At 35.8% G+C, this 105,250-nt stretch overlaps 1 protein-coding gene across 3 annotated transcripts; it reads right to left on the reverse strand.

Annotated features, from left to right (window-relative positions):
• Window positions 1–7,661: 7,661 nt before the first annotated feature.
• SCFD1 (sec1 family domain containing 1) lies at window positions 7,662–104,791 on the reverse strand. Of its 3 annotated transcripts, none has more exons than XM_073211415.1 (25): window positions 104,679–104,791; window positions 102,973–103,043; window positions 100,565–100,636; window positions 95,607–95,697; window positions 91,334–91,456; window positions 89,418–89,505; window positions 85,867–85,956; window positions 83,635–83,690; window positions 82,584–82,669; window positions 81,085–81,184; window positions 72,654–72,793; window positions 69,839–69,929; window positions 69,153–69,226; window positions 68,383–68,464; window positions 53,275–53,371; window positions 48,661–48,731; window positions 46,596–46,675; window positions 43,329–43,391; window positions 37,708–37,783; window positions 29,246–29,299; window positions 26,055–26,107; window positions 24,068–24,101; window positions 23,223–23,288; window positions 19,004–19,072; window positions 7,662–7,993 (listed from the first exon to the last, which is right to left on the reverse strand). In XM_073211415.1, exons 2-25 carry the CDS (start codon window positions 103,005–103,007, stop codon window positions 7,970–7,972), a joined length of 1,815 nt encoding a protein of 604 aa, XP_073067516.1. In that variant the 5' UTR covers window positions 103,008–103,043; window positions 104,679–104,791; the 3' UTR covers window positions 7,662–7,969. The 3 variants fall into 3 exon arrangements, 2 of the variants coding, with proteins under 2 accessions (XP_073067516.1, XP_073067515.1); XM_073211414.1 differs by having other exon boundaries at window positions 100,565–100,653; window positions 104,679–104,785; XR_012120575.1 differs by lacking the exon at window positions 7,662–7,993 and adding an exon at window positions 36,259–36,302 and having other exon boundaries at window positions 100,565–100,653; window positions 104,679–104,785.
• Window positions 104,792–105,250: the final 459 nt, after the last annotated feature.

Genomic DNA, 105,250 nt, shown 5'->3' on the forward strand with positions numbered 1-105,250 from the left:
GTATTTCCTCTTCTGCAGTGCATGAATTTTACCTATCTTCTCAGGGTTTAAATGAACAAAAAGAGCAAACACTTCAGGCACCTACCTAAGTCCTTGTCAGGTAACAGTGGTTTCCTCTGCTCTTCTCTCATAAAGTGTCTCATGCAACTGATCATTGCTGACTGTTGGTATAGAACTTGTAAAGAAATCAGAATAGTGGTTTATAAATCAGTTTTCTGTGAGCTTCATTATAATTTTAATCTATTAATGATGGTGAGGAACTTGAAGATTGTATAATCCTGTTTTTTTTTGGTATCATTAATCTACAATTACATGAAGAACATTATGTTAACTAGGCTCCCCCCTTCACCAAGTCCCCCCCACATACCCCTTCACAGTCACTGTCCATCAGCATAGTAAGATGCTGTAAAATCACTACTTGTCTTCTCTGTGTTGTGCAGCCCTCCCCGTGCCCCCCACACACTATACATGCTAATTGTAATGCCCCCTTTCTTTTTCCCTGCCCTTATCCCTCCCTCCCTTCCCACCCATCCTCCCCAGTCCCTTTCCCTTTGGTAACTGTTAGTCCATTCTTGGATTCTGTGATTCTGCTGCTGTTTTGTTACTTCAGTTTTCCTTTGTTCTTATACTCCACATATGAGTGAAATCATTTGGTACTTTCTCTGTCTGGCTTATTTCACTGAGCATAATACCCTCTAGCTCCATCCATGTTGTTGGGAATGGTAGGATCTGTTTTTTTCTTATGACTGAGTAATATTCCATTGTGTATATGTACCACATCTTCTTTATCCATTCATCTACTGATGGACACTTAGGTTGCTTTCATATCTTGGCTATTGTAAATACTGCAGCGATAAACATAGGGGTGCATCTGTCTTTTTCACTGTGCTCCTGCATTCTTAGGGTAAATTCCTAGAAGTGGAATTCCTGGGTCAAATGGTATTTCTATTTTGAGCATTTTGAGGAACCTCCATACTACTTTTCACAAAGGTTGAACTAATTTACATTCCCACCAGTAGTGTAGGAGGGTTCCCCTTTTTCCACAACCTCACCAACATTTGTTGTTTGTCTTTTGGATGGTGGTGATCCTTATTGGTGTGAGGTGATATCTCATTGTGGTTTTAATTTGTATTTCTCTGATGACAAGTGATGTGGAGCATCTTTTCATGTGTCTGTTGGCCATCTGAATTTTAATCCTATTTTTTTTTAGTAGTAGATATATGATCAGAAATTCATTGTGTGAACTGTTTATTTTAAAAATTACAGTTAAAAATTTAAAACATTTTATCAGAAAAAGTAATTCAAAAAACAGTTTGATCAATTTTGTTCTCACAAAGATTCACAGTTGGAGGCCTAAAGTATGTAACTGATCAAATATAATAAAAATCAGAATCGTGGTATTTAATAGACCAGTGAGTTCTTGAATCATGGCTATATCCTTTGGACACATCTCAGTTTTCAACCTATGTCCATGTCAGCATCAGTTTTAGTGTCTGTGAAAGAAAATGCCTTGTTTCAGAACCAATTAAGACTGACATATTGTCCAGAATTGGCAACTATTTCATGACTTCTTTTTCCAAATGGCATTAAGTCCTTTCAAAACTGTCTTGAGTCAAAATGTGAAATTATTGACTCATGTAATTGGAAAAAAAAGAGCTTCGGGTGTGTTTTAATCTTGTCAGTGGTAGTTGTTGGTCATAAAAACATTTAGGATCTTTTTCTGTTTAAAAAGTTGACTTTTGGTTTGTTAAACTTACATTAAAAAACTCAGGTGTTTTTGTGGTCTAAGTTCAACTTATAAATGTTATCCTACAAATGTATGTAGCAAATTTTACATCTCAGACATTGGATTTTTTCATCTCTAGATGTTTAATTTGGGCCTTTAAAAAGTCTATCCTTAAAAATGCCCTCCTACCTTCTTGAATATATAGTTACAATAATCATTTTAATGTCTGTGTTTATTCTATTATCTGTGGCATTTCTGGGTCTGTTTCTATTGGGACTATTTCTCTTCATTGTGAGCTTTATTTGTCCTATGTCTTATCTGGTAAGTTTGATTGGATTGCAAACACTGTAACTTCTATCTTGTTGGGTGCTTAGATATTATTGTATTCTTCTATTCTTGAGCTTTCTTACATATAGCTGTTTGGAAACAGTTTGATGTTTTTGGGTCTTGCTTTTAAGGTTTGCTATGTGGAACCAGAAGAGCACATAGTCTAAGGCTAATCTTCCCTATTACCAAGGAAAAGTCTTTTTTGAGTACTCTGCCAATCCTCCATGAATTATGAGGCAATTAGTTGATGGGTTAAGACACTATTTCTGGCCCCACATGAACAAAAGATTGTTCCTGCCCCCAATAATCTTTTGGGCAATTCTCTCTCAAGCCTTGGGTGGTTTCCTCACGCACATGCATTGAGCAGGGTTCATCTGACCCCCTGCAGAGCTCTGGAACTTTTTTCTGTATAGCTCTCTTCTCACCATTATTCTGCCCTGTTAACTCAAGCTGCCTTAACCTTCCCAGATGCCCAACTCTGTCTCTGCACTCACGGAGGCCTCTTGGCTGGCCCTGCCTGTGCTGCAGCCTGAAAACAATCTCTCCAGAAAGTAAGCTGAGGCAATTGTAGGGCTCACCTTTTTGTTTTCCTTCTCCTAAGGATCCCTGTCCTGTGCTTCCTGATGTCCAATGGCTGAAAATTGTTTCTTACACTTAGTCTGGTCTCATTTCTTTGGCTCTCTTAGGATGTTTAAATCATCCATTGGGTTTTCGCATCTCTTTCAAAGCTGTGTCTGTTTTTGCCTGTGACACTCAGGTTATACTAATGATAGATGCAGGGGTTCAGATGATGTCCTTAGCTTGGCTGCACTGGCTTCATTCTCTGACCATTGTGGCAATATCGACAGCTTCATGTTTAAGGCACTCTGGTTTAAGTCCAGCACAAAAGACTGGCCTTCTGTGCCTCTCAAGCAATGACCTCAGGAGGAGTCTGATTGCTTCTCATTGGCTGGGGCTGGTTACTTGTCTATCCTAAATCAATTACTGTTGTCAGAAATGGTATAGGTACCATTTGAGATGTATAAATGAAAGAAAAGGAAGAAAATATTGGAGTGACAAAAATCAGGGAAAACAATGCTGGCATGCAAATCCATATTACAGCCACGCAGCCATAATCCTTCAGGAGAATCTTAGAGTTCATATGGTGATCTCTGGATTCTTAGGATACTGTGTCATCTTGGTACACAGAGCTGGCTTTTAGCACAATCAGCTGTTTGTCCTGAAGCTGGGCCAGGTCAATGGGGCTAATACTTGGTTATTTAGGTTCATCCTGAGGTTTCCATTAAAAGCAGCGAAGTCTGGTACACACTCATCAACACCCAGGAATCTCTTTGGATATCCAGTTTTGAAATTCCATTATTCTATTGACCCCCAGGGCAATTTAGCAGAGTTAAATAGTTCCTAGTTCCTAGTTCTTAGTCATTTTTATTCACATGTCACATCAAAGTATAGTCTCTTCAGTCCTTGGAGTCAGCTGGGTTTGTGCCTTCAATTTTTAAAAACTATGAAAATATTCTGCAAATATCCAATCTGATGATCTGGGAATACTTAAGTGAATTAAAATCTTCATACCCAGCTTCAACTGCTTTGAATATTCCCTAGAAATTGTAAATTTTTAGGGCATAAGTTGAAAAATTCACCATTTTGATCACACTAGGATGACTGTCTTGTAGTTTTAAACAGTACAAAATTACCTGATATTGATGACATGAAAGCTCCTGTTTGAAGACAAACTTCTGTTTCAACTTGAATTTCTTCTCAGTCCTCTTTGCCTTTTCCTTTCACTGTAGAGCCCCATCTATGCCAAGTGAACCGACCTTTCCCATGTTTATGCCATGTTCAGAATCTCTCACACAGGTGGCTAGCCTGGCAGTTCACGTGTGAGCTTACCAGTAAGGTGTTTTGTTGGACATCCTGTGCTGGCTTTGCCTTGAAGGCCCTGTGTTAGATGCCATTATTCCGTACAACTCATTACACACAGGAGAAGAAAGGTGACGTGAGTGTCTCTGGCTGACCAGTAAGGAGTGACTTGGCAAGACTCCCAGGCCTCCTGCTTCCTCAGCAAGGCAGTTTCAAGCAGTGGAAAGAGGATGGATTGGAGAGGACAGATGTGCATTGTCTTTGGCTCTATATGTACCAGCTACTACTTTGAGCAGGTTATTGATGCCGGGGTTCTTGTTCATGAAGCCGAAGAATGAGCTTCACAAACACTCCAGGTAGGAGAGCAATGTACAGGCTTTTATTTAGAAATAAAGTGAGAGGAAAGAGTGCCTGGTTCACGCCAGGAGGGGACAAGAGAGCCCATAGTGGTGCATTGTCTACGGGGTTTTATAGGCAGTTGAGGATTTTTCGAGAACATGAAAAAAACTTGGGGTGTGGACTTGCATCACCTGCCCTGTCCTCAAGGTAGGCTGGGTCATAGTCTGATTGTTAGGCCTGACAGCAGACTCACGGGTTATGCTGATACCCTTGCAGAACACTCAGACATTCCAGGCCAAGTTGCTTCTGGCCTTTTGACCTTTAACTGATCTCACTGAAGATGTCTATATCTTTACCCTAGAGAATTAGTGTGACCTTCACTTTGCATAATGCTTAACAGAGTTTCAATGGGGATTTCTTTCCCCATTGTTACATTGCTCTCACTGTAAATATTCCGCCCTGCTTTTCCCGGAGGCCCTCATCCTACTCTGACTACACCCACTGTCCCTGTCTCAGTATTAACCCTCTGAGCTCTGTTTCCTCCTATCAAACTGGAGCTGTAACACCTACTTGTCAGTGCTGTAGCGAGGATTAAGCGATGTAACTTTCTGTAAATCACCTGGCAGAGCAGTTCCCTTCCCTATTGACCTCTACCCCAAATCCGAGATTTTCAGGGCAGGAATCAATTCCTCTGAGAATCATCCTTGGGGAGACAGATGAAACTGGTTTCTGAATTGGTCAAGCTGTGGGCTTGCTGCTACTGCCTGGTTAAGGTGGAAGCAACTGTGTCCCTGGCTGTGTTGTAGACGGCCCGCTGAGCAAATCGCCCAGGACAGATGCGGCTAAGCTGTGGGCGGTTTGAGAAAAGCTAAGGTTTCCCAGAGTTTGTTTTTAAAAGGCCCCAAACCTTTATAGGTCCCAGAGTCTATCTCAGAACCTTAGCACTGACCTTCTTAAGTCAAGCTTGAAAAATTAACATATATTCATTAATGAGGATTTTTTAAAAATTAAAAAATATTTATATTGAGGTGCAATAAGGTGCACAAATCTTAGTGTGCAACTTGATGAATTTTGATGCATGTGAATATCACCCAGATTAAGATATTAAACATTCTAATTTTTTCCCCCTTCACTTATTTCAACAGTCCCCCCACTCTCTCTCCCCTATGGCAACCACCAGTCTGCTTTCTATATTTATGAGTCTATTTCAGTTTTGTTTTTTAGACTCCACATATAAGTGGAATCATATGGTATTCATCTTATTTCACTTAGCATAATACCCTGTAGGTCCATCCATGTTGTTGCAAATGACAGTATTTCATTCCTATGGCTAACATCCCATTGTATATTTGTACCACATCTTTAATTAACTCATCTATCAGTGGATATTTAGGTTGCTTCCATATTTTGGCTACTGTAAATAATGCTGTGATAAACTATTTATATAAATAAAACTTTCTGAATTAGTGATTTTGTCATTTTTTGGTAAATTCCCAGAAGCTGAGTTGCTGGGTTATATGGCATTTCTATTTTAGTTTTTTGAGAAACCTCCATATACTGCTTTCCATAGTGGCTGCACCAATTTACAATTCCATCAGCAGTGTTTGAGGGTTCCTTTTTCTCCATATCCTTGTCAACATGTTGTTTTTGTCTTCTTGATACTAGCCAGGTGTGAGGTGATACCTCATTGTGGTTCTGATTTGCATTTCCTTGATGGTTAGTGATGTGGAGCATCTTTTTGTGTGCCTGTTAGACATCTGTATGTCTTCTTTGGAAGAGTGGCTATTCAGGTCCTCTGCCCATTTTCTAAGGATTATTTGTTTTTGGTATTGAGTTGTGTAAGTTCTTTATATGTTTTAGATAATATTAGCCTCATCAGATATGCTATTTTCAAATATATTTTTCCATACAGTAGGTTGCCTTTTCATTTTGTTGGTTTCCTTTGCTGTGCAAAAGCTTTTTAGTTCTACTTATTTTTGCTTTAGTTTCCCTTGCCTGGGAAGAAATATCCAGAAAAAAATGACTAATGCTAATGTTGAAGAGTTTATTGCCTGTGTTTCCTTCAAGGAGTTTAATGACTTCAGGACTTACATTTAGGTCTTTAATCTACTTTGGGTTTATTTTTGTGGATGGTTTAATACAGATTCATTTTAATGTTTTTTGTAGTGTTCCAGTTTCCCTAATACCATTTATTGAAGAGACTGTCTTTTCGCCATTGCCTTCTTTGCTATGTATTAATTGACCATGTAAGCATGGGTTTATTTCTGGGCTCTCTTTTCTGTTCCATGGGTCTACTTCTCTGTTTTTGTGCCAGTACCATACTGTTTCAAATTTTCTTTTCATGTTATCTCTGCAGTTAAAAATAACTGCCTCCTTTAGCTTTCACGTATTTTTAACCTAATAATTTTCTGGACAAACAAATAATTAAAGTCTGACTTCTCAGTTACTGAGAAAACTGGGACATTGTCTTGTTTGTAGCTTATTGCTTTGAGTAGCCTTGTTGTCTCTATATAAAGTAACATTCTTTCAAGCTCTGAGCATGAACCACTTTTCATCATCTTGACAGAGGTTGTGCTATGTATGGACTGAATGCTTGTGCCCTCCATGAATTCTTACGCTGAAGCCCTAATGCCTGGTGTAACTGGGTTTGGATGAAGTCATGGGGCCATGGGATTGGTACCCTTATAAGGGGCTAAAGGGACCAGGGCTTGCTCTCTACTCTCTGCCATGTGAAATACAAGAAGATGCAATCTACAAACCAGGAAGAGGGTCCTCACTGGATCTGCCAGCACCTTGATCTTGGACTTGCCAGCCTCCAGGATGGTCAGAAATGTTTGTTGTTTGAGCCACTGGTCTATAGGTAATTTGTTATAGCAGCCCAAACATACCTTAAATTATATCCCAGGACTAAAGTTAGTGGGCTACTACCCAATTATAATCATTTTCCTTGATGTGTGTTTTGGTATGATGGCACTGACTCATGGAGGTTGGAGGCGCAGAAAGAAACAGGCCTGTGAATCTTGTGTCTACTATCAGAATGTTGGCCTTTATAACAGGAACAGTGTTTTCTCTTGCTTTCACCTTACAGCTACTTTGAGTTGTATGACTGATCAACATTACTTGTTGGTCCACGTACCACAAAGGCTGCAACCAAATCCAACACTTGTGTATTTTGTAGGACTTCATGGGAAGAAATGTTTTGTATCTGTCCATTCTAGGATGTTTAGTGTTTGCTGCCACTATGTAATGGAGGAATTTTATATGATAAAATGTACATAGTTGCACAGAGGTAGAAGAGACATTACAGTGCTTTAAAATCTCCACTTTAAATCTAGAGGCAACAGAGGAAACCAAGGTAAGGTGATTTTACAATTAAAATGCATACAAGTAAAGAGATTCATGAACCAAATAAAATTTGTATATTATATTCTTAAATTTTCACTGGCTTCAATAATAAACATATTAACATATTATATTCAGGCATCTTTTCCTTCCAAAGTACTTTCTCAAACGTAACAGGAGTGTGAATATACAATATCAAAAATTTATTTCTGAAATGCTTTATTCTTTTAATCCATACATATTATAGTAAGTATAGAATTTCCTTAAGAATTAACTTCATTGTTAGGACATTGATATGGAGAAGGAAACATCTGGCTCTTCTGACTTCTTACATTTATCCAAGTTCCAAGCAGATTTTTGTATTAAGGTTCTTCATTATTTTTGTCCAAGTTGTGACAGCTAAAACACAACATAAAATCATAAATTTTTTATTTAAACTCCTAAAAAAAATGCACACTTTCACCATGGTGAAGTTTAAGCTTCCTATCTAGAACAATAATTTTACTCAATGTTCACCACTGACTCAAATGTTTAAGATTTAAACTGAAGAGTAATAAACACCATCATGGCAAAAAATAATGTATAACTATAGAAAACAAAAACCCTGAGAATAAAGAAATTAACTCAGTATGAAAATGTAAAGAAAAATGTCATGTGCAGCTTCCCTGTTGGCATAAGGAGAAGTGATCTATTTTAATTAACTTTACATTTCTACAAGATCATTAGAAGGAAAAGAAAAGGCTATCAACATTGGAATGCTGGGTAAACTCCTACTGAGCCAATTCTCCCAGAGATAGCAATTATAAACTTTAAACAGAATACAAAACCAACTATCTGAAGGCAGGAAAGCAACTAAAAGCAGGTTTGGGCACAGAGCTAACAGCTGTAGGAGGGACTAGCACTGGCTGAGTTCCCTGGTTCTGTGTCCTGTACCCTGAAAGCAGGCTGTAGCTGGCGCTCTTCAGGTAGCCAGAACTGATAAAAAACCTGGAGTCTTTCTGACTGAAAAACGAGAGAAGAGAGTTTAGGAAGCTACTGAAAGACAAGGCAGAAATTCTGGAAGGGAGAGAGCCAGTGAGGAAGCCCTAAATTCTGTGCATAGACTTTTCTTAACTCTACAGTGAAACTCTTAACCACTCATGAATGAGACTAAGAAATGAGATTTGAGCTGCTTTCCAAGAGACAGAGTTTGAAGTTTGGGTCTAACCAAGTTAATTGCTTTCTAAAACCCCAAATCAACACCGTGCAAAGAAATAGAATCTGGTCTCTAAAAAATGTAACATTAACAATGTTAAGGATACGACCTAGGCAATATGCATGAAGAAACAGGAAAATATGAGCCATTCTCTAAGGGGACTGACAATGGAGATGAACAGATTGATCCATGTGTTGTTTTAAAAGAAGCCATGGCACATACTTTCCTCTGTGAAATAATAAAACATGCTCACAATGAAAAAGTAAGTCTCAGCAGAGATATACAAACTATACATATGAATGAGAATTCTAGAACTGGTAAATGCAGTATTCTCAAACAGACAACAGGAAAGGCACAGTGAATCTTAAGATAGAGCAATTTAAATTGTATATGCTAAATCCCCATGGATTTGAGGGACAACATAAACAATTGAACATATATATAAATTGGAGTCCCAAAAGGAAAGGAGTGAAAATTGGGCATAAAAATATTTGAAGAAATAAGAGCTAAAAATTCCCTAAATTTGTGAAAATATAAACTTACAGATTCAGGAAGCTCAGTGACCCCCAAATAAAGTAAATCACACATAGATACTATGGAAAACCAAAGATAATGAGTGAAGGGTCCCCACCAGTAAGATGGCAAACTTCCGGCTTCTCTTTGGGGTCCTCAGTTCCCGCCGGCGCCACATGAAGCCCAATCACCTCTCGCCCCCCTCCCAATCCCAGCACCTAGCCAACAGCCAGCAGCCCCGTAGAAGTGACACCTCAATCAATTCATGCCCCTTCCTATATAACCCAGCACCTTTCCCTAATAAAGCAGAACTCTCCGGAGAATTGCTGCTATGTGTCGCTCCTTTCCTTTCATTGGTGCCGAAACCCGGGAGACGGGACACCCCAACTGGGCCCCGTCTTCCCCCGACACCAGCAGCAGCTTGCCCTCGTCCTCTTTTTCCGACGCTGGCTCATCACACTCACCACTCCTCTCTGGCCTTTAGGTAAGTTTTCCCCCCGGAGTGGGCCACTCTTCCCCGAGCTATCGCAGTGCCATTGACCGTGATCGTCCGGCAAGGCCCTGACGCTCGGGGATGAGGAGGGAACGCTCCCCGCCTCAGGCCTTCACGGCTGCGGCGGACCCTCAGGCCCCTCCTCCAAAAGCCATAAATCCCCGCCTCAAGCCTTTACGGCTGCGGCGGACGCTCAGGCCCCTCCTCCGACAGTCAAACGCATTCACCATCCCTTCCATCAGTGCTGAAAGTTTTTAAGCAAAATTTCCCCGGGGTGGGCCACTCTTCCCTGAGCTATCGCAGTGCCATTGACCGTGATCGTCCGGCAAGGCCCTGACGCTCGGGGATGAGGAGGGAACTCTCCCCGCCTCAGGCCTTCACGGCTGCGGCGGACCCTCAGGCCCCTCCCCCAAAAGCCATAAATCCCCGCCTCAAGCCTTTACGGCTGCGGCGGATGCTCAGGCCCCTCCTCCGACAGTCATAAATCCCTGTCTCAGGCCTTCACGGCTGCGGCCGACTCTCAGGCACCCCCCTCCAACAGCCATAAACGAGGTGACTCCTTTGTGGATGAGAACGCTCCCTTTTCCCCCCCTCCTCCTTCTGCTCCGTCCGCCGAAAACGCCTAGCGCTAGGTACCTCGAGACTCCGGCACTCTGCCTTCTTAGGGAAGTCTGGGTGATGACCCACACTTCCCAAGAAATTCCGACTCGTATACGAGTTTCCGCAGACCACCAAGGATCATCGGGGAAGCCCTTTGTCTCCTTGCGGTCTGCTTCCAGTCCGAGGATCTCCGTTCGTCTTCCCGTTTGTCTCCTTCTCTGTCCTTTAGCCATGGGAGCCTCCTTATCCCTCCCTGAAAGTTCACCTCTTGAATGCCTGCTTAAGCATCTGGCTACCCTCTCCCTGATGCCTGATATAAAACCAAAACTTCTCCGTAAATATTGCTCCCAAGATTGGCCGACATACCCCCTAGACAATAAAAACCAATGGCCTGCAGGGGGAACTCTTGATCCTAACATCACTCGCGATCTTTTTAACTACTGCCAGTGCCTGAAAAAATGGAAGGAGATTCCCTATATCGAAGCTTTCCGCCTCCTCCCCCCCCCGCCCCCTCCCAAGTTCTCCTAGCCTGCAAGCCACCGCCCCTGCAGAAGCCTCCCGTTCACTCCCTTCCCCTTCTTCTCCTACAACAGCCCTTCTCCCTTCCTCCCCAACCATCTCCTCCCCCATCTCACCTCCTCCACCTTCATTCCCTGCAGATTAAGCCTGAGCCTTTCAGCCCCCCTTTAACTAGGTCCCAAGAGCCTCCTCTGTCTTTGCCCTCATCACCTGTTTCTCCCCTGTTAGGGACCGCCTTTGTCTTCTCACATGTTTGTAGAGAGAATGGGAAAGCACCTCCCCCCATGTCTGAACGCAGCATGGGAAAGCACAAGCTAGAGAACAACCAGTGCAGTCCTTAGAAGTTATCTGTCCACAAAAACATATCTTGCCAAGACTCCTCACTCTGAAAATAGGGAGACCTTGAAGATGTGTAGAAACACCGCCCCTGCTTCTAGCTATGCCCTTCCCCCACTTGCCGATGTGGCAGGAATAGAAAACAACGCATTCCATAAGCTATTAACTGGAGCCCTGCTGTAGCTCAGTAGAGCATGGGACTCTTAACCTCAGAGTCATGAGTTCAAGCCCAACTAAAGCAGCAGAGGCAAGCAGCTGGGCTGCTAGCTGGCGACATGTGGGTCCGATTCTATCTTTCTTTATTTTCTTTGCCCCCCTTCTGCACTTCAGGACCTGCTCGACTAGGCATGGCTAGACCGCGTCACTCCCCCACAGACTGAGCCAGAACCCTTCAGTCCCCCTCAGACTCAGTCCCGAGGGCCTCCCAAAATTATCGCCCCCCTCTGGGAGGTAGCAGGATCCGAAGGCATCGTGCGCGTTCACGTCCCTTTCTCCTTAAGAGATTTAGCCTAACTAGAGAAATGCCTAAGTTCCTTTTCCACTGATCCCATGACATACATCAGGGAATTTCAATAGACCCTCCAGTCTTACAGCCTCACACATCATGACATTTTCATGCTCCTGGCCAATACTCTCGTCCCTGAAGAGCGTAGATGAGTTTAGGACTTCGCCCAAATGCAGGCTACTGAAACCGACAGGACTGACCCCACCTATCCCCCTGGCCCCACTGCTGTCCCCGAACAAGACCCACACTGAAATTATAACACCGCCATGAGTCTCCACTCTCGAGATATTTTTGCCTCCTGCTTAATAGCAGGTCTGAAAAAGGGCAGCTTGTAAAGTAGTCAATTTTCAAAAGCTCCAAGACATAATTCAAAAGAGAGATGAAATCCCCTCCGAGTTCTTAGACAGACTCACTCAAGCCCTATTACAGTATACCAGCCTGGACCCAGAAACACCTGAAGAAAGACATGTCCTTGTGACATAATTCCTAGCTCAAGGCTACCCCGACATTAAAGCTAAACTCAAAAAGTTAGAACAGGGCCCCGCTACCCCACAGACTGAGATCCTAACAGTGGCCTTTAAAGTCTTCCATAAGCGGGAGGAGGAGAAAGAATGCCGTAAACAAAAGGCTGATCAGGCCAATTTCCAGATGTTGGCCCAGCTGATAAAACCACAACCTGGGCACCCCTCTACAAACAAGCCCCGCCAAGAGCTTGTTTCAAGTGCAGAAAAGAGGGACATTGGTCAAGGGCGTGCCCCTCCCCCAGATCTCCTACCACCCCATGCCCCAGATGCCACAAAAAGGGCCACTGGGGGTCTGATTGCCCAACCACCCGAAGGGGAGGCTGGACGAACAACCCCCATCCTAAGCCCGCCGTAGTGGGGCTGGCAGAAGAAGATTGATGGGGCCCGGGGGCTTCTCGCCCGACCATTTCCATCACCAAACAGGAGCCCACGGTTACTTTAACAGTAGACGGTCACCCCATCTCCTTCCTCCTAGATACAGGAGCCACCTTCTCAGTCTTGTGAGAATACCGGGGCCCTACCACGCCAGCCATTACTCCTACAGTCAGAGTAGGAGGTAAACAGATTTTCCCATTAAACCCCCAACCCACCCTTTTATGCACAATCCAAGACAATCCCATACCTTTCTCCCACTCCTTCCTGGTTATGCCCCAGTGTCCCATCCCTTTACTAGGACGAGACATCCTTTCCCTCCTCCACGTTTCCATAACTATATCCACTCCCACAGCCCCCAGTACTCCCTTTCTGATGGCCCTCATAGCCGACGACCCCCCTCTACCCAATGAAAGCTCCGATTCTGCCCTCATACACCCTGTAAATCCCAAAGTTTGGGACATTACAAGCCCCTCCGTGGCCCTATGTCCCCCTGCCTCTATCAAATTATGTGACCCCTCTCAGTATATCTGTCAGGCCCAATACCCCCTAACCACTTCAGCCCTCATAGGCCTCCAACCCATCATTCAAGCAGACCCACTCACTCCCAATTTAATACCCCCATATTAGCTGTTAAAAAAACCAACGGATCTTTCTGCCTTGTCCAAGACCTTCGCCTCATCAACATAGCCATTGTCCCTATCCATCCCTTAGTTCCAAATCCATACAACCTCAGCATCCCACTTCTCAGTCCTAGATCTCAAAGACATACCCCCTTATTAGCTGTTAAAAAAACCAATGGATCTTGCCGCCTTGTCCAAGACCTTCGCCTCATCAACATAGCCATTGTCCCTATGCATCCCTTAGTTCCAAATCCATACAGCCTCAGCATCCCACTTCTCAGTCCTAGATCTCAAAGACCCATTTTTCTATCCCTCTAGACCCCTGCTCCCAAGATTTTTTCATCTTCACCTGGACGGACCCATACACAAGACATTCTAAATAACTCACTTGGTCAGTTTTGCCACAAAGCTTCCGAGATAGTCCCCATATTTTTAGACAGGTCCTAGCTCAGGACCTCAAACAGTTTCATCATGATCACTCCAAGTCCACCTTATAATACATAGACAATCTTCTACTCTGCAGTCTCTCGTGGGAACAGTCTCAACTTGACACTGCCTCCCTACTTAACCTTCTAGCTTCCAGAAGTTACCGAGTATCCCCCGTCAAAGCTCAAATCTCTTCCCCTCCTATCACTTACCTCAGATTCCTTCTATCTCAACAAAGAAAGTCCATTACCTTAGACAGAAAATAGCTCCTCTCTGACCTGCCCATTCCCAAAACCAAGACAAAAATCCTTTCCTTTCTAGGCCCTTTCTAAGCCTAGCTAGATATTTTAGAACATAGATCCCTAACTTCTCCCTGCACCCTGTTGGCAAGACCCCTATACAACCTCAGCAAAAGCCCCCCTAAAAAACCATTATCCTCCTCACCCTGACACTCCTTCATTAAGCTCCGTCAAGCCCTTGTAGAAGCCCCAGCTCTCCATCTTCCTGATTTGTCGAAGCCCTTCTCATTATACATTCATGAGAGGTCCAGTCAAGCTCTAGGAGTCCTAGGCCAATATGCTTTGCCCCAGTAGCTTATCTCTCCAAGCAATTAGACCCCACAGTTCGGGGATGAGCCCCCTGCCTACGAGCATTAGCCGCTAGACAGCTCTTGCAGGAAGAAGCTCATAAACTGACATTCAGGGCGCCCCTTACCATTCTGTCCCCACATCACCTAAAAGATCTCTTAACCTACAAAAGTTTACAGACTCTCCCTCCCTCCAGACTCCTGACCTTACTGTCCTCTTTCCTCCAAAATCCCATTCACCCCCTTTGCCATCCATACCCGAATCATGACTTTTTCCTCCTTTACTGGTCTCTTGCCTTTTTTTCCTCATTCCTATTGTCTTCCCCACCACCCCAGCCTCCTTTGTATGGCGATTCAAAGTCAGACAGACTTACACACAGCATCAAACAAAAGTTACTGCCCTCATTGCCACAGCAGACTGCCCTCTGAAAAGCTGCTCTGACCCTTTATACCTCCACTTTCCTCCCTCCACTGAAGTGTTCACTAGCAGCTACCCTTATTTTCCCTACCTCTGCTTCCTCTATGACCAAAAACAAGCCTATTGCAGGCGATGGCAAGACACCTACGGGGGATGCCCCTACTGGTCTTGCACCATTCACTACATGGGTGACTTCCAGTACCCACAGTATTACTCCTCCAACCGTTTCATGAAATATCCCAACGGCTCATTCTCCTTATCAATCCCAGATCCCTGGGACTCTCGATGGGCTGCCAGAGTCACAGCCTCAGTTTACTACGGGGGGTCCTCGACCCCCCACAGTACCCTTCATATCTCTCGAAAGTATGTTCCCTCTCATTCCCAGATCTCTCAAGTTGCATCAGATAGCAGACATTCCAAAAAAGTCATTATCCAAACTCTTGACAGCGCCTCTTCATCTTCTTATCCCCACCCCTCTTCCCATTTCTCCTACTCTTCATTACAGCTCATTCAGGACACCACCATCTTTCTCAACCACACCCTTAACACAGCCAATTGTTTCTTGTGCACATCACTACAGCGCCCACTGCTGGCCGCCGTGCCCCTTAATATTTCCAACTACTCCTTCCATGCAGAAAGACAACCCTTCTGCCCCCTGGCAGACATACACCTATGGGAACCAGAATACGCAGATAATCTCTCCATCCACCACTGTGTAAGCCCAACTCCACCCCCCTCCAGCGCACTTCACTGCCTCTCTATCTACACCCCTACCTCCGGCGCTAAGACTTTTACGCAACCGGGACACTTCTTTTAGTGTAATAGCAGTCTTTTCAACTCACTGCCTCTCAACTCCGATACACCCTGCATTCTCGTCACCCTAATCCCACAGTTAACACTTTACAGCATGGCAGAATTCCTTGAGCTCCAACCTCCCTTGCCCTCGCGCACAAAAGAGCTGCTTTCCTTCCCATCATGGTCAGTAGCTCTTTGATCACCTCAGCCATTGGGGCAGGGTTTTCGGGAGAAGCCTTGGGTCACTCTCTATAGGCAGTTAGAGATCTCAACGCCAAACTTGAGGGAGCCCTGACATCCACTGCCGATTCTCTAGCCTCTCTCCAAAGACAGGTCACTTCGCTAGCTAAAGTCACCCTTCAAAACCGGCACGCCCTAGATCTGCTTACAGCCGAGAAGGGCGGCACCTGCGTCTTCCTCTGGGAAGAGTGCTGCTATTACATCAACGAATCTGGCATTGTAGAAACTGACATTACCAAATTCACCGACCTTGCCTCCAGTCTCCACTCTGCTTCCAATTCCAACCCATTCTCGTCAATACTAACAAACCCCCTCCTCACCTAGCTCTGGCCCATTGCAGGCCCCATAATAATCATTCTTCTCGCCTGTCTCTTCACCCTGTATAATAAAGTTCATCAAATCCTAAGTCGGAAAAATCTCTAATCAAGCTTTCAACCAGCTTTTACTCAGGAACTACCAGCTTCTAGCCACAGAAGATCCCTCACCCTCACGTGACCTCCTCACCACACGCTGAGATGGACCCCTCTCTCCACTGGAAACTGTTCCTGGAAACAATAGCCGCAGACGCCTGGCTCCTGACACCCATATCCTCTTGGCCAACCTATGGTTACAGGGAACCTTCATTGATTTCTAAACCTGAAGAAGTCCACATCTACTTGTCCTTACTGCGGGGAGTCCTATCAACCCTTTCCTCCCAATCCTCAAGCCTTCACTCCCTTCTCCGCCCCTGTTCAGCAGGAAGCAGCCAGAGAGAAAGCAACGTCCACAAACTCATAGAGGAGAAAGGGGGGAATGAAGGGTCCCCACCAGTAAGATGGCAAACTTCCGGCTTCTCTTTGGGGTCCTCAGTTCCCGCCGGCGCCACCTGAAGCCCAATCACCTCTCGCCCCCCTCCCAATCCCAGCACCTAGCCAACAGCCAGCAGCCCCGTAGAAGTGACACCTCAATCAATTCATGCCCCTTCCTATATAACCCAGCACCTTTCCCTAATAAAGTGGAACTCTCCGGTGAATTGCTGCTATGTGTCGCTCCTTTCCTTTCAATGAGAAAACCTTGAAAGTAGCCAGACAGAAATTAAAGTGATGTCAACTTCCTATCAGCAGCAATGACAGCAGAAGATTGTAGAATAACATCTTTAAAGTGTTGAAAATCTGTCAATTTGGAATTCTATATTCAGCAAAAATATCATTTAAGAATGAAATAGACATTTTCACATAAAAGAAAATGCTGGAAGTTTTTCAGTCAACAGATGGATATCAGAATCTACTAGAACATTGGAAACCACATCTGTGTAAATGCAAAAGATGTATTTCTTTATGATAACATGACTATTTGATGCACAAATGATAACACTGTCCACTGTCTTGAAAGGTTGATGTATGCATATATAAAATATAAAAAAATCACAGCATAAATGCTGAGGGAATGGGTCTGGTGTGTAAGGTTTCTACATTAAATGCAAGTGGCAGAATATTAACTTCAGTCTATGAACAGTTAAAGATGTATGTATTTGGATCTCTATAGCAACCACTAAATACTGCAGAGATAAAGCTAAAGAAAAATCTTTGGATTAAGTAAAATGGAACTCTAAGATGTGTTCAAATAATACAAAGGAAGGCAAGAAAGGAGGAAGATAGCAACACCAAATAGGAGACAAACAGAAAACAAACAGTAAAATGGTAGACCTAAATCTAGTCATTTCAGTAATTACATTAAATGGTAACAGATCAGCAGACTCAAAAGGCAGAGATTGCTGGATGGTTTTAAAAAAAGATAGACACTTTAAATATGAATTCATAGATAAGTTGAAACAGATGGAGAAGTTGTTGTAACCTGCAAACCATAAGCATAAGAAGGCTAGAATGGTATATTAATATCAAAGTAAACTTCAAGACGGAGCACTACCAGGTATGTAGAGGAATACTGCGTAATGAATAAAAGGGACCCTTTATCAGGAAAGTACAACGATCATGAATCTCTATGTACCTAATAACAGAGCTTAAAAATATAAAAAGTAGAACTTGACAAAACTAAAGGGAAAGAAAGAGAATTCTACAATCAGTTGGAGATTTTCAGTATCTGATAGAATGAGATGGCACATCTTCCCCTCCCCCCAGTCAATGAAGACAAGAGGATCTAAGTAATGTTATCAACTACCTTGACCAAACTTATTTATAGAACCCTTCCCTCAACTTCTGCATAATACATGTTCTTTTTTTAAGTGCACATGAAGTGTTTAGCAAGATAAATCATATTTTTGGCCATACAAGGAATTTAAATAAATTTTGAAACAGTGAACTTGGAGAATGTTCTATGACAAGGGAAATCAGAATAATACATCCAGAAAACCGACAAATATTTCACTATTATTGCAGATTTTACCTTCAAAGGGTAAAACAAAACAAATAAGTCTAGTTAACGATACTGGCACTTAAATTCGTAGATATCGGTATAATTTACCCTTATTTTGAAATTAATATAGTAAGTGGGAACAATGAACAGAACAAAGAATTTAAGAATGGGTTGGTATCTGATGAAACAAGTAGAGAAAAATGTTAATGGGGAATATACATGTGTTCACTACAAATTCTTTTCAGATCTTCTGTATTCTCATAGTATCACTGAACTACTACATTAAGGTTAAAATATAAGAACCATATAATGGGGTTAAGAAACTTGTGCTGGGAAACGGTGCTAGGAACAATTGCTAAAAATTAGTTACAATTTTTATGGCAACCAAGACAAAAGTAAGTGGACACTTGGTTGGCCTACTTAGCATCACAGGTAGTTCAAGCTTAAAAAACCAAAGTTAATGCAGTTCCTGAGAACATTAGCAGGAACAACCCAAAAGAATGCACAGACTGCTGCTGTTAACTTTCACCATGAATGCCATTCCACTTACCCACTGAGTAGGTGCCATCCCCCAAGAAAGTTAGTATCTCAGCCCAAGTTGTGATATGCTTGGCAAAGTCAGAAACATGGACAGTATATAAGGAAATGCTAAAATGAATTTTGCCCAATTGAGCACTATCAATTTAAGATTTTCTGAATTTATCTTTATTCATAGATTTGGGATAATGAAAATATTACTTATCAGAGTTTTCTTTATAGTTATTCACGACAAAGCCTTACATTCTTATAAGCTCTGCGGCTTCTGATTTCAGCCAGTTCAGATGAATATAATGATTCTCTTGCTCTCTTTGCAAAATATCAACAGAAACTTAGGGTATGTTAACAGAAATAAATGAAAAAGGTACAATTTACCTGTTTTATGAACTGTGTAGCATTAAAAAGCTCACTGCAGCCATATAAAATGTGTTTGCCTTGTTTCCCCTGTAAAAATCAGACAGAACTCAGATTACAACAAAGCAAACAAGTAATATTTTCAATATTCCCAAGAAGAGGGATTAAACCTAATAAGGCCTTCTATGATTAGTTTTTTTAGGGGGGGCTGCTGAATTTTAGTATATACATCTATAATAAAATTGCATGGAATAAAGTGGTAAAATGGGTGCACTATTTTCATTTTTTAATGTACTATGGTGCTATTTATCCTGAAAACAGAAGGAATCTGATAAGTTTCACAGAAGCAACAATTATCTATAAATTCTTTGGCCAACATTCTTGTAGGATCTTGTAGGATTCTGTAGGATCTGTACTACTTGAAGAAAACATTCTCTTAAGAGTTTTATTATACAGGATATGTTGCAAGTAGTATAGATTGTCATTTGTCTCATTTGTGTAATACATTTACATGTTAATATACTCCATTCCATTTTCTAACTCTTTATGAATTTCATTCCTTTTTGGCAAATGTTGGAACCCAATTACCGCAATCAAGACTTTTCTACAGGAGACTTACTGCTAAGTCTTTAAACATGTAATTATGAACTTGAAGGTAAATTTGTAAGATTTCTTTTGTAATATAAAAAGTTTATTCCATGACAAAACAAATATGATTTATCAAAAGAATTATGGCTTTGTAATATTAGAGAAGGACATTTTGCTGAATACACATTGCTGGCTAAATATATGTTCTAGCTGGCCATCTCGGAGAACAAAGAAAACAATATTCACACCTTATCCTTTTTTTTTATTAAGGTACCATTGATTTACAATCTTACGAAGGTTTCACATGAGCAACACTGTGATTACAACATTCACCTATATTATCAAGACCCGCCCCCCCACCTCACTGCAGTCACTGTCCATCAGCATAGTAAGATGTTATGGAGTCACTACTTGTCTTCTCTGTGCTATACTGCCTTCCCCGTTATACCCCTACATTATGTGTGCTAATAATGCCCCTTAATCCCCTTCTCTTTGGTAACTGCTAGCCCTTCTTGGAGTCTGACCTCACCTTCTTTCAAAATGAGATGTGCAGCAATTAAGAAGGTTACATAATTGGGATTCTTGAAGCTACATACAATATACTTATATAAGGCATTAATAAAGATAGAGGTCACAGCACAGAAGGTTAAAGCATAGGGAAACATTAGAGGGGTGCAAAGCTAGGCACAGCTCCCAGGATCCCATCTCAGTAGCACAGGACACATGTCATTTTCAGTTGTTAACTCCCAAAACGATACCTTGGTCTCAGCGAAGCCCCAGTACTGTCCAAGGAGGGGTCTTTTATAGCTTCCAGATCACATAGCTAAAATCAGGCTGCATGACCAAGGCTTAACAGCAGAAACAGGAAAACATGACAGAGACCAGGTGCAAACCTTCAATATTTAGATTTTCTATTAGGCAAAGCTGACAAGCTAGGGCAAGTTGCCTCCTGGTCTGTCTTGGACTATGTTAATCACTATGGCGCCCAGTGTTCCCAGAGATAAGCATAGGGTTGAAATAAACTAGTTGAGATTAGTCTTGTACTTATGCAGTCCATACCCCCCATCCCTTCCCCACCCTTCATCAAGTTTTCCTAGTTCTAATCACTCATTACCCTTTTTGTATCTTTTACATCATCCAGTGAGGTATAGGTTTGTTAACATTGTAGTATACTAATATTCCAGTGCAAATTCATTCTTACTTATGTATTAACTTGATACTTTCACCATTAAAAACTGAACTTTATGAAATGTACCAATACCATGATTCAACGTAACTACTAATTATTAACTAAATCTAGTTCATTCTCTAGCCAATCACTTCCAAATGTAACTCTGAGAATGATGGAACTGGCTGTTCCTTTTCACCTGTCTAAACTCAGATTGACTGTTTCTGAATCTTTCCTAACCAGTGGACAAGACAGTACCATAAGCTTGCCCTTACTTACTAGCTCTACCTCAGATGGTTGGGATGGACAAAGGGCAAAGCACCGGCCAGTCTCATATTGCTGCCAGTGCTAGGGATCAGTTGTCTGGCTGCATCTGACAGCTTCCTAATCGGGGGTCAAGCTCTGGGTAAAAATTAAGACTACTTCTTTGTACTTGTCATTAACTCTCAAAAAGAAAGCCAATACAAATGAATAATTAAAAAAAAAGAAAGCTAACATTATACCAGTACCTTGTAAGAGGCTGACAGCAAGAGAATGATACTCTTAGCTATATTTACAGATGCCCATAGGTCTGTAGAAATCACCTCCTTTATTTGAAGGTGAAGATCTAAGATGGGCCCCCAAGAGGCTTAAGGAGGATTTAATCTGCAGTTATTCATGTGTTATGTCTTGATAATGCTAATAACATGTAGGGGATAAGCACTTAGAATAATTCTAATGCTTTTCTTTTCAATGTTCTCATTTTACAGGTCTGCTGAAATGCATACAGAAGAATTTGCTCAAGAACAGAGCCAAAGACCACTATGTAGCTATTAACCTGAAAGTGATGATCTGTTAAGAAAGGTACCTGGATACAGGGACATAAAATATCTGTTGCATGTCTTGACTAGTCATAGTATCATGTGCCCTACTACCTATACACCATCTTTTTGTGGGTGGAAAACATTAAGATAAAAAAAATACTTTATAAACTCAAACCAGATAAAAAGATAGCTTGGCAGGCTTACATACCTACCACTGATAAGTCCTGATGTTCTTCTGATGGAAGTGACTGATCAGAGAAAGGACTAGATTTAGGTAATAATGAATTATCTGCCACACTTCCATTAATGAATTTCACAAAATTAAGATTTCTTTGGTAGAGTTAAGAGTTGTGAAGCTTACGCATAATTATAAACAAGTGTGAACTGGAATATTTGGTAAACTGCAATGTTCCTTTAAAATTATACCTGCACTTTGGTCCTATACTACACAAATGATTAGTATTTTGGTGTTTATCCTTGTTTTTTGTTTTATAAAACAAAACAAGAATGCTGTCAAGTATAATTAAGAAAGCTTAACCAAGGATGGGGTTCTGTGGAATGTACAGGATTAATTTCAGAAGGTCTTCTGCAACCGGTGTCCCTGGGAACACCTGGAACTGTAGTGTTGACCCTTGGTCAGACCTGAATGAAACATACCAACGAGTGATTAATATAGTCAGTCCTGTGCAAGGGGCACACACAGACCAGGGGACAACTTGTACCAGCTCGTCAAGTTATAGAAATTGTACAAACTGACAGTTTGCACCTGGTTTCTGCTAAAGTCAAATTTAGATAGCTGCAAAGTACATTACATCAATAAGATCCATTATTTCCCAGAAATGAATGTACTAGGAATAGGAAAGCAATGAACATGGTCATGTAGCCTGATTCTGGCTGTATGACTACAAACGGGTATAAAAGACCCTTTCTTATACAAGACTGATACTTCCTTGACACAGATCTTAGTGGTTCATGGTCCGTAGATAAAGCATATCCTATGCAACAGAGCCAGGATTCTGGGAGTCATGCCTGGTAGTTTTGAAGTGATGTGAAATCTGTCTGTGTTGTTTTTTCTTTTGCTGTACCCAAATCTCTACCTTTATTAAATAAAGCCTTTTATAAAATGTCATCCTAACAATTGCTAGTTCTGTTACCTCTACATTTAAATGGCATTTTTGCTCTTCAATTTATACCCTTTCCTTCATAGCTGTTTGCTTAGTTGTCTGTCACTCCCTGCTGCTCTGAAGAGCACTCCACTTCTACTTTGCTACCTCTAATGGTCCTGGTTTGCTGAAAAGACATTCCAAATTTGTTAGAAGTGTGTTGCTAACTTAAGTCAAAACCATGGGAGGAAATTGCTTTTTATTCAGGTAAATGGGTTTGGTAAATCATTTCACCAAGAGGGAATTTTTTGGAAGAGGAACTTAACTGAGGTCTGAAAACATTCAAAGTCAAATTTAGATAGCTGCAAAGTACATTACATCAATAAGATCCATTATTTCCCAGAAATGAATGTACTAGGAATAGGAAAGCAATGAACGTAAGAGCATTTTTCCTTTTATGTGGGATTATAAATTCTTGATTCCTTATATACCTCTAGAAGTAGAGGCAACAGAAAATGCTAGTATTCTAAAGACAGAACAACCATAAAACATCAAATGATAAAAAGGCCAACATGTACCTTTATGTAGTCAGTGAGATTTTGATACTCAATGTAGTTACCTCCTCCTACCACAAAAACAATTGCCTAAAAATGAAAACAGAAAAAAAAAAATAGGAAAGTTGAAAGAAATAGTTTAAATAATATTTCTAATTTTAAGCAATGTGATTTTTAGTTTGGAGCATATTCCCCAACTTAGGTAAAAAAAATATTAGCATGAGATCACATCCTAAGTGTACAATCTACTTCAATTATAAAGAAGTTCATTTCTAAAATGCCTATAAATTTCTAAATTTCTGAGTGTTAAAATATCTGTCAGAAACAATTCAGAGGAAAATATTCCTCACTCTTCAATTAATAGCAAATTAATCTAAAGGGCTCTCCAAAAGACATTTTTGAATTCAAGGTTATTTATATAGGCTGGAAAAACAGAAAACTTAGCACTTATATAATTTCCAGTATATGTCCTTTACTGGATATATTTTTATTGAGAAGCTTCTTTGTGTTTCAAATGCAAATACAGTTACAATACCTTTATAAAAGTTTGAGATACAAACTTTTTGGAAAAAAGTTCCATGTGTATAAAATTTTCACCACAATGTTAAAGACTTCTTTTTCTGTGAATTTATCTAGTATCAATTATTTTCATAAATTTCCTAAGTGTAAGCAGCTTTATAAATCAGGAAAACATAGTTGCTAAGATTTTTTTAAGGAATCTTGGGTGCACAGAACTGGATTCATCAAGATTGCTGCCATGCAGTAAATCATAATAATGCCATGTTTAGGACAAAGATATGCTTCATGACTGCTTGGTCACTTTTTCATCCTTCCTTAGTAGGGGCAGAGAATTTTTATATGAAACTTACCTCTTGGAATGGATTTTTGTTCCTTGGAACTGAGCTGTAACAAAAAAAAATGATACTGAAAATTTCAAGGCTTATGGATAAAATATGCACAGGGAATATAAACACACACTATTAGACATATATCTACAATTCTTCCTCCTTCACCTTCTTCGAGGGTGGGTCCTTTAGTTTTGTGTTGCTAGGTAAGGAACAGGAATGCAGAGGAAAAAGCTAGAAGAGGTACATGTGTCAGAGACTAAAAGGGAATGGGGAAACCTGTTGACTTCAAAACAAAATTCTAGGAAAAGACTGAAAGGGAGAAGAAAAGCTTGAGCAGTAGCTCCTATTAGGGGAAGAAATCTGGGTATATATTTTAGTGGTAAATTGTGCATCATATTACTATATCAACATGTATGGGAAGGATAACAATTTAGGAAGGAAAGGAGGGATCTGCATTTTACTGTAGCTTATTTCTTTACATTTTATATATTTACGTTAAAAATACTTCATTGCTAAGAGATCTTTTAATAAAGACTTTTCAAGTTTTTGAGTCAGATATGTATTTGTTTTGAGTGCTAAAACAGGCGATATACAATGACAGTCGAGGTTTTCCTCACAAGTAATTTTTGAAAATCTTAACCAAGAGGAAATCTCCTTAATTATTCAGCGACTGCATCCTTAGATCTATCACCTTTTACTCATTTCTATGGCCTGTCTGAATATTCCATAGAAGAGGCTAGAAGCCCACCTGGCTGACATACCCCATCTGTGTTTGACTTCCTTCTACTGTGCTTTAACTTCCTCTAAGAGAAGTTCCTCTTCTCAATGCTAATATTCCTCATTATCATACAAAAACTACAGGTAGGATTAAAAGAGTTTCTCAGCAAGTTTCTAAGAAGCAAAATATATCTGTTAGCCATATACAAATGCAAGGAAGGAAGAAATATAACCTGGAGAATATCAGGATAAGAAAAGAGTTGTAAATCTACCATTTACAAGTGTGTAATCAGTGGTTTTTAATGTATTTACAGAGTTGTACAATCATCTCCCCTAATTTCACAACACTTTTATCATCCCCAGAAGAAGCTGTTATTCCTCATTCTCTCCCCTCTATAATTTATTCTTTGTCAAATTCTCTCTTGCCAGCTGTAGCTGCTATTACCAGCCTGTTTTGCAAATTCAGCAGTATTTCTGGCAAATTTAGAAAAGGGGAGTAACTTTAAAGTAACCAAAACAATCTAATAATCTGGTCTCACTATCCACAAAGATTGAAAGCTTGGGATAAAGCAAAGACGATGAAAAGATTACAAGCATAAGGGATAGGCAAGAAACCTGCTTTACCCATTTGCGGGTACTAGAGAATACCATTCCAAGACAGGTTTTTTCCTAATTCTGCCTATTATTCCTCTGCATCTTGTAGGCTCTTTTCATACCACCATTAATTAAATCTTGAAAAATATTATCCATAATAAAGTAAACAAATACTTTACCATTCCACATTTGTCATAAAAATAGAAATACGTAGAATGTTTCATTGCCAGTAAAGTATTCACAGCAATCCACAGGGGCTTGGATTTTATGGACCAGTTAAATAAAAAACAAAAACAACTAAACAACTTTTCATTTGGTCCAATACGAATATTCCCATCTTTTCATTTGGTCCAATACAAATATTCACTTAAAAATACACACATTATCCAAATCTCCTTCCCCCACATAGTTTATAATACTGTCATTATTTCATTAAAAACAAAACAACAAACATCTAAAACCAGATTTTTTTTTTGCATGTATATATTTGGAAGGGAAAGAACCAAAATGTTAAGTACAATTGCCTGTCGTTATCTCTGGGTAGAGAGATTACACATACTGTTTTACTGATCAGTTTTCTATATAGTTTGAATTCTTAACACACAGTAATTTATAGCAACAAAATCAATTATGTTATTTACATTCTTGGTGGGGTGGGGGAACCTACAGCAAATTAGACAAGTTGAGAGCTGCTTACCTGTCATTGCCCCGCAGCATTTTGGGATCAAAATATCTGTAGTCATCAGTTTCCTATTTAAAAAATAGAACTTTACCATGACTATGGAATTTCTCTTTAGAAAATTACAGTTTGGCTTAGAGTATTTTAATGAATCTATTAATTTTGTAGACTGTGTAACCACCCCCGCCATTTACCAGGCACTTGCTATGTCTTAAACTTAATTTTATGTGCTTTTGATGAAATTACTCAATTAATCTCCATAACATCTATGAAATAGTTATACTGTTATCCCTATTTTTCAGATGGGCAAGCGGGAGTACGGAGAGGTTATAGAACTTTCCTATTAGTAAAGTAAATATGGGAACTCCAGGATTTGAACCCAGGTTAATCTAGTTTCAATGCCCAAGCTCTGAACCACCATGCTATACTGCTTCTTGAAAATATGCTTTACAAGCTCATGTACTTAAGTATTTTTGTTTTTAGAACTGTATTACCTTTGTATGACCATGATCTTACTGAATATACAGATTATTACAGGTTCACAATCTCTCATGTATTTTGGAATTTTCAATTAAAAAGTTTAAATAGATACTATTGCACATAAACTATATCCCGTGGGTGGTACCTCATCATCTAACACAGTATTGTTTCTGCAGGTAAATATATGAACATCAGCATAAAGCAGGACAACCATAAACTATAAAGAACCTCAGCATGAGTGAAGGTCAGGTTTGCCATCAAATGAGTTATACAGAATCTTCTAGTTTCCAGGACTTTTTGTATTTCAGAAGTGTGGAAAATGGACTGCTATACTAAACTGGAAACTAGCTTCTTGATATTAAAAGAGTTGTAAATTGTTGCTTTACTGCTTACCATGGAATCACTTCTTAACTCTGCCTTCCTGTCCTATGGCAGCACAGTCAGCTGAAGGAACTTGTTCTTTTCTGGAGTGTGGGTGGCCCTACCCACACCTGATCAATGATAAACTTACACGTGTTGGTGCGTCCCATACTCAGTGGTGGACGGTGCTAACCAGTCACAGAATTCTCAGTGGACCCTCACCACTTGGCTCCAGGAAACCACTACCTGACAGATTTACAAGATGTAGCCTACATGACACAGCCTTAACTTTCTTTCAATTTATTTCAATCAAGACAAAACAAAGGAGAACACTTAATATATTTTAAGTGATAAGAACTTAATGAGTTTATATGAGGTTATAGCATTTTAAAGCATTTGATATCCAGGTCTAACTTACTACACTTTGCTAATATCGTCAGTATTTTGCTGATCACTTCAATGCCTCCAAATTAACTTTTCTATCTGGGAACAGGAGAAGGATGAGAGTGCAGGCAGCTGCCTTATCTAGCAGATGGATGGAAACGTATTTTCAGAGCAGAAAAAATTTACTTGTTCTAATTAATTAAAAATATCCATCTGCAGTAATGTGCTTCAGTTGTAAAGTAAAAGTCAATAGAATTGATAAATGAATTTAGATAAGAACCATCTGAATAAGACTGATAACATAGCCACCAATGTGTCTATGACAGAAAAATGTGGCAGGCGTGTGTGCTGGGTTGAGTGCTAGGCAGGAATACAGGAGTAGGCAAAGGTTCCAGTTCTGCTACTAAAAAATTCTGGGACTTGGAAAAAGACATCTCTTGGTTTCTCTCCTAAATTGTTAAAATTATTTCTAATCTTCCCTTAACCTCTAAACTTCTGTGATTCCATGAAGTGTATGGTTCTTGCCCTAATGAATACAGCAGAGTGGTGAAAAATGTGGCCTGCTCAGCTCTACCATTTATTAACTGAGTGCCCTTGGGTGATTGAACTTATAGCACCATAATTTCCTTATCTATAAAATGAAAATAAAAATAAAATAATATTTTTCTTAGAAGGTTCTAAAGAATTCAATGAAATATGTGAAGATTGTTTTGAATGGTTCTGGTACATAAGTATGCAGTGCTATTATCACTGTTACTGTCATTATTCATCATCTCAACTTCAAGATTAGGGACAATAACAAAATATCCTACAACTTCTTTAAACCCTTGCAGACTTGACATCTGTCTAAACTTTTGCATTTATTTGTTATTTTTAATCTTTTTGTTTGGAGTAACACCTTCCTGAAACTTCTGCCTATTATTAAGTAGTATTCCAAAGATAATTAGTCATAAATGTATACTTTCCTCAGGCTTTTCAGGAAGAGCTCCTTCTTCCTATTCTAGGATGTAGTTACAAAATGCAGTGTCACGACATTGCATACTTCTTTCTCTACATTGATTCCCAGAAGGAAGAATTGTTTTTAGCTTACCATTCTAAACAATTCTCTCATTCCTTTCCTTATTGTAATTGCCCTTTTGGGGGATGTTTTGTTATACTACATCTTTGTTTCCACATGGGAGGATTTTAAAATTTGCTTCTTTATTAATAATGTTGTTATAACTGTTTTAAACAATTACAAAAAAATGACACACTAATCTGAGGATTCTGTTCTGACTCTCTTTCTTAGCCTGGGATCCTAAGTCTGATTGCCAAGTCTGTAGTGGTCCAGAATCAGCCCAAACTAGGGTTTTACTGTAGGTGGGATCATGGTGACTTTCTTGACTCCAGATTCTTGTGATGATTATCACCCTCCAGTTGCCACAGTAACAGGATGGGCTGTTTTATGAAACATATATGATGAGTTTTTACACTCCTTTCTTGAATTTAAACAGCTTAGAAAACCCATTCTGTAAGTAAATGCTAATAATATTTAGTCATTTGTCTATTCATCCAACAGTTTACTTTTAGCCCAAAAGAACTGTGCCATCAGAACATGTGCACTTAAAAATTTCACTATGCATTGCTCTCATTTAATTTTTGTAACATTAAATTAGTTTAGTGAGACTCTTTATACTATACCAGTTGATGCTTACTAGTTCTTTTTCATTTATAGAAACTTGCTCCTTAGAATATGTTTTACATTTAATTATTCATACAGAATATAATCTACACTTAATTTGGATGAAAGCTGGCCAGAGTGGTTATAGCAGCTGAGAAAACCAATTCCCATTATCTGTGGTAATGGCTAAAAAAGGCTGTTTGAGAACATGGACTCTTTCTTTTCCCTCATGTTAAGCTCACAACAATCTCAGATCTTACTGCCTTTTTATAGAGTCAATTTGATACTTCAAGAATTTACAAATGGAATGTTATATGTCACTCACAGGGTTTGACTTCATCTCCATCAGATTGTCTAAAATCCGAGTAACAGGGAGATTCTGTGGAAGAGATGAGTATTTTGTTAAGTATTAGAACAAACACAGTTCTCTATTAGCAAAACAATCTAATTATTCTGTAGTCAAGTATGCTTACTTCTCAGTTAAACACATTCTAACATTTATTCTGTGAATGGTGTCACAGATGTAAATGCCTTTGGCACTACTCAATGTTCCCCAGAAAAATATAATTCTTAATCAAAAGGTTCTTTTAATGTGAATGTGTATCCATGTTCCAGTGTAAATACATGTTTGGGCTTTTTATTTTATTAAATGTTTGATTTTTAATATTAACAATTGCAAGCATTTGTTTTGATCAAATAAGAATACCTTTTTTTTTTTTTCCTTTCTGGGAGATTATGAGAGTTTCTTTAAAACAGTAACTCAAAGTTTGTGAAAATGTATGAGATTAAATAACCTAACAGAGTTCTTTGATTTCTAACGTATATTCTTCTAAGCCAAAAAGCTACCTGTGCTCTTTGATAAATGGGGAAATGGATACATACAAACTTTACTGACCATTTTATTTTGCCTGGGATAAAATCCAAATTTTCAATGACATAGTGCATTGTTTTCTTACAGGACAAATTCTTCTTTGAATGTAAATGTAAAACCATAGTATTGGCAGCAGATCTTGACATGTTTGTATACTATTGTTACATTTCAATCTGACAATTTTTATTATTATTTTGAGCATACCACACGGTGTAGAGAAAATTTACCAAGTGACTAAATTTATTAAGTGCATTCCTACTGGGATGGTGTTCTGCCCACTTTGAACTGATAATTCCTTTGTAAACTGTACAGGATGTTGTGGAAAGAATAGTTTTGTTTCTTAGAGACTTCATACAACAAAGGCAACATTAAATCTGATTATTACATAACTGTAGATAAAACATTACTATTTCACAAGAGTTTTACTTTCCTTATGTCATAAAAACATTTTATTGTTACTAACATGGACTATCACTAAAGGAACTATCTTGTTTTGCCCAGACAGAAAAACTGCATTTCTTTTTTCTTCTTCTTTCTGTAGACTACACCTTTTAAGATGATCGTAGGCAAGTAAAATTAAAGCTACTTCATTATTCCCTGATATTAGTGTTGGCCAGGAGCTTTTTAAAATAAACACAAACACCAAATGTTCAAGCTAACTGAATATACTTCCTGAATTACACTATTGAGAAGAAAAATTTCTAAAAGTAGCTCAAAATTTTACTTAACAATTTTGTTTCAAATAAAATTGTTTATTTAAGAATAAATCTAAAATGTGACTTTCTCCCAAGAATAATGGGGTGCAGATTTAAATCTATAAACATGCTTTATCTGAAAGAAACTAGTTATATATTTGTTCTAAGTAATATGAAGTATTTTGTAACATAACAGGAAGAATTTTTTAAAAATCAGCAGGATACATTATAAACTGTATGGTTTTACTAAAATTATTTTTATATTCATTTCTCTGTTTACTTATAACTCTGCGTTTAGCTTCCTGAATTGTAATGTATTAGATCTCTGCAATGGAGAAAAACTGTGTTTATGTAATGATAAAGCCCTAAGAGTCTCATTTTTTTTTATTGTATTTGTGAAAAGAATTGGAAATTTGAAAATACCAACATCTCATTATAAATCTTAAGTATAAAAATGAATTTTTCTATAAAAGGTACAATTAAATTTTGCTGTTTATTTTATAGCTGTGCTGTATCTGAAGACAAGCCTGCCAGTAAAATGGTCATTAACAAAACCTAAAAAAAATTTCTTTCTAGCAGAATAGTTCAAAAGAAGAACTGAGGCCAATCTTTGTTTTTGACTCATCTTTGCGACCAGATAACACCACCAAAAGAATGATTTATCACTAATGCACCACAGAATGTTCACAGATAAGGAAACCTTCAAGTGTACAGAATGATCAAGGATGTACATAATATCTTTAAAAGGTGTAAGAAAGGATACTTTAGAAGAACAGCTTCTGAGATCTGTCACCAACTGATGCTCAACCTAGCTCTCACTCTTTACCTAAATGAAGGCTTGAAATGAGTTAATCATTTTAATAATTTTATATTGGTGATTTATCTATAAGATCAACTACCAATTGAAAAAACTGAAATATGGCAGCTAACAAACTAATTGAGAGAAAACAGCAGAACAAAACCATACAATTTTCTTTAATCGACAAATAGACTGTTATCTTACTCATCTTTAGAAACACAAAAAATTTGTGTACCTCAATATTAACCAAATGAAAAGCCATTGTTAAAAAAATTCTTAGGTATATTTTTCATTGCTTTTGGAAACTGTTTTAGAAATAAAATGAAAAACAGTGTCATATAGGTTAATAACTAAGTTTCTGTTAGTAGAAAGCCTCTATAGATAAAGATTTAGGGGACAAAGTCCCATATACATGAATATCCTAATAAAAGGATCAGTATTTTCAAAATCCTCAAATTTCAAATACATGAGGATAAATTTTATCTGGGGAAAATATATAGTGAGAAATCAATTTCTAAAACCCTTACTGGTTTTATGACCATTGTCATGTTTTATATTTCATTCACTAGAAAAGCTTAAATAAAAACATTTTTACCTCTGATGGTGTAACTGATTAAAAACAAATTGAAATAAAACACACACAGAAATCCAATAACCTAAGAAACGTAATACAACTCTATACCCTAAATAGCTGAAAACATTTTCCCCCTCTAGTTCTTCCAGAATTAGCCACTTGTTGCCCTATATTCCCACTTGCTCTGTGGTGACTGTTTCTACCTCTCCCTTTGCAGTCAGCCTTGGGCTTGGGGTGGTACTCTGATGCTAAAGTCAGTAGTGAGGATGTGACAAGAGTTGCTGCTGTCCTGGTTATCAAAGCGTTGGAGAATTTTGAAAAGCAGTATGTGGAGCTCCTTGAAAAGAATGCTAATTTTGAAGACTTTATTAGCCAAGTAAAGAATAAGATGAAGGGTGCAGTACTGGAAACACACTGGGAACGACAGATAAAAGGGATGGAAAGTTGTCAATAAAGACAGGAAGAGGAGGTATAAGATGACACATCTATTTCCAGTATTATAAAATTTTAAGTCAGAAAAGGATCTACAGGTGAATCCAATATCCACATCAACTTCTTACAGATGAAGAAATGATAAAATTTACAAAGTTATATTTCTTCCAAAATCATAAATATTAATGGCACTAAAATCAAGAAACAAGATTACATGGACTCAATAAAATGCATCAAATCCTCCTCCATCACCCAGTTTCAACAACTGTCAACTCATGGCAAATCTTATTTCTTCTATACTTTCACCTTCTCCCCACCTTCCTAGGTTGTTTTAAAACATGTCCCAACATCAAATCATTTTAGTCACAAATATTTTAGTCATACAGGAACTCATTAATTGACAATTTATTAATATAATATAGCTCAATATCCAGGTTGTGTTAAAATTTCCCTGTTGCATAATTTTTTAGTTTTCTTCAAATCATAATTTATTATACGGCAATACACTGCAATTAGATAACATCATATCTTTTAAGTCTTTTTTAATCTATTGAATTTCACAGCATCCAATTTGTTGTCAGTTCACTTTTAAAAGCTGGATTATTTTAGCAAACAAGCCAAAGAAATGAAATGAAATTATGCAACATTGTGCTATGTTACTACTCAACACATTCTTATACAATTATCCTCCCACAAATATAATCCAAATATGTGAACATCATTCAAGTGGTTTTATGTGCTAGCTGATACCTGTGAGGCTTAAAACTTACGCTGCCCAAGAAGCAAACAAAATATATAAAGCTCTTCCTTTGAAAATCCATCAACATCATCCACCACATCAACAAAAAAAGGACAAAAACCACATGATCATCTCCATAGATGCTGAAAAAGCATTCGACAAAATTCGACATCCATTCATGATAAAAACTCTCAATAAAAATGGGTATAGAGGGCAAGTACCTCAACATAATAAAGGCCTTATATGACAAACCCACAGCCAACATCATACTTAACAGTGAGAAGCTGAAAGCTTTTCCTCTAAGATCGGGAACAAGACAGGGATGCCCACTCTCCCCACTTTTATGCAACATAGTACTGGAAGTCCTAGCCACAGCAATCAGACAAAACAAAGAAATAAAAGGCATCCAAATTGGCAAGGAAGAAGTCACTGTTTACAGATAACATGATATTGTACATAAAAAACCCTAAAGAATCCACTCCAAAACTACTAGAACTAATATCTGAATTCAGCAAAGTTGCAGGATACAAAATTAATACACAGAAATCTGTTGCATTCCTAAACACTAACGATGAACTAGCAGAAAAAGAAATCAGGAAAACAATTCCATTCACAATTGCATCAAAAAGAATAAAATATCTAGGAATAAACCTAATCAAGAAAGTGAAAGACCTATACTCTGAAAATTACAAGATACTCCTAAGAGAAATTAAGCAGGATACTAATAAATGGAAATTCATTCCATGCTTTTGGTGAGGAAGAATTAATATTGTCAAAATGGCCATCCTGCCTAAAGCAATCTACAGATTCAATGCAATTCCTATCAAAATACGGAGAGCATTCTTTAACAAACTGGAACAAATAGTTCTAAAATTGATATGGAGCCACTAAAATAGCCAAAGCAATCCTGAGAAGGAAGAACAAAGCAGGGGAATTATGCTCCCTGACTTCAAGCTCTACTACAAAGCCATAGTAATCAAGACAATTTGGTACTGGCACAAGAACAGACCCATAGACCAGTGGAACAGAACAGAAAGCCCAGATATTAACCCAAGCCTATATGGTCAATTAATATATGATAAAGGAGCCATGGATATACAATGGGAAAATGACAGCCTCTTCAACAGCTGGTGTTGGCAAAACTGGACAGCTACACGTAACATAATGAAACTGGATTACTGTCGAACTCCATACACAAAAGTAAACTTGAAATGGATCAAAGACCTGAATGTAAGTCATGAAACCATAAAACTCTAAGAAGAAAATATAGGCAAAAATCTCTTCAATATAAACATGAACAACTTCTTCATGAACATATCTCCCTGGGCAAGGGAAACAAAAACAAAAATGAACAAGTGGGACTATATCAAGCTGAAAGCTTCTGTACAGCAAGGAACACCATCAACAGAACAAAAAGGCATCCTACAGTATGGGAGAATATATTTGTAAATGACATATCTGACAAGGGGTTAACATCCAAAATATATAAAGAACTCACATGCCTCAAGAAACAAAAAGCAAATAATCCAGTTAAAAAATGGGCAGAGGATCTGAACAGACACTTCTCCAAAGAAGAAATTCAGATGGCCAACAGACACATGAAAAGATGCTCCACATCGCTAGTCATCAGAGAAATGCCAATTAAAACCACAATGAAATATCACCTCACACCACTTAGGATGGCCAACATCCAAAAGACAAACTACAACAAAAATGCTGGCAAGGTTGTGGAGAAAGGGGAAGCCTCCTACACTGCTGGTGGGAATGTAAATTAGTTCAACCATTGTGGAAAGCAATATGGAGGTTCCTCAAAAAACTAAAAATAGAAATATCATTTGACTCAGGAATTCCACTCCTAGGAATTTACCCTAAGAATGCAGGTTCCCAGATTCAAAAAGACATATACACCCCCATGTTTATCTCAGCACTATTTACAATAGCCAAGAAATGGAAGCAACCTAAGTGTCCATCAGTAGATGAATGGATAAAGAAGATGTGGTACATATATACAAAGGAATATTATTTAGCCATGAGAAGAAAACAAATCCTACCATTTGCAACAACATGGATGGAGATAGAGGGTATTATGCTCAGTGAAATAAGCCAGGCGGAGAAAGACAAGTATCAAATGATTTCACTCACCTGTGGAGTATAACAACAAAGCAAAAACTGAAGGAACGAAACAGCAGCAGACTCACAGAACCCAAGAATGGACTAATAGTTACCAAAGGGAAAGGGACTGGGGAGGGTGGGTGGGAAGGGAGGTATAAGAGGGGAAAAGGGGCATTATGATTAGCACACATTATATAGGGAGGGTGCACAGGGAAGGCAGCACAGCACAAAGACAAGTAGTGACTTTATAGCATCTTACTATGCTGATGGACAGTGATTATAATGGGGTATGTGGTAGGGACTTGATAAGGGGGGAATCTAGTACCTACAATGGTGCTCATATGACTATATCAATGATACCTTAAAAATAATAATAAAAAAAGCACAGGCAACAAAAGAAAAAAAAAAGTTGTGAGACACAATTTCATCTTTCTCTAAAAGACATTTGGGGATCTTTCAAAACACTCAAATCAGAAACATCAGTTACTGTGAATACAGTAGCTTACTGAAATGTAGATGATAGAATGTCAGACAGACCACTTAACCTTTTCCAAAATACTGGCATGAACAAGAACATAAGCATAATCTCATCTGTAAACATTTCTGTTACTTGTAGCCATTTTAATAGTTTGATGAAAAATATACATTTATATAATCTGATGTGTATTATTTTTCTATTAGAGTTGTAGACCAGGTCTTTTGTAAACAACTTGTTTTTCATGAACTGATGCAATTTGGAATAAAAAATGATAGTAAACAGAAAAAAAAAAAAGGAATGCTGTTAGGCTGGTTTAGCCAGAACTTGCCTTCATTCCTTATCTCCCTTACCTTTCCTTTTAGTAATTTTCTAGCCACTGACACCTACCCTGATCCTTGGCTATAAATTCCTACTTGCCCTTGATGTATCTGGAATTGAGCCCAATCTTTCCACTGGAAAACCCCATTGTGGCAGTGGTCCCAATACCTTTCACGATGGTCTCCGTGAATAATGTCTGCCTTACCTTTCTGCAACATGTGTCATAAGTAATTTTTTCTTTAGCAGGTGCTAGGTTAAACTCTAGAGTACAGTATGCTGGTCTCTAAAACACCCAACTTCCTATTTTTGTGCCTTTTTACCTTTTGCAGTCCAAGAGATGACGATAAAGTGATTCAAGGAAGTGCTGTGAACCAGTAAAAAAGTGAGTTAAGTATTTAGTAGTAGCTTCTCACCAGGAGAGAGGCAGAATGAGAGGAATTGAAAATAATTCTAAGACAGATTATGAAGCTAAAAAACATCCCCAAATACTTAGGAAATAATGCAATCTGGAGTACATTTGAAGGAAAGTTGGGAAAGTAAGTAGTCTTAATAAAATACAGCAAATTAGGATTTTTCACTGTACTTCATTAATACTACATAGTTTTTATAGTAAAATGTATTCATTTATTCAAATAAAGAACTGAATACCTACTTTATGCAAAGTGCTATGGAAATTTCAAAGATGAGGAAAAAAAATTCCTTGCCCTCAAGGAACTTATCATCACAAAGTAAAACATTATATGTCAACTCATTCTCAGTAAAACTGAGGGGCTGGGGGAGAGGGAAAAAGAGAGGTAAAACAAAAATAAATAACAATACAAAATACCACACCTGTAAGAAATAGAAAAGCACAGAAGTTCTGAGAAAGAAAAGATCTAATTGTTTCTGAGCAAGTAACTAAACACTTAAAATTCACATCTGAATAACTGATAAACTCCATCTCTTTTCTTAATTTGGCCTTTAAAATTCTTCTCACTACAAACTGAAATATCCCAGTAAAAAGGAAAAAAAAAAGAAGTGGGGAAGATGGAGGATGATGACAGGATGCTGCGTACTGAATCTTGGTGAAGGGTTCAGGAAAATTTGGTATGTTAGTGTACATTTGGAAATTTCCATGATAAAAAGCAATAAACAAATCTCGTTTGAAAGGAAACTAAATTATGATGATTCTCTGAAGCAGACTATTAACAGAAAAACAAAATTCATTAAAAAAGCCCTATGTATAACACTGTTATACCACAATGAAGTGTGAGTTCAAGGATTTATTACCCCAAAAATAAGTTCTACCTTAAAGTATTTTATTTCTAATTATTAAGAATTTATTTTTAATAAAATTTATTAGAAGTGTTTATGTTCTAATTTACAATGGCCTTTAGACAGTTAAGTTCAGTAGCCTATTCACTTAATATAAGTTAAAACTTAAATCCTACGCATTATGTAACACAGTTCATTATTCTAAATAGGTTTAAGTTTAATTTTTAAATTAATGTACTTTCATAAACCTGATCATAAAGGAAAGTCAAAATATCAGTGAAGTCCAGTGAAGTCCAAGAGAGCAAATTTAAAAAAGAAAAAAGGAAAAATTACAGAGCTCTGAACTATGCATGTAAAAATACCCTATTCTTAAATATACCAAAAAAAAAAGCCTTGATTTTATTTTGCTAATATTTATAACTTGAAAACATTTATAAAATTGCTCTATCTGAGCAATCAACCTGTCACCATTTATGTTCAAAAGTTACCAGTGTGTTTTCTAACAAGCTACTTACTTGCTGTTTCAACACCAGGTTCTTCACTCCTTCCATCACAAACTGTGATCCCGTGTTCATGACTCTTGATAAGAGACTAAGGGAAAAAGAAGAGGATCACACTAAGTATAAATTCTCTCTCTGATTTGTTACAGATAAAGTATTTGCCTGATCTTACACCACATGCTGATGCTCAGTGTAGCTACTACCTCTGTTTTAACTAAGTAGAAGTGACCTGAGAATTTCTGCTTCCAGGTATCACTGATGCAACTTTATTTAACAGTAAAATAGTAATAAAACACTCTGCCTAGGCAATAGTTATTAATAAAATACGAAATAAAGGCTGCCCTCAAAATAAACATTTCAATTGCTTACCTTCAACTATTCAGGCATACCTCATTTTATTATGCTTTGTTTATTTATACCTCATTTTATTTACTTGCTTTATTTAAAAATAAATGGAAACCCTGTCAAGCAAGTATATTAGTGATATTTTTTTCCAACAGCATTTTCTCACTTAATGTATCACACTTCAGTAATTCTCACAATATTTTAACCCTTTTCATCACTATTATATTTGTTATAAACACCTGAAATCAGTAATCTTTGGTGTTACTATTGTAATTGTATTGGAATGCCAGGAACTGCGACCAGAGAAGATGGCAAACTCCATCAATAAATATTGCATGTGTTCTGACTCCACTGACCGGTATGCTCTACCTTCCAGCTGATGCCCTGCTTGCCTCCTCACTCCCTGAGACACACACTATTGAAATTAAGGAGGCAGATCCAAGACAGCAGCCTGAGCCCATCTTCTCCACCTACAGTTCAAGCAAGAACAGGCCTGAGTGAACACCTGCACAACAAGGGATGAAGAAGACCACACAAGGAACAGCAGGAGAGCCAGACATGGCCACACAGGGAACCCCACTCCCAGCACGGCCCTGTAGTAGGAAGGATATCACCAAGCTACCTCAACAAAACTTGCCTGCCCTGAGGGACAGAAAAAACCCCCACAAAAGTTGTGGAGGGTTTAAACTCAATTTCCAAAAAGCAGGGGAACTTCTGGAACTCTTTTTGGACAAGAAGAGCTAGTCTGTGCCAGTGTAAGTGTCCTCCCCTTGCCCCCGCCACACACACTGTTAATACAGATGGGGACAGGGAGAGCTACATCATTTACGTTACCCCTGCATGTTTCTAGTGGGGACTGGAACAGGGTAAGCACCAGCTTACATTCCACACGCAAAATGACAGTGTGGACAAGAGCAGGGTCAGAGTGAACACACCAGCTCCAAACACAAGAGACATGGCTTTCTAGGCCCTGCCCACATCCAGACAAGCCAGTCAGGGACCTAGCTGTCCCACCAAGGTGGCACCAGTACAATGCTCACGTGGATTCACCCTGGCCATGCCCCTTCCATCCCAGGCTGTCCAGTCTGCATGACCCCAGCCAGGTGCCAACCTGGAAGACTCCTAGCCTGCATCCATCCACCTCAGCAGGCCCATCAGCATGGCCCTGACTGGTACCTGCCCAGGAGACCCCCAGACAGTTCCCTCTAGTCCCAGTGGCTCCAGTAGAGAGGGCCCAGCCCATTGTCCCCCTGGGAGCTCCCTGGACTGCACCCTTTTGACACAGATCACCCAGCCAGCATGGCCCCAGCTGGCAAACACATAAGAGACCCACAGCCGAAGCCCTGGGAGTCCTGGACCCAGAAAACACCCCTCTTATGCTCACTTGGCCTTCATCTAGCCAAAACCACCAGGCACTTACAGTTTACCCAGGGGATCTTCCACATTAGGCCAATCCTTCAAGACCGGAGAAGCAGGCCTTTCAACTAATTTGTATAATCAAGCACAGAAAGTCAAACAAAATGAGAAGACAGAGAGATATGCTCCAAACAACAGAACAAGACAAAACTTCAGGGAACAAAACAAAACAAAAATTCCACAAAATGGAGTTAACTGATCTACCTGATAAAGAGTTCAAAGTGATGGTTATACAGATGCTCACTAGATGAGAGGAGAACGGATAAGCTCAGAGAGGACTTAAAACAGAAAAATAGAGTATCTAAAAAGAACCAGTCAGAGATGAAGAATAGCATAAATGAAATAAAAAATACACTAGAGAGTATCAACAGCAGACTGGAGGACTCAGAAGAATCAATCAGTGACATCGAAGAGAGTAATGGAAAGCACTCAAGCTGAACAGCAGAAGAAAAAAAATCCTCCATCTCTCCCCGCTCAGGGCTCCCGACTCCCTGAGACACAATAATACTGAAATTAGGCCGATAAATACCGCTACAGTGGCCTCTAAGTGTCCAAATTCAAGTGAAAGGAAGAGTTGCAAGCATCTCACTTTAAATTAAAGCGAGAAATGATCAAAGTGTAGTGAGGAAGGCATGTTGAAAGCTGAGACAGGCCCCAAACTAGGCCCCTTGTGACAGTGAGCCAAGTTGTGAAAGCAAAGGAAAAGCTCTTGAAGGAAATTAGAAGTGCAACTCCAGTAACACATGAATAATAAGTAAGCAAAACAGCCTTATTGTTGATATGGAGAAAGTTTTAATGGTTTGGATAAAAGAACAAAACAGCTACAACATTCCCTAAACCAAAGCCTAATCTGAACAAGGTCTTAACTCTCTTTAATTCTATGAAGGCTGAGAGAGGTGAGGAAGCTGCTGGAGAAACTTGAAGCTAGCAGAGGTTGGTTCATCAGGTTTAAGGAAGAAGCTGTCTCCCTAACATAAAAGTTCAAGGTGAAGTAGCAATGCTGATACAGAAGCCACACCTAGTATTCCGGAAGATCTAGCTAAGATGATTAATGAAGATGGCTATATTAAACAACAAATTTTCAATGTAGACAAAACACTCTTTTATTGGAAGAAGATGCCATCTAGGACTCTCATAGCTAGAGAGCAGAAGAGCCTGGCTTCAAAGCTTCAAAGTACAGACTAACTATCTTGTTAGGGGCTAATGCAAGCTGATGACTTTAAGTTGAAGCCAATGTTTCGTTTACTATTCTGAAAATTCTTGGGCCCTTAGGAATTATGTTTGGTTTACTCTGTGTGTGCTCTATAAATGGAACAACAAAGCCTGGATGGTAGCACATCTGTTTACAACATAGTTTACAAATACTTTAATACCACTGTTGAGAGCTACTGCTCAGAAAACAAGATTCCTTTCAAAATAGGACTGCTCATTGAAAATGCACCTGCTACCCAAGAGCTCTGATGCAGATGGACAGTGAGATGACTGTTGTTTTCATGCCTGCTAACATAATATCCATTCTGCAACCCATGGATCAAGAAGTCATTCTGACTCGCAAGTCTTTTTATTTTAAGAAATACATTTTGTAAGGCTCTAGCTGCTACAGATAGTGATTCCTTTGATGGATATGGGCAAAATAAACAGAAAACCTTCTGGAAAGGATTCATCATTTTAGATGCCATTAAGAACATTTGTGATTTATGGAAAGAGGTCCAAATATCAACAAGAATGGGAGTTTGGAAGAAGTTGATTCCAACCCTCATGGATGACTGAGGATTTCAAGACTTTAGTGGAGGAAGTTACTGCATATTTGGTATTAACAGCATGAGAACAAGAATCAGAAGTAGAGCCTGAAGATGTGATTGAATGGCTGCAACCTCACGATAAAACTTGAGAGAATGAGGAATTGCTTTGTACCTCATGAGCAAGGAAAGTGGTTTCTTGAGATGGAATCTACTTCTGGTGAAGATGCTGTGAAGATTGTTGAAATGATAACAAAGGATTGAGAACAGTACCCGTAGTTGATAAAGCAGCAGCAGGGTTTGAGGGGACTGACTAATTTTTGAAAGTTGTTCTACTACAAAATGCTGTTTAATAGCATCACATGCTACGGAGAAATCATTTGTGAAAGGAAGAGTCAGTCATGTGGCCAGCTTCACTGTTGTCTTATTTCAAGAAATTTCCACAGCCACCCCAGCCTTCAGCACATATGACCCTGATCAGTCAACAGCCATCAACATGGAGATAAGACCCTTCACCAGCAAAACTGCTGAAACCTCAGCTGATGGTTAGCATTTTTAAGGAATAAAATATTTTTAATTGAGATGTATTTTTTTTTTTGACAATGCTATTGCACACTTAATAGACGATAGAATTTTAACTTTTATATGCACTGGGAAACAAAAATTTATTTGACTGGCTTTATTGTGATATAAGCTTTATTGTGGTGGTCTGGAACCACACCTGTAGTATCTCCCAAGTATGTCTGTTAATTTTTTGGCAAATTATAATTTGAAGAGAATTCCTTGCTCTCCTGATTGTCCTAACACTAAAACGATAAAGATAGTAAATTTAGAATTTGCTTTAGGAATTAAAAACACACTAGTTATTGAAAATATATATGCTATAAGGATTCTGAGTAGGTCAAAACTTACTATGTTCTCTGTATCACAGCAGCTAGATCCAATCCTGCATTGTATACTATCTCCCCACTATATATAACACCTGTCATATAAAAATATGATGCAACAATGTACCTGGTGAGTTTTACTTCAATTCTGAATAATGTTCATTATCTGAACTACAAAAATACTATCAAGAAATGACTTGCCATACTGGGTTTACCTTGTGGTTCAGTCTCTCTTGGGATCAAAGGATGCTTTGTGGACAGAATGGTGCCCTCTATTATGGCATCATAAGGCTAGTGACATCCTTCAAATCATCCAAGATTTTCTTATAACACAGTCTATTAAAATCCTCAAGTACAAAATTCATACCAAATCTTTTAATATTCAACAAGATTTAAGATATGAAACTGAAAAGTCTATCTAATACATGAGAGTAGTTTCCCAAATATAGTTTCCTTTTCTCTCTCTTGAGATGAACAGATAGAAATCATTTCTTTAACAGGAACAAGAGAAAAATAATCTTTGTTGGAATGAATGGTTCTGAGGCAATCCCCTGGCATCAGGCAACTCTGCATAGCCTATCTGAAGGTGAGGCCACCTGGATTCATCTTGCCAGGTACAGGGTCCTACATGCCTTAGGCTGAGTGCTTTTTTTTTGGAAATTGTTTCATTAAATCTGGACGCTCAGGGTGAGGCTAGGATAATTGTTTTTCCTCTGGGCTTCATGCTTTTGCTCTAAACTATAAAACATAAGCTAGGAAATTGAAACTAATATGGTATGGAAAAGAGTAGTTAGAATTACCTTGGTCACTTTCTTAGAAAATTATGCATACTCTATAGGATTCTCTGGAGTCAGAAGTCACACCCAGCCCTGGGGACTTCCTCCCTGTCACTCAGCAGGATGCCTGGGTCTATCTTGAAGCTGGGTCTTCAGTACTTACCTTCGAGCCTGTATTAGTAATCAACATCGATATAAAAATAGATTTAACCACATATCTTATGAAATGAAAAGTGTAATGTTTTAAGAACAAGGAAGCAAAAGAATCCAATAGCTCATACCATGTAAAATATACTAACTTACATTTTAAAATGAGAAGTTAAACTATCTAAAGAAGCCAAAGGCATGCTGACATTCATTCTGTACTGGAAACATTCTGCATTTCAAGTGTCAGTGTGTTTTGAAGTCATGAATGATTAATTATGGTCTGGAGTATCAGACTTTACTCAGTCAGAATTATTAAAAATATTTACCCCATTGGTTTGGCGGTAGTGTTGCCATAACTGGCAGGAGCTGAGGCCATCTTGGCAAAAGCCCTATGAAATAAAAAAGTTATATTTAAAAGCTGATTTTTAGAGCTAACATTCATTATCATGGAATTAAAATATTTATTGACTAAATGTAACTTTTACTATGCAGAATTTTCTGAGAAATTTTCAATTAATATATTTTAGTACAATTAGCACTGAAATAATTGAGCACTGATTATATAACTTGGAACCATGTAAAATAATACTCAAGTACAGTACAATTAGTACTGAAACACTGAGATTAAAAAAAAATGCATTAATTTCTCAAACTTTACCATTTTTCTTCTTCCCTTTTTTAAAAAGTATCTTACTTGCTGCCAAGAAGAATAATCATGCATGCACTGGTTAAGTGTGGTCTCTGTTGTCCCCCATGTTCCACACCCACTCATTCCAAGACACAGGCCTCAGCTCGCGTCGCCCTTTCACAGAGGGTGGAGAGGGAATAAACTCACTGCCTTCTTCTGCAACACATTGTACTTTTCCTCTTCAGACTCAGCTCAAAACCATTTTTTCATTAACACTAATTCTACCACCCAATGGTTTTTCTTTTTAGTAATATTCTATACCATACACTTTTATACTTAATTGCATATGGTCATTTACTTTCAAGTCTTTCTAATGTCCAGAACCTCTTTGACTAAACTAGAGCATTCCTGAAGGCTAGGCAAAAAAGATGGTGCTTAGATGTGCTTTAACAAATATTTTCCTTCTGTGAATATTATCCATGTAGAGAATCCAGAAAACAGAATACTCCCAGAAGAACCCTACCCCTTTGAGGTAACCACTGTTAGTATTTTGATGTATATTTTTCTAATTTTTGGACATACGCATACATAAAATATTAAAAAATAAACTATCACATTGTACATACTATTCTATATTTTAATAGCATACCATAAATAATCAATCAATATTCTTTTATAATGATTCTTAATTATTCAAATGCTTTTGTAAAAGGGAAAAAATTCTACTTAAATGCAAGAAAATCTTATGAGAGTAAAAAAAGAAAGCAAATCACAAGGATGTGATAGTTAAAATGCTAAAAATACTCTATTTCAATCTGGTCAAAATCCACTGATAATACCATCAAAGAAAATCCAAACACAGAGATCACAATCTTGTTCAGAAAGGAGCATGTGAATCAACTGTTGTCAGCAAGAGACTGTAATTCCTGCCTTTAACAAAACTTATTTTTCACTAGAAACAACTGTATCTAAACAATAAAGAGGACTTAAATAAATAATAGTACATTTATATGGCTGAATATTACATAATATTGGAGATTATTTGAAACAAAAACTGGAATGATGAATGCTATCAGAAAACTGGAATATAAACTGTATCTATAATAAGGGCTTCCCAGCTAAAAAATATATATATATATATATATAATATGCAAATAAAAGGATACACACTACTGTTTACTTATTGACTCTGGATGACGGGATTACAGGTTTCTACTTTCTTTATACCTTTCTGAGTTTTCTATAATTTTTGTCAGTATACTGGTATAACACTTATAATTGGAAATAAAAAGTATATATTTGTAACTGTATGAAAGGATGTCTGTAAAACACATGAAAAATGCCACACATCCAAATGTGTAAGTGTACATATATATAAAGATTGGAAAAGAGCGTTTTCAGTTTCTCTTTTTTAAACAAAGGTTCTCTACTTTTTTCTTATTACAAGAACAGTCAAATAGAAGGACATTTGGAAAAAACAATCAAAAGTACAGATAATAAGCTCTCATGAACTCAAAGCTAATAGCATATTTCTTTTGCTATACATATTTTTTAATACAGTTGAGCTCAGAAAGCATATTCAATCTTATCGTCTTAAAATAATTACTTATTATAAGAAACATTTTGAGGGTAATGTAAAAAATTTGGAAAATAAGATAAGCACTCGAAAAGAAAAAAATTCTACCAGAGTTATCTACTATTAACATTTAGGTGTGTGTCATTTCTGCTATGCAATTATATATAAATGTATATGTATGTGTACCTTCATACACATACACATACACAGATAGATGGATAAATGGAGAGACGGTAAGGATCATACTGCCAAAAAATGTCATTTAAGCTTTGATACAACTATCATTTATCCAGAGGCTCTCCCTGATCTCCTAAAAAATTTAGCTATCACCGTCCAGTAAGTTAAGATCTTATCACTGTTCTGTTTTGTTACTCGACATATTTTTAAAGTGTTCTGTTCATTTGTTTGCTTATTTGTTGATTTATTGTTCTCTTAACAAAAATGTAAATTCCATGAGAGTAGGGGCCTTCCATAGCATGTTCACTGTTGTATTTCCAATGTCTAGAAGTATTTCCAATGTCCCTAGGCACAGAGACAAAGGAAATATTTATTGAACCAATCTAGAATAGTATTGTACATTATTTTTTCATAATAAAATGATGTTGTACATTATTTATTCATCAGTTAAAAGCTTTTTTGTATTGCTCCAAATCAGCCTGAAATAAGTGAAGAACGATATAATAAAAAATTTTACTTTTATGAAAGAGAAGACCTTCTGTTGTCATTTGATTAATCAGAAAGTTAGACCAAAGGCATGAGTTTAAATTCTAGACACCTAATTAGAATGGACTCATATCTTGAGTAAATATCCAAGTGAGCACCTGAGAAACTAAATCACATGTAGTAACAATTACCTTGACAGGCTCCCAAACACCTATGAAGGACAGTATTTTGTCATCCCTCAGTAAATTGTCATTAAACAGGTAGGTCTTCCACAACATAATTTTTAAAGACTGAAGTATAGTCCAGCTTATGGAAATGCCATAATTTATCTACAGATCCTACTGTTGGACATTTAGGTTGGTTTTCAAACTTTCATTATTACAATTGTTTCCAATATTTTAAACTCCAGGTACTCTCTGGGATAAATCCTTAAAGAGTAGAAGTGCTAAGTCAAAGTTTTTCTTCAAAAGAACTTTTTATATCATCCAGCAAAACTGTGACAATTTGTTTCTAATAGCAGAGTATAAATGCACGAATTAATCTGCCGAAATCATCTTGGCACAATACTTTCTAAATCTTTGCATTTATATTACAAATATTTATGCTACTGAACTAAAAACACTTAGGCATCATTCAGTTTTCTTAGCTAACATTTCCCATTTTCTTGGGTACTCAACTTCCATTGTACTCTCTTAGATGATAAAAATGAAAGAAAATCAAACTTACTTCCATTGTTTGATATATTGTAAGGGATTAAGATTGCATCCTGCATCAGTTAAAGCTTTTTTGTATTGCTCCAAATCAGCCTGAAATAAGTGAAGAACGATATAATAAAAAATTTTACTTTCATGAAAGAGAAGCCCTTCTGTTGTCATTTGATTAATCAGAAAGTTAGACCAAAGGCATGAGTTTAAATTCTAGACACCTAATTAGAATGGACTCATATCTTGAGTAAATATCCAAGTGAGCACCTGAGAAACTAAATCACATGTAGTAACAATTACCTTGACAGGCTCCCAAACACCTATGAAGGACAGTATTTTGTCATCCCTCAGTAAGTCTAAAAGAGTGTTTTTTTCTCCACTATTGAACTAGATTACCTTTCCTTGGGACAAGCATTAACTGAAAGATTTGGCTTGACCAAGGATATTTCAAAGCCAGAAACACAAGGGGAACGGCGCAGACTGAGGGGAAATGCAGATTCAGGTTTTCCTATTAAACATTCACACCAGAGGTCCAAATTCTTTAATTGAACAGCAGGTATCTTACATGTTTTAAACTGCTGTCTTCTCTTTCTTGTTCATTTTCTGATCAGTCTAGCTGAATTTGTGTAATTTGCAGGGGCCTATCATTAAAGTGACTCCATTACAAAAACTTTACAAGAGAGAAACCTTTAAGCTCACCTTCAACTAGAGATGTTTACTAAACTGCATTTTGGGGTTGTTAATCTGACATCAGTAGCCTAATTTGCTTCAAGCTTCTTAATGATCACTTAAACTTAAGAAAACACATAGTCCTTACCAAAAATAAATGAAAACAGAATAATGTGACCAAATTAAGGGAATACTGAATTAAATTTTAAAATCACATATTATAAAAATAATCATAAGTAGGCTATTAGAATCCCCTAATGACACAACCCCATTAATAAGAGAGATATTTCTATAAAGAAAATCACACTTTCTTACTGAGATAAAATAAAAGTCAAGAATGTATTCCTAAGACAAAGCAGATTCGGCCTAAAGCAAATATCAGGGTTAGTTCTTTTAACATGCCAAAGATTTTTGACGAAAAAAGCCTTACACTCCACCAGACATTAAAAAATAAATGATACCATCAAAAGAAAGGAGTTGAGAACACAGGACGGCCTTATCATTCTAGATGTCATCTCCGAGGTTCTTATGCTTATTGCTCATCCAGTGAAATTAAACTGGGTTAACATCAGAAAGACTTAACAGATTCTTAAGTCATCAATACATAACAACATCATCGCTTTCCTTCACCGTACTTCGATACCTATAAATACTCAAACATCTTTTTCCTCATCAGTAATTGATAGCTCATTAAAGAAAAAGAAAACAAAATTAACCACAATTTCCTCTCCCAGTGAGAAAAAAAAATTTTGTAGAAAGGAAAATTTATCATTTTCTAATCATTCTTAGAAATTTATTGATATAAAAGCAGTTATTTTATTGCAATACAGTTTCTGAACTTTATTTCTATATGAATCATAGCACAGATATGAATTTGAAGTTTAATCTTATTAAATTAAATTACAATATTTACATAGTTTTTGGAATAGTTTTTGGGTATTTTTCCTCCAAGTGACTTCTTTATTTCTATAATGGGCAGTTTAAAAGTAATCTTAAAATATTACCAAATTTTTACTTTAGGTTAAAGATAAATTCCTTGGAAGGCAAGTATTAATGGCTTTTGCTTAAAGAAATGTAACTTTTAAGATCATAACATCTCCAGAAATAAGAACAACCTCTCAAAAAAGATAGCAAATTTGGTTAACTTGAAATTAAGTTTTCCAGAAATAAGAATTTTGACCTCTTGAATTCAGTTCATATTCCAATAACTTAAAATTGGTCAGACATTTCATGAGTGGAGAGCTCTTGGTGACAATACTGCTCTAAAACTCAGCAGTAAATAGAATCAGCCTTAACAACTTGTTTTTCTTTTAAAGAAAGGAATGAAGTACTTATCTAGCCACACTTGATTTTTACTTTTATTTTTAAAACAAACAAGTATTCCCCCTTTCTCCAATAATGGAATACAGAGGACATACCTCAGAAGGTGCTTGCTGTGTGCTTATATAATAGATAAGAAACAGCCTCATTTTATCTTCTGGAGTTCCTGCTACATAGGGAAAATAGATAAAAGAAACAACAACAACAACTCATAATTCTGAGGTTAAATATTATAGTTGGCACTTAAGAAGTATATATAAATATGACAAGACAAAATATGGCTCTTGATTGAATCAGTTTAAAGTTTTAGGTACTATAATTACAACCATGTAAAATACAGATATGGAAAAAGATTAAATGCTGTGGGATTAAAGGGATGGGCCATGGAAGTTATCCCCATCTCTTGAACTGTCCATAATGTTGAGGTTTACCTTTTAGATATAAATTCAAAAAGGAAGAAAGGTTTAAGTAGGGTAATCATACAATTCTGAAACACAACACTTTTGAGATGAAAAGGGGATGCTAGTAATAATTATATAAGAACAACTGGTATAAAAATAGGATTGTCCTGGAAAACCAGTTGGATTTCCCAATACCTGGAAAATCCTAGGTATTGGGTTATGAAACCTTGTTGGCTAAAATCAGCTAGCTGAGCCTAAGGTCATACTTCTTAAAACTGGGGTCAATGAATATATATATATCTCCTTTTTCTGAAGGGTATTTATTATATTACTTACAAGACTTGGGAAAATAATAAATTTATATTAAAATAAACATGGCTGAATTATGCAGAACATATACACCTGAAATTTAAAGACAAAACATAAGATTTCAAAGAAATTTCTTGCTTGCATGGATGCTCTGAGGTACTAGTCCTATTATCCAAAGCCTAAAACTGTCCAGAGAAACTCACTAATTCTCTTTTCTGCTACTGGGTATATTTTAGAGCAAAATGATAAAGCACTGGTCAGGATAATTCAGTTTCACTATGCAAAAATAACAACATGCATTCTCACTTCAAAGTGCATCCTAATACTCAAGAACTCAGAATTGTTATACTTTATTATGGAATAAGAACTAGGAGGAATTTTTCAAAACATGACTGATGAACCGTTGATTTTTTCAAATATGGTTTAGAATCCAGATACCCATTCTCAAATTATCCTAACTCCTGCATTATGACAAAAAATGGTAATAAAGACCAGTGATAGGTTCTCCAAAGTTCTCAAGTATACAAATAAATTTTGTATCTTGGAAGTTTTGAATACTAGATTATGAGATTCAGGGTCTTGTTTAGATTCTAGGAGAAACATGATAGTTTTGTTTTAGCAAGGAATTAGCCTGGTTTGGTTCAGGCCAGAGTTCCTACCAGAGTTGTCAGTTTCTGTGGGTGGTGGTTCCATTATAAATTCTATTTTCAAAACCTTTTGCAGGGCTACTGGGCTTTGTCCCACTGCCCACAGCCAACATGGGAACTGGGAGGTTGTCTGGCTTTTCACCTCCCAGCCTTTGTAATGCTGTCTTAGATTGGATTCATGTATGAGCAGTTCAGGGGTCAACCCAGGCATTCGTAACAACTTCACGGAGTTGCTTTCCTGAGCCCCTTCCTCTCTTTAGTCTCCTTACTTTCCAGTTCCCTTAGCTCTCCCTTACTGGTGCTTCAGCCAGAAAGCTTTGGCTAAGTTACCTTTTCCATTGTGCATTTCCTGCACCTACGGCTTAGCAGCTGGAGAACAAAGAGAGGAAAAGAGCAATGGGGCTTGCTGTAGGCTCTTGGGACCATGAGCCTCTTCCCTCCCTCAGTTTTAGGGGCACATGGATCCCTGCTTTTACTTTTAGTATCTCAGCAACTAACACAGCCTTTTCTAATAGTAGGCACTTATTCTGCTTAAAGAATAGTTCTCACTCTTCTTCAAGGAGGAACACATTTTATAGTTGCTACCATGTTAATAAATGCTCCCCAAAACTTCTGCTAAGGTTTTTAAGAGGCATGTGATGGTAGGGGCTGGACAGCATCCTTATACATATGACTAATCACAGGGGAATCTAACAAATTGTAAAAGTGAATCCATTAAAACTTCTGGTACTCTAGAGCCTGTGGCTACAGTCTGGATCCGCTTGTCACACGTAAGTGTTTACTGTAACTGCTCTCTATTTTAAAGTCAGAGTTTCCTTACTGAATAATGAGATATACCTTAGAGAAGAGTTTTGGGTATAATTCAGGGAGATTTTTTCCTCCTGAATAATTCGAGAGTAAGCTGCTGACCTGCTGTCCTATCACTCTCAAATGTCAAAGATGTTCTCCAATATAAACTCAATATAACAAATAAAGTAAGTCAGGAAATTAGCCCTGATAACATTACTATTATCTAATCCTCAGGTGCCATTTCAAGTTTCACCAGTTGTCTCTATAACATCCTTCATGGCAAAAGGACCAATTTCAGAATCATGAGGAGCAGAGTTATCAGACCTTACATCTGTAGTTGTCTTCTGTATGAAACAGTTCCTCAGTCTTGATGTTTTTGAAGATTATAGGCTAACATTTTTTTTTGGTAGAACATCCTAAAATTAATTCTTTTCTGATATTTCCTCATGATTAGATTCAAATTGTACATTTTTGCAGGAATATTATAAAGAAGATACTGTATTCTTTGTATAGCAGCCTACTAGGTGGGGTACCATTTCAGTATGTCTCATCACCGATAATGCTCACTGTTATTACCTAGTAAGAGATCTACCAGGCTTCTCCATTGTAAAGTTGATTGTTCTCCCTTTGTAATTAGTAAGTATTTTATAGGGAGGTACTTTGAACTTGTGTAACTATCCTATAAAATTTCAATTTATTCATTTACTGTATCTGCACGGACTCATGGCATCCTTCTTTCATTCAGTGTGTTTTAATCTGTTATTATTATTTATTCTGATGTTCATATTATCATAAATTGGCTGTGGGGGCTTCTTCAAACTGACTTTGGGTCCTTTTGACATGGCCCATCACATTTTGACTACTTTCCTTGCTTTCTGACACAACAAAATGTTTCAGGCTCATTCTCTACTTTCTCTTCCTACCTCAGTCCTGGAATCAACCAATTCTCCAGTGAGTCCTACTGGTAAATGGTATTTATAGGTTAAAATCTTTACTATTAAGGTATTGTTACTCCCAGCCCTACTCAGCAGAGCTTGGGAATACATATATATATATGTATATACACAAATATCTATATTTACTTCTCTGACAAAGACATTGTGAAAACATAAAGTCCATACCAGTATCTCCAATCCCAATCCAACATTAGTTTTCTTTATAGTTTTCTCCCTTCCCATATTTATAATGTCCTTCTCTGACAACAGGAAACCTGGCTCCCCTTATATTATCTGATGTATTTACTTATATTACCAGTATGCTGTGTGTAACAAATATCACATCTCTGCCCCTATTCCCTCGCCTGCATGGATGCCTTTCCCCATGCTGGACTACTCCCAGATGTGGATACTGCGCTCCCTTCACTTGGACTTTCACACCTCAAGTTAGACTACCAACCCTCCATCTACCCCATGCAATAGATGCCCTTCTCATCTACCTCAGGTTCCAACATACTGTTCTTGTTTGAAGTGGCACCAAACTTCTACTTTGCATGAATACCTATCTTGCTCTGCCCTACTTAATGTCTTTAAAAATAAACTGAGAAAATAAGGGGAAAGGAAAAAGAAAGGTTCTGATTACAATTTTATCAACACACTTATTTGCGTCTACTTTATTCAAAACTTACTGTAAATAACAAGGAACAGCTCTAAAGTGATGGACATATATTTTACATTTTTTCCATTGTCAAGTGCAAATACCTTCAAAATGCAGTGCTCTCACTACAAATCTAGCTTTTAAAATGTGTGAGCAATACTTATCGTTTCTCAGAAGTTTTTATAAATAGAATATTTAATTACAGTTTGGACTTTTAAAATTACTTTTCAACTTGGAATAAAGTCTGAAAGTCATACACAAACTTTAAAAAAACCATCACCATTCAGCTGAATAGTTTGTATGCAAAATATAAGCTGAACAGTATGCTTTTTATTCACTTTGGAAAAGAGCTGAGATTTGAACTGAAAACTATTCTGAAAAGATCAACAAGTCTCTAAAGTTTAAAGGATTTTAGAGGCTAGAACCCTATGTAGGTCTCATTATTGTAATTGAAAGCAACAATTAGAATACATTTTCTAAGTACAAAGAGTTATGCCTTGTTCTAAGAAAATATAATATATAAATAGTCAGATAAATATAAAGGGATTGATTAGAGTTTCTTTAAAGTGAATTTCTTAAATATTTAAAATAGGTTTCAGTTTTAGATACACCTTTTAAAGTTTTTTAGTGTTAAACCAAAATAATTAGAAAGCATATCATGTAGACACCTGCTTTGAATGTTGTACCTTCAAATCTTCCTAGAACCAGATAAATTAAGCTTTGAATGTATCACTTTAAGTAAATGAATATAAAAAGTACTTAAATACCATTAAAGAAAAGTTCAATGGAATACAATGCAAATCATTTTTCCACTTTACTGCTTGCCACAAACTTCTCAACAGTTCATTTAATTATCTCATTTTTAGAATAGATTGTCATAAAAACAATAATTCTAATCAGATTTTACTCTAATTGAGAATGTTGGATACATGAGATGTGAAACTAACATTAACCTTAAGTATATGATACCTACCATCAGGGTCTGATATTATATCTAGAAGAGATTTATCCAGAGTAGTTTTGCTCATTATTTTTTCTTCATATTCAAAATATACATCTAGTTTTCTTGCCTGTTTCAAGATAAATATTAAATTAGAATACATCAAGTAATTAAAACATACTAAGGGCTTCTCTGCTTACAAGTTTCTATTTTCTATAATCAGTTTTAAAAACAAATGTTCATTTCCTAATACAACTTATTTTTAAGTTCTTTTGATCATATACTTAATGTAAAAAAAATTTTACATTTGACTTAAAAATTTATATATATATATATAAGCAAAGATAAAAATCAAATAAATTATTATTATATTAATTAGTAGCTAACATAAAAATCATATTGTATTCCATGCAAATTAATGTTAGCTGGTCATGTTTACTTTTTTAATGTGCAAATCCACGTATTTTCACCTTTACTGGAAAGTTAGCCTCTACGTTATTTTCAATGGTTCTTAAATAAAACTTTTTCTTCACTAATTTTCCAATTTGATACTTTTAAGTTTTAGATAATGGAAAAGTAAACAAACTAAGCTTTCCTGTATGACACCTTTTGTAATTTAAAATTTGTTAATATTATCCAAATGAAATTAACATGTTAGAATCCTCCAAGGTAAAACCTGTCATTATCAGGTACCTGAAGAGAGAAAAGAACATGCTTTTGACTGAAAATATTAGCAATCTAAGTGGGGATAAAAACCATTCATGAAATAAATTAGAATAGAGGTGCTAACAAAGCACCAAAATATATAGAACATAAATAAAGCTAAGATGGTAGAATAAAACAGTTAACCAACTGTGGAAGAGGCAGTGATGAATCTTGAGTTGAGGTTTGAAAGTGATTTGGGGACATGGATAGAGTTCACTCCAATTAAAGGGATCATAATACCAAGGCAAAATCAGAGTGGAGAAATCTGAATGGCAAACTAAGGAGTGATTGCATATATGAGGCAACAGGAAATCAGAGTCCCTCATCCCACCAGGCCCCTGCAGTGGCATCCAAGGCCAGGTCTAAAAAGATGAAATATTTAGCTTAAAAATTAAGTCCACATAAAAAGGTATACACTGAGACCTGTTCTCACCCCTGTCCTCTCCCACCTACTAAAGATACGTACTTTAGGGTTTCTATCCTAATACCCCTCTGCTTTCTGACACAAAAGGTAATATACTATACTTCTGATTCAACAATATATTCTATATCAGTACATGGACAATTTCCTTACCAGTGAGCTCTTGATATAATAAGTACAAGAATTTTCTTTGTAAACTCCTTGGCCCTTCCTATTCTTCAGACTCCCTGATCCAGGAACTGTTCAGCTACAGTATAAAGCTACTCGGAATACCAAAACAGGTAAGAGGTGAAGTCCCAGGAATGGAAAAATGTAACATTAAAAATGGCCAAAGAAACAGAAAAGAGCCTAGGAAAGATAACACTGTAGTGGCGGTGAGAATAGAAAGGAAGAGACAGATGCTAATTACTAACACTAGACTGGACATGGGAAGCGAAATAGTGAAAAAGTCAAAGATAACTCCTGGGGAACTAGAATAGAGGGGGAAGGGGATAAAATAAGGTATTAAGCAGATTTTCAGGCCTCACAATCTCTTCCAGCCAAACCTTTCTGTTTCACTACTATTTGTGGCGTTCAGTTTTCTCTAGTCACATTAAATAATTCACTGACTTTTCATTAAACACTGTACATGCTTTTAATCTTCTAGGCTTACACTCTGGTTGTTCTCTTAGCTTTTTAAGAATATATTCCTCCTCTATCACCTGCCCAGTGAACTCTCCTCATTCTTCCAGGACCAGCTTCCTTGCAGCTCCTTCTTCAGTTTCTGTTCTTTCCCCTTCTTGCTCCTCCCAAGTCTCCTTGGCTGGAAGAATTTATTACTTCCTTAAACATGTACCAACAGCACTTTACATCCCTCTCCATAACAACAATGATCACACTCTATTACCCTCGTTTGTTTACAAGCCACACTTCTAAAACACTGAACTCCCCAAAGTGTATCTAATTCATCAGTTAACCCTATAAGTCTAACATAGCACTTGGCTCCTAACGAGTACTTGACAAAATATTTGTTGAATTTCTAAGCTAAGAGCAGGACATAGTTCTATCAATTAGTCATCTTTAAAAGTCACGAAAATACATGAATGAACTTCTAGAAGTGAAAAAATGTAAAGAATCAAGTATTTCATGATATAATATATAAAACTAAGTATGCTAAATGCCATAATGGAATCTATTGTCTGTATCCACAAGCAAAGCTGTGATTTCTGTAGCTACAGATGATAGGTTTGTTTTGTTCATCTTGATATATTTATTAACTTACCCAAACTTTTACTTCTAATAAGCAATGGCAATACAATCCAAGAGCAAGTTAGCTTGATTGCTAATGGGTAGGGAGTTTCTTCTGGAGATGATGAAATGTTCCAAAATTATATTGAGGTTGTGGTTGCATAACTCTGTGAATGCACTAAATATCATTGATTTGTACACTTTAAATAGGTGAATTGTATGATATTTGAATTATAACTCAATAAAGCAGTTAAACAAAAGTAAACTAGTAGTTCAAAATACGGATTGGGAAGGAATCCCATGAAGGAGTGAAGGAGAAACTTTCTAACCTGCATAACAGAACTAATATTTGTTCAGCATCTATTCTGTACAAGGCACTTTAGTTACAGCTATGGTTTTCAAATGTTTTTAAACAAAGATTCTCAGGACTCTTTTTCAAACCAAATCTTCTGCAGAACCCTAAACATGAAATAGATACAAGTGACCCATTAAATGTCTCTATAGGGTACCAGAGAACAGTGTTTAAAAACTTGAATTATCTCATTTAATTCTCCAAATAACACTATGAGCCGGGTTATTAGTCCCATTTTAAAGATGAAGAAACAGACACACAGAAACATATATTTATTCAAGGTTACCAGAGTAGAAGTAGTAGAGAGCTGATACTCAAATCCAGGTCAGACTCCAACGTACACCACAGATAAAAAGTAGGGAAAATTATATTTTCCTGAAGTACAATTTATTGCTTCCTTTGTATGTGCTTTACGAAAGAAAGTATATTTGTCAATTAGTACATATGTGTTTTCTTTGGTAATACACATAATTTATGTATATGTGGCAAAAGGTTATTTCAGCCATTATATATATAGATTATATAATTAATATATATCTACACATTAGATATATTATCTGTATATATAATATCTATAGGTCCTTTCCCAATTTCTTGGAAAAAGGGTGAATACTAAGAGAAACACTTCTATAATCCCAAAGATTGAGAATTATACAGTACGAGTTCAAAGGAAAATACAATTCAGATAACAAGAGTTACATGGAAAACAGACAAATTAAAAATATAAAACAAAATAACAAGGTCAGGATAAATAGATTTTTTTGGTAGCTTCAATAAATATCAAGTATAAATGATTAAGAAGGGACTATAACACAAAACCAAAGAACTACGCATGGAATACAAATATATCTAGCAAATATAAACTAAGAGCCATGAATTTCTCAAAAATCCCTTTAGAATACCTTCTAAGGGAGGAATCTGATTTTTAGAAAAATTCTAGTGCTTGTACTCCTAATTTCAGAGTTAGCAATGGACAACTGAACTGATGTTTTTCACTTTTCAGTACACTGCCTCAACATTTATATCAAATTAACAAAATACACACACACAGACGCTTTTGGTGAAGTCTACTGGGATTGAAAAGAACAAAAGAGGGAATTAAAAAAAATTAGCTTCTCCTGTCTCTCACAGTAATGGAAAATTCTTGAGTCATCAGGGATATACAAGTAGCACATGTACTACATGTGTTTTACACCTTTTAAAATTCAATTACCTAGGAACATTAGTCAGATGACCCAGAAGGACATGAAATGAATTCTCTTTTCTTTCCTACAATTGCAGGGGATTTTCCCTTGTCTTTTCAGGTCTTTCATTCCAGCTACTGATACCACCCTTCATATGGGAAGCCCTTTTCACTGCTAGCTACAATTTCCATTTCTCACCTCAGTCTATGACTGGCTGATGACAAAGTCTACAGTGGTATTTCTTGGCTTTCCCTCTTTTCCAAGCCCCAATTCCATCCCCTAGCACTTAGTCAGTAGGGAAAATAAAGGCAAGCAAGGATTAGAGAGTTATACTTATGCCTTTTACTATTAAGAATCCCAGTACTCCACTCACATATTTTACAGGAGAAAGAGTGGATGGTAAAACCTTCTTTGTTGCAATACATCGGAAATATTCCACATCAAGTGTTAAATAAGAGTTTGTAGGACAGGGACCTATCTATCGCATAGTATCTAAAGGAAAGTACATCCTAAGCTAAAATGAACTTAGAGCTACACTTTTAGGATATAATGTACACCTAAGTTGAAGATCATTTATACCCTAGTCTTCTTCCTTCTTTCTTCTTTACATGTTTAGCTCCCATCATTTTTCAGGGCTGTATTTGGATATTCCATCATCCAAGTGGGTAATATTTGTATGCTGTATTATAATAATCTGTGGTCTGTTTATGTCATTAGAGTATAAACTCCTTGTAATTACATGGTCATTACTGAATGGCTTGTGTACTGCAAGATGGCTGGAATTCTCTAAAACTCAGTGCTTTTTATAAATATGACAAAATAGCACATTAATATATTTCCAGTTATTTAGGTGTGTATTTCATACTGGTGGGTTTGAATGGGTTTTGCCACCATGAAAAATTATGTTTGCACAAAAATCACATAATTCATGAAATTATGTTTGAAGGTGCTACAGACAAATATATCAGTGGAATAGAAAAGAGTGCAGAAATAGACCCACACAAATAAAGTCAACTGATCTTTGACAGACAAGCAAAGTCAACTGAATGGAGAAAGGATAGTCTTTTCAACAAATGGTGCTAAAACAACTGACACTTACATGCAAAAAAATGAATCTAGACACAGACCCTAAACCTTTCATGAAAATTAAGTAAAAATAAATCATGACCTAAATGTGTAATTTAAAACTATGAAACTCCTAGAGGATAAAATAGGAGAAGATTTACATGTCATTGGGCATTAGTGATGGCTTTTTACATAAAATGCCAAAGGCACAACCCATGAAAGAAATAATCAATTAGCTGGACTTAATTAAAATTAAAAGCTTTTGTTCTGTGAAAGATATTGTCAAGAGAATGGGAAGACAAGCCACAGACTGGGAGAAAATACGTGCAAAAGACAAATCCATTATAGGACTTTTTTTCTGAAAAAGACAAAGAACTCTTAAAACTCAATAATAAGGAAACAAAACGATTCAATTAACAAATAGGCCAAAGACCAGAACAAACAACTCACCAAAATACGGATGGCAATAAGCATATGAAAAGACATTTCACATTGTATGTCATTGGGGAATTGCAAATAAAAAATGAGATACACTCCTATTACAACACTAAATGCTGGTGAGAATGTGGAGAAACAGGAATTCTCATTCATTGCTGGTGGGAATGCAAAATGATACACTCTGGAAAACAGTTTGGCAGTTGGCAGTTTGTGACAAATTCAAATATATTTTTACCATATGATACAGAAATCACTCTCCTAAGTATTTACCCAGTTATTGAAAACTTGTATCTACCCAAAAACCTCCACATGGATGTTTACAGCACCTTTATTCGTAACTGCCAAGGTTGGAAGCAACCAAGATATCCCTCAATAGTTCAATGGATGTGTAACTGTGGTACATCCAGATGATGGAGTAATAGTCAGCAATAAGGAGAAAAAACTATTAAGCCATGAAAAGACATGGAGAGACCTTAAATACTTATTACTATGTGAAAGAAGCCAATCTGAAAAGACGACATAGTATGATTCCAACTACATGACATTCTAGAAAAGACACCACTATGGATACAGCAACAAGATCAGTGGTTATCTGGATTCAGGGGAAGAGAGATAAAGATGAATGGGTGAAGCCCAGGTGATTGTTAGGGCAGTGACACTACTCTGTATGATACAAGTCACTGCATACTTGTCAAAACCCTCAGGAAGTACAAGAAGTGAACTGTAATGAAAACATGGACTATAGTTAAGTGATAATGTATTAAGACTGACTTACCAATCGTAACAAATGTACCCACACTAATGCAAGATGCTAGTACTAGGGGAAACTGGGGGTGGGTGGTAAGGAGGTATATGGGAAATTCTCTGTACTTTCCACTCATTTTCCTGTAAAGGTAAAACTCAAAAATAAATAAATAAATAAATAAATAAAGTCTATTAATTAAAAAACAAGATCCAAAAAAGACAGTTATCTTACGGAAAACAAAAAACAAAAAACACTTAATAAAGTATTGGCAAAATCTTGGGAAAATTTGTGTAGCTTTGAATAATAACATCTTTCACTTTTACTTCATGGGTGTTACATAAAACGGCTCAAAAGAAAATAATATAGAGGTGATTCTGAATGTGCTTCACGAAAAAAAGATATACTTAATAGTCTTCCATTTTAATGAATACAAAGAGTACATAACACATTTGTTTGGGTGTATTAATGTCTGCTATCACAGCATGTAACCCTAGCACGGTATTATATTCTTGGGATATTTAGTATTTAACATAATTGACCTTTAAAAAAAATCCATTGTTTTGAAAAGTGTATGGGCATAGGTCATTTTATTGCACTTCAAGGTACCACACTTTTTACAAATTAAAGGTTTGTTGCGGCTCTGACAAGACATCTAACAAAGCCATTTTTCCAAAGGCATTTTCTCACTTTGTCAAGTTTTGGTAATTCTTGTAATATTTCAAACGGTTTCATTATTACTGTATTTGTCATGGTTCTCTGTGGTCACTGATTATATGACCTGCTGAAAGCTCAGATGATGGTTACCAATTTTTAGCAATAAAGTATTTTTAAATTAAGGTATGTAATTTTTTTTAGACATTATGCTATTGCACACAGTATATACTATAGTACAGTGTGTGATACACTACAGTATGGCATGAACACAGCTTCTGTATGCATTGGGAAACCAAAAAATTCCTTTGACTTGCTTTACTACAGGGGCTGGAAGGTACGTCTCTACTTGAGGGGCTGCAATTTAATTTGAAAGGTGACTACTCAATTTTCATTTTGTTTACTCAAGGATGGAAATAAAAGATAAGACTATTTCTTAGTATTCAGAAATATATATACACTCATATATATGTATACTTACGTTAAGTATATGTAAGGTAGTATATAAGGAATGCTATAAGGTAGTAAGGTCAAGCTCATTTACACAGAATCTTAAAATACTTATTCAGGTGCTCTAGCATCACATGTCAATCAAGGTGTAAACATTTTCACTAAGATAAGAACCATCTGCAGATTTTACATTGGAAGTAATGAGAAGTATACAGGAAAGAAAGAACAATGGCACTATCAGGAGTCAGGTAAAAGTACGCAAAATTATTGAATACATGTCTTCAAATAAGACATTCTTGGCTTCACTTGTTAAATTGATTTGAATTGAAACAGAGGAATAGTGATAAAAAGCATGATAAAAAGGCAGCAAGACAAAATACAAAAAGTTCCAAGTCTGAGTTCCAGCCCTGCCATTAACTAGGGACCATTTAATCTTTTTTGGAGGTAAGAGATGGGTGTCTTGGTTCCTTCATTTATTAAGTAAGAATATTTCATAAAATGTGTTCTGCAGAATGCTAGTTCTCAGAGCTGTTATACGAAGTATTCCCTAAAAGTGTTCCTAAATCAAGAGTTTGAGAAATACTGGTCAAATAAATTTTTTAAATACATGATAACTGGGCCACCTTGTATATTACACTGCATTGTGAATCTTCAGTAAATTTTATTTCTAACCTTTTATGACCAAGGAAGAAACCTCACTGATCTGTGGAATTACTAAGAACTCCATCCCAAGGTCTATGTAAGTTTCACAGGAGGTTCATGAAGGACTCAGGAAAATGGGGACCAGGGAACAGAGGATTTTTTTAAGGGCTATGTTTGATTTATGACTTTCTACTCTATATATATCTAATCTTCAATAATTACTCTCTATTTGGCTATTTATTCTATGTGCTGTCATTGTAAGCTACCTCAAATTCTGTAGAATAAGTAAAGTCATAAAATCTGAGATATTTATTAAAAAAATAAGTAATGCATCTGTTCTTTCCTTTTAAACATTTTACTCTTCTTTTCAAGTCACTTCCCTCTTCATTTGTCCTACTGTATATTCCTGTAAGGAACAAATCTATAAAAATCTCCTGGGCTTTTCTATTCACAAATTATGTAACATATTCTCTGCTTCTTGCTATTGCAGGTCACTTTAAACCTAAAGCCAAAAATTCACGTAACAAATATCAATCTTTGGCTTTCACAAAGACTCAAAACAAAAATCTGTTTTTTAAAAAATCTGATTCAAAATAGATGAACACTAAACTTCATTTGAATTTTTCACTTTTATTAAAAGTATAACTGACACACAATAAACAGAATTTGTTTTAACTTAATGGATATACCATAAAACTATGACCACAATTTCAGATGGTGAACCTATCACTCATTACTTATTAAAGTTTCCTTGTAATGCCTCCCTCTCAGCTTTCCAACATTCCTCTTCCTGTTCCTATGCAAGTGCTGACTTGCTTTCTGTCACTACATATTAGCTTGCATTTTTATGAATTTTACGTCAGTGCAGTCATAGATTATGTACTTTTTAAAAAGAAGTGTGGTTTCTTTCACTCAGTGTAATGATTCATCCATATTGTTGTGTATCAAGAGTACTTTCCTTTTTATTCCCATATTATCAAGTCCTGACTCCCTCCAGTGCAGTCACTGTTCATCAACGCAGTAAGATGTTACAGAATCCTTAACTGTATTCTCCATGCTGTACTACTGTCCTGTGACAAACCTATATTGTGATTGCAAATTATTATGCCCCTTAATCCTCTTCCCCCACTCCTTCCACCCTCCCCAACATCTGCCCTTTGGTAACCACTAGTGCCTTCTCAGTGTCTATGTCTACTGCTATTTTGTTTCTTTAGTTTTGTTTTATTTTTATACTCCACAAGTAAATGAAATCATTAATATTTGTCTTATTTGGTATCTGGCTTATTTCAGGGAGCATAACCCTCTAGATCCATCCATGTTGCAAATGGGAGGATTTCTTTTCTTTTTATGGCTAATAGAAGATTGTTTCTATTTTAAAATTAAGTGACCTTAAAAAGACTAAATGAAGATGGAGATTTAATTACTGTTTAAATTGTGGGTAAAAATTAAAACTGAAAGATTGAAAAATCTCAAAAAAAACTTAAGTTGCTTTGCATATGTCTATACATTTTTTTTATTTCACTTTAAAGAAACTGAAATTGGAAATTATAGATGATCCCTAGTAGGTGTGCTTTATGCAAGAAAGAAAAGATTTCAGTCAGAGGACCTTTGTACTCAAAGGAAAGGTCTTGGCCATATACTGAAATTGACAGACTGTTGTACATTTCAGATCTTTAAAAGGCAGTGCTTAAAATGTATTTAAAGCACAGATCCTTTTCTGTCATTTTTATATTACTGACTTATCTGTTTAACATATCTCTTGCCCATTATACATACTAAGTGAATGCTCATATGACCTTAGTGTCTTTCTTTAAGGCAAGGGGAAAATATATTCTGGAGCAGAAAGTCTCCAGGGGACAAGCTATTAATGTCTTCTGCCTCTTCTCAGCCCAAATAAAAATAGTTACTATCAGAATCTGAAGAAGTTTTCTTTACTCCCAGTATGAGCAATGATAGCTCTTGAATGAGTAGAATACCCTTCATCTTCTCATTGACTATGGATTTCTGAAGACTACTTCCACATCTCCAAAAAGTCCAAAATTACCTTTCTCCAGCTCTTTGCCCTCACTTCTCCACCATCTGCTTTTGTGAAGATGAAGCATTATCATTTAGGAAGCCCCAATTTAATAGATTCATAGAAGTTAAATTAAAAGAAATAAAGATTTCTCAAAACTTAACAACCCAACTTCAAAATGGGCAAAAGAGAGTTGACTAAACAAAAATAGAGACTTGACTAAAAAACCCACAGAAAATACCTAAAATTAAAAAGACTGATTATGCCAACCTTTGCCACAGATACAGAGGAACTAGAACTCTTATACACTGCTGGTAGAAATGTAAAATGGCACATCCACTTTGGAAAATAGTTTCTTGATTTCTTAAAATGTTACACAAAAATATTATATGCTCCAGCCATTCTACTAATAGGTATTTACCCAAGATAAATGAAAACATACGTTCATTGTACACAAGTGTTGACAGCAGCTTCTCTGTAATAGCCAAAAACTGGAAACAACCCAAAAGTCCATCAACAGGTGAAGTGGATAAACAAATAATGTCATATCCATACAGTGGAATACTATTCAGCAATAAGAAAGTACTATTGATACATACAATACAGATGAATCATCACACTGAGTGAAAGAAGCAATGTGGAAGTAGTTCCCAGAAATTCATAGTCAGTGAGAAGATGAAGGGTATTCTACTCACTCAAGAGCTATCATTGTTCATATTTGGAGTGAATAGAACTTCTTCAAATTCTGATAGTCACTAATTTTATGTGGGATGAGAACAGGCAGAAGACACTGATGGCTTGTCCCCTGGAGACTTCCTGCTCCAGAACCTATTTTCCCCTTGCCTTAAAGAAAATACTGAAGTGTTGTGTTGTGTGAAACCAATGTAAGACTGTATACCAATGATTTTTAAAAAAACCCTCTTTTTGTACTCATATAATTGACATAAATAGATTGAAATCATATACAAGTAATTCTTTGTATAAGCAGTGAAGCATTATTAGCTGCTAGCTGTCAGCATATCAACAATGTGGCCAGCAGCTATTGTGTTTTACCGAGGGAATAAAGGGCATCAGTTAATCTGGTGTGTTAACTCATGGAGATCAACTAAGAGTTTCTATTTTATTTTGAAAACTTATCTTTCCCTAAGAAAGATACAGAAGTTGAGCCAAATTAAAAATAGCCCCCTAGAGGAGAGGGTGTGGTTAAAAGCTAACACTGCTAGCAAGTGCTAAGTCTTGTTCAGCATGTAGACCTAAGGCAGTATGTGTTTGCTTGATCAGATGATGTCTTTGGATTTAATTCAATACCTACCTCTTAACTTTCTCCACAGACAGCAGCAAAACAAAAATAAGGATTCAGCACCAATGAAGCCTCAACCCACAACAGTTTATTAACAGCTTGTTCTTTGCTGGCATTCGGATGTTAGAGCTCTTCCTCTCAGGTGGGAGCATTAGTGGAAAGAGGACATAGACCAAATCTCTCTCACCTACTATAACTTACGCATAGGCATCATTTCCTTTTCTTAGGTATTTGATGCTAAAAAGTAGTTAATTCAATTTGACGATGCAGGTGGGATAACAATAATTAAAATAAATTAAAATTTGTCTACAAATTATTTAAATAACTCCAGAAGCCATTCTCCAACAACCAGCAAGTGGAAAAGGTCATATATTTAGAAATGAAAGAACTGCTAAAGAGGTTTTAAAAGTATGGATTACTGAAAACAAACGAGGATTCAACAATTTACTCTTTAACCTATTAGACCAAAGTTGACCACCCAATCCACTAAAATCCTTAGACTATCAATAATTTTAAATGATATTATTTGCCAAAGTTGTTGTGAAATGGTGTGCAGGTTTTAACTTTCCCCCAAAACACTGACTGTCAGATAACTGCTAGGATTTTCAAAGAAATTAATTTCTTATAGTATTATGCTATAGAAAATGATCTAAGGAAACCAAAGAAGCAGCTATGATCTAAACATCATAAGAAGAAATATGAAAAACTGCAAAAAAGACAAATATCAAGAGAAATGTTTTGAGATCTCTGAATAAAAAGTTTAATAATAAAAATTTATTGCTTAGATGAATAAATGTTTACAAAGAAGTAAAGCTCAGATGGTCAATAAGTTCTGGTGATAAGAGCAAGGTATCATGCAGAAAAATACTTTCTTAATTACAATTAAATAGCCAGAGGTAGATGGTATATATAACATAGTAATGGTACAAATAAATATGCCATTTAAAATTTAATATTATGAAGTTTAATAATTATGGAAAACTATGAGAAGAAATTTTATAACTAAGAGTATTGAGAAATAACTTTGACAAGGGAAAAAACTTAAGAGATGGTTAACATTATAAGAGGACTCTTCACAAAAATCATTCCCATTTTTCTGTACTAACAGAATTTCTTATATATCAGGATAACTCTTAAAATGTGTGATTTACTAAATACAACTATAATTTATGTGTGAATATTTAAAATAAGAATGTTCCTTTATTAATGATATTTAAATACCTTCTGATATTAGTTGGGTTGCTTAGAGCGACCCAACAAAGAATGTGTGTCCTCTACATGACTATTTCCCTCTGCCAAAGTCTTTTAGAGTAGTTTCTTTAAATAAGATCCTGCTAAGGAAACGGTGTGTTCCTTAACAGCAAAACAATTATTCCAAAAATGTGTAGCTTTTATATAAAACCACTTAACACCTTGAATGACAAATTAGTTTCTTAGCGTGAAAGGCCCTGACAGATAATTAGCAGCCTTGGAAGAAACAAATTCTTTTATAAAGGGAGGCAAATGACCAAGCCTGACAGCAGAATTGTTTGGGTCAGGCAAGGTGGCATACTAAATAAAGTATCTCAGACAGATGACCTCCATTAGCACACACTGACTCTGAAAAACTCATATAATATCATTGGTGTAAAATTATAAATAAGCATCATAAAGAATTTCCTAAGTAAATTATGCCTTTAAAAGCACCATTTTTTTACGTAGGCAGCTATAATAGCCACCTTCCAGGTCCACACTTCCAGAACTCACCCATTCCACACACTCCTCAGTCCATTCTCCATTCAAAACGTAGATCATGTTATTAATCTCCAAATTAGACTTTCCATTATAATTAAATTCCTCTCTCACTTGACTCCATAGTCCATCACTTCTTCCCTCCTCACATCCCCATTAGTCTTCTTCTAGGTCCTCAAACACACCAACTCAGTTTCTTGTTTTAAGGCCTTTGCACCTATTAGTTCCTGGGCCTGGAATGACTGGTCCTGAGATTTCCACTAACTGGCTCTTTCTTGTGATTTAGGTCTCAAACTCAAATATAACCTTATCAAAGGTGATTTCCTAGCCACTTACTCCTAACCTCTTAGAGTAGCCCTTTCAGCCATTGTCTTTTACCTCAGAGCATCCCATTTTTATTGTTTTCACATGACCTAAATGACTGAAGTTACTTTGTTTTGGGTAATTTTTTTATTGTCATTACAATATTAGCTCCAAGAACACAGAAAACTCGTCTGTCTTGTTTACTATGGAATTTCCAGGGCCTTGCACTATACACACAGAGCCACCCAATAAACATGATTAAGTAAATTACTTTAACCAGAATTTCCTCAAACAATAAGCCATCATCTCTGACCTAGAGAATATTCACATAAATTTGTAGCAGGATCTTTGTAAAATTTATGAATAGGATGAAACTGCACTTTCCATAAGTATGATAGTTACTTTGGGTTACACAACTCAGTTTGGTAGTAAGAGCTGAGCTTGGCATTTTCCTGATTTTACAGCAGTGAGAACTGAGGTCAGAAAGTAGAATTAAGAATTAATAAACTTTTAATAATGAAAAAAAAACTCTTAAGTCAAAGTCGTTCACAAGACAGCTTAAATCTCAAACCACACAGAGGACTATGTAAGAATTGTTACAACCTCTTAGAATTTGCTTTAAACTGTGTGTTTATTTGCATGTAGCACCTAGGACACTGCCTGGCACACAGCAAGTATCAAAAAAATGTCTACTGGATCTTAAGATCCTTATTATATAATTATAGTTTAACAGATACAAATTAGTACCTGTATTTTATTTTGGTGCAAAAATATTAAAAAGCTTTTTATATTAGATTCACAGTCTTCACAATGTAAGCAAAGTCTTTCTTTCCTACTGAGGAAAATTCTCAAAATAGCTCTTTGTTGTATATTTCACCTGGTTATATATATTATCTCCACAGGAGACAATGACTTCAGGTAAACAGATGAAAGAGATGCTACATATGGAGAGGAAAATACCATCTGCAGACTCACCTACAGACTGCACAAGTATGTTTCTATTCCTATAGGTACATGAAAATACCAAGTTATCAAAATCAAGATGTGAAACAAAGGATAAAATTGCATTTCAGTTTCATCGAAATTATGTAAGTTTAAATTCCATGCCGCATAATGTTCATTATTTATATTAGCTTCTTTCTAATGCCCTTTGAGTTTATAAATCATTAAAAAAGGAGAATGTCTAAGTTTCTCTTCCATAAATCCAAGGTGTTATCAATATCTTTGACATGCAGCAAGCATATTTAGCTTTTTAACACTGGTTTTACAAATGTATCATATCACATGGAAAGGCAGGGTAATAACTATATCCTAATGTATGCTCAATCTCTTACTGGAATTTAGCTCCACATCCTGAGAATAAATGACAGGAGAATACTGAAGATCTGATAAAGTCAAGCTGAAATAGGGTAATCATGAATAAAGTAATCATGAATAAAGAACTGATAACATACAGAAGACACACTATATGTGTTTCAAAATCACAATACAACAGAAGACAGTAAGAAGCCTTATTACTAACAGACTCACCTCAAACTAAAGAATTCAGAGCCAAGTTACATAATGAAATCATGTTATCAATGGAAATTTTAGTACTGTAGTAAAAGGGATGTCTAAATCTGTATTACTGATAGACAGAAGTCTACTGTTAATAGTAATATGCATAGAGATAATAATGTTGCAGTACTGAGGCAACATAATAGAAACATCACAGATTCTACTGCTGAATATGTGGCGTTGGGCAAAACACTAATCTTTCTGGATTCTTAAGTTTCCACACTTGCAAAAAAAAGGAATGTAATAATACTACCTTTGACTATTACACCTCAATAAGATAATGAATATGAAAGTGTCTCACATAGTCAAAATCCTGCAAAAAAAAAGTTACATTATTGGTAGGGAGTTAAATTTACCTTTATATGTTCCAAAACAGCAGTGGCAACATTTGTATGGAGATCAATAAGTCTTTTTTTTTCAAGGAGTTCTGGTAAGGAACTGCAAATATCAAAAAAATTAAAAAATTACCCATTAAACTTTCCAAGAAAATGACAGAGACATTAGTAAACCCACCTGGGTGTTTCTCTCTGAGGAAACAGAAGAGTAAAACAGTGACCAAGTGACAAGTTAGATTGTCTCTCAACTGAATTTAATTTCTAGGCTTCAACACAGTATTTACTACTTTAATACAAATCAAATGCTTTCTTAGTTTAAAATAATCTTCCTCCCAAATACCATTATCCTCCCATTTCATTTCTGATTCTAAAGCTTGGAGATTTAGGATAAAATTATATGAATGGAGATATGATTTTATCTATATTTGTACAACATGCTTCCTCTGTCCTTGACTGGCATTTAAAGTACCAAACTGCTTAACCTTTAGTTAATGAAATAGCAGCAATGATAAAAAGTTAATAACAACTCACATTACTTTATCACCAACACCATGTTCTTGGTAAATTATCCCCATTATACAATTCTAACTAGTGAAAGAAGCAAATGATCTCCTATATAAAAGAGGGAACTGAAATCAGCATGCATATGTTAAAAATACAATTTAATTCTTTAAACTTACAGGCATAAACTCTTACCTACTATTTCTTATTAAAATATTAACTGAATCTTAAATTTCCAAAATAAATCTTACCAACAGAAAGACTTCAAGGAAGACACAGGGCTTACTCACCTAACAGCTGATGTTAGCTTAGCAGTATTGTCAGAAAGCATACTTATAGCTCCTTCATCTTCCCCTTCTAGTCCCTGGGAAGGAAAAAATGGTCTGGCAACTACTAAGATATCCCAGGTCCAGGCATAAACATCAATGTAGTCCTAAAATCACTGATAAATAGTAAGATTTACATCACCCAAAATAACAATTCTTCTCCTCTAAGGAGCAAGCATTTTTTTTTTTAGTTATAGGAAAGTTTTAGTAACCACCAATCTAATAAATGGTTAGATGAGTAAAAGAAGGATCAACTGGCATTTTCAGATAAAGAAATAAGCCCAAAGACTTGCCAAAGGTCATATAGTAATAAATAGTAAAATGGAAATCCCCAGTTAGATCAAAGTATAGTAGAACAAAGGTAAAAACATATATAGTAGAATGTACTAGAACATATATCTATATTTGGAACATATATCTCTAAAATGAAGCCACATTTATATTTTTCAAATCACAAATTCATATTGTTTCTAAAGCAATTTGTTCTTTTCAGATTTCTTTTTGAAAAAGATCTTTCACATAAGCCGAGAAGATTTTTGTTATTAAAGCAATGAATGACCTTGAATTTTTGAGAGAAAAAAAATTAACCTTTCTCCCTCCAGATGTCCTTCTGCTTCCTTACAATTCTAAGAAAGCAAACAGAATCTTACCATAATGCTTTTAAGTCGTTTAACCTCATCTTCCTGTGCTCTGTATGATTCTAGTTCTTGCTGAACTGATTCTGCAACTTCTGGGAATGGACTGAAACAGTATTGCAAAAGAGGAACTATGAGTATGACATTAAAATACTGATTTTTGTGTGAATTTTGAAATATATACAATGAGGATTTATTATTTTAAATGTATTTATTTGATTTGAGTATATTTTATGTAATATAGGCAGAAAACATTTGGCATAAATATACAACTATAATCCTTGCGATATCTACTTATAAACACTATTTCTTTAAAATGTATATCGTAATACTTATACATCTAAACATATTTAAATTTTATTTCAATTCTTTTCATTAACCATTACACCTATACAATTGTTGGGAAAAAAGTAAAACATTTCAGTGACTGAAAAACAAAGGAAGAGAGGTGAAGAGTATAACAAACATCAGTTAAATATTACCACCCAAATTAATACATAGTGTCAAAGGGTCATTGCAACCATAATGAAGACTTTAAAAATGTTACATTTTAGTAAGTGTGAAAAAAAATCTTTAAATTCTGTAAGCTTAATATTGTAGACTACTACTGGTAAAAATAGAACATAGGCCACAGTTTGTTGGTCTAATGCCTGGTATCTTCTAGGAGAGCACTGTTTAGCAGAAATTTCCATAGACTTCAGACTTCAGACTGAAGTCTGAAGACAGACAACTGATCTGCCATCACTGAACAGTTCTGGTAGAAAGTGTCATGCAGCACCAACTTCAATAATTCTACATAAATACATGTTGACCATGACATGGTTCCTAACATGAGTAGTTTTCATCTGCAGCCTTGGGAGAGGTCAGAAGCTTTTCCTCCTTTAAGCAAGAAAGGGTCATGTATCATCAGTAATGACACAAAAACCTTTCCCCCTTTCTCAGCCCTAACACTTGGTAACACTTCACTAATGATCAGCACATTTCATCCAATGTAGAGTGACAGGAATGACAGAAATTCCTGAAAGAATTTTGAGGAACACAGTCCAGTTTTACATGACAACTGCAAGTATCAACCCCAGCTCAGCTCCAGCAGACTGTATGTTGGCAAAAAGTTGCACCTACGCATGTAAAATGTGGTTGAGCTTGATGATCCTTAAAAATCTCTAGTATCTTCAGGTCTGAGATAACAGACAATAGTAACTGCTTCTATTTATTGAGCGCTTACTGCAATGTCAAACACTATGTTAAGAATTTGTCTCTATTCTCTCTTTTAATCCTGATCACAGTCTTGATGAGGTGCACACTGTTAATTAGGACCAGGGACTATGTCATCTGCCAGAATTGGGTTTTACCTCTGGTTTTGCCAATGAAAGCTGGATGGTTTGGGCAAATTACTTCTTTTAATGTCTCACTTAATCTTCCTGACAACCTTCTGAAACAGGGCGATAGGTAGAATTATCAAACCCACATTTTACTGATGAGGAAACTGAAGGTCAGAGAGATTGAAGTCACTTGTTTAACTCTATGCTGTCTCCCAGTGTCTTTGTGTCCACATTACTATTATAGTACAATATTCAGAGTGAAGACTATTCAGTGCTATTTTTATTTACAAACAAAAAATTACAGTTCTTATTATTCAATTGATCCCATTTGATTGTTCCTAAACATATGGTCTAAAGAAAATATTCAAAATCTCCATATTTGAATAGAGATTTTTTTCTTAAACATTTTTCTGTTAGGGAATGTGAACTTTAAAATCAACTTCAAAATATACTGCATCCTCTATAAATAATGTAAATATAATTTCTTGTACTTCACCATTCTGGAAGGAAATGTAGCCTATGAAATTCCAAACAGAAGAAAATTACTTAAAATAAAGTAAATTACAATAGTACCCAAAAGCACCAGTCAGAAAGAGGAAGATAGCGACTTTTCTGTGCAGAGAAAATAAATTTCTTTGTTATAGCAGTGCAATTTTTCAGTGTTAAAAAAAATTATAAATACAACATATAAAAAATCCCAGCATGCTGAAGCAAGTCTATATCCTACTTCTCCTGAAACACAGATTAGGCCAAAAGGAACAGCCATATCAAGGACATAGACTTATATAGGTAGACACATAGAGTAACACTTGAAGTATTCAAAATAATAATAAATAACCAGGTATTTCCATAATTACTGAAAACCATTTTTTTCTCTCAGAGGAACGATTTTATTTAGAATGATTTCTCTAGCAATATAACTACTAGATAACTTTTATAACAATTACTTCACTCATGAAATTCCCTACACTTTAAGGGGGCACAGTGGCACAATCTGTTATCTGCCTACAAAAAAAATCACATGGCAAATTATTACAATTTCTTCACCTCTCATTTCTGATGTACTTTGAATAAATCTGGTTTTCAAGCTTATATATTCTCTCCGCAGATATCTATAAATGGGATTTGTATGAAAGCAAACAAGGAACAAAAAGGAAAAATCACACGTCAATGTTTCCTTATCACAAAAACCCATTTTATCAGAAATGGTCTTGTAGAGAGGGTCAGTGGTGATAGCAACAAAATTTGGAAAGATTATCGTAAAATCTATAAAACCATATGGTACAAGCTTACTGAAGAGGGACATGGCCTCTACAAAAGAGCTAACAAAAAACAACCTAGGGATAAGGAAGAAATCAAGCAATAAAGATACATATCTATAGATTATTTAATAATAGCTCCTACTCATCGTATAGATGAACCCTCATGACCTTTATTTTTTTTCAATCAAATTCCTCAAGTCAGATAACATCTCCATTTCTTTACTTACTGATTTTTTTCTTACTTACCTTCCTTTATGTTTCTGCCAAAACTTATCAATTGGAGTTAAATCATAAGACTTCTTGTTTTTTCTCTTTGGTCTAGCACCAGCTGGAGAATTTTCCACTCCTGAAGACTCTTCCAAATTAACTCTGTTTAAGTGGAAATCCTAGGAAAACATAATTCTGTTTTAAATAATAGTTTTCTGAATTTACGAACCATAACGTTTCCTACCACAAGGAAAATAACGCAGGTTCTCGCTGCCTTTTCTAGTACTTCCAACAATAAACAGATCTGAAATTTAAAAGACCTTCCAATGTTTTGTTACACACAAATAAACTTTTAATTTTTTATGTATTTTAATTAAAGCAGATACATATGATTAAAATTTCAAAAAATATCTAAAAACCATGTTCTTGTTCTAGAAAAATATTTTTGCATATGTCAGTATATGCACATTCTTTTATTTTAAAGAGTGGGATTATGTTAAATGTATTTTGTACCTTACTTTCCTCATTTAATATATTTTAGAACTCTTTCTCTATCTGTATATGTACAACTACCTTATTTTCAACACGGCTACATAATGGTTCAATATTTGGCTGTATCTATTTGTTAGACCAGGCTTCCTGATGCTTAGTTGTAACAAACATAATCTTAAATATAATTTTTGAACTCTTACAGAATCTTGACATTCTGCCTAGTTACTAGGTTGACTGCATTTAAAAAAATTATTATAGAAATTGCAATAATAACAGCACTCCCTTTCACACTAAGAGTTAGTTAGACCAGTAGTTGCTAAACTTTTCTGCCTAGAAGTAATTTTACTCATGTAAGGACTTTTTTTTTTGCCCTTTCGCAAAAAACAAAAAACAAAAAACAAAAAAAAACCCCCAAAAAACAGGTCTAATGCTATTTTACGATCCAATCTACTCTACTCTGAAGAACAGTGAGCTAGAGATAAAACGTGGCTATCCATAAGGAAGCAAAATTATGAGAAAGAAAGTACATGGAGAAAATACCTAGCATGACTGTGATAGAATCATCTTAGGTCTAAGATTCAAGTTTTAAATTAATGATTAAATTTCTGGGGCTCCGAAATCAAATGTACTGAATACACTTTAATCTCCTCTTAATAAAACAAGGTCATCAATATTGACTCTAGTTTCTTAGATCATACCCTGTAACTATGTCAAATAAATCTTTTACAGAAGATTATTTTCTTGCCATTTTCCCTTATGACATAAAAAACAAGACTGCAAATATATAAACTCTAATTGCCACTGTGAAGTAACAAGTCTACTGACAAGAGTGTACCACATCATATTTCAACCTGTTAATATTATGTCTTTCTATAGACACCTCATTTTACCATAGGATAAACATGTTAGTAACCTTATTTCCTCACTTTTCCATCCTTATATCTTAACCTCACTTTGCACAACCAATCACCCATACAGGAAGAAAATACGATAAATAGATGTTAAAAGCTACATATGAGAAGAACTCTTGTTTCTAAAAAAATTATCTAACAAAAAAAAGATGAAGAGAAACATTTTAAACAGTTAAGCTTTATTAATTAGAATGCCTAGAGAAACACTATTTGCCATGTGACAACACAGTTCATTTGAAATTAAAGTAACTAGTTAGCAAAATTACTGCTCTAAAAACAGGACAGCATTATTATTACTAAAGTATTGATGGAATACATAGAAACACAAAATAATGAAGGAATAAAAGATGTTAGGAGTTTTGAGAAATAAAATAACAGCAGCAAGAACAGTTCCATTGTTTTTATAATAGCCAAGCAAATAAGGAAAAGTAATTTCAATCTTGAAAACTGGGAAATTAGAAAGTTCTGTCCTGTACTTGATCATGTTACAGAAACTGAACATTTATATGCAAATAAAAGACAAGAGAATTAGTTCTAACATGTAAAGTCTAACACCTGCTTCCACTGATATTCACACTTTCCTGACTTAGAAAAGTGGACAACGGTGACCCGAATCACAAGAGTAAATAAATCCCATTGCTAAAAACATGAATAAGTCTCTAGCAGTCTTGTTTTCCTTTCACAAGTTAAAGCAGAAGAGCTGAAACAGACAGAGCTCTGGTACCGAAAATATATTTGAATAACATAGGAGACACTTTTTTATGCAGAACTAAGATTTTATTCACACGAGGAGAAAAGCAAAGTAAAATAAAACTACTTTTGTTTGGCAAAGAATTGAGCCAAATCTCATAAAATCAGTTTATAAAAAACACCAGGAGAGAGGAACATGTCAAACTCTACCCTACAAGGACAGAGTCAATCAAATGCAGAAATGTGGGAAATTCTTCAGAAAAACAACCAATTCCTTCAAACAAAAAATGACAACAAAAAAGAGTGGGAGGGAAGAGAGGAACCACTGCAAATTGAGAAATTTAAAGAACATAGCAACCAACTTAATGTATAGATACTGTTTGGGTCTCTATTTGAACAAACCAGCTGTAAAGACACATCTTTGAAACAATTAGGAAACAATGAATACAGAGATTATATTAGATATTACCAAAGAATGACTGTTAATTTTGTTAGATATGATAATAAAATTATGGTACTTTAAAAAATATTTTTATGCTAAAATATTTATGCACTAATTGTGGGACAAGACACATAAGAAGTATATTGTCTGGGAAGCAGAATGATAGAATCATCTTAGGTCTAAGATACAAGTTTTGAATTAATGATTAAATTTCTGGGGCTCCGAAATCAAATGTACTGAATACACTTTAATCTCCGCTTAATAAAACAAGGTCATCAATGTTGACTCTAGATTCTTAGAACATACCCTGTAACTATGTCAAACAGATTTTTTACAGGAGATACACCTGGAGGTTCATTATAGTATCCTCTGACTTTGTCTTTTTATATGAAGTATTCCCTAATATGTCTTAAAATTTTATTCGTAACAGAGAAACATGATTCAAACTGCAACCCATGATTCTACACAATTACTATGGCAAATTCTACTTTGTGTTGCCATAGTAATTGTGAAAATACATGCTGAGAGGGGGCCTCATTTCCCTTAATTTGTAAGCAACTATGAGAACAGCTTCCCCAGGTCCATCTACTTCGGACAAGAACAAGAAATGCTGGAACAAAAAATAATTATTTGTTATTAATCTACTAAGGTTTGAGGGTCATTTTAGGTTGAGCAGCACAACCATACCTATCTTCAGTTCAGAGGCCAAGGTATTCTATACAGATTCAGCAATATCAGGGACAGTTTGATAGCCTTGTTTACTCTTACTAAAGCAGAATTCCTTATGACTCTAGGAATCATGACCTGAAAGCCTTCCACAGATACACTGCTGGCAATATGCAAACATTTTTTACCAGCCCTCATGTGAAAATCTAAACTCATAAACAATTTACTCAATTTCTAAAGTAGCAAAGTAGAATTTGGGCCTTAATGATTTAGAAATGTACTATCTAATACAGTTACCACTAGTCACATGTGACTACTGATAATGTGGAATGTGAATAGTCTGAATTGAGATGTAGGTATAAAATACACACTGAACTTTTAAGACTTCATATGTAAAGAGAATATATAATTAATGTTTTAAATTGATTACATATTAAAATGTAAATATTTTGGATATACTGGGTTATATAAAGTATATTAGTAAAATAAACTTTACCTTTTTTATCACTTTAATGCAGCTTCTAGAAAGTCTAAAACTACTGTTGTTAATACTGTATTTGTTAGCACTGACTTAGAAACACTGAACTTCGGCCAATGACAAGAAAAGAAAAAAATGTGCAAAAGATAAAAGAAGAAAAAAACCCCACCTAATTTAGAAAATTTGTAGAATCACTAAATTGAAAAGGAAAATCCTTGTTAAATGGTCCACATAAACACAGATAAAATAAATGTCACAAAATGTTACATGCCAACAACTAGGATATAAAGAATAAAATGGTAGCATCTAAAGCAAATCAGTAAGTAGTAAATAACATATACTCCTCTTTCTCTTAAATAAAATTTTAATCCAAGTTGAGAAATGGCAATGAATATGGACATATATTAGAACAATACCACTTAAAAAAAAATCAAGGATATCTTTCCTGGGCTTTTACACAGACTACATTCTTCAGTAGGAACTTCCCATGAACAACTACAGTTTGTTCAGTTATGAGCAATCTGTGCTTAGATTCAGTGAGTAAAAGTTTACATCATACTTTTGACTTCTACACCTGAAATTAGTTCAACATAGTACCATCCGAGAGTTTCTGTATTAATAAAGACTAGAAGATCAATAAAGTATCAATCTTCAAAGCAATTAAACTCTGAACTACACTTAGGCATCAATGACACTGCAATCCACGTCTTTAAGAAATGAATGTTTCTAAAATGCTTTTCTAATAAACTTTTAAAAGTATCTATTAATTTGGGAATACTTCCTTTGTTCTCTTGAAAGAAAAAACTTTTTTTAAGATTCCTACGTATATTAGTGTAAATTCTGATTTAACATTTCCAATAATAGTATTCAGCAGCAGAGGGCCAAAGGCACAAAGGGCACCTAAGACGTGCAAACAGGCCAAGTGAAGTACAAGATACTGAGATGAAATAACACCTGCCTCTTTGCCTAAGGGTAACTACTCATTTCAGCTCAACAATCAAATCCACTCCTCCCACCCAATATATAATAAAAAGAAATCGCAGCTTTCTAATTATGTACTTTGCTTCTTAAATACTGATAAAAGGAAAGGGGCGCTGCAAAGGTTTTCACTGAGAGAATGTACTTCCTTTGTTAAATTACAACAATCACCTTTCTGGCAGACAGGGAAGCTGCTGTGTGAATTTTCAGTTGTTTCCAAGCTCTGATAATCAATATTACTAATATTACGGATTTTCAGGCAAAGATATTCAAAAAGTTCCAATTTCAAGTTAACAGTTCCTATCTAGATCGTTTACTCCATCTTGTGGAGATAAAGGGTATAGTTATGAAGTATTATAAAAGCTTGGAAGAAACTTCAAAAGCAGCAGTTTTATCAAAAAATGGTGCAATTATAATTTTTGATATTTCAGTTAGTTTTTTCACATCTAGAAACTGTACTAAAATTAACAGGATTAAGTCAATGGAAGTTGTGCAGTTTATTGCAAACAATTTCTTCAAAGTGACTATTATTGTAAGACCTAGATAATCTAATAAAAGTGTAACGAAGACTTCTTAAAGAGTAATATGGATTCTGAGAACCTAGCCTAAGAAAGTTAACTAAAGCTGTGCATTGTTCTATTATTTATGACAAAAAATTACCCACATGTCCATAGGAATTCACTATTCTAACCTCTGTGCAAGCAGAGATCACATCTGCTTTGCTCACCATGTACTACAGTGACTAGCACAGTGTCAGTACAGCGTAGGCACCTAATATTTGGAGACATAAGGTTGCCAACTTTTATTCTGTGAAGATTAGAATAAAAAAAAAACCCTACCGTCTACTTTCACCATCTTATATTTTTAAAAGGATATTTTAAAGAGTATGAAATAAAAATTAGCGTATTATATCTTATAAGGATGCCAAGGATAATAAAAGGTAAAGCATTAAAAAATAGTATAAAGGTCAGTCATCTAAACTCATTTCATAGTCCTTCTCACTTCACTCTGAAAAGTTAAAACCTCAAAAATTAGTATTAGCCTCATCAGGTTCTGGAGAATCTCTGCTCCAAAGTTCTATTTCCCAATTATCTCTTCTGATAAGGCTGACTCAGAACATATTCCTTTGTATTGGAACTCCTTCTACATCTGTCTTATCTCCTGCACTCAAAAGAATCAGGTACTTTGATTTTGTCCAGAAATTCTTCAAGTTCAGAATTAGAAAGGATGCTAGTATCTCACTGCTCTGCAGAGCCTTCAGACTTCACTGCAGGAATGAAGAGGTGACTCCTGGGCAGTTTGCTACCACTAAGACCCTTGCCCCACCCAATAGTTAGGGGCCTACCAACCAAACCTAATTTGAGACTACCAAAATTATCTCATCATGACAATAATCCGTTTGGCTATTCATACTACCCCCCTTCAGATTCATCTCTCATTGTTACCTGACTCCTCAAACCCTTCTGTCATACCCTCTGGAACTCACACTTAGTTATCAGCAGGAACTCCTATTCTGAACATCTACTCTAAACTCCCACTGTACTTTCTTGCTCTAATTTAATTCCCATGGGCTATCCCTATACCCTTCTCAGATGGTAAACTTTTTTTTTACTTGTCACACATCTCATACCACTGGATCTGGGGTGGAATAGGTGTCTTCCTTGCTATTTCAACTCTTTCCTATTCTCTTCCCTCAAACAACTCCAGCTTTGAAACTCTGTCATCAGCCTATAATATGTTCTCAGTCAGAGGCAATTCTCCCCTCTGCACCTCTGGGCATATTTGGCAATGCGTGAAGACATTCTGGTTGTCACAACTGAGGGGGTGCTACTGGCATCCAGAGAATAAAGGCCAGGGCTGCTGCTGAACATCCCACACAGCACAGAACAGAGAATTACTGAGTAAAATGTCAATAATGCCAAAGGTTGAGAAATCCTGGTTTATAGGCATCCTGGTCACTAAATCTCCTATAGACCTATAGGACACACTTATCTCTTCCATCAACTTTTCTCTTTTGATCATTCCCATTGATACCCAAACATGATATAATTTCTCACATTAAAAAAAACTTTTTGACTTCATATCCTCTTCCAGCAATCACCCCTTTTCTCAGCTCTCCTATACAGCAAAACTCTTTCAAGATTGGTCTGTATTTACTCTCTTATGCCTCTGTTTTCAACATAGCAACTAGAATGATACTCTTAAAATGCATATCAGATGTCACCCACCTAACTCAAAACTGAGTGTGGCTTCCCATTTCCCTCAAATTAAAAGTCAATAACCTTACAATGGCCTGTAATGTTCCATGCTATATTGCTTCCTATGTCCTATTATTTAACTTCATCTCTTGCTCCCCGCTGCCTTACTTTGCTCTGTCCACCTTGGGTGTCTTGCCCTCTTTTAAACATACCGGGGAATACTGTTCTCCATAAAACTACATAATTCACTACCTTATATACTTTAGACCTCTCCTCAAATGTAGTTTTCAGTGAGGTCTTCCCTATTTTAAAATTGCAACCCTGCACCACTATCTACTTCTGTTTCCTTCAGAGTATCTTCTCCTTTCTGAAATGTTATATATTTTATTTATTGCCTGTCTCTCCTACCTGAATGTTAAGTTCCAGGAAGAAAAGAATATTTTCATTTGCTTTAGTTATTGCTAAAAACAGGGTCTAGAATGTTCTGTCAGAGAGGTTGAACTGAACTTCTCTTCTTCAGTTTCTTATCTGGCCTCTTAAAAGAAGCTTCCATGTTCCATTACTCAAGAGTTTAATTCAGTGGTCCCTTGATTCTTAGTGTCCTCTCTACTGAATCAGGGCTACTATTTCATCAATACTACCCAAGAGTCTCGAATGGCACAGGACTCTCGAATAGAGAAGTATAATCCTGGAATTACCAATTCCATTGGTAATCCTGAAAGCTGATTTATTTAAAGAAATACTTTACAGCTACAAGATAGATTTTAATGAAATAAACTGTTAAACCAAAACCACCTGTTGTATGTCTTTCACTTCCTTTCTATATGACATTTCAGACAATCTTTGCAATAATGATGCTATTACATACTACAATTATCCCTAGAGGCCTGGGCTAGGATTTAGTAAACTAGAGTGCTTATCTTGGCAGAGCCATGATTTGGGTTTAAATCCTTTAACTTCTGTGTCTTAATTATTCTATCAAATGGGGACAATTCTAGCCCTGTTATATAGTATCTTGTACAGAAATTATTTTTGTACATATTTTCTTCTCATTACCTTTGAAGACTGGGATTGTTTTATATATCTGGGTATGGATCTATACCCAATATTTAGTAGATGAATATATGCACAGATAAACACAGATTTTTGTCTTAAGCATGAAATTAGGTATGTTTAATTACTTCAGGATGGATATGGTGTAATATTAAAAAATACCTTTTACTTTTACCATAAAATCAGGCTTAACTAATTCTCAGAAAAAAGGGAGCAAATTACAGCTTTTCTCCCCAGGGAGAACATACAAAAACGTAGTCTGAGGCCAGAAAAAAAAAAGGTCACTCACTTTCCTTCCTTCCTTTTCCCCCCCATCATTGCCAACAATACCACTGATTTATCCTATACCTTAAAGGTCATAAATTTGGGACTTTAAATCTCCCTTCTTCACTATTCTCCAGCACCCACATCAAGTGATACTAAGTCCCATCACTTTTTTGGCTCACATTTCTCAGCTCCATTCTTCTCATCTTGTTTCTGGAGCCATGATGTTCATTTTAAATTAAGAGGACCACTGAATGTTACTACATTTTAGTAAAAAGTGGTATATTTAGCCTCTTACCAGTACATCATGCACCAGTGCTTGATATGTCCAAGTGTGGTGTAAAGGAGTTGCCAAATCTATGTTTCTGTCAACAAGGACTAATAAAGGCCTTTGGAAGCTGTAAATATAGTAAAAAAGGTTATGTAACTCTTGATATCAGTGTATACATCTGAATTTTTCTAATACTTTCAATATATATTATTTTGATATGAATAATAAGTATGCTAATATTAACATCCTATAACATTTAGCTTTTATAAAAACTTTTCTAGGATTGTCAAGTGATGATTTAGACTACTTAGAGCTTCTGTATAATGCTAGATTGTAAGTGTAAATTAAAAAAGGGGACTTTTTTAATGCAAAAAAATCTATATAAATACTTTTATGGAGTAATTTTTATAGTGATCAAAGTAAGACTAAGTTGCTTTTACTCAGGTTTATATTTCCCATTTTAAAAAAAAAAGGATAAAGGGGTAGCTATAGTTAGCTTCAGAGAAAACAGAGTAGGGTGTTATAAATTTGTACAAATATTTGACAGTTTCATAAATTACTATTTTTTTTCTGTAAATACAAATTCAAAAAAGCACTCCAGTGAAGAGGTTCCCAAAGCCCTATCCCATTATAATATATAAAATTAAACATGTCACAATAGTACCTAATTATATAATTATTCACTTGCCAGACACTTCATACACTGTTTAATTCATTACAATTTAGATGCGAAGTAAGCTATAGTTAGAGCAAACTGAGGCACAAAGTCATTTGGTTACCCTTTGTTTTCAAAAGTTGTAGAAATTTGCTTTAGAGGTACTACTGTATTAGGAGTACACATTAATTTTCGAAGGCATTGCTAACTGATTATATTAATTATATGTATTTTCTCCTTCAAGAGACTTCTGACCATTTTATAACTCATTACAACCTACCGGGTGTGAGACAGTGGACCCTTCCAACTGCACCAATCATAAAACTCTGCAATCAACAGCAGGAGTGGCACCCTTACCACCTATTATCATTTACTACTCCAGAGCTGGTGAACGGCAAGAGAGGACAGCTACAGCAGTTTCTTAGCTCAGCTGACATTTGGGGCTGCATGACTCCTCATTATGAATGGTGGTCCTGTGCACTGTAGGATATTCAGCACCATCCTGTAACACACCCCGCTCTATTCCAGTAACATCCATCAGTTGTGACAACCAAATACGTCTCCTGACATTACCAATTCTCACTGAGAATCATTAGCCTGTACCTGGATTCAAATGTGTATAAACAGAAAAATTTCTCCAAATAATAAAAATACAAACCAGAAATTTCTAACTAAAGAAGATAAATTAAATTAAATATTCTATTTGTATTTTCAAGAACAATTTGAGTCAAAACCCTGATCCTGACTACCTAATTAAAAAGAAACAAATTTCAATTACAAGTATAAGTGTGTTCTATCAGAAAAACAAACCAAAAAACTCTACAGATGTTTAATTTTCAAGTCCCTATAAGAATATTAACTAACATAATACCTGAATTGGCCAGCTCCAAGTGTGTCACCTGTAAAAAGACTGTTTCTTGCATCTCTTAGATTTTCCCGGAGTTTCTTGTCTAGTTTCTGAAAAAATAAAATTTTACATGAATTCTTAAAGAAAAATTTCACAGAATTTTATAAAGGGTAATAAATAATGTTTTCTTAGTTTCATAACTAAGAAAATTGGAATTTTTTAACAAAATAGTAATTCTAAAATCTAAATATTTTAGCTTCTTTACTGTTCAATATCATTGTAACTTGGACTTGAAAAGCCCACTGCATTTTCTATTGTGAGTCAGGCCTGATTTCTCCAACCATCACTTTTTGTTGACTATTTTTACTGTAGGTACAGGAAACACTTTGCACTAAGGACCCACCCTCTCTCCTCAAGCATGAGTCTGTTGTACCAAGGAAGGTGTTTATATAGCGGTGGATGCAAGAGGCTCCAGAACAGAAATGAAATATGTGAAAGAAAGCAACTCTTTACCTTCATTTGGGCTAATAAATGTCAAAAATATTAGCATCTCTTTCCTCACCTTTCCATATGACTTACCCTCTTTTCTTTTCAATAATTCTATAATTTCTCTAATCCCTTATTTTTTAATTTTTAAACCAAATTTTAAATGCTCAATTCAGTATAATATTTTACAATACAGTGGGACAGAAAAATGCACTTCACCATTTTAAAAATGGTTATGACTGTCAATAAATATTTGCTAATTAAAATTAAATATTAAATGGTTTGGGGGATCAAATAAGTATAAAATACTCAGAGACAAGGCTGAATGAGGAATATATGTTTTAGTAAAACACAAACAGGTCTAGAATAGCACAATTGTGTAAATCACTTTACTCCATCATGTAGACACACAGGATTATTTTTTATTTAGTGGAATTTCAATGTTATAAAATAAAAATCTTTGCCTTTGGTACTTAATATGTAACACACAGCAATTTTATGCTTCATATGAACAAATACATCTGTAGTACTTTTGGAAAACAACTGATACCTTACTATTTATCCACAATGCATATTTGCATGAACTCACCACTGCTACCATTTCTGCTGCTGTTCCTCTTGAACATCTGATTATAGGAACAGCACCTATTTTAACAATAGATGTTAGCAATGATTTCAGCTCTTAAATATTAAAATAGATACTTACACATCAGTGTCAAGAAAAACATACAATAGAGTATACAATTTCAGGTTATAAATATAAAAGGATTTATAATCTCAAGAGTAAAAGCAACATTTTAGAAACGGACCGTTCCATTTATAAAGAAAAGCAGGAAGTCAGAAAAAGACTATTTTTATATGGTGTTAGCCAATCACCAGATTGTTCAATGGATTGACTAAGCATTTTTACTTCCCACAGGCAGTTTCAAAGATTTACTCTCTACTCACTGGGTTCACTTTAATTTCACTTAATGGAAAAGAATGAGAAGAGCTTAGCTCATTTAGCAGTTTGGTATAGTTATTTTTTATTTATTTTAGAAAATTAACAATGGATTACATCTTTTTTTTTTTCACAGTAAAATTCACTTTTAATCTGCATAGTTTACATTTTATAGCACTTAAAACAATAGCAAACTGTCAGGGGCAGCTGGGTCACAGTATACAAAAATCCCTTCTTTAAGATTAAGATTTTCAATGGATTACATCTTTAAAAAAAATACACATTAAAAGATAATAGAAAATACATTCCTTGATTAAGGTGAAAAGTTCCTAAAAGTTGATCTCAATTCATTAGCAAATGAACTCATTTACTTCTCTTTACTATTTCAAGTTTTATCAAAGGACTAAAATCTTAAAATCATAGAAAAAGATATAGTTGTGCTGAAAATTTCATCAAATAAACTGAAAACATTGTAATCTTTATACACTGAAATTATTATATTTTAGATTCTATACAAGGCATGCTCATACAATTGCAAAAGTAAAACTGTAGATTAGCAAATTTTTTAAACTTTGTTTTCTTCTGATGGAAAATTACACATGCTTGTATAAAAAGAGTTATTACACAGGGTTCTTAAATTTGCTTTTCTCATTTAAGAAGTTATTATTGACATCCTTCTATGTCAGACTTGCAGTAATTCCAATTTCTCTTTTGAAAAATCACTTTCTGTTACTCTTACATAGTAAAGGTGTCTCTGACACTAAATTTGTCTTTATTTATACTTCTCATTTTTAGTCAACCCTTCCCTTGAAAATAACCTTGATGTATACAATAACCCCAGCATTCAGCAAAATTTTGGTGATTGTGTAGGATGGCAAATGAGAAGGATTAATTATGTCCGTTTGATGACCAGAAGTTGTATGCATGTGCCTTCTTTAAAAAAGTCCCCAACAACAATCCCATTTGAAGGTACTATGAGCAATCAACAGCAGGCAGAAAGTAGAGGAGAGTTATATTCTTTTAACCAGCTTTCCTCCTGAGGATACTTTCTAATTTGCAAGTCACACAGGAGAAAGAACTCAAGCAAAAAAGACAAGACTTACTGAGCTGAGGGATCAAAGACTGGAGTCCAGAGATGGATTAAAGGGAGAAAAACCCTGAAAGGAACCCTAAAATTTGCACAAATTCTCCTCAAATATTTGTCCATATTCTAAACTACACATGGTAACTCTCCTTAATTTTCTCATTTGTGAAATGGAGAGAAATTTATTAATCTAGGGTGAAGATCATTTTAACAGAAGGCTTCCTTTGTCTACAAAATTAAAATTTCAATTAGGTTTCTAAATAGTTACATTAGTAATAGTAATATAAAGTCATATATTAAATACCAAACACAATGTGGCTATAAGTAAATTTAAATATTCCAAAGAAATGTTTACAATTTTGGAAGTATAATGGATTGCTACTATATATAAATAAAATGTTTTCTGGAGCTTTGGAGTTCACCTTAATAGTTACCAGGCATATAGCTCTCTACTTATGCGTATACTTAAATTTGTCATGATGGAATATTTAAAAAAATCAGCAGGTACATAGGTAAACTCACCAAACCATTCAAACAATATATTAGAAAGTTACAATTACCAAAGACATCTAAGAAGACAACTCTAGATTTGCTCAATGCTAACTCAAGAGGAATAACTACATAAATTATTAGAATTATGGTTTTATACAGTACAGAAAGTATATTTTATCCCAAATCTGGAGAGAGAGCTTGTAGAGATCCAGATAGATAAAATGGGATACTACAGTATAATGGGTTAAAGTAAGTTGTTAAATAATTTACTTTGAAGAAATAACCAGAAAGATTTGAAAACTTACCCAGTGTAACAAAAAAGCAGAAAAGGCTGTCAACAATAGTGTCCATAATAGTTTCCATTTCTGTATCTGTGATATCTGGCCTGTTAATGGCTAAAATGACATAGGTAAGAGAGAAAAAGGTAACCAAAATTTATGCCTTACTTTTATTATACTCTTAAAATAATCACTAAATTTATAATCAACACTTTTAATAACTAAGGAAAAATCTTATGCTTTAAATATTAAGTGAACAAGAATAGATTAAAAATTACACTACCTCAAAAAAAACCCCTTAATATCAATAGCAGTAATGAGTAGTATCAATACTGGAGTAATAATAAGAAAAAAACTCACTACATACACTGTACATAATTTTTGCAGGAGCAAATAGGAAATAAATACTGTATCCCATAATTTTATTCACCAACACTAGATGGCCTCAAGAAACTACTGATTTTATTATCCAACTATTGTGAGACAAGGACAATGCAAATCAATATGGCAAGACCAATACTGCATATCATTTTCTTTGTATTTAATAAGTTACATGAATTTCCTTTTTGATCTATTACATTGTACATATCAAACCTTAACACGTATAAGAATCACGGTAGAAATATGTTAGAAGAGAAAGAAGTTTCCCTGGAAACTATTAAAAATTAAAGATTCTTAGCCCTTTCCCCCAGAAATTCAATTAAATAGATTTAGGATAATTCTAAGAAATCTATAATTTTGACAAGTACTTCAGGTGATTCTCAGAGCTACATTCTAAGTAACATTGCTGTGAAGACTGTCCTTAACAAAGACCTTGCCTTATTCATCTTTCCATCTCTCATAAAACCCACGCCTATTGCCCAGCAAATAGATGCTCAGAAACTATTTGTTAAAAGACTGACTGGACTAAAACATTATTTATATGCTATTTTAAATTTCCCAACATTCTAAACATGAAAACAAATGTAAAATTCAATACAACTGTGATTATCATGAGAGCAAAACAGAATCCAACTGTATATATCAAAGTATTTGGAAAAAGTACAGTCCATGCAGAGAGCATAAAAATTATTAATAAAGAATTCAAGCAGGCAATACAGAATCTAGATGAGGAAACATGCTGCTACTTGGTGTTGCAGACTGCCATCTATCCAAATCACATGATGGAAACAGTCAAGGGAAACACGTGAATTATATAAATTTAGGGGACAGCAATTCAGGGAAACACTCAACTCACTTTGTCAATCACTGATGATACAAGTAAAATCTATATGGGTGTCTACAGGCCTAAGGTACCATATCCTGTCTCACATCTCTAAATGAGAACCGACCTGAACAGGCAAAAAACTGACCTCAACTTGTGATAACAACTTGGTCTGTTTGAGGTAGTAGTCTGAGTCTGAGATGCTAAATCTGCTTTCCTTATTAGGTAAATTCCCAGTCCATGGAAAGTAGGTGATACAAACAAATCCATGATATTAATATATTTGGAATAACCTATTTAAATAATCAGCTAACGCACTTGTAATGTTTGAGAGGATTTGGCATATAGTTACATAATGGCTAAGACACTGTGTCTGGCTGGACTGAATGTGTGAGTTTAGTAATCTTCTTATCTAGTTATTTAATATCTGTACCTCAATGTCTTCATCTGGAAAATGGAAATAATAGTAACCTACTTCACAAAGTAATGCTGAGATGCAAATGAGCTTATAGTTAAAGTGCTTTTAAGTTGAGGGGTCTAAGAAAACTAATTAAATTTATAACTACTTGAATGTCTAATACACTCAGACTCACTATAAATTTATTTCTAAGAATTATTTAAATATTTGGACAGATTTTGCTTGTTAGATGTGAGTTTGCCTGGTCTGGTTTTGAAGCACTTAAAAAAGAAAATTTAATATACTGAATTTATAAATGCTGTTTGAACTGTTAAAGAGAATTTAACAAACTAAGTTTGCTAAGTTTTTAAATGGGATTGATTAGAATTTGGTCTTTTCAATATGAGTTAATTGATCAAAGAAAAAGTTAAGGTGCTTGCTTTTATGCAACCAGATTTATAAGTAATGTAACAAAGGTCATTAATTTAGCTTAAAGGCTTAAGGGAACCTAGGTGTTAAATATGTAACTTAACTAAGTATCTGATTAATTTAAGTCAATTGTAAATAGACTTCTGGAAATAAAAACTACTGTGAAAAATGTCTTATGTGGGCAATTCAGCAAACACATACATCCTTTTACGGATGTCGTTTTATTTATTTAGCAAGAAAGTATGCTATGGAGCTCAGTGATATTAAAGTATTCATGTTCTCTTCTCTCAGGAAGTTCACTATCTGGTCCAGTGTTTCACAATAGTACACCACTGGCACTGTGGGCACAATGACTTTCTGTTAGGAGCACGGTTTACACACCGCAGAACACCTAGCATCCCTAGTCCCTGCTCACTAAATGCTAGCAGCAGCCAATTGTGACAATAAAAAATGTCCTTATACATCTCTAAATGCTCCCTTAGGGGTACATACTCCCTACTCAAGAACCACTGAAATTCTAATCCTCTCCAAACATCTCAATTCTTAAGTAGCAAATTAATGATTATTTCACTGAAAAGGCTAATCACATTTCCCACAGTCTGTAATTTTCTCTAAATATTTGACATAACTAATCAATAGGCATAAACTTTCACTTAAGCAAGGTTGAGTAAATTCTAGAGATCTGCATACAACACTGTATCTATTGCCAACAATACTGTATTGTACCACTTAAAAAATGTTAAGAGGGTAGATTTCATGTTCAGTGTTTTACAAAATAATAATCAACGGACAATATAACATGGTGTGGGTGTGCACATGGGTGTGTGTGTGTATGTGCATCTGTTCATTTTAATCTATAACCCAGGAATGGTCAATTTAACCAAAATTGGGAATAGAAACGTCAGAGGTGTTAAGACAGCATCTGATCAAATACCAATACGCAATCCCACTACTGCATTGGTATAAGAATCAAGGGAGTCTAACAATCTGTATTTCAGAATGGCACTCTTTACTTCATTCTACAACAGTATTACAGTAGCTGCTGACTCCTTGTCTGATCTTGACAAAAAGCATTATTAGTCAATCTTGTCTGAATGCCTACCATGTGCTAGAAACTTTTCTAGGCATTTCACACACACTAATCCATTTAATTTCCACAAAAATTCTATGAGGTAAATAGTATTACCCCAATTTTACAGATGAGGAAACTATAAAGCACAGAGAAGCAAAGTAAGATGTTCTTGTCCAAGGGTCAAAGTACTAGATGACTAACTGAATTCTACTGCTAAAACACTGTCTTACTTGCCATGAGTGAACCATGAATACAAGTTGTTACAGGTACTTACAGTATCAGAGAATTGGTATTTCATGCACTTTATAAAAAAGATAATATATATTAAGTGTTTTTTATAATTCTGTCACATATAAGAAAACTTTTACACTACTGTAAACAAAGCCGGTTTCAGACTGCATTAAACATGTTCACTACTGTTTTTACAGTACACCATTTTGTTAACAAAGAATTATAGTATTCCTGTTTTTACATACCACGATATGAAACGAGTTCCTTATTTTGATTACATAACACAAACATATCATCTTCCAAAGTAATAAAATTGAGATATTGATCAAAAACCTAGAAACAAAAGAAAAGATTTACAAATCTTCATATTTACTAGTTTAGTTTAATCTAGCAGTGGGAAAAATGGAAAAAAATTGTAATTATATTCAATAACTAAGAATTATAACATGGAGATTGCCTCCTTGGGCAAGAATGAGGAATTAATATTATAAAAAAGTAAGAACAACCCTTTGAACAATAAGTTATCAAGGAGTAGAGTAACATTTTCAGACAACAAAATTTAAGGAGATGCAAAATTACTTTTAAATTGTGGTTGGGTTGGGAATGTTGAAGAACAATCACAATTTTAATTTTTATATTAGTTTTAATCACACTTTCCTAAGAAAGTCATAACAACTGTTTTTCCATCTTGAATGTTCCTAAGTGTGGGAAAGTTATACTAGTTTTTCAGAAGTGCAAATTGGGAGAAAAATAAGAAAACTACTAGAAATATATTGAATTTAGTTTTAAACTGAAATGGTTCCTAATATTTTATGTAAAGTTGATGATAAATTTTAAAAGAGCAAGAACATTAAGATGTAAGCCTCAAAAACTAATCAAAAGTAGTTGTGGCCTATCTAAATTTAAGAATGAAAAATCTATCAGTGGGAAAAAATGGGAATTAAATGTATGTTTGTTTAATCTTTTATTTGCCCTATATAATTTCCCTAGGATTTTTTCCTATTTTGTTAATTTTTTTAATTGAAGTATAGTTGATACACAATAGTACACTGGTTACAAGTCCACAACACAGTGGTTCAAAAGTTATTTTTAAATTGTGGTTGGGCTGGGAATGGATATCAATGTTGAAGAACAGTCACAATTTTAATTTTTATATTAGTTTTAATCACTAATATAAAATCCTCCCCCAACTAGTGCAGTTACTATCTGTCAACATAGAAAGATGTTACAGAACCACTGACTATATTCTCCATGCTGCACTTCCATCCCTGTGACCAACTTATATTATGATTGAGATTTTTATGTCCCTTTATCCTCCTCACCTTCCCACCCATCCACCCCAATCTATTATTTTTTTATTGAGTTATAGTTGACATACAATATTTTATTGGTTTCAAGTATAAAATAGTTATTCCATATTCATCTACATTATTAAATCCTCACCCGAACTACTGCAGTTGTTAACACTGAAAGATGTTACAGAATTATTGGCTATATTCTGTATGTTGTACTTTCATACCCATGAATAATTGACATTATTGAGATTTTGTGCCTCTTTATTCCTCTTCCCTGGAATTTTATGTCTTGTTTAAATTCAAGAAGCACAGGACACAACAGGGCTATGACCAGGAATATATTTACAGACTTATTTGTAACTAAACTGAATCTGACTAAAAAAAGTCACTACTATGAAGTAGAATTGTTGGCCTATTGTAAATTCCTTCTTTCTTGTAATGTGCAACATAGACTATTTGAATCCTTTCTCCTAAGTAAGAAAAGATCTGGAAATACTATGGGGACTGTAGTGATTACAGATACAACAATGTCAACATATTTTAGTAAAATTTACGACAATATAACTGCAAAACTATTTCTAGTGGAGCTAAAATGATTATACAAATCCCTGCCTAAAACAAAAACTGATTCAGCTTTTGTCGTTCAAATTCATTGAAAAAGGTTCCTTTTTTTAGTTTGGTTGATTTTGCCTAGTTCATGTTGAAGATAATTTACATTATCAGAACTCTTTCTGAAAGTACTGAGTCCAATTTTTCTAAGGTTGTACTGGCCCTTTGTAAATTAGCCACCTGTGTCAATTAATAGGTTTCAGAACTTTACTACATTTTATATTAACAAATGTCATTGGCCAACCAAAATCTCTCACCTTGGCTACTTGTGTTACTGCACTAGCTGCTAATGCTGCATTTGCGATATCTTCCAGTTTACTTCTTGAAATAGCAGAAATAAAATTTAAATAATATGATTCATAAAGTTGATTTCGAAGATCCTATAAATGCAAGAAATACTTCATTCTTATAAGACAGTATAAAGGATGACCATACATGAAAATCTTTTAGATACTGTTAAGAATATAGTTTTGGAGAATAATATATGTATTTAAAAGACAGGTTACATAAATGACAATCAAAAAAAGTATCCTAAGAGAACAAAGCTATGAAGATGATTCACAGCTATAAATGACATATACTTTAATAGTTATAATTATATTATCAATAAAATCTTATTAATTATTATACTGCATAAACTTCTTTGAAACAGTGTGCCTGCATTTTTCTTAAAAAAAAAATACAGAAGTGGCTCTCTTATATAGTAAAATGCTTATTATAGTCAGCAGACACTGCATTCTAATGCTCTGGTCATGTGATGGCACAAGATACTTTCTTCACTGTGCAGACATGTTGTAATTCCAATAACCAGTTCCAGAAGTATCACTTCTCAAGCATCCCCAAGTAGTATAAACTGAAGGTACACATATTCTTAAAGTTACTCATCTTCTTAAACTCAAGGCAAACAGCTATCTAAATAACCATATTTCTTTAAATCAGGAATATATTTACAGACTTATTTGTAACTAAACTGAATCTGACTAAAAAAAGTCACTATGAAGTAGAATTGTTGGCCTATTGTAAATTCCTTCTTTGTTATAATATGCAACATAGACTATTTGAATCCTTTCTCCTAAGTAAGAAAAGATCTATCAATTATAATAGGAACCATTATTTTATGTAACACTAAGGAAGAATTAATACTGCTAATAAAATTCTATAACACGCCATCAATTTTAAGACACATTTGATTTCAGAGATGTTTAAATGTGAAAAACAGAGGGGTTGGAGCCTGTGTGAGAAGGTGGCTGAGCAGGGCAGTGGTTTAGCAAGGGTTGGGACATTGGTTAAAGGATGAAAGACTAAGCATTGAGAGGACTGAGAAAATAAGAAAATATGTTGAAGATACTGGGAGCCATGTTTTTCACTGTCAGAGAAAGGAGTTACAAATTTGTGAAGAGGAAAAGTAAAAGCTAGAATAAATCCTGTATTTCTAGACTGAAACAGTTTTGGAGGTTATCTGTCCATCTATCTAGAGAGATAAATAGAAAGATTTACAGAATTAAACATAGATATAAAAGTATGTGTAGGTATGTAGCAGTGTGCACACACACACACATATATGCCTATATAAGCATATATAAATATGTACCTCTGTATACACACACACATTTCCTAACTGTGCAAGAGAGGGCTTAAGACCTGTGACACCCTATTAGCAATGACTACACATATGCCCAGATGCTGATTTCTAAATACCATTCTCTTACAAAAAGCAACCAGGGCCTCTTAGACAAATGGTTGACTCTTGGGCTAGGCAGAGAAGCACATACTGAGAATGGAACATTATTGTACCAAGAAGGAGGAAGTGGTCAAAGAACAATGGAGATATTTCTAAAAGACACTAAATTGAGGAAGGTTGCAGGATTCAAGATCAATATGTAAAAGTCAACCGGGTATCTATACACTTTCAGTGAACAATCCTAAAAATGGAATTAAGAAAACAATTTCAGTCCTAATAGCATTAAAAAAATATGAAGGAATAAATTTAACAGAAGTGCAAAACCTATTGTGCACACTACATATAAAACATTACTAAAAGAAATTAAAGATCTAAATAAACGGAAAGGTATCCCATGTTCAAGGATGAGAAAACTTAATGTTGCTAAGATGGCAATACTCTCCAAATTGATTTATAAATTCAATGCAATCTCTATCAGAACTCCAGGTGGTTTCTTTATAGAAACTGACAAGCTAATCCTAAAATTAATATGGAAACTCAAGGGACCCAGAAAAGCCAAAACAATCTTGAAAATGAAGTACAAAACTGGATGACTAAATTTCCTAATTTCGATACTAGTTATAAGAGTAATCAAGACAGTGTGGTACTGGCATAGGACAGACATAGAGATTAACAGAACAGAACTGAGAGTCCAGAAATAAACCAATGTATCTACTGTTAATTACTTTCTGACAAAGCTGCCAAGACTGTTCTTACTGGGGAAAGAATAATCTCTTCAACAAATGATACTAAGACAAATGGATAGCTACATGCAAGAATGAAGCTTAATACATACTTCATACCATATATAAAACAACGCAAAATGGATTAAAGACCTAAACATAAGAGCCAAAACTATAAAAGCTTTGAACAAAACCGAGATTTGGCAATGGCTTCTCTGAAATACATACACCCAAAGCACAAGAACTAAAGAAAAAAACAGGTAAAATTAATTTTAAAATTGAAACTAACAATTTTTGTGCTCCAAAGGATACCATCAAGATGAGTGAAAGATAACCCACAGAATGGGAAAAAAAATTTGCAAGTAATATATTCTTGATAATGGTCTAATACCCAAAATACATATAAGTACTCTAAGAGCTCAACAATAAAAAGACAACCCAATTAGAAACTGGACAAGGAATCTGAACAGACATTTCTCCAAAGATATACAAATGGCCAATAAACACATTAAAAGACATATAACATCATTAGTTCTCAGGAAAATACAAATCAAAACCACAAGGAGATACCACTTTATAACTTCTAGGATGGCTACAATCAACATATTAGATAATAAAAATTATTAGCAACCATCTGGAGAAATTAGAACCTGCATATACTGCTGGAGGGAATATAAAATGATGCAACCACTTTGGAAAAAGTCTGGCAGTTCCTCAAAAGGTTAACCATAGCATTATTATATGACCCAGCATTTCTATTCCTAGGCATTTACACACATCAGAGAAATAAAAATATGTCTACATGGAAACTTGTACATAAATGGTAGCATTATTCATACTAGGCAAAAGGTGGAAGCAATCCAAATGTCCATGAACTGATAAAAATGGATACACAAAATTTATTATATCCATACAATGGAATATTATTCAGCAATAAAAAGGAATGAAGTACTGATACAAGCTACTATATGGATGAACCTTGAAAACATTATGCTAAGAGAAAGAAGCCAGATACAACAGATCATGTATATGATTGCATGCATATGTAATATTCAGAATAGGCAAATATATAGAAACAAACAGCAGCTTAGAGATGGGGTCAGAGGGTTAGGGATGTAACAGTTGAAGGGATGAAAATGTTCTAAAGACTGATTATGGTGATGGTTGCACAACTCTGAATATACTAGTAATCACTTAATTGTGTACACTTTGCAAACTATAAACAGATGAACTGTATGGTCCATGTCAATAAAGCTTTTATTTAAAGAGGAAAGAGAAAGGGATAGACAAATCATACCTCTTTTAAAAATGGCATAGTCAGGCTTACACAGAGTAAAAAGAAAGCTGGGTATCATTAGCTACACAGGACACAAAATACATGACCTCCATTAACAATTTAAATAACAATTTGATTTAACAGTCAATAGCAAGTAAAGAGGTTTATGACTTGTGGCAGACACTACTACCCACCTATCCAACATTCATTTATCCTCTCTTCGTTGGTAAAAGAATACAGATTTTGTTTGGGGTGCGAATACATTCAGTTAAATATTAACTTTTGCGGCCTCCCTTGAAGCTAATTCTACCCAGTGAGACATAAATCAAAGTATTCTGGGAGTTTCTTGGAGAGTTTAGCTTTCCAAATCAAAATGAACAGTTAGGGCTGGCACAGTCCATTTCTTCCTTCTTGCCTTGAACATAGATGTTCTACAGCTGCAGCTGCCACCTTGCATAAATGAAGCAATAAGCAAGACAATGAAAAGTATCAAACTAAAGGTGACAGATGAGAAAGAGCCTAAGCCTTTGATTACATTATGGAGCTGCTGTATCAGCTTGGACTTCCTACTCCCAGACTTGCTTATTTTCTTAGAAAAATAAAATCTTTTTTTTAAAACTAATATAGTTAGGTTTTCTGTTCTCTAAAGCTGGACTCAGTCTTAATCAACATAATCCTTGTTCAGCCAAAAATTTTGAATCTTTCAGTCAATTTAAAACTCAAAATAGTCTCAAAAACTAAAAGCAGAAAATTGGGTAAGGGAATAGCTGGTTTTTCACACTGGACATCTAAGATTTTTTAAAAAATCTGTTCCCACATTCAAGAGTCAGGAAAATAAGAACTCATATTACCTGGCACATTCTGTCAATATTTTCCTCAGTTGGCATTACAAAGTACACTGCAGGAACATCTGGAATAGGATCTCGATCAGAGTGCAGAAGTCTAGAAGACAAAGAACATAAAACTCACTTTTTCCGTGGTAACTTTAGATAACAATATTTACTAAATATTTAAGACAGTATTTTTCAAACTAGGAGTTTACCAGTCCAGGACAATAACCAACACTTTAAAAGATCTTGCTGCACGTAGTCACTTAACCCAACTTCCTCATTGTATCGGTGTTGTTATTGTAAGGTTGAAGGCACTGGGGGGAGGGGTGAGCACATCAGACACTGATGACGTGCCAAAGTCCCTGGCTGCTGCCCCCTCCCAACCTGAAAAATGTGCCTTAGGCTAGCCAATCCTAGCACCGCTGTAAATCTAAGCTCTGTCTCCCCCTACCTTCTTTAAAAACTTGCTGCCTGTCTACTTTCGCGCCACTTCCCCAGCCACCATTTCCATAGACTAGGGAACCTCGCCCGGGGCATTCAAATAAACTACCTGGCCCTTTGTTGCCTCTCTTCACCTGCTTATTTCGGCTAAAATTTATCTTACAATTATTTATTAGTAAGATCCTAATCTCCTCTTCCTCTTCATTTCTTCTACTCCAATCACCTTATTTTTAATAACTTTTGTGGTCAGACTGTCTCTTCTACCCATATTCTCTTTGAATGAGAACTAAAACACATTCAAAACCAATTTTATTCCCATTTTTCATACAAATATGGTGGGGGAAGGTGAATGCGAAGAAAGTGTAGTTCTCCAAGAGAGAGAAAACGAAACAGAAGAAGCAATGAAAAAAATCATAAATAAAATAAAATTTTAAAATGAAAGGTATGTGAATGCTTCCTTAAAACTACAGAACCTATTTTTTTGTATTTACTGCTTCATAAGAAAATGCAAAAGTGACCATCTAATAAATATCTCATAAATTATATCACTTCACAGTTTTTTCTTTTTATAATTTAGGAGTATACTCATTAAAATATCCCAGTATCAAATCACAACATGTCTTTATTCTTCACTGTAAGATTTCACCATATTTATATCAGGAAATATGATCACATTATATTTCTACAATATTTTAGTCATCCTTTTATAAGCAATATACTATTACATCCTTCTAGATACAGTAGTTTAGTCATCTTTCTATAAAGAAGAGTGAAAGAGACACATGCTGCCTGTGGGTCTGCATTTAGTAACTTTTTTACATCAATTTTGCTGCAGCTACTGTCACCAGAAGGATTATAATGCTATCGCAGCCATTGGTTTTTGTCTTTTTATGCTGGTGTCCAACTGAAGGACACCCCTAAAGGGCTGCAGCCACTACTTCATATTCTGGAAACTTGTCATTGCTTCTTACATATCAGTCCAAACCAGCTTGCAGAGTATAAAGTAACTGATGAAGTATTCTCCAACAAATAGGGAAGAATAGGCAAGAGGCAGGAGGCACAGAAATTCACCAGGGTAGCTGTGCAAACTTTCCATATGCGGGCACCAACAGCAACAGGTGGGCAGAGAATCCACAACTCTGACTGGGACATGACCTGTGACCCCCTTAAGGAAGTACTGAGTTAGGCCTCACTTCTGCTGGTCACATTACTGAGCCATTATGGTCAGCAGACAAACACACAGAATTAGTGGTCAAGCAATCTGGCCATGACTGCTGTTAATTAGCTGTACAACTGTGGGACAATCACTTAAACTCCATAAACTTTAGCCTTTTCATTAGTAAAATAAAGGAGTTAAGCAGTGAGGCAGCAATAATAACCAATGCTTTTAATAAAACATTTCCTAGGATGGCATCAGGCTAAACTTCAGTTCATAAAAATGAATGTGCTACCAACAACAATCTGTAGTTTAAGTGTGACATAAAAATGGAAGGAAAAACTTGTAAAATACCGTATTTCATGAAACCTAAGGTACTATCAATTTTAAAACATATTATTATTAAAAAAATTTGTACCATGGACATACAAGGGGAAATGACAGCCTTTTCAACAGTTGGTTTTGGCAAAAGTGGACAGCTACAGGTAAGAAAATGAAACTGGATCATTGTCTAACCCCATACACAAAAAAGTAAATTCGAAATGGATCAAAGACCTGAATGTAAGTCATGAAACCATAAAACTCTTAGAAAAAAACATTGGCAAAAATCTCTTGGACATAAACACGAGTGACTTCTTCATGAACATATCTCCCCAGGCAAGGGAAACAAAAGCAAAAATGAACAAGTGGGACTATATCAAGCTGAAAAGCTTCTGTACAGCAAAGGATACCATCAATAGAACAAAAAGGCATCCTACAGTATGGGAGAATATATTTATAAATGACAGATCCGATAAAGGATTGACATCCAAAATATATAAAGAGCTCACACACCTCAACAAACAAGAAGCAAATAATCCAATTAAAAAATGGGCAGAGGATCGTATGGCCCCGGAAGATGACTGGTTAGCCAGAGACGGGTAAGATTCCTCAAGGGAGGAACAACCTAAGACAGGCACAGTTGCAGGGGGGCCATCAGGTGAGAATTTGGGGATCAACAGAGGTGAGGCTCAGAACCTCACCCCCCCGCTTTGAGAGAAATCTTCTGCATCCGTGGATGTCTTGCTGCCCTTGTCTAGCCTGGATTAATACTTAGTCCATAGGCACACACCTGATCATCTGATCATCTACATTTGCCCTCTTACAGCACTAAACTATGTTTTCTACCTTTATCTTGCATCTACCTACCACTTCAGCATTTTATTAAAAATAAAAATAATAATAATAATAGGAGAAATGTGGGATCAACATATAAATCAAGTACAAAAATCAAACGAATATTCATATTTGACCTGATTGTTTATAGGCCATAATGCATGATCAAAACCGAAAGTTTCTGTGATGAATGCCCTTGTACTGTTAACCATGTAAGAATTTATTCACTATGTAAGAATTCGTTCACCATGTAAGAACTTGTTCGTTATGCTTCAGAAGATTGGAGACTGATGAGAATTAGGCTTGAGATGGATTAATGATTATACATTGAGCGTTGACCCCCCTATACTGAATTTTATTGTTGTTAACAACCATTTGATCAATAAATATGAGAGATGCCCTCTCAAAAAAAAAAAATGGGCAGAGGAGCTGAACAGACAGTTCTCCAAAGAAGAAATTCAGATGACCAACAGACACATGAAAAGATGCTCCACATTGCTTGTCATCAGAGAAATGCAAATTAAAACTACAATGAGATATCACCTCACACCAGTAAGGATAGCCACCATCCAAAAGACAAACAACAACAAATGTTGGCGAGGTTGTGTAGAAAGGGGAACCCTCCTACACTGCTGGTGGGAATTTAATTAGTCCAACCATTGTGGAAAGCAATATGGAGGTTCCTCAAAAAGCTCAAAATAGAAATACCATTTGACCCAGGAATTCCATTTCTAGGAATTTATCCTAAGAATGCTGGAGCCCAGTTTGAAAAAGACAGATGCACCCCTATGTTTATTGCAGCACTATTTACAATAGCCAAGAAATGGAAGCAACCTAAGTGTCCATCAGTAGATTAATGAAGAAGATGTGGAACATATACACAATGGAATATTATTCAGCCATAAGAAGAAAACAAATCCTACCATTTGCAACAACATGGATGGAGCCAGAGGGTACTATGCTCAGTGAAATAAGCCAGGCAGAGAAAGACAAATACCAAATGATTTCACTCATATGTGGAGTGTAAGAACAAAGGAAAACTGAAGGAACAAAACAGCAGCAGAATCACAGAACCCAAGAACGGACTAACAGTTAGCAAAGGGAAAGGGACTGGGAAGGATGGGTGGGAAGGGAGGGATAAGGGGGGGGCGTGAAGAAAGGGGTCATCACGATTAGCATGTATAATGTGGGGGGAGGCACGGGGAGGGCTGTGCAACACAGAGAAGTCAAGTAGTGATTCTATAGCATCTTACTATGCTGATGGACAGTGACTGTAATGGGGGTTGGTGAAGGGGGGAACCTAGAAACATAATGTTCCTCATGTAATTGTAGACTAATGATACAAAAAAAAAATTTGTACTAAAATTGGCAGAAAAATGCTGCCATTAAACTGTGGCATGACATGAACTAAGAGAGATCCTAATTTCGGAAATATAAGAAAATGAAAAGTATATTTTAGAATTAATGTAATATGTTTTATTAATTTAAATAGTCAATATAAAATTGAAGAATTTAACAATTTAACCAGATTCTTATATGCTACTCACTGGCATTCTAAAACCACATTCCCAATAAAAGAGCATATTTCAATTCAATATGTAACATCACAAATGAAAATTAGATAGGTTGGAACACGATAAAATTGGACTCTTTCAGTACATAAAAGTACTACTATCTATTCATGAACATAACTCTTCTTCAATTGTTCTATTGGGTCAATTCTATAAAGTCATGCAATTTGTTTTATTCATCAAACATATCAGATGCAATATAATCAAATAAATTCAGTACTTAAGACAAAATAGGCCCCTATGATGACTGACAATCATTACTTCAGAGTTACTTAAATTTTTCTTATTAATGATAAACTAGATATTCCTCTTTTTAAAAAGTATATTTAAATTAAAGGAAAAAAACGTTTTCAGAGTTGGAAAAGACCTTAAGACATCCAGTTCTTTTCCTTCACTTAAGAAGGTAAACCAGTCTGTAGAAACAGAAACAAGAGAGAACATTTGAATTCTCATATTATAAAGCCTCAAACTCAGGATTATTTTTAACTTCGGAAGTAAAAAGTTGAATAGAAGGAAAAAAATGTTGGTAAGTACTATAACTTAACGTTATTTTCTCTAAACATTTCCCTTAAAATTTTGAGTTCAGGGTAGTCAAAGACATCTTTAACCATGTGCTTGACAACAGATGTCATTATTAGAAATATATAAAAACTCACAGATGCAGAGTGATTCCCATGTCTCTCAGCTCCTTCACAGAGAGTAGAGGAGAGATGATATCTTGGCCAAATCTGTCATAAATGAGCACCTAGTTTTAAAAAAATGTGTTTTTTAAACATCATCATCAGTGAACAATCAACAGAGAACCCATAATAACACAATGTTGAGGTACATTTTCTTTTAATGAATCATTTTACTTGTGGATAAAATGATAGTTCCTGTGGCCCAGAACTCTCACCTGGCCCTGGTCAGTTAGCTCACTACACACGTGTGGGCAATACGTTGTCATTGACTCTATAGGGGGAGCCCTGCCTAGTGCTCTTGGTGACAGGGTGGCATGGCTGCAAGGCTGCAGGAGAGCAGAGCAGAGGCTGGAAAGGTGAAAGCGCCGAGGACAGAGGCCCAGAGGATGGTGGTGTGGACAGAGAGGTCTAGAGGCAGAGACTGCTTGCTGCATGCAGACTCACTCTAAGTGAATGGGATTTTAGTGATTGACCTGCCACCATGGAAATAAAGTTGGGTGTAATCCTTTCACCCCAAGAACGTTTTACTGTCATTTCTTTGGTCACATTGAATCTATGGTGAACTTGCCCGGGGCTGAAACCCACTGGCAAGACAGTATGGAATTCTTATTCTTAACTCAATTTAATACTATCCATCATTATTCAACAAAATGTCCATTCACGTAGTAATCCATTCTTAAAAAGCATTATTAGGCTAAAATAAATAATTATGTAAATTTCTTCTTATAAAATGTTTTTTCTAGGTAAAAAAACATATTAAAGACTATAAAACCTTAATCTTAAAACTATTATAAAGGACTTTGAACATACAGCAAACTCACATACATTCCCCTACCCAGTTCACACATATCCTTTCTGAGAAAAATGAATCACTCAAGACTAATGCACAACAAGTTCCAAACCTATAAAGAAAATTTAGCAATTTAAGCATCTCAGAAATAAATTCATTTTAAAAATTAAGTCCCTAAAGAGTACTTGCTAGCCTTATTCTGTTACATGTATTTCCTCACATTCTAAAAAGTACTGACACTGACACCTTTGAGTTTTACGAACTCCAACTGGGTCTTCTAAGTCAAAATTAGTTTTAGAGTTAAGGTTTAAACAAAAGAGACACTTCAACTAGCAAGTGTTTTCATAATTTTTTTTGAGTAAGAAATCACTAGAGGCTAAAACATGCTGTCATGAAAACATGGTTTTCTTGAATGCCAGCATTTTCTTCAGAAAAACTAAAATTCTTCTTGCTCTAGTTATGAGAGGTTGGATGTTGTGTCCCTCAAAAATCTTCCCTCTTTAAGTCCCTATACATCTGTTTTATTATCTTGTGATATAGAACTGATAGGTATGGAAAGAATTTGACACATACCTGTACCTAAGAAATTCTCAAGCTTTTTAACTCAAAAGCTCAATACAGGCTTTAGAAAGAATACACTAGTATACAAAGGGTAATAAGAAGATGCCCACAAATAAACAGGAAGGAAAGGGAAAATAAAGGGCAACACTTAAGCTTAAACTATGAATCCAACATAGATAACTTTAACCTCCTTTAGCTTTAACCTAAGGGACTTAAAGGACTCATGAGTTTTCAAAACATCCAAACTTGTAAGAAAGTTTTCTTTTCTTAAATGTTAGCAAGAGATAAGTATAAAGAAATTATAAACTAACAAATTTAAACTTAACTTTATATATACCTGGGAGAGAGAGATAAAGTGAACACGGTTTAACTCAAAAAATGGGAAAAAGCTCAGAGTTCAAAGGTTCTCCAACATTTCTCAAAGAAGACCAACCAGAGTAAATAAAGACCTATTAGTGAGGCCCCCACCTCAGAGACCAGATGGAATCCCTAGGTGAGTATTACTATCACCTGTTTATCTTGCCTGAGGGTTTCAGCCTAGGGCAAGTTCACTATGGATTCAGTGAGACAAGGAAATGATGATGGAACATTCTTGGGATAAAAGGGTTTATACCCAGCTTTATTCTACTGGTGGTGGAGCACTAAAATCATGTCTGCATCTGGCAGTCTGCAGGTCCATAATCTACCTCCATCTCTGCCACTGCCCACTGGACAGAGCCTTTATATGGTAACTCAGTAAGTAACAGCTCATTGTCTGTGGGGTGTGGAAGTATTAGCCTAGTAGTAGGCCAATTACCTCATAAAACAGTTTAGGGTCAGGTGAGGATCCTGGCCTGGCCATAGGAACTTCCATTTTCCCCAGTCTTATTCCATAACACGTTTATCAAAAAGATTCACATTAAAAAGCCATGTTAAATAAGATATTCATGCATTACAACTAAAATGTATTACTGTTCAGTGTAACAAGAATTTCTCTCCAATCACTACAGTAAGGGCCAAGAAAGAGGAAATAGTCTCCATTAAACTCCTTTACCTTCCATACTGGTTCTCCAGTGCTGTTTTTAACATGAGGCACGTTGAAATTCAACATACGCTTCAAAGCCACTGGAAATGAAAATAGTCTTATTAAATACTACCATTGTTTTTTAGGATTTCATACCCTGCTCCCCCACATTTATTACTTACTATCTCAAACAAACTATCAGTAAAACAATTACATCAACAGCTAATTGGGATGTATTTGGGAGATCTTCTAAAATACAATAGGCATCTGCACCCAGAGGAAAATGTGAAAAATATTAAGCAAGAAGCCTTTTCCATTTCTCCTGACAATCTCACACTCTATTTTATATAGATGCAAATCATGAAGTTGCAGTGGCCTCAACAGATAACTGATATTGTTATCTATTTACTATCTGGATGAAAGCATAGATTAAGATCAGTCTTTCTTAAAAATTATCAATGATATATTTAATTGGTTTGTATACAAAACCTTTATATGGCACGTCTATTTTTTTTTGTTATTTTGGAGTACACTTTATGGACACTTTATCCTGTCAAGATTCAGTGAAATCCTGTCAAGATTCAGTGAAGCATTGTTTAATATCACATGCTCTAAGGAAAAAGTGAGACTTTTTTGCAGATATGTAATGGGTAACTGATAACCCCTGCTAAGAAAACACAAAATTTCTGAAGTCATAGCAGTTATTCTCTGTATATTATAGTAATTTGCAGTTTTTATTGCTCATCTGCTCATGTGTTACAGCAGACTCAGAAACCTTTTCTAAAGAAAAATCTGAATATATTCCTATGTGAACGTGAGATGGCCAAATAGGCAAGGGAGAGTACTAGTTAGATGATTTAGTTTTTAAGACTGGCACACCTAAAATCCACTTAGCTGATTTTCAGAAGCATTTAGATTAAGCTTTATTAAATTAATACACAACAATCTGCAATCCAGCTCCTAAAATAAAATTTTGTAATATGCAAATCACCTGAATATCAATTTATAGCCTATTCATTCACTCAAGTGCCTGTTTCTTGAAGCAGGTAAAATACGAGATTGACTTCAGTGATACATTTGTATATTTATGTGTACGTGCATACAGACATTTTTTGGTAAAATGTTAGTACCTAATGCCCAGCTAATAATATACATTGCCAGTAATTTATTTGGCAATGAATTATTTAATACTTTAGCAGCTCATAGGTATTACAGCACTATATAAAAATATGTAAATAAAAAGCTTTGATATTTAAAAGTGAAGTAACAACAGGAGGCATAAAAGGTACTCCTGGATTAATTCTCCCATTGTGTTGCAATTGTGGTGGAAGTGTCAGAAAACCAAACTCTTTCAACATTAAAACTGGTAGAGAACTGAACCGCGCGCAGAGACAAATCCGGGACCTCACAGGTAGTAATACCGGGTAAAAATATGCCAGCTGTTCAGATCCTGTAATGGCCTTTTGAGGCCCGGTAGGAAAGAAACAAGTGCAAAACAGTAGCAACCGGCCCACTTCTCAAGCCCTTCTCCTGCACAAGTGACAAGCCGGGCTCTCGAGCTAATGGCATCTCTACTCTCAAACTCAAAAGGGGAGGGGCTTTCGATGCTCTGCGAACTGAAGTGAATTCCACGGAGCTGCACGCACGGTCACCGGGTGAGGGCGACAAGCAGAGGAAAAGGATGTCTCTACGGTGGTCCCAAAACCGCAGGAAGGGGAAGGGAATTACATAGGTACCTGTTTGTCTCTCCCGAATACTTGCCGCCGCAGCCGCAGCCATCTTGACTCCCACCATCCACCGCCGGGCAGGCGAGCAGAGCCCGATGACGTGGCCGCCCCGACTGCCCCGGAAGCAAAGCTCTGAAGGGCGGAGCCAAAGATTCCCGGGGGCCGGACCCGCCTTCTCCGTGACGACCCTCCCACACCCTCCGCCCTTTCCGCAGAACTTGGAAGACCCGGTGGAAAGCAATTGCCAAACGTTTAGGGTTTACTTTTCAGCTGCGGAATGCAAGGAATATTTATCCTATCTAATCAAGCCACAGCTTCTCAAATGGGAGTTGCTTTAAAGTGAGTAGGATAGGAGAATGGTGTAGTGCCAACAATTAACTGTTTGGTAGTTTACAGATCACTGAAGTGACAATAAGAGTTTAAGGATCATAGGACTAAAGTAAATGAAGATCCTGGAACAAAGAAGGCATTTTAAATGATAGCTTCCTCCTGTTTCCCAGTGCAGCTAAGTTTTCCCTTTGCTCCCTTTTCGTGGGGAAACAGGCAGTTCTGGAACATTGCTCTCATCTGGCAGATTTCTC

Source organism: Manis javanica, chromosome 8 (genome assembly GCF_040802235.1).
Source record: "Manis javanica isolate MJ-LG chromosome 8, MJ_LKY, whole genome shotgun sequence".
NCBI lineage: Eukaryota > Metazoa > Chordata > Mammalia > Pholidota > Manidae > Manis > Manis javanica.

Excerpts from the sequence above, each read along its gene's own strand:
- SCFD1 (XM_073211414.1), bottom strand. The coding sequence starts at position 104,736 with ATGGTGGGAGTCAAGATGGCTGCGGCTGCGGCGGCAAGTATTCGGGAG. Across the intron at positions 72,794-81,084 it reads CACTGGTGCATGATGTACTG|GATTTCCACTTAAACAGAGT; the intron begins GTAAGAGGCTAA and ends ATGTTTTCCTAG. Across the intron at positions 26,108-29,245 it reads TGGAGATGAAGTCAAACCCT|GAAACTGATGACTACAGATA; the intron begins GTGAGTGACATA and ends TTTTTTAAATAG.